The sequence below is a fragment of the Amphiura filiformis genome, chromosome 6 (genome assembly GCF_039555335.1).
Source record: "Amphiura filiformis chromosome 6, Afil_fr2py, whole genome shotgun sequence".
NCBI lineage: Eukaryota > Metazoa > Echinodermata > Ophiuroidea > Amphilepidida > Amphiuridae > Amphiura > Amphiura filiformis.
The window spans coordinates 7,660,867-7,777,567 of NC_092633.1; the positions used below are offsets into that span (position 1 = coordinate 7,660,867).

At 36.4% G+C, this 116,701-nt stretch overlaps 5 protein-coding genes and 9 non-coding genes across 15 annotated transcripts; 10 read left to right on the forward strand and 4 right to left on the reverse strand.

Moving 5' to 3' along the window:
* Positions 1-2,702: 2,702 nt before the first annotated feature.
* Positions 2,703-2,774, forward strand: Trnap-ugg (transfer RNA proline (anticodon UGG)). Its single transcript has one exon. It is a non-coding gene; the product is annotated as a tRNA-Pro (tRNA).
* Positions 2,775-3,176: 402 nt separating this feature from the next.
* On the forward strand, positions 3,177-3,248 carry Trnap-agg (transfer RNA proline (anticodon AGG)). Its single transcript has one exon. It is a non-coding gene; the product is annotated as a tRNA-Pro (tRNA).
* A 465-nt stretch (positions 3,249-3,713) lies between these two features.
* On the forward strand, positions 3,714-3,785 carry Trnap-cgg (transfer RNA proline (anticodon CGG)). The gene has a single exon. It is a non-coding gene; the product is annotated as a tRNA-Pro (tRNA).
* Positions 3,786-5,696: 1,911 nt separating this feature from the next.
* Positions 5,697-5,768, forward strand: Trnap-agg (transfer RNA proline (anticodon AGG)). Its single transcript has one exon. It is a non-coding gene; the product is annotated as a tRNA-Pro (tRNA).
* A 465-nt stretch (positions 5,769-6,233) lies between these two features.
* Positions 6,234-6,305, forward strand: Trnap-cgg (transfer RNA proline (anticodon CGG)). The gene has a single exon. It is a non-coding gene; the product is annotated as a tRNA-Pro (tRNA).
* A 5,856-nt stretch (positions 6,306-12,161) lies between these two features.
* Trnap-ugg (transfer RNA proline (anticodon UGG)) lies at positions 12,162-12,233 on the forward strand. The gene has a single exon. It is a non-coding gene; the product is annotated as a tRNA-Pro (tRNA).
* Positions 12,234-15,331: 3,098 nt separating this feature from the next.
* Trnap-ugg (transfer RNA proline (anticodon UGG)) lies at positions 15,332-15,403 on the forward strand. Its single transcript has one exon. It is a non-coding gene; the product is annotated as a tRNA-Pro (tRNA).
* Positions 15,404-15,702: 299 nt separating this feature from the next.
* Trnap-ugg (transfer RNA proline (anticodon UGG)) lies at positions 15,703-15,774 on the forward strand. Its single transcript has one exon. It is a non-coding gene; the product is annotated as a tRNA-Pro (tRNA).
* Positions 15,775-17,778: 2,004 nt separating this feature from the next.
* On the forward strand, positions 17,779-17,850 carry Trnap-ugg (transfer RNA proline (anticodon UGG)). Its single transcript has one exon. It is a non-coding gene; the product is annotated as a tRNA-Pro (tRNA).
* Positions 17,851-23,976: 6,126 nt separating this feature from the next.
* Positions 23,977-35,508, reverse strand: LOC140154911 (uncharacterized). 2 transcript variants are annotated; one of them, XR_011859322.1, is made up of 4 exons: positions 34,511-35,508; positions 29,595-29,912; positions 27,424-28,884; positions 23,977-26,912 (listed from the first exon to the last, which is right to left on the reverse strand). XR_011859322.1 is itself a non-coding variant. In XM_072177573.1 (3 exons), the coding sequence occupies exons 1-3, from the start codon at positions 35,076-35,078 to the stop codon at positions 28,223-28,225; spliced, it is 1,548 nt and encodes a 515-aa protein (XP_072033674.1). In that variant the 5' UTR covers positions 35,079-35,508; the 3' UTR covers positions 27,006-28,222. The 2 variants fall into 2 exon arrangements, 1 of the variants encoding a protein (XP_072033674.1); XM_072177573.1 differs by lacking the exon at positions 23,977-26,912 and having other exon boundaries at positions 27,006-28,884.
* A 2,455-nt stretch (positions 35,509-37,963) lies between these two features.
* LOC140154912 (putative ATP-dependent RNA helicase Pl10) lies at positions 37,964-73,523 on the reverse strand. The gene is given in 17 exon segments (XM_072177575.1): positions 37,964-49,204; positions 50,654-50,816; positions 51,159-51,276; positions 51,623-51,684; positions 51,687-51,803; positions 57,782-57,929; positions 58,960-59,104; positions 59,556-59,716; positions 59,900-59,989; positions 60,686-60,762; positions 61,984-62,119; positions 62,851-62,950; positions 63,641-64,247; positions 65,784-65,879; positions 66,885-66,947; positions 67,517-67,571; positions 73,379-73,523. Coding segments are annotated over 17 exon segments (2,433 nt in total). The 5' UTR covers positions 73,424-73,523; the 3' UTR covers positions 37,964-48,954.
* A 1,382-nt stretch (positions 73,524-74,905) lies between these two features.
* Positions 74,906-79,085, forward strand: LOC140154913 (large ribosomal subunit protein uL2-like). The gene is given in 6 exon segments (XM_072177576.1): positions 74,906-75,069; positions 75,570-75,666; positions 75,669-75,710; positions 76,214-76,432; positions 76,778-76,980; positions 78,668-79,085. Coding segments are annotated over 6 exon segments (768 nt in total). The 5' UTR covers positions 74,906-74,931; the 3' UTR covers positions 78,737-79,085.
* A 2,398-nt stretch (positions 79,086-81,483) lies between these two features.
* LOC140154915 (ferroptosis suppressor protein 1-like) lies at positions 81,484-90,661 on the reverse strand. Its single transcript, XM_072177578.1, has 7 exons — positions 90,513-90,661; positions 88,721-88,918; positions 87,568-87,806; positions 87,080-87,284; positions 86,279-86,428; positions 85,425-85,631; positions 81,484-84,485 (listed from the first exon to the last, which is right to left on the reverse strand). Exons 3-7 carry the CDS (start codon positions 87,793-87,795, stop codon positions 84,301-84,303), a joined length of 975 nt encoding a protein of 324 aa, XP_072033679.1. The 5' UTR covers positions 87,796-87,806; positions 88,721-88,918; positions 90,513-90,661; the 3' UTR covers positions 81,484-84,300.
* A 7,220-nt stretch (positions 90,662-97,881) lies between these two features.
* Positions 97,882-108,783, reverse strand: LOC140154914 (ferroptosis suppressor protein 1-like). Its single transcript, XM_072177577.1, has 7 exons — positions 108,735-108,783; positions 106,667-106,879; positions 106,063-106,301; positions 103,482-103,686; positions 102,945-103,094; positions 100,658-100,861; positions 97,882-100,428 (listed from the first exon to the last, which is right to left on the reverse strand). The coding sequence occupies exons 2-7, from the start codon at positions 106,839-106,841 to the stop codon at positions 100,262-100,264; spliced, it is 1,140 nt and encodes a 379-aa protein (XP_072033678.1). The 5' UTR covers positions 106,842-106,879; positions 108,735-108,783; the 3' UTR covers positions 97,882-100,261.
* Positions 108,784-116,701: the final 7,918 nt, after the last annotated feature.

The window sequence follows — 116,701 nt, forward strand, 5'->3', positions numbered from 1 at the left end:
CTTGCAGTCACACCCCAATTGTAAGGTGCACACATTTTGTTGATTTGAAGCTTGAGAGTACACACTTACATTAGGAAACGAATTTGGAGAAAACCCTCTGTTAATAAAATACTATGCTGAGCCACCAGCCTGGGTGGCTCACGCTCCAGTAGTTTCAGATGATTGAGCTCAGTAATCAACACGCTCATCCAATTTGTTTCGCCCTGCAATATTCAATTATGATTTGGCCAGAAATACCATTAGAAGGCAGGGCCCATTGCTCTGGAATTCTATCCCCAATGATATCAAAATCGCCTTGTCTCCTAATTCATTCAAACGCAGCTATAAAGATTATCTGATTTCTTTATACTCATAAATTTATTGCTTCATAAATGCCCTGTATCATAATATTCTATTTTGTACTGTATAAAGTTAATGCAATTGACTTTTGTTTATAAACTATTGCCATTGCCAACGTCATTGTCTGTCCGCACTAGTCCTGTCAGTCTGCGTTTGCACCCCGTCCTTGTCTGTTGCCTGTAGGCGTCTTTTGTTTCTGCACTGAGGGCAATCATGTCTTACGAGCTTTGCTCTTGTGATTGTCTTACCATCCTTTTCTTGATATTTTGTTATTGTATATAATATGATGATGGTGAAATAAACTTGAACTTGAACTTGAACTTGTAATACATCAAATAATGTCTTCCAATTCGTGAAAACAAATAGATAATCAGCTTATCGGATTAAAAGCTTAGAGGTAAGGTCTTGCTGCTCAGCGAGTGTTTGTAATTATCAGAAGGTTTTCTCCAAATTCATTCTCTAATGAACATAGTGCGCGCACAAATTGGAATGTGCATGCCATAACTATAACATGTTTTTTGCTTTACTTGAGTAACTCGTTAATACCCCCATTCAAAAACTTTTTTTTTAAAGTAAACACAAACTTATTTAATTACTATTTAAACTACATAATATCAATGGCGGTTCGTTGGTCTAGGGGCATGGTTCTCGCTTAGGGTGCGAGAGGTCACGGTTTATCTCCCGGACGAGCTCAACATTTTGTTCATTCCTGATTGCCCATAAATTTCGGGTGTCTCTCCAAAACAAAAGTCAAATTCAAAATTCCTGCTAATGGCTCATAAGTTTGTAAAAAATGCCAGGCTTCATTGTTCAGCTTTTTTTTTTTTTGAAGTCCTACCTATAATTCAACCACTTGTGCATTCCGAAGTTCAACATTGACTCTTTTGAAATAAAAAGGGTGTTGGACAGTATCAACAAAGAAGAAGAAGAATGGAGGCTCGTTGGTCTAGGGGCATGATTTTCGCTTAGGGTGCGAGAGGTCCCGGGTTCAACTCCCGGACGACCCCAACATTTTGTTCATTCCTGATTGCTCATGAATTTCAGGTGTCTCCAGCTCCATAACGAAAGTAAAATTCAAATTTTTTGCTAATGGCTCATACGTTTGTAAAAATTGGCCGGCTTCATTGTTCAGCTTTTGTTTGGAAGTCCGACATATAATTCAACCACTTGTGCATTCCGAAGTACAGATGCAATAATTTCTGGCAATGATATGAATATTTTAGGCCCACAATCTTTTTTAGATTCGAAATAAGTGATTTTTCATTACAATACCAGTTTTTTCCCCAAAATTGTCCAAATTAGCTGCAATATTTTGAGAGCATATATTTAAAAATATCCAAGCAACAATTGTCATGGTTTTGGCTATTATCATGATTATACATGTTGATGTCGGGGTTGATTGTATTATTAATATTGAATTCATGTTCAATAACAGAATTAGCATGAAAGTTAATCCCTTTAAAGATTATTTAGTACATTTTTAATTTTTGTCAAATAAGTTCAGTGCATCATGCAGGCCTAAGGCCATCATATCAGTGTTTTTATTTTATGCTATATAGTTATTAATATACTGTCTACAGGTATCGATAATACAGCTATAATAAATATATTATTAATAATAATTATTTCTATCTGTCATCACCCATTGGTGTGTTTTTGGCTCGTTTGCTTCTTTTGTCTTTTGTTCTTTCTTTCTTTTGTTTTAGGGAGGAAAAAGGGTGGATTTTTGTTTATACCCCCTTTTTATGTTCTAAAATGCTTTTTTTGATTCACCCCCTTCATGTCAAAAAAAAGAAACCAAAAACGTACGTCATTATAACAGTGGCGTAGATTTCTTTTTGACATTGGGGGATGGGGTTGGAGAAAATTTGGTTATCATGTGCAATAACAGAATTAAACAGAGGATTTTATAATGAAAAGATTGTCCGTTGAATTTAGGACAAATTTGTGCAGCATTTGACTATTATTATCCAAAGATCGCTTGACATATGGGTTGTACATCTTCAACATGTTCAAGTATACAATGCTAAGAGAAAAAAAATTTGGTGTCGTTTTCAAGATGTAAAAAATTGATGTTTCTGATTTAGTGGAAACGGGTCGCACAACTTCCTTACGTTTAGACTACACACAGATGGAGTCGATATTAAAACATTATGTAATAAATAATGTTCTGTTAAGACTTATGATTCAAACAGCATCAAGCTTGTTGTTTTTTTGCCAAATCAATCCCTTTAAAGATTATTTAGTACATTTTTAATTCTTGTCAAATAAGTTCAGGGCATCATGCAGGCCTACTAAGGCCATCATATCAGTGACTGAATTGCATTGATAATACCAGTAAAATTACACATAAGTTCATCGAAGGCTCGTTGGTCTAGGGGCATGATTCTCGCTTTGGGTGCGAGAGGTCCCGGGTTCAAATCCCGGACGAGCCCTGATCTTTTTGCCTTTGTCATTATTGCATGCCCAACCAAAACTTTCTGTAATCTATCTTTGGTGAAAATGTGTTTGGTGATATAATTAAGTTTGATTTATTTTTCTTGCTGTTCTTTAATTTTAACTGTTGTCATTAACGCTGTCCAAATATTAGTATTTCTAACTTTGGTAAATCATGGCTGCTGATACTATTTTCACAAAGTATTTTTTCCTTGTTATCCCTCACCTTATAAAATTGAAGTAAATGGCGGTTTTTTGTGTGTTTTTTTGCATAAAATATGTGGTAACTAAAACATGTTTTCAACTTTACTTCAGTAATTCGTTACCCCATTCAAAAACATTAATAGTAAACACAAAAAGAACTTATTTAATTACTATTTAAACTACATAATATTAAAAGAGGCTCGTTGGTCTAGGGGCATGATTCTCGCTTAGGGTGCGAGAGGTCCCGGGTTCAAATCCCGGACGAGCCCGAAGTTTTTTTCATTCCTGATTGCCCATAAATTTCGGGTGTCTCTCCATAACAAAAGAAAAATTCAAAATGTTTGCTAATGGCTCATAAGTTTGTAAAAATGCCAGGCTTCATTGTACAGCTTTTTTTGTGAAGTCTTACCTATAATCCAACTACTTGTGCATTCCGAAGTACAGATGCAATCATTTCTGGCAATGATGTGAATATTGTAGGCCCATCTATCTTTTTTAAAAATTCGAAATAAGTGATTTTTCATTACAATAACAGTTTTATACCCCAAAATTGTCCAAATTAGCTGCAATATTTAAAGAGCAGGTATTTATGTATTTATCCTATTAAAAGATATCCAAGCAACAATTGTCGGTTTCGGCATTATCATGATTATACATGTTGATGGTGGGGTTGATTGTATTATTAATATTGAATTCATGTTCAATAACAGAATTATGATGAAAGTTGTCTATCTGGCTCGTTGGTCTAGTGGTATGATTCTCGCTTCGGGTGCGAGAGGTCCCGGGTTCGACTCCCGGACGAGCCCATGTTTTACTTTGCTAAAGCAAGGATTTTGTTTGGAAAAATCGTTACAATTTGCTGCAAAATGGGCACTTGTCACGTTCAGAGTTACACTGAGACCACAACCTGGCCTAATTGTAATAAATGAGGTGCTAAAACTACCGTTATTGAAAAACGTATTTATCTTGGTATTTTCAAATACAAAATACAATTAGTAGTTTAAAGATATATAGGCGTTTTATAACAGCTGAGTTACTTTATGTAACACACGTAAGAAAATGAGGATTATATAATAAAATTTAGAAGAAATTTGTGCAGCATTTGACTATTATTATCCAAAAAACGCTTGACATATTGGTTGTACATCTTCAAGTATACAACGCTAAAAAAACCCAATAGAGGTTATCCACTTCACTCATGTGTGACTTCTAACAAAAGACACTGGTTCCCGTAGTATTCCTCATTCAAACTAATTCAATGCACGACCTCGGAGTTACCTGCATGACTTTGGCGGACTATTTTGAAACAGTCATGGTTGCACATGCAGGTACTTCTTTAGAATGTTCTAAACAAGGTATAGCAGTCGTTTTCAAGATGCAAATCAATTGTGTCAATTTGTGTGTACATGTGTTTTTATTTTATGCTATATAGTTATTACTGTCTACAGGTAATAATATATTATTAATAATAATTATTTCTATCTGTCATCACCCATTGGTGTGTTTTTGGCTCGTTTGCTTCTTTTGTCTTTTGTTCTTTCTTTCTTTTGTTTTAGGGAGGAAAAAGGGTGGATTTTTGTTTATACCCCCTTTTTATGTTCTAAAATGCTTTTTGATTCACCCCTCCTTCATGTCAAAAAAAAAAAGAAACCAAAATGTACGTCATTAACAGTGGCGTAGATTTCTTTTTGACATTGGGGGATGGGGTTGGAGAAAATTTGGTTATCATGTGCAATAACAGAATTAAACAGAGGATTTTATAATGAAAAGATTGCCCGTTGAATTTAGGACAAATTTGTGCAGCATTTGACTATTATTATCCAAAGATCGCTTGACATATGGGTTGTACATCTTCAACATGTTCAAGTATACAATGCTAAGAGAAAAAAAATTTGGTGTCGTTTTCAAGATGTAAAAAATTGATGTTTCTGGTTTAGTGGAAACGGGCCGCATAACTTCCTTACGTTTATAGACTACACACAGATGGAATCGATATTAAAACATTATGTAATAAATAATGTTCTGTTAAGACTTATGATTCAAACAGCATCAAGAACAAAAAAAAGTGTTCTCCCTGTTTTTGTTGTTGTTGTTTTTTTATTTGCCAAATCAATCCCTTTAAAGATTATTTAGTACATTTTTAATTTTTGTCAAATAAGTTCAGTGCATCATGCAGGCCTACTAAGGCCATCATGTGACTGAATTGCATTGATAATACCAGTAAAATTACACATAATTTCATCAAAGGCTCGTTGGTCTAGGGGCATGATTCTCGCTTTGGGTGCGAGAGGTCCTGGTTCAAATCCCGGACGAGCCCTAATCTTTTGCCTTGTCATTATTGCATGCCCAACCAAAACTTGCTGTAATCTATCTTTGGTGAAAATGTGTTTGGTGACATAAGTAAGTTTGATTTATTTTTCTTGTTATTTTTTTTATTTTAACTGTTGTCGTTAACGCTGTCCAAATATTAGTGTTTCTAATTTTGGTAAAACATGGCTGCTGATACTTTTTTCACAAAGTGTTTTTTCCTTGTTATCCCTCACCTTATAAAATTGAAGTAAATGGCGGTTTTGTGCGTGTTTTTTTGCATAAAATATGTGGTAACTAAAACCTGTTTTCAACTTTACTTGAGTAATTCGTTACCCATTCAAAAACATTAATAGTAAACACAAAAAGAACTTATTTAATTACTATTTAAACTACATAATATCAAGGTAGGCTCGTTGGTCTAGGGGCATGATTCTCGCTTAGGGTGCGAGAGGTCCCGGGTTCAAATCCCGGACGAGCCCGAAGTTTTGTTCATTCCTGATTTCCCTTGAATTTCGGGTGTCTCTCCATAACAAAAGTAAAATTCAAAATTTCTGCTAATGGCTCATGGCGACTAGTTGACCGTTCTGTCATTGTTCAGCTTTTTTTTTTGGAAGTCCTACCTATAATCCAACCACTTGTGCATTCCGAAGTACAGATGCAATCATTTCTGACAATGATATGAACATTGTAGGCCCGTCTATTTTTTTTAAAATTCAAAATAAGTGATTTTTCATTACAATAACAGTTTTATACCCCAAAATTGTCCAAATTAGCTGCAATATTTAAAGAGCAGGTATTGATGTATTTATCCTATTAAAAAATATCCAAGCAACAATTGTCGGTTTCGGCATTATCATGATTATACATGTTGATGGCGGGATTGATTGTATTATTAATATTGAAATCATGTTCAATAACAGAATTAGCATAAATATTTTCTATCCGGCTCGTTGGTCTAGTGGTATGATTCTCGCTTCGGGTGCGAGAGGTCAGGGGTTCGACTCCCGGACGAGCCCATCTTTTACTTTGCTAAAGCAAGAATTTTGTTTGGACAAATCGAAACAATTTTCTGCAAAAATGGGAGGAAGGTGCGATGATGGCTTATTGCAGAATTAGCGCTATTATGCTACAGATGCTATTAGCATTTAATTAGTATGCTATCTCTATGCATTATAGCGCTAATAGCAACGCTAATGAAAAATCCGTTAAAACTGCTATTACCAAACCAATTTTAGCGTTTTAGCAGTTATTAGTGCCTCATTTGCAAATATGTCAATATTGAAAATATTCTAAGTCTAGGGAAGGCGTGCTATTAGCGCTATTAGCGCTAATAGCAATTAATAGCACGTCATATGCAATTGTGCTAAATCTAAAAGATTCTAAGTCTAAGGAAAGCGTGCTAATAGCGCTAATAGCACTATTAGCGCTAATAGCAAATAATAGCACGTCATATGCAATTTGTGCTAAATCTAAAAAGATTCTAAGTCTAGGGAAAGCGTGCTATTAGCGCTAATAGCAATTAATAACACGTCATATGCAATTGTGCTAAATCTATCAGAATTCTAAGTCTAGAGAAAGCGTGCTATTAGCGCTAATAGCAATTAATAGCACGTCATATGCAATTGTGCTAAATCTAAAAAGATTCTAAGTCTAAGGAAAGCGTGCTAATAGCGCTATTAGCGCTAATAGCAATTAATAACACGTCATATGCAATTATACTAAATCTAAAAAGATTCTAAGTCTAGGGAAAGCGTGCTATTAGCGCTAATAGCAATTAATAGCACGTCATATGCAATTGTGCTAAATCTAACAGAATTCTAAGTCTAGGGAAAGCGTGCTATTAGCGCTAATAGCGCTATTAGCGCTAATAGCAATTAATAGCACGTCATATGCAATTTTGTTAAATCTAAAAAGATTCTAAGTCTAAGAAAGCGTGCTATTAGCGCTAATAGCGCTAATAGCAATTAATAGCACGTCATATGCAATTTTGTTAAAACTTAAAAGATTCTAAGTCTAAGGAAAGCGTGCTATTAGCGATAATAGCAATTAATAGCACGTCATATGCAATTGTGCTAAATCTAACAGAATTCTAAGTCTAGAGAAAGCGTGCTATTAGCGCTAATAGCGCTAATAGCAATTAATAGCACGTCATATGCAATTTTGCTAAATTTAAAAAGATTCTAAGTCTAAGAAAAGCGTGATATTAGCGCTAATAGCAATTAATAGCACGTCATATGCAATTGTGCTAAATCTAACAGAATTCTAAGTCTAGAGAAAGCGTGCTATTAGCGATAATAGCGCTATTAGCACTAATAGCAATTAACAGCGCGTAATATGCAATTGTGCTAAATTTAACAGAATTCTAAGTCTTGAGAAAGCGTGCTATTAGCGCAAATAGCGCTATTAGCGCTAATAGCAATTAATAGCACGTCATATGCAATTGTGCTAAATCTAAAAAGATTCTAAGTCTAGGAAAGGCGTGCTATTAGCGCTAACAGCAATTAATAGCACGCCATATGCAATTGTTTTAAATCTAACAGAATTCTAAGTCTTGAGAAAGCGTGCTATTAGCGCTAATAGCGCTATTAAAGTCACCGGCATCGGGCCTCAGCCCTGCCGGCCCTGCGGCCTTAATATTTTTGTTGATGGTGGGGACAGCGGTCACACTAGCTTTCTTGCCATGCGGGGCCCTTTTATATTGGAACTCACTTGGAGTGTTTAGTTGTCGTATGGGAGTCACCGGCCTCGGGCCTGCCGGGCCTGGGGCCTTCATGTTTTTGTTGATGTTGGGGACAGCGGTCACACTAAATATCTTGCCCTGCGGGGCCCTTTTTATATTGGAACTCACTTGGAGGGTTTAGTTGTCGTATGGGAGTCGCCGGCCCTGCGGCCTTGATGTTTTTTGTTGATGTTGGGGACAGCAGTCACACTAAGTTTCTTGCCCTGCGGGGCCCATTTATATTGGAACTCACTTGGAGTGTTAAGTTGTCGTATGGGAGTCTCCGGCCTCGGGCCTGCTGGCCCTGCAGCCTTGATGTTTTTTGTTGATGGTGGGGACAGTGGTCACACTAGCTTTGTTGCCCTGCGGGGCCCTTTTATATTGGAACTCACTTGGAGTGTTTAGTTGTCGTATGGGAGTCACCGGCCTAGTCACTACGCTATTGGCGCTAATAGCGCTATTAGCACACCTTACGCTATTAGCGCTAATAGCGCACCTCGCGCTAATGAGTGCTATTAGCGCTATTAGTGCTATTAGCGCTAATAGCGTCTACCAATCGCAGAAAATGAACAATTTGAACAAAAATGAACAAATGAGTGGTAATATCGTTATTAGCATACCTGTCGCTATTAGCGCTAATAGCGCATCTCACGCTAATGAGTGCTATTAGCGCTAATAGCGCTAATAGCACCTACCATCCGTAGAAAATGATAAATTTTACATTTTGCAAACGATACACTAATGAGCGCTAATATCGCTATTAGCACACACGACGCTATTAGCGCACCTCGCGCTAATGCGTGCTATTAGCGCTAATAGCGTCTACCATTTGCAGAAAATGACCAATTTGGACATAATACAATGAGTTGTAAAATCATTATTAGCATACCTGTCGGTATTAGCGCTAATAGCGCTAATAGCACGCCTTACGCTATTAGCGCTAATAGCACATCTCACGCTAATGAGTGCTATTAGCACTATTAGCGCTAATAGCGCTAATAGCACCTACCATCCGTAGAAAATGATAAATTTTAAATTTTGCAAACGATACACTAATGAGCGCTAATGAGTGCTAATGAGTGCTGTTAGCGCTAATAGCGCTAATAGCACCTACCATCCGTAGAAAATGATAAATTTTAAATTTTGTAAACGATACACTAATGAGCGCTAATATCGCTATTAGCACACACGACGCTATTAGCGCACCTCGTGCCAATGAGTGCTATTAGCGCTATTAGCGCTAATAGCGTCTACCATTTGCAGAACATGAACAATTTGGACATAATACAATGAGTTGTGAAATCATTATTAGCATACCTGTCGGTATTAGCGCTAATAGCACGCCTTACGCTATTAGCGCTAATAGCACATCTCACGCTAATGAGTGCTATTAGCACTATTAGCGCTAATAGCGCTAATAGCACCTACCATCCGTAGAAAATGATAAATTTTAAATTTTGCAAACGATACACTAATGAGCGCTAATGAGTGCTAATGAGTGCTTCAGCGCGTAGGCGCTATTTCCCCAATATTATTGATATTAGCGCTAATAGCGACCATTACCGTAATGCGCACTATAAGGGCTAATAGCATAAGGTTTGCTAATAATGATATTAGCGCTATTAGCGCTCATTGGCGTATCATTTGCAAAAGTGTTAATTTTCTCAGGATGGTAGGCACTATTAGCGATATAGCGAAAATAGCACATATTAGCGTGAGGTGCGGTAAGTTGTGCTAATAGCGCTATTAGCTCTAATAGCGCAAGGTGTGCTAATAACGGTATTAGCGCTACTATTAGCGATCATTAACATATCACTTGCAAAATTGTTTACTTTTCTCAGTATGGTAGGCGCAGCTATTAGCGCTAATAGTATAGCATTCATTAGCGTGAGGTGCGCTAATAGCGTAAGGTGTACTAATAGCGCTATTAGCGCTAATAGCGTAAGGTGTGCTAATAACGGTATTAGCGCTATTAGCGTTCATTAACGTATCATTGGCAAAATTGTTTACTTTCTCAGTATGGTAGGCGCTATTAGCGCTATTAGGGGTAGGGCAAGGATTCGGGTTTTTAACTAAGTTATTGGGTTTTCGTACTAATGATAGCCTATTTCGAACAATCGACGTTAATCATTGATAGGAGTTCTATGTGTGAGCATATATTTTTTGGGATGGTAAATTTTCTTACACAGTTGTAACTCTTAGCATTTCAGCTTTTTTTGTTGTTTTATCAACTTTTTTCGTCAGGGATTGTGCATTAATTATTTATCAAAACATAAAGCATATACATTCGTCTAGAGGCGCGAGATATCATTGAATTGACTTGAGTAGTCCAACTAAGATCACTTTCTAAGGTGATACCAAGAAGTTTCATGTTCTGAGTGACATCTAAAACAGATCCATTGAGAGTCAAAGGATTGAAGGAATGCCCCCTTTTCAAAAAACTGATGTGCATAATATGACATTTGGAAGGTTTTGGTAGCATGTCATTTTTGTTGCACCACTCACCTGAACCATCAAGATCTTTTTGCAGTTGTGAACAACCATCTGTCTTAGCATTTACAACTTCACCAAACGTCAGGTCATCAACATATTTCCATTTCAGGGGGGCTTCAGATGCAGCATCATTGACCATAGCGGTAAAAATAATCGGACCAAATTTAGTGCCCTGGGGCACTCCCCCCGAAATAGATTGACATGCTGATGACCTGCCTTTGATTCTAACAGATTGGGTGCGATTACACAAAAAGCTACTAATGACAGGAATAATACTAGGGCGTATACCTATATCAATTAACTTCTGAACAGCAATATTGTGATTAATCCTGTCAAAGGCTTTAGTAAAGTCAACAGCACATAAGGTTGCATAATGGCCAGCCTCATCAATACCTTTAAGGACAGTGTCTACAACATCCGCTAGATAGTGAGTAGTTGAGCTGTCCTTCACATTACCGTACTGCTGTTTATCAATGTGAGGGTAAAAGTCGACCATAGTCCACTCAGCCAGAAAGCTCTCAAAGATCTTACCGTCGAGGCGGGTAAGGCTGATAGGCCTTAGTTGATGGCTTTTTGCATTAGGTGTTTTAGGTATCGGAGTTATTGATGAGGTTTTCCATACTGCTGGGAACACACCTTGGTTTAGACAACAATTAAATATGTGAGTTAATGGCTCAGTTAGTTCAAAAGCAAACTCCTTTGTGACTCGCGGTGGAATGTCAGCCGGATGCGTGGACTTGTTAGACCCAAACATGTGAAGTTTGATTTTTTTTTATTGTTGTCCTTTAATTTTAAAGGTTGATGTTGTCGTTAAGGGTAGACGAGGTACTGTTGGTCGAAGCAGCCAAAAAAAAAATCAATATATTATTGAAAAATAACTCCTTGATGTTTGCAAATGTTCATTCTACAAATCATATGCTTTGAAAACTTGCTTGATTTATTATTGTTATAATGAGTTATGTACGTTTTACAAAAGTGTTGTTGTTTCAGCCCTTTTTCAACATAACTCAAGAACCCAGGACTTTCAAAAGTACCGTATATCTGTGATATTTGAATTCTTCCACACGCTCGCGATGAAAATGATCAATGTCATTTTTGCTAAAGCTCACTACCATTCTCAAGATGCTGTGAACTACCAAATCGCAACAGTTTAAAGTAGTTGCTAACCTTATAACGGTGTCCAAAAATTAGTGTTTCTACTTTTGGTAAAACATGTCTGCTGATACTCTTTTTACAATATTTTTCCTTGTTATCCTTCACATTTTAAAATTGGAGTAAATGACGTGTTTTTTTGTGTTTTGTTTTGGGTTTTTTTGCCTAAAATATGTGGTAACTATAACATGTGTTCAGTTTTACTTGAGTAACTCGATACCCCCATTCAAATAAAAACATTAAAAAAATAGCAAACACCAATAGAACTTATTTATTACTATTTAAACCATTGGGCAAAAATGGGGGGAGGCACTTCTTGGCAGAGCAATGGGGGAGCAATATTTGGCAGGTCGAAAAAGGGGGAGCAGGGAGGCAAGAGAATTTTGGCACACATTCACCTGGCACCTTTTAAATAAAACGCACTAAAAATTAAATAGTAGGACTACGGAAACGTTCCATGCAAAATGCATTGGATAATAGCAGTAAAATTACACATTTTTTCATCGAAGGCTCGTTGGTCTAGGGGCATGATTCTCGCTTTGGGTGCGAGAGGTCCCGGGTTCAAATCCCGGAAGAGCCCTAATCCTTTTGCCGTTGTCATTATAGGATGTCCAAATCTTGCTGTTCTCTAACTTTGGTGACATGTGAAGTTTGATTTTTTTTCTTGTTGTCCTTTAATTTTAAAGGTTGTTGTCGTTAAGGGTAGACGAGGTACTGTTGGTCGATTTCATTATCTTAATCAATATATTATTGAAAAATAACTCCTTGATGTTTGTAAATGTTCATTCTACAAATCATATGCTTTGAAAACTTGCTTGATTTATGATTGTTATAATGAGTTATGTACGTTTTACAAAAGTGTTGTTGTTTCAGCCCTTTTTCAACATAACTTAAGAACCCAGGACTTTCAAAAGTATGTGATATTGGAATTCTTCCACACGCTCGCGATGAAAATGATCAATGTCATTTTGCCAAAGCTCACTACAATTCTCAAGATGCTGTGAACTAGCAAATCGCAACAGTTTAAAATAGTTGCTAACCTTATAACGGTGTCCAAAAATTAGTGTTTCTACTTTTGGTAAAACATGTCTGCTGATACTCTTTTTACAATATTTTTCCTTGTTAGTATCCTTCACATTTTAAAATTGGAGTAAATGACGTGTTTTTTTTGTTTTGTTTTGTTTTTTTGCCTAAAATATGTGGTAACTATAACATGTGTTCAGTTTTACTTGAGTAACTCGATACCCCCATTCAAATAAAAACATTAAAAAAAAAAAAAAGCAAACACCAATAGAACTTATTTATTACTATTTAAACCATTGGGCAAAAATGGGGAGGCACTTCTTGGCAGAGCAGTGATGGGGGAGCAATATTTGGCAGGTCGAAAAAGGGGGAGCAGGGAGGCAAGAGAATTTTGGCACACATTCACACCTGGCACCTTTTAAATAAAACGCACTAAAAATTAAATAGTAGGACTACGGAAACGTTCTATGCAAAATGCATTATAATTATATTAAAGGTTTATATATGGGGTTCCCCAATTGGCATGTGCAAAGGAGGAAGGGGTTTACTTTTTTGCGCAGCTCAGGCCGAAGTGGGTGGGGAAGAAATTTTTGGCAGGCCGCGAGGGGGGACGAAGGATTTTTGACAGGGCATTTTGGAATTTTCCCCACCCCGGGGAAAGATAATTATGCAAATTTGTGAGATTGGACTGATTTCACTTAATCCCACCCACAATTAATTGTGTCAATTTTTGTGCACGGCCTTCATGTATTTTTATATACAGTTATTAATGTACTTTCTACATATATACAACTATAAAAATATATTAAAAATGATAATTCTTTCTATCTTTCATAACCCATTTGTTTCTTTTAATATGAGCTTTTTTTTTTATTGTTTAAGTTCTTTCTTTCTTTTGTTTTCTCTTCTTCCTCTCTGTTCTTTTTTCCTCCCTTCTCTCATTCCCTTTTTCTTTCATTCATTCATTTATTCATTCATTCATTCATTCTTTCTTTCTTTCTTTCTTTCTTTCTTTCTTTCTTTCTGTCTGGTTCATTATTTCTTCTAAGTTCTTTAAGTTATTTCTTTCTTTCTTTCTTTCTTTCTTTCTTTTCTTTGTTTGTTTGTTTCTTTGTTTCTTTGTTTCTTTCTTCCTTTCTTTCTCTTCTTTCTTTCTTTCTTTCTTTCTTTCCGTTTCTTTCTTTCTTTCATTCTTCATTTTGAGTCATTCTGTCTTTTTTCTTTCTTTCTTTCTTTCTCTCTCTCTTTCTTTCTTTCTTTCTTTCTTTCTTTCTTTCTTTCTTTCTTTCTTTCTTTCTTTCTTTCTTTCTTTCTTTCTTTCTTTCTTTCTTTCTTTCTTTCTTTCTTTCTTTCTTTCTTTCTTTCTTTCTTTCTTTTCTTTCTTTCTTTCTTTCTTTCTTTCTTTCTTTCTTTCTTTCTTTCTTTCTTTCTTTCTTTCTTTCTTTCTTTCTTTCTTTCTTTCTTTCTTTCTTAGGCTCTCTTTATTTATTTATTTCTTTCTATCTATATCTAAGTTCTTTAAGTTATTTATTTCTTTCTCTTTTATCCCTTTCTTTCTTTCTTTCTTTCAACCTTAATTTTCTTATTATTCCTGTTTCTTTCAGGATATGATAGTGCAGTTCAGCTTTGAGTGCACCCATTTTAGCACTAAGAAATGACGCATTAGTCACACGCCCTCTTTCTATTATTGCACAACGCTTTCACAAACTTTGCCACGTCCACAGACCACTGAAGGTTCAGGGTGACCCAAAGCAAAAATATCAATTACTAGTATTTCCCAGCCGACTAAAATCCAAGTGTCCTGGCACTTCCCTGATGGGAGCAATGCCGGAGACCAATGTACATGGTGTACGAAACAGAGTGGTACGAGAGTAATTCAATAAAATTAGGGCAATATCACAAAAATATCATTTGAGTATAACCATAAAAGAAAACTGGTAAAACAATTATACTATAAAACTCCCGGATAAAACTATACCATAGGCCTGTATATTAAGTTGCTGCTCTGTAGTACATTATTCTTCAGTTGCACCGGGAGTTGCACAAGTTTTTTTTTATCATCTTCAAACCAATACGTTTTAGGGACCGTTCACAAACACTTGTTAGGGGGGCTGATGCAAAAGGGGGGCCTGAAAATTTTGACCCTCCTAAGGGGGTGGGGGGCTGAAAAAATGACCACAAATTTTCCTGGAAAAATTAAGTTTATGCTTTTCTATGGGGTTGACCTATAATTTTCATGTCAAAAAGGGGGCTGAAATTTTGAGGTCTGTAAAGGGGTGGCCCAAAAATTTTTCATGATAATTTTTTTTTGCATCAGGCCCCCCCAATACAGGTGTTTGTGAACGGTCCCTTAGTTTTAGACTTTGGTTCCATCATAGATACTAGTATCTATGGTTCCATACACTGTTCATGCACACAGAGAGTAGATGGAAGCTGATGGAGTCAATATTAAAACATTTATACCTAATGTTGGTAGCACTGAACAAGAAAAATGTATGCTCCCTGTTTTGTTTGTCAAATCAATATATTTAAAGATCGTTTAGTACATTTTTAATTTTTGTCAAATAAATTCAGTGCATATGCAGGCAGGCCTGCTAGGCTATTATAGCAGTGATTGAATTAAATGCTAATAAAATTCAACTCGAATGCATCAAAGGCTCGTTGGTCTAGGGGCATGATTCTCGCTTTGGGTGCGAGAGGTCCCGGGTTCAAATCCCGGACGAGCCCGATTTTTGTCGTTGTTAAATAGGATGGCCAAAACTTGCTATTGTCTAACTTGGTGAAAATATGTCTGGTGACATTTTCAATTTGATTTTTTTTCTTGGTATCTTTTAATTTTGACTGTTGTCATTAATTTTTAACTTTTAAAATTGGGAGTAAATGGCGGTGTTTTTTTAAAATTATAACATATTTTCAGCTTTGCTCGAGTAACTGAGACCCACTTAAAAAATGAAAGGTTGTTTAATTATCTCACAGCAAACACAAATAAAACTTATTCAATAACTATTTAAACCAACAATAACGGAGGCTCGTTGGTCTAGGGGCATGATTCTCGCTTTGGGTGCGAGAGGTCCCGGGTTCAAATCCCGGACGAGCCCGATTCTTTTTCATTAGGAAACGAATTTGGAGAAAACCTTCTGTTAAAAAAATACTATGCTGAGCCACCAGCCTGGGTGACTCACGCTCAAGTAATTTCAGATGATTGAGCTCAGTAATACATCAAAGAATGTCTTCCAATTCATGAAAACAAATAGATAATCAGCTGAGTGTTTGTAATTATCAAAAGGTTTTCTCCAAATTCATTCTCTATTAAATGTGCCGTGTCATTTAAGATGTCCAAAATTTGCTGTTTTCTAACTTTGGTGAAAATAATATTTGATGGCATATATAAGATTTATTTTTTCTTGTTATCCTTTAATTTTAACAATTGTTTCTAACTTTGGTAAACATGCCTGTTGACAAGTTTTTTTTTCCCTTGTTTATCCTTCACATTTTCAAATTGGAGTAAGTGGTGTAAAAAGTGGGAAAGATAATTATGCAAATTTGTGAGATCGGACTGATTTCACTTAATCCCACCCCACAATTGTGTCAATTTTTGTGCAGGGCTCCGGGGCAGGGCCTACATGTAATTTTATATACAGTCATTAATGTACTTTCTACATATATATACAACTATAAAAATATATTTAAAATGATAATTCTTTCTATCTTTCATCACCCATTTGTTTCTTTTTGAGTTTTTTTGGCTCGTTTGTTTAAGTTCTTTCTTTCTTTTGTTTAATGGTGCTATCTCCTTTTCTCTTCTTCCTCTCTGTTCTTTTTTCCTCCCTTCTCTCATTCCCTTTTTCTTTCATTCTTTCTTTCTGGTTCATTCTTTCTTTCTTCTCAAGTTCTTTAAGTTATTTATTTCTTTCCTTTCTGTCTTTATTTCTTTCTTTCTTAGCTCTTTCTTTCTTTCTTTCTTTCTTTCTTCCTTTCTTTCTCTTCGTTCTCTCTTTCTTTCTTTCGTTCTTTCTTTTTTTCTTTCTCTCTTTATTTCTTTCTTTCTATCTATATCTAAGTTCTTTAAGTTATTTCTTTCTTTCTCTTTTATCTCTTTCTTTCTTTCTTTCTTTCTTTCTTTCTTTTTTCTTTTTTTTTTTTCTTTCTTTCTTTCTTTCTTTCTTTCTTTCTTTCTTTCTTTCTTTCTTTCTTTCTTTCTTTCTTTCTTTCTTTCTTTCTTTCTTTCTTTCTTTCTTTCTTTCTTTCTTTCTTTTTTTCTTAGGCTCTCTTTATTTATTTATTTCTTTCTTTCTATATCTAAGTTCTTTAAGTTATTTCTTTCTTTCTCTTTTATCCCTTTCTTTCTTTCTTTCTTTCTTTCTTTCAACCTTAATTTTCTTATTATTCCTGTTTCTTTCAGGATATGATGATAGTGCAGTGCAGCATTGAGTGCACCCATTGTAGCACTTAGAAATGACACATTAGTCACACGCCATCTTTCTATTATTGCTCAACGCTTTCACAAACTTTGCCACGTCCACAGATCACTGAAGGTTCAGGGTGACCCAAAGCAAAAATATCAATTACTAGTATTTCCCAGCCGACTAAAATCCAAGTGTCCTGGCACTTCCCTGATGGGAGCAATGCCGGAGACCAATGTAGGCCTACATGATGTACGAAACAGTGAGTGGTACGAGAGTAATTCAATAAAATTAGGGTAATATTACATACAAAAATATCATTTGAGTAGGCCTATATTACCATAAAGAAAACTGGTAAAACACTAAACACTAAAATACTAGAGTATGAGTTTTTGTACCCACATTTTCAAAGGTCATTCAATGAATGTACAAATGTATCGAGGTTAAAGAACTGTGCCCTGATAAATGAGCATGTTGTGGATCCTGTCAATATTAAAAAATTTATAGGCCTATAAAATGTTGGTAGGACTTTATACGATTCAAACAGCAACAAGATTAAAAAATGTATGCTCCCTGTTTTGTTTGTCACATCAATATATCTAAAGATCATTTAGTACATTTTTAATTTTTGTCAAATAAATTCAGTGCATAGCAGTGATTGAATTAAATGCTAATAAAATTCCACTTGATCTCATCGAAGGCTCGTTGGTCTAGGGGCATGATTCTCGCTTTGGGTGCGAGAGGTCCCGGGTTCAAATCCCGGACGAGCCCGATTTTTGTCGTTGTTAAATAGGATGACCAAAACTTGCTATTTATCTAACTTGGTGAAAATATGTTTGGTGACATTTTCAATTTGATTTTTTTTCTTGGTTTCTTTTAATTTTAACTGTTGTCATTAATTTTTAACTTTTAAAATAGGGAGTAAATGGCGGTGTGTTTCCCGGACGAGCCCGATTTTTGTCGTTGTTATATAGGATGACCAAAACTTGCTATTTATCTAACTTGGTGAAAATATGTTTGGTGACATTTTCAATTTGATTTTTTTTCTTGGTTTCTTTTAATTTTAACTGTTGTCATTAATTTTTAACTTTTAAAATAGGGAGTAAATGGCGGTGTGTTTCTTTTAATTATAACATATTTTCAGCTTTGCTCGAGTAACTGAGACCCCCTTCAAAAAAAATGAAAGGTTGTTTCATTAACTCACAGCAAACACAAATAAAACTTATTCAATAACTATTTTTACCAACAATAACGGAGGCTCGTTGGTCTAGGGACATGATTCTCGCTTTGGGTGCGAGAGGTCCCGGGTTCAAATCTCGGACGAGCCCAATTTGTTTTGCCGTGTCATTTAGGATGTCAAAAATTTGCTGTTCTCTAACTTTGGTGAAAATGATGTTTGATGGCATTTAAGATTTATTTTTTCTTGTTATCCTTTAATTTTAACTATTGTCATTAACGATGTTAAAATTAATGTTTCTAACTTTGGAAAACATGCCTGTTGACAAGTTTTTTTTCCATGTTTATCCTTCACATTTTCAAATTGGAGTAGGCCTAAGCGGCGTTTTGTGTGGGGGGGGGGGTACTCAGTACAAATGACCATACGGGGACGTGCCGCAAACATGGGTAGCATTTTCCGCCTTCTGGTATATCAATGACCCGTTTTTCAAAGCCTATTTTGGTATATGAATGGGTCCTTTTTTCAAAATTTTCTCGATTTTTTCGGAAAACAGCCCAATTTTTCCTTTAATAATCTAGCCAAAATTTTGGTTAAATTCGGCCGAAAATTTTGACTTTTGGTATATCAATGGGTCCAAATTTCTTGAAAAATTGGTATATTTATGGGTCCACTTCCAAAATCTCAGCGGCACGTCCCTACCAAAACCAAACTTCTTTTCCTCCTCTTTCCCCCCCTGAGTTTTGCGGACGGAAGTCCCTGGGCCCTTGAGGCGTGAGCGCCTGTCGAGCAAAATTGAGTGGATTTGTGGGAGGATTCGTATAATTTTGGGCAAGTTGGGAGGATTTGTGTATTTTAGGCGGATGTTGGGAAAGGGTAGGTGACCGTAGTCTGACGAGTATGTGACCTGGTTTTGTTTTTCTTAGTTACCACTATACCAGACTATGATAACTCGCATTTAATTTTTTTTGAGCTATCGAGTCTGAGTATAGTTTTGTAACTAAACAAAAACGGGTCATACTCGTCGAACTAGGAAGGGTCCGCTCCCCGCCTCATCCGGAATGATCTCCGTCTCGTCTCTCGCTCTTTGAATTGTTTTCTTCTTCTTCTTTTTTGGCAGATTGTCCTGGCTCATTGGTGTAGCAGGGTAGGGACGCCAGCCCTCTCCGCCCATGGATCCGCACCTGAACATATAGGTTTACACCTTTTGGTATTCTTGTGTCTCAGCTCCAGATAGAAAGAAATACGCCCATATGTTTAGGCCTGGTAGCATACACACGCATTAGCATTTTAAACGACTTGATTATAAAAGGTTCCATTAAAACAAGATATACACATAGGCTACATCTATCTGTTTATTCAACAATTTTACAAGAAGGAGAATATTTTAATATAACTTTTGAAAATAAATACCATTCCAAGTAGAATTCTTTCACTAAAAAAGCTACATCAAAATATTTTTGTTTTTGACAATCGTTAAATGAGTATGTGTAGAATGTACGTTTTGAAAGTTCCGAGCATCTCAAACTAATTTTTGACTGCGTTTGAGTCCGCGAAAAAAAAGAAAGAAAAAAATATCGTATTCCGCATTGGATTTTAAAACTTTTGAGACATTATTTGTGACCTAATCAAAAAGGAAAACAGTCTAAAGCTGTACAAGAGCATGCACATCGGTGCCCCCCCCCCCCCCCGCTCGTCATGGCCGTCGGTTGATGTGAGGCCGCCGGTAGACGGAAGGCGTTGGTGAGAAAAAAATCGGGTTAACAATAGACTATTTTTTATCCAGGATGACAGAAAAAAAGGGGAAAATTATTAAAAAAAATGATGAAAAATTGTGAATGAAATTGAATTTTACATAAAAATTTTGTGTTTTTATGTTGGTACCGCCTATAATCCTTTTTTTTTTTTTTTTTTTCTTTTTCACTTTTTCAAACCATCCAAAACATTTTTGGTCAACAAATCACAACTTCCGTCGGCAAAAAATATTTTTGTCGGTACATTTATAAGTTGTGCCCCCTCGGTTCCAAAATCCTGGCTACGCCACTGGCACATCGGCATTCATGTCGAGATATCGGTCAATTCAGAACCACGACTGACCTACACTGCGGCTAAGTCTAGTACAGGAAACTTCACTCCTAAACGACCGGTTAGTCGCTTTTAGGGAGTGTTCAAAAATACTTTGGTGGGGGTTGGAAAATATAGTGGGGTCAAAAAATGTTGGGTCCTACAAAGGGGGTCAAAATCTTTTTGTTTTCTTTTTTAGAACATGAAGTGCGCGGGGGTGAAAAGTTTTAGACCATAAAAAGGGATAAAAAAATCCACCTTTTTAGGGGAATCTAAAACAATTTGATGTCGGAGGTTCCAACCTTTCCACCACCTCCCGACCTCCCACCACCACCAAAGTATTTATGAACCCTTACAGAGTCCTAGTGAATAAGATATTAAACGATTGCCTATAGTCAATTTATATTTCTAGATATTGATAGGCATATATGTTGGGTTTTTTAAAGAGTCGATTAGAGTGATTTATATCATTTAAAGGAGTATTTCGTGATCCTAGCATCTTCTTTTTATATGACATTTTTCAGTAGATATCCACAAAAAAGCTTATTCCCAAAATTTCAGTTGATTCTGATCTCCATAGGCGCTAGGCCATTGTCATGATTGTTGTAATTTTGTTCTGGTACACTACACGTACACCAGAACGTAATTCAAATTTAACGATATTATTTTTTGCTCAACGAATTAATCTGCAAGAATTTTTTTGTACATAAACATAATGTAGCCTGAAGTTTCTAGTGGTCATGGTGGTATGAAAATCTCATTTTATTTTTGAGAAAAGTGGGGGGATAAGGCTGTGGATCACGAAATGCCCTTTTAAATATAATGTCTAAAAAGACTATTGAACTTGATAAAATTATCTTATACATGGATTATTCGACGTTAATCATTTGTGCACGCATTTAATATTAATCGTTTCCATTTAAACTACTATACAGAACGTATCAAAGTGATATAAGACCAGGTTAAAACTGAGCTAAGTACCACTTGGAGAACCAGAAATTCTCATATGGTTTATCTGGACCAGTTTTGCATGGGGAACAAGAATTTCTTGGGTAAAAAGCCCGTAACCTGAGAACTTTTCCGTGAGGGCGCTTTTTTCAAAATGGCCGCCAAAATCCATCTATATGGTTATATTAGTCACTTTAAGGGCATATTTAACCAGATTTTGAACTTTTATTGAAGCAATAATGTACTACTAAGTCAGGTTACTAATATGAAGGTAACAGGAGGTCACAGCTGAGGGCGCTTTTTTCAAAATGGCCGCCAAACTCAATGAAAAACATATATATGGCTAAATTAGTCACTTTAGGGGTATATTTAACCAGATTTTAAATTTTTATTGATAGCAATAATGTACTACCAAGTCAGGTTATTAATATGAAGGTGACAGGAGGTCACAGCTGAGGGCGCTTTTTTCAAAATGGCCGCCTAACTCAATGAAAAACATATGTATGATTAAATTAGTCACTTTAGGGGCATATTTAACCATATTTTGGATATTTATTGGTAGCAATAATATACTACTAGGTCAGGTTATTAATATGAAGGTAACATGGGGTTACAGCTGAGGGCCATTTTTTTTTCAAAATGGCCGCCAAAATCAATAAAAAGCATATATATTGTTAAATTAGTCACTTAAGTGGTATACTTCATCTGATTGTGTATGTTGTTATTGATAACGGTAAAGCTAAAAACTAGGTCAGATTATTAATACGAAGGTAATAGGGATGTCACAGGCGAGGAAGCTTTTTTCAAAATGGTCGACAAAATTGAAGGAAAGTATGATATCAACGAAAAAGCGCCAGGAAATGTTACTTAAGTTGAAAAAAAAAGTAATAGTTGTCTTTGACTTTTTGAACGTATAATGAAGTTCTTCAGGGTGGCAAAGGAAGATTCTGATTTAAAATGGCGGTAATGATGACTACCAGAATTGCCTTTATGTATTAAAGAAGACCCCTAAAGCAATTTGTAGACTAGAGTGCCGCAAAAGTGTTGCTTACAGTGTTATAAATTGTCCGTTTGTTGCATGGTTTCACTGATGCATTTCTCTTTGTTTTAATCCTCAGGATCACTCAAATCGCTATTTTCTGAAAAATCTTCATAGTCATTCTCTACCAATAGTACTTGGACATCTTCAGGCATTACTGTTTCAATACCTTTAGGTTCCATATTTTCATTCCACCCATTGTCAACAATATATGTTTCCACCATCGTATACAGTGATATCTGGTGCTCTCCGCTGCAATGAAATTTGCGCGAAGGATATGAAAGCCACAGCGCCTGCTTACATGGTGGTAGTAAGGATATATCTGCAATCTTTTTATCTTTCGATCAAAGATATCGTATCTTGCTTCGTTGACATCCTTGCCCTTCACTCCGTATAGAAGTGAAAAGTACTCCTCTAGCTCTTTGCATAAACTTTCTGGCGGAAAATCTAATACTCCCTCCAATGTTGCAGAATGTGTCCACAAACTTTGGCTTTGACTCCAGAACCTTGCGCACTGATGTTTCCCATGGCAAAAAATCCCGAGTTGTAATCATTTCCAGTGAATGCGTGAAATCCAATGTCTGTTAAGTCAATATATAGCTGCTATTAAGTCAATATCGCTCAATTTAAAGGCCTTTGTGTAGCAAATCAAGATGCTAGTTTGATTCCCGATCTTAGCAGTATTCAGGAAGACGCAGACACAAAGGTCATCTTACAAAGCATACAGTGAGGAATAACATAGAGGGTATAGCAATCATCCGTTCACATTTGGGAGACATAGACAATGCACTCATTGCTTTATCCCATTTCATTCATGATGGAGATTCTGGACACAGATAAAAGGATATGCAGATAAAAAGATTGCAGATGTATCCTTACTACAACCACGTAAGCAGGCACTTCATATCCTTCGCGCAAATTCCATTGCAAGAGAGTGGAGAGCAGCAGTTGTCACTGTATACGATGGTGGAAACATTGTTGACAATCAACAAAAACATGAATCCTAAATGGGTTGAAACGGTAATGCCTGAGGACGTCAAAGAACTATTGGAAGAGAATGACTATGAAGATTTTTCAGAAAATAGCGATTTGAGTGATCCTGAGGATTAAAACAAAGTTAAATGCATCAGTGAAACCATGCAACAAACGGACAATTTATAACACTGTAAGCAACGCTTTTGCGGCATTCTAGTTCACAAGTTGCTTTAAGGGTCTTCTTCAATATATAAAGGCAATTCTGGTAGCCATCATTGACCGGGCATTATTGCCACCATTTTAAACCAGAATATACCTTTGCCATTATAAGTTCAAAAAGTTAATGACAACTATTACTTTTTTTCAACTTACGTAACATTTCCTGACACTTTTTTGTTGATATCATACTTTCCTTCAATTTTGTTGGCCATTTTGAAAACAAAGCATCCTCGCCTGTGACATCCTATTACCTGCGTATTAATAATCTGACCTAGTAATGCTTTACCGCTATCAATAACAACATCCAAAATCTGATGAAGTATACCACTTAAGTGACTAATTTAACAATATATATGCTTTTCATTGATTTTGGCGGCCATTTTGAAAAAAGGCCCTCAGCTGTGACCTCATATTACCTTCATATTAATAACCTGACCTAGTAATATATTATTGCTAACAATATAAATCCAAAATCTGGTTAAATGTGCCCCTAAAGTGACTAATTTAACCATATATGTGTTTTTCATTGAGATTGGTGGCCATTTTGAAAAAAAAGCGCCCTCAGCTGTGACCTCCTGTTACCTTCATATTAATAACCTGACTTAGTAGTACATAATTGCTATCAATAAAAATTCAAAATCTGGTTAAATATGCCCCTAAAGTGCCTAATCTAGCCACATATATGTTTTTCATTGAGTTTGGCGGCCATTTTGAAAAAAGCGCCCTCAGCTGTGACCTCCTGTTACCTTCATATTAATAACCTGACTTAGTAGTACAGTTTTGCTATCAAAAAAAATCCAAACTCTGGTTAGATATGCCCCTAATGTGACCAATTTAACCATATATATGAATTTTGGCGGCCATTTTGAAAAAAGCGCCCTCACAGAAAAGTTCTCAGGTTACGGGCTTTTTACCCAAGAAATTCTTGTTCCCCATGCAAAACTGGTCCAGATAAACCATATGAGAATGTCTGGTTCTCCAAGTGGTACTTAGCTCAGTTTTAACCTGGTCTATCAGTGCCACACCAAACTGCAACGTAAAGTTATCCATTCTAGTCATTTCGTGAGGGCCATGGGTTTCAATTAACAACGTCCTATTGGATAGGACTACCAGTCATTTTGACACCGCTTCTCAGCCTTCTTATTCTTCTTCATTAATTACTGCACAACGTCCCATTTTGGAACTACAAGCTACTAACACATGTTAACGAGCTTTTATCATTTATCGTCCCCGTTTCCGGCACTATGTGTATCCGCGGGTATGCTCGTCTACGAACTTTAACATTGAAAACACCCCTTTTTGAATCTCATTTCGCGAACTTTTCAGGATAAAAACACTCTTATTTTTTAGCAATTTCTCCCTTCTACAATGCCCCCCTTTTTACGCTAAACGCGAACAATATTTCTAATAGGCCTATACCGGTACCCCTTTTTGATGGAAACGCATAAATCATGACTGCAAAGTGCGCTAAACCGAATAATGAAACTGGGATTCGTAAATGAACTGAATATTGAAACTACGATGATTTAAACATGTGATTGGTGAATAAAGAGCACCATTTTTTTTTTAATTTCGCGAACAAGTATATGAAAAATTGCCCTTTTTTTAAAATTGTATCTGCAATCTGCAAATACCCCCTAATTTCGCGAAATTTCCGATGAGCATGAGTAGTATTTGAGTACCCGCGGATACACGGAGTGCCGGAACCAGGTTATCTTCACCCCCTTCTCTCGATCGTCCACATTATCATCATCATCATCATGATCATATTCATCTCAATCGCATTCATCATCATCATCATCATCATCATCATATTGTTCATCATCATCATCATCATCATCATCATCATCATCATCATCATCATCATCATCATCATCATCATCATCATCATCATCATCATCATCATCATCATCAACATCATCATTAATATCACTAACATCATCAACATTGTCGACATACGTTAATGATTGATGGTGTCTAACTAGATCCAACATGGAAAACGTACATACTGTCTATACAGATTGTGATTAATTATATTATTACAAAATATAAATCGAAGAATGCATTATGATTACGGTCTACATCACGTGATAATCGCAGACCCTATTTTGTTAATAACTATGAAATAAGACCACACGGATGAAATAGATTTAGAATATTATATAAATGACTCATAAAATATATATTCTACCATAGTATACAAAGTCAGAACAGTTTGATTTAACATTATTAAATCAGCTTTAACATGTTTAAGATGTGAATATTGGCTACGTTCATGTAATAAACGACAAAACAGCTCGCAAAACTGTCAAAAGAAACAATTTCAATGGGTTTGCCTAAAAGTCGCTATTATGTCAAAAGTGTTGGAGCTGTTGGCCGCACATATATCCTGAGATACCAAAATGCCGAGAATATAATTGGGTTTCGTTTTGCCCAACAGTTCGAAAATGGTATGGTTTTGAGTTGTGCCAGATAATTCATTTTATGATGTGCTTATAGCACCAGCAAGACACTAAATTAATTTAAACATTAATTTAGAGATGGAGAAACCAACAAAAGAGAATAAAAAATAATACCTTTCAGCACGGTATTGCTAGTCTGGTTGATATATGGCCACCCAGTAATCCATTGGGCTATTCCAGAAAATAATCGCACACCCCCTATAGAGGAGGAACTTTTCAATCAAAGAAATGTCCGGATTTCCAAGTCTGCTTTCTGAAAACGACTGGAATTCCAGTTGCCTCTGTTACCTGAAAAAAGCTTGGAAATCCAGTTAAATGAAGGAAAAATCACGGAAGTGTCCAAAATGAGCTATCAAATTCAGGATGTCTGATTTTGAACTATATTTCTGCCGGATTTTTTTGCCTTTGGGCACTTTAAAAGTCTGGATTTCCAACAGTCACGACTGCAAAAAAAGTCCGGAAATCCGAACTCCTCTATAGGGGTGTGCATCTATAACCCAATTTGTCGTATACAGGGCGTGAATTTAGAAAAATCATCACAAAAAGTTTCAAACAATGGTTGTTTAACTTAGTAAAAATAAACTCCTATACGAAACTTATTTTTCATATGTACATGTACTTTATACTGATGAGTTCCGAAAAAATACTGTTACATGTCGTATTACAAAAATAAAGGCCTAACCCGGACATAAAACTATTCAAAATGTCATGGTTTCCATTCAAGATTATTTTCCTCTTCTCATGATCAGCCATAAGAGACTATCAGCCATGATGCATTTACGATGGCAGGTCAATTTATCCCGATCATCATATATCTTTAGGTTTACTCATATTGACAAACCCAGATTACTATAATTGACCAACCATTATTGTATTATACCGACTATATTTATCATAGAGGGCGACATAACAATTATGTTTTATTTTTTATTTTGCATAAAGCCATTTTTCACTTTGGCAAAAAAAAAAAAGTTGTTTGTTTGTCCGCCCGCTCCTCAGATTAAGGCCTGACCAATATTTTTTTTTTCTTCAATTTTTTTTAAAAATAAAAATAAGTAAAATTCAATTTGTTTTTTAGATTTGGAGTATCTCTGGACCTAACTAATGCTAATTGCTAAGATCTTTCATGGTTGAAAATAAAAAAAGCCCCCAAAAAACATTTTGTGTCTTCAATATGCAAAGTTATAACTTGTGTTCATGTCACAGTCTATTATTTTTAGTGACTTCAAAATACATTGGATTTGAAATCATTAAAGACTATGACATGAACACAAATTATAACTTTAAATGTAAGAAACAAAATGTTTTTTTTTTTAAGTCACCATGAATAATTGTAGCATTTACCTCTAACTAGGTCCAGGAATATGCCAAATCCAAAAACAAAAAAAACAAAAAAAAATCCGGCCGCCCGCACGTCCTCTTTCAAAGCTGTGGAGGACAAACAAACAATTATTTTTTTTGGCCTTATAGTCGATACTCACGCTCGCCGAATCGAACTGAATCGCGGAATGCTGGTTTCATAATTTCATGCTGTTTGCCGCGAAGTTGATGACGATTTTGCTTCACTGTGCCGTCACACCAGACACGCTAGCTGTGTAGTATCGGCCTTGAGTATCGATCCCAGCCGACTTGTGCTTCTTCGTTACTACGGTTTGTTTAGTGACGGAAGAACACAAAACGGCTGGGACTCTGAGCGGCAAGCCGATATATCGATCACTCCACCCGCGCTTTGTGCATTATGAAGCGTAACGCCGCTCAGCCGCGGCAAGCGGCAGAGAGTATGAAACCATCATTTAGGGATTTCCCGTTTATATAGGGCTGTTTATAGTAATCTGGGTATTCGGCAATATGCTGAGATCGCCATCTACCGTATATACCGTGCATGTTCATTATCTGCCCATGTAACACTACAACATAGAACAGGTGCTACAAGTCTGACGCTAGTGGTCACTACCAGTGGCGTAACCAGAGTGGGGCAGAGGGATTGTGCTACAAAGAGTCTCGTACCATAGGGTCTATATGCTCGCACGGCGCTGCCTTTCGAACTGTACCCTATCAATCTATGATAGTTTAGTTACCGCTACTCACGGATCCAGATTCAGCATCGGTATGAAGCCCCGGTATGTAGCGTTTTACATTAAGTTGTACGGCAACCCATGCTCTCTTAATCTCTGATACTAGAATATTGCCATAAAAAGAATATTGCTTTGGCAATATTGTTAGATTCATCTCGTACGAGTTATAGTCATTCATTTAGTCCTCTTAATACAGCATATCTGATCTGTCGTTAGATGCAGCGTGGACTGCGTAAGCAGGATGCGGTGGAGCATCGACAGTTTGTGCCAGGCGTACCGATCCATAATCCCGCCTTCCATACCCTATATCTCCTTCAACGATCACAGAAGTAGCAGGACCATCAGCCGCTGGGACTGGATGGGTCTGGACCACTGTCACCGGTCGTGCGTCAGCTTCGTAGAACTCTCTATTATATGCTCTCCCATCAGCCTCCACGAATTCCGTACGATAAGATGCTGGTACTCCTGATCGTACTGACGCGGCAGATGTAGATGGGACGGCATGAGAAAGCACATACTCACGCCTCGTACCTTGCTGTTGCTCCGCAGCATATCCCGCACCTTGAACCACGTAATCTCGCCTGTACTCACGATCTCGTCTTTTACTACTACTGCGATGATCAGCACCACTAAAGCGGAACTGTTCTTTATTAACAGGGTAACGATGTGATTTACGCTCTCGTCGAACATGCACAGTACTGTCGTCATCGTCGTCGTCTTCGTATGCAAATATATATCGAGTCGAACTAGCTTCTCCAGATGTAGATGCTCTGCCTCTAGCCGGTTTCATTCGCTGGCCTTGGAAATTATACAACGGTAGACTTCGAGGCTGATCTTCGACGAGTATTTCTGTGATAGAAAAGTTACGAGAATCGTAGTGTTATTAAGATGGCGTTTCCTTCCTGAAATTATCAGGACAAAGACATAAAAGGACTTTATTGACCACATGGTATAATTCTTAACGGATTGATTTCTCTTTTCTGTCACGAATCTGACAACAAAAGAACGTCTAAGTGGCAGACCAAAGATCTATGGGAAATAAGACAAAAATGTCTTGACTAGCAAAGTGTCTTCATCCATTGCCATCGTTGACCAACTTTACTAGTGCTTCATATATTGGCTATAAACATGATTAAGAAGATGGCAAACTGAAACAGTAATAGTTGTTCAACAATTTTGCTAAAAACAGTTGTTCAATAGTATAAAAGACATTCTTCTTGTCCATGCAGATATTACAAAGAATAGCACTGGACCACAGTGATTATTCTTGATTGGAAAGTCCTCTGGCCGGCTTTGCAGCTGTTCAATTCAAATACTGCGATAGACGAGCAATCATTTCCAATGGCATTTCTCAATGACCCACATTAAACAAGCAAAACCCAAATTTTGACCTCAAGTTTATGGAACATTAATTAAGTACCCAACATATCCAAAGGTCATTCTTTGAGTGTAGGAGCATTATTGGGGCTCGAGATTGTCAAGTTTAAGATCCTAGTGAGAGGGATTGTGGGCTAACTTTACCTCTGCATGGAAGTCAGTCTAACATTAGCAATACAAACCTTTGACATTAGCCCTGTATCTGCTAGGTCGTTGCTGTACAAGAGCCGCTTCTACAGCTTGTTGCACCGCAGGATCCGTTATTCCCGTTGTTGCTGACGTCACCGTACCACCTTTCTGCCATTCTGCGTAGCAATTCCTGAAGGCGTCATCGAAGTCTTTTGTCAGACGATCCACATCGTGGACATGTCGGCAATAAAAGACGTGACACATGTAGCCAGTTTCTGCGCGAGCCACGAATGTGAAGATACGTGGATAACGGTTATCGGAGGCGCAGAATGTGATAGCGTCTAAGGGAACATTTTGTATGTGTACTTCATCTACAAGGAGTAAAATAAAGAAAAGAAATGATGTCACTTTTAGTATTACAATCTGTAATTGAATATGCAACCACAGACCCTAGAAACCCTGGAAGTGAAAGAATATCTGCATGATTTCGAAATCGAAAGGACTGTAGCTTTATAGCTTTTATAATCATGATAACAAGGATTCTCTCGGCATCCGCGCAAGCTCAACCTGTAAATCATTCATGCCAAACATCTTGAACATACACACAATATCTGAATGGGATTTATGTCGTTATTGTTATAATATTTCTAATTTTCTATCTTTTCTCCAGTAAATCAGTAATAATGTTTGATATGTTCACATAATTGCAGACATGTATTCTATAGTCAAAATGTGGTTTGGCAACATTGTTCAAAACACTGAAAGAGGGGCGTATGCTGATATCTTGGCGTCGTAGATGGTATATGATGGAAAGGTGATGGATGCAATGTGGAGAGTAATACGATTACGTGTAACTAACTCTCTAAACTATGGAGGCTGATATTTAACAGCAGACGGTTGATGTTTCACAACTTTAAACTCGGTGCCCTAAATTAAATGTTTAGCGAGAGAAGCCTGGAACATGTCAGTGGACTATGTGTATACTTCGTAGACGTTGAGAAAGCTTTTGATAAGGTTGAGCTAGATGAACCTGTTAGACATCTTGAATATGATTATACAATAGCTATGCCTGACAAGTATATAGCAGTCTTAGCAGAGGTAAGATTTGGCTGTGCATGCATGTGACGGATGTGAAGCTTGGACCCTGAAGAAGGCAGACAGCAAAAAAGATCACAGCTTTTGAGCTAATGGTATATGGTATATGATCTTGCACGTCACTTGGCAAGACAAGCACACTAACCATGCTAACGAATGGGTCCTTGCACAGTTTGGTCCAAAAGAAAGACTCCTGATAACTTTGTGAGAAAACACAAGTTATGCGGGGACGAGTGCGTCAAGGATGTCCTCTGAGGCTTGTCACTATAGTAGTACTCTTCTCAATTCATGTGGAGACGATGATGTAGATGCAATGGAAAGAGTAGAGGAGAGCAGGTCCCCGTGAGCAGGTCGGTGTATCCGTTGGAAGGGAATTAATAACTGAAGGGTGTTCGATTTACAGATGACCAAGCAATGGCGCGCGGTATAAAGTACCGACGCACGTCTACAAAGATTGACAGAAACATCAAATGGATATGAAAATCCATGTACAGAAGATCTAAGTGATCATTCAATAAAGCAAAGGAGGTGTGATCATGTGATAGACAAGAGGTGGAACATATTAACAGATTAATCATTTCAAATACCTGGGTAGTGTGCTGGGGAAGTAGCCAGACAGAAATAAAGCTATGTAGCGTACATGTTAAACATGGAAATATAGTTAAAATTTACATTCAATATGAATAAAGTTCTCCTTTCCAAAAACGGAAGATAAGAAGATAAAGAAGATAACCGTTAAGTCAATGGTCCAGAGTGTGGCTTTGCATATGGAGTTGAGACAATGGACACAGCAGAAAGAAGGTATGTAAAGCGAGGATATGATGGGAAGATTTTGAAATGTGGATGCGAAGAAAAACAAATAGTAGCAAAGACCATGAAGACCATCAAAGAGACAATTTAGGAGGTTAGTGATGTGGGAGAGAGATATCAAGAATAAGTATTATTGGAGCAGAGAAAAGAATGGACACATATACGAGTATTGAGGACTCCGAAAGTTCCCTATAAATAACTATTATGAGATAGAAGGACACGTGAAAGGGAAGACACCCTGCAGTACCAAGAGTCAAGGAGACGATTGCATAGTAATTATTTCATTGTCAGTTATTGTCTTTCAGCAATACAGATCGAAATATCGTATATTTCAATTTAGCAATAATAAAAATGTTCAGCAATATGGTTTTTTTTTTATGTTGGTACACACAAATGAAACCAAGCATTAGCATACATTTAATATCATGTTTATATCAAATCAATTCTTCTGTAAATGACCTTTTAATCAAGCTGTGTACATGTATGGTTTCATACACCATACAATCATGGGCGTATAACAAGGAGAGATTCCATAATAAAGTTTGTTTGGCACCCGATGCACGCTCACCAAAGGTAAACTTATTGTTTGCGAGAACTGATCCGGAGACGCCTTTCTGTGTCTTTTGAACCTGAACGGCTTTCTACAACAGGTAGAGCAACTTACTACAAGCAGCAGAAGGGCATGTCTGACCTTGCTGAATAATTTTGATTGACGTCATGGTATACAAGTATGACTAATATAAGTATAACACAATCGCTTTCAAAATATATTGAAACTTGTGATCCTAGTAAAGCATGTGTACCCGGGCATGTGTAATATGCTTCATGTTCAATAACTAATAATTATAGCAACTTGATTTTATCTTCTAGCTTTATGATATTTTATTTGATATTCAATACTATTATTACTGTATAAGACCACCTCAATTTTTGCATACTTATTAGAACTCAAATGCATGAACACAATAACTTATTAGCTTTCATATTTTCCCGACAAAATAATGTTCCTGGATCATTCGGTGGAATAAAACCGAAATATTGAATTACTGAACGTTTTGTATTCTTCTATAAATAGTAGCAATGTATGTGTAAGTGAGCCGGGGAGTGAGCGGTGTTTGAATGCATCGCACAATCTGAGACTATTTATAGTCTCAGGTGCACAATGTAGACTTTCCTGTCTTTGCATTAACACGAATTATGATAACATCAATACGTACCTGCATTAATTTGATACCAAAAATCTGGTATAAACGATAGAATGGGTGGGTGGGTGTGCGAGTTGGGGAGGTGGGGTGTGTTGATGGTGGTGCATATGGGGTGTGTTGGTGGTGATCATGATGGTGTGTTTCTGTGTGGGAGCTTGTGCATGGGGGAGGGTGTCAGTGCATCTGTTTTCGCATTCATGATTCTGAAAACTTATAATTTACTGGCAATGGAACATTGATTGCCAGGGGAATAAATTAACTAGGGAATTATGACGTATCTCGATTCCAGAGATTAGCATAAAATTTGCTCGCGGTGGCCTGAGATGTCCCGATGACTCTATCCGGGATCACCTGATGACCCGTATCTTATTAAGGTCACTTGACATTTTGAGCTCATCATCATAACAACCTCTCTTCAAATCTGTCATCATCTGTCAACTACGCCCTTTTTTAATGTTTTTATTTTAATATGAGGTAATTATCATTTATAAGGCAGATTTATTTTGGACTCATTAACATTATGGGTTCGGATACGATTTAGTAGAACAAATTTATTCCAAATTTAAGTTAATGGCAAAATGCATTTAGTGCGTGGCTCGATTAAAATAGAAAGTGCACAGATTATATTGCCTGAAGAAAAGGGTAAATTGTTTTGACGGCTCATAGATTTTAAAATCTATGGGCGGCTAAAGTTAAAGTTATCTAGGCCTATATCATTTTGTAACAAGAGTAAAACAAAATGTCATGTAATATAATTACAATGTATTTAAATATTTTATATTCATGTATCAAATCATGGACGTACGTCCATGATCAAATGCATTTGAGGAAAACCATTTTAACAAAGATCATGACATTATAAGACTATATTATAATGCCCACACAGGGTCAGTGTTTCAGAATAAAACTGCTTGTCATATATTTGCAGACGAATAAATTCCTGATCAAATAAGATGTATGCATTGTCGTGATTATGATGCAAATTCTTTGTCAAAACTATTGCATAATAATGGTATTTTGTCAAGAAAAGCCTTGTTGATTTAAGTCTATAATCTTGCACGAGTGATCAGAAATCAATTCAATTGTATTTGAACAATTACATGAATTATGTTAACATAACGGTAAGAAAAACTAAACCGTTATGCCTGTAGCAAGGTGACAGGTCTTTGATGGTACCCAATCGAGATGGAGAGGAAAATGAACAGAAATATCAAGAAAATAAAGAACCCTCCAACCTGTTGACCTACCGATATGAGGAAAATAATGTATCATCTCATTCAAATTGAAATTGAGACATGGGAAAAATGTAGTAGAGGGAACTTCTTAATGGTAGAAATAAAAGCGTTTATGAGAAAGAATTATTTTCAATTCAATGGACATTCAACCGGACATTCAACATGTTCAAAGATCCGTCAATATCAAACTATACATAAATCCCCACACATATCCTTATTTTGCCATTTTAGAATATTGTGGTAATAACTAATCGCCACAATGGTAAAGCTAAAATACTGCTTTTTCATGTCTCGAGAGACCATATTTAAAACCAGTGTCAAGATTGTTCGGTATTAATAAATAATATTTGGCAAACAACCTTTCAGTTTTCTTGGGAAGGGTACTTCCCTAATTTATCAGGTTATTTTGGTTCGCAACGGATCTCCGAAAAGGGAAGAAAACAAAGATTAATACACGAAAAGGATACCTTATTAAACATATACATTGAGCAACACGGATGTACAATGTTATTCTACATGGTATAATGTGACAATAAAATTGAAAGACAATAGATTAGGAATAGGATGCGCAGCGCGGGGAATGTGTGGATATCAAAGTTATTGAATATTTCAAACAATATTTACCATTTTCAAGTTCTTCCAATTCCAATATTTGACTTTTGATCCTGATGAGATATCTCCTTGGTTGAACTTCTGTATTTTTGTAGTACTCTATTAATGAATCCACCACACTCCCTACCATTTCTGGCTGTGGTTCTGCAGCCCCCATAGATTTGGACCCTAAAAAGCGGCATCTGTAACCCCAGGCTCCATCGCGGTAACCATCCCTATCCCGATCAAATCCAGGGTTAGGGCCAGACACTGTTGAAGGGGCCCCTCTTGTTGATCCCCTAATGTCATAGTGTGGATGACGATGAGCCCCTGGAGGCGCACCTGGTGGGGGTGGTGGTGGTGGTTGCCCTCCGTATGTATGATGTGTTGAGCCTGGTGGTGGTGGTGGTTGCCCTCCGTATGTATGATGTGTTGAGCCTGGTGGTGGTGGTGGTGGTCCTCCGTATGTATGATGAGTTGGGCCTTGTGGGGGTGGTGGTGGTGGTCCTCCGTATGGATGATGTGTTGGGCCTGGTGGTGGCCCTCCACCAGCATGATGATATGATGGTCCAGCTGATCGATAGTCCTGCGTGTACATCATTTTGAAGTGTACGGGTTGAGTACGAAATCAACTAATAATTCTGAGAGTATAATTTCTTCAATAAAATTGAGTACATCTATCTAAAGATTAACTCTCGTACGCCACTTCCTGGTCCAAGAAATCAACGCTGCTGAACACAACAGAAGAGTGAAAGGTAAGAACAATTGACTCGAACAGACGACCACGTTAAAATAAATCCCGACGAAATAATCAGACTATCCTGGTAGAAAATACCATCAAGATGGTGATATCCCTGTAATTTCAAGTTGTTTCAGCCATATTTTTGGTCGCGGTACAATGCAATTCACCTGCACAAGATTTGGTCATGTTATATGCACTTGTTTAACTTTCTGGCAAATGGTTGAATCAAGTGTACTTTCCCTATTGTTATCATGCCACTCTGCCAATAAGAATGCGGCTTCACCACGTTATTACACTTCGACTATTGATGAGTATTCATGCATTAAAAACTGCCCAAGGTTTTTTAATATCGATGGTTTCTATTTTATCAATATATATGCACTGTTCTGCGTTATGGAATTAACTACCGTGAAGCGCTTTACAGGTAAATTTGTCTACTACACGGAACCCGCCTTGGTGCAGTTCGTATATGAAGTGGGCGCAGCCAAACAATGGAACGCATTGTTCGCAACTTGTTGCCAATTTGTAATTGCGAGCCCAAATTCTGATGCAAACATTTCATCTCCTGTTCATGGTGCTGGTTATGTATTCAAGTAGTGAATAATGGAAATAAACACAATTTTCTGCCTTCTTTTTTTTAAGATACAACTTCTTTTTGCAAATATTTTGTGTACCAATTCTAAGCCCTGCTCTAAGGACACACCCAGGTCTAGTACTAGTCTTGCAAGCAAGTTCATCTTTATTGACAAACTCGGCATGATAATATCTACACATCTCCTGTCCAGCCACTAATTAGTATCTTGTCCCAGCCACTAATTGGTATCCAATATACTGCGCCAATAAAGTATCCTTACACTTGGAAAAATAATCACAATTTCCAAACTGAACAATATTGGGGTAAATTTGTTTTTTAATAGATGCACTAATTAATCCTGCACATTATGACACCACATTGAATCTAATGTGACTTTAAGAAGCAAAGTTACAAGCATTTGATTAGACGAAGGTCCCGTTTAAAAGTGAAAAACTGGTCTATTCAAAACTCCACAGACTAGACATCTGGTTTGAGAGTGGTGAATGGCTAATTTATGCGTTTGGCTTTAATTTAAAACAAAAGGAACAAAAGAAAACTGAAACAAAAGAACTGACAAATAAAATGAAAGTTGTGAAAAGTACAGAGAAGTAAAAACTGAAATCTTTGTGCGCCTTGTATTGGCCAATTTGTCACTTTTAAAACTGGACCTTCGTCTATTCAATTGCTTATAACTTTACTTCGAGGTCACATTGGATTCAATGCGGTGTCATAATGTGCAGGATTTACCCCAATATTGTTCAGTTTTGAAATTGTGATTATTTTTCCAAGTGTAAGGATACTTTATTGGCGCAGTATAGTAATACGCCACTCGAATATCATGCATATGGGCTGCATGATATTTACGTTTTATCCCAGTTTCTGACCGGCCAGATGTGGGCATTATTTGGGGAAAATTAAATTTAAAAAACTGTACAAATATTAAGAAAGAAAGAAGAAAGAAAATAAATACAGAAATAATAAAACAAATAACAATAGATAAAAGCAGGAAAGAAAAGTCAGAAAGAGAAACGAAGACAAAGAAAAGACAAGACAAATATATAAGGAAGCACAGAAAAGACAGGCAGATAAACATACACAAAGAGGACAGAAAAAGACAAAAACAGACAGAAAAAGAAAAGACAGACACATAAACAACCAGCCCAGAAACAGAAGACGGACATAAACAGCATACAAAAAGAAAGACAGACATACACAGGGAAGACAAAGACATAGGTTAAGGGATCCAAAATGAGCGTTTATTGCGTTTCGACAGTATTTTTTGTGGGACATGAGAGCACCTCAGACCTATCGAATTGCATTCTGAATACGAAGCATGTCTTTCTGATATCAAATAATTTTCATTTTTTAAATCACAAATTTTATGACAAATTATAAAAATTTGATATTTTTCAAATTTTTGATATATAACAGTCCTCGAAGTAAATTATATAAATCTAATGATATATTCTTAAAGTGTATGTAGCAGGGAGGAAAAGCCGACGGTCAATTGAAAATTTTGACCTTTCATATTGAAGATATGGATTTTTTCCCAAAAGATTTTTTTGGTGTTTTGGGGAAAAAAATCCATATCTTCAATACTGAAAGGTCAAAATTTTCAATTGATCGTCGGCTTTTCATCCCACCAACATACACTTTAAGTATAAATCATCAGATTTATAAAGTTTACTTTAAGTACTGTTAAATATCAAAAATATCAATTTTTAATGATTTGCCATAAAATGTGTATCAAATTGCGAATTTCAAAAATCAAAATTATTTGATATCAGAATGACATTCTTCGTATTCAGAATGCAATTCGATATGTCTGATGTGCTCCAATGTCCCAAAATAAATACTGTCCAAACGTTCATACCCCAGCCCTTAAGGAAGAGAGCACAGAAAAAAGACAGAGTACAGAAAAAGAAAGAAAAGACACACAAAGAGCAACACAAAGACACACAAAAAGAAAAAAAAGGCAAAAGACAAACGAAGAGAGCACAGAAAAAGGAAGAAAATACAGACATAAATAAGTGCAAAGAAAAGCAAGACATAAATACCACAGAGAAGCAAGAAAAGACAAAGACAGGCATAAACGAAGAGCATAGAAAATATAAAGAGGGAGGAAAGAGAGAAACAAGTAACAATTCAATAAACACTTTTCAAATCAATATTTTGGTCAGGTTACCTTGTATTTTATTCGGTACAAAAATGACACAAACTTCCTTTGTTTTTTAAATGTTTTGAGTACACAAAACTTCCATCTCAGATCTTACACACACGCATTTTCATAGTTATTCAACAAGCTCTTAAACTGGGTTAAATCAAGTTAAATGTACAAATATAATCCGTGTTAAGACACATTACACTTACACTGTTATCTTAGACAGGGTTAAAAATGAAACCTAACCCAGATTAAGAAACAAATTACATGATTCCTCAAAATGGGCATAAATATTAACACAACCCAGGTTAAGACAATATGTTAACTTATAGATCATCTTAACCTGGGTTATATATAAAGCACATGAGTAAACCAAGTTAAACATATCTTGGCAGCACAAGAAAATGAGCAATTCTTAAAAGATTGCACTTTGTAAAAAAAATAACAGCATACTTATTAGAATGTTTCTTCTTTCATCTTATTTTCAAATCAACTGTTCAGACTTAACTCGGTGTCTATATGAACTTGTACAACAATATGCACCGCACGGATGTGCACTGATCCATTATTTCACTTTCTGATCCGATGTGAAACTTAAATCTGGCCTAGATTGGTACTGACCCACTTAACTAGAAATCACATGACTTGTGGCTACCAACTCTATACATTGACTCAGGTTTCACATCAAAATCAGTTTGTTACTAACATTTCTAACAATGTGATTATATTAAAATATTAATTTCGATAACTTCTAGAGGTATTCCATGCCACTCAATGTGGATGTGGATATAAAATCGTTGAGAGAATGCAAAAACCTTGTACACTGCAATGAAATACATGTACAAAGAAACTTACCAAGTTCTTGCATTTTAACAATGAAATAGAATTGTGCACTTTTGATTTTGTTTGTGTTATAAAACATTACATGAATTAGCCTTGCATTGTAACAACTTCATTTAGGATCTATACACAAACTGTATATATCGGGGGATTTGTGCAACAAAGCCATATCTCCATTAACTTCTCTTGGTAATGCTGTGTATGAATGAGTATGAGTAATATTACCCTGGGGAAATAATGAACATGAGGCCTTGCTGCACTAAGTCCTTGACACGTGTATGCTTCCTCAATAGGACTCTTTACATCAGGCTGTTTGCTTGCTTACACATTCTGTCTTTTTGTCAACACTACAGGCAGTTACAAAACAAATATGTTTGGTCAAAATGGTGAATTTTTATGACATCAAACTTCCTTTAATAATGAATCCTGTAAATAACCAGAGTATTTCAAGTATGACTAAACTACATAATGGCAGGTACCTCCTTTCACTTTTAAATTGAAACTAAACTAGTGAAAGGAAGCATGATATCACAAATATGTATACAATACATCTTTTTGACAAAAACAAGTAATAAAGTACATTGTATTTTTGACATCACCAAACATTATCAATGACATTTTAAACACCTACACAAACAGCCTGCCAAAATTCTATATACTACTGTAGTATAAAACACCACAAAAAGGTGTTGGGTTGGAACCAGTAACACTTGACTTTGGCAGGCTGTTTTTGTACACTCACATTGGTGAGCCATTGCTTTCTATAGTCTGTCCAGTAACAAGGTTAATGGATGGAGTCATGTTATACTGGATAGACTATAGTTAATATCAATGAGTTTTGGGATCGAGCATTGGGGTATTCAGTTTAAATCCATACACCCCTATGGAAAACATGGCCGTAATCTCTCACACAGGGAGTGTGAATTTCAAACAGGGTTACCTGAATGGGTGACTCCATTTAAAAGTCACACTCCCTGTGTGAGAGATTAAGGCAATGTTTTCCATAGGGGTGTATGGATTTCAACTGGAATAGCTCATTTGGGTAGTCATGCAATACCCATCACAAAAATCATCCACCAAAATTTGAATTGGATTTCTTTCTTTGTTTTATAAAGCAACTAGGTAAAAGATAGTTGTGACAATTAAACTTTGTTAAGAAAAATGTCTTCTGTATACCTAGTAATTACTATACACTTATAAAGTGGTACAGAATGAAAATATAGTAATTAATCTTCTCAGTAAAATATGTTCAGCAAAGACCACATCCTTGTTGCTGAGATTAATGGCATGGACAGCAGACATTTCATTTGGCTACAATACTGTATAGCAGAATATTTGTGTGGTATCAGTTTTTACCGTATTCATTCCAATACGCGCACATTGTGCTTAACAAAGTTCTTTTTGGGTGAGCGCTTATGTTTTACCAAATTTTTCTGTAAGGGGTGTTTAATATATTAGAGACAAATTTATGTACGTTATAAATACAGAAAATGTAACTAAATATTGCAAGTTTACACTGGACTTCTAATCTCCCAGCTATTTCACTGTATCGACATCTATCCGTCACTTACCATTAGTGGTACCCTTTAGCAAATTGACAATACCCTGGGTGGGCACTTATTGGGGCATGGGCGCTTATTGGAATGAATACGGTAGTACATTTTTATAACAAATAGTTATGCCCGCTTTAAATTTGCAGTTCAGAAATCAAATGTGAAAAGTACTAACAAAACCTGACAAAAAATGTCCTACTTTACAGTATGATTTTCTCCTGCTAAATGCTGAAATAAGCCCTACAATTTGATAAAGGAGATTGTCAACTAAGGGTCACCTCTGAACCAGGTTAACAGGTGTGATAATGAGATGACCCAGAGGCTGACAACCTCCATATGAAGTTGGTGACATTGCCAAGTATGATCAAACCTTGTTTTGGTCTGTTGCATACTTTTATTCAAATCATACTTATTTCGAACATTTAGCATGTACCTTGTTTCATTATCATACATATTTTGATTTTTTATAGCTAGCATGTACCTTGTTCACAAATAAGTATGATACTTTGAAATGATCATAAAAATAATACATGTTTTGGGTCATCAATTTGCTCAAAATTCATCATACAAGTTTGGGCTGTAACTTAGACCACACCAAGTAAACTTAGTATGATTATAATCACCTACTATTGATCAGGAAAGCAATAGAAAAACTATCCCCTGGAATTCTACACCTTGAATATCATTTCAAACATTACAAGGCTTTGGATAATAGCGTTCAACAGTCATCACTTTTGTAACATATTTGTGTCTAGTCACAATGTGTGGTGGCAACTGCTTTTACTACTAATAAACACATGCCTTGTAAGCTTTGAAATAATACTGACCGACTGTATAAAACAAACTTCATACTAAATTGAAATACTACATGAAGCTACCGAACGGTTGCAGCTTTGGTGATTCCATACACCTAGCAGCTGCAGCTTGGAGCTTGTGTCAGCTGGTCAAACTGATTAATAGAACGCCGATGTTGAAGTTTGTTTAATACAGTCGGTATTAATCTATACGAGTAAAACAATTTATCATCTGAAGCAATTACAACCTTGCTTCATAACTAGATTGGTTTTTCCACATAAATCAGTCGCCATTACAGCCAACACTTGAAATACTGTGTCATGAACCTCTAAGAAAACAAAAAACTGTGAAAAATTGAAAATTGTTTAATAACTCCTTCAATAACCTTTACAAATAATTATACAAGAGGTATATTGCTACTGGAATTTTACTGTAGCTCCTCCATTTTCTTTTACAAATTTTGTGCTGCTTACAACTTCTGTGTCACGGAATTTAAGACATTTGAATCTTAGTTATAGTTACTCTTTAACTATATAATGAAACACTTTTGTTTCAATTGAGCGGCTGATATAACGGTAACCCGACTTCACATATAGCAAAAAATTAAGTTTTTACATTAACATCGACTGAGAGAAACTGGCACACATTTAAACTCTGTTGTCCCATTAACATTGCTAAGTACTCTCCTCTTTCATTTTAAAGTGCTCAATAAATTATTTTAATAAAGTAGCCAAGCTTCAACACATGGAGCTTACTCATCCCCATAAGTAAATGAAGAAAGTGAAAGAGAAACAGAGAGATAAAAAAAAATCAAATCTCTTCTAGAAATAGTTCATTACTTATGGGGAGGAGCATATTGATATGTACCATCATCTGATGAAAGATATCAACAAGTTTAAGTTTAGTTTTACATTAATAACAAAATGCATTTCTTTGGCTAAGTTTGGAACGATATATAGTATACATAAACTGAAAGGTAATAGATCGGTAAAAAACTATTACTTCTCAGTCTTTATTTTTCATCTCTTCCATTCAGTTTTATTTCTCTCTTTGAAATGTAACAATTTCTCAACTCATTTTTACTCGGTTGTTGGAAGGACTTCTGATGCAGATTTACGTCTCCTGAACCCACACACAATAAATAAGTACCTCGCAATTAGTGTTAACAATGCCTTGACAGTGAGTTGCTGGTTTTTAATGACCACTTGGTTTAAATGGGTGATTAAAGAGTTAACCAGTGGCAATAATAACTATTAACTCGCTGTCATGGAAGATACACAAATTAACGAGGGAAACAATGGTTAATATGCTTCACTTATGCAAGCACACATTGCATTGCACTAAAACATGAGGTACAGTACTAGTCTAATAGCTGCCCTGACGATACAATTAAAAAAAGAACGGCTCCTCTACTTTTCTTTCTTCACACGAGACTCAGGTTGAACTTTCATTATGGTACAATATCCAAAATTGTTTAAAAATATATATTCTTCTATAAACAGGTGTAAGAAGTAATGTGGGTGTGTGTTTGCATGTGTGTTTATGTTGGTTATGTGTGCATGTATTCTGTGATTATGTATCTTTTGATGCAGCATTTGGGCAGCTATTTGAGCAGACTTTTAAAACTTCACACGCAGAGTGCATATTATTATTACTATGAATACCTGGTTACTTGCACAGTATCTATCAAATAAACTCAAGTTTAATTCACAGGGAAAAAAATAAATAAAATATGTTGCTAATTCTCCCCACTGCCACAGTTTGAAGCAATCAATTTCTAAACACACTTCAGTAAGATACCCTAGAAACACTAACACTCAAGAAAAAAAAAAGCTTAACCCAAAAAAAAAAAACATTTCTCAGTCTCATATTTATGGGAAATAACACACTTCCTTCCTCATTGTTATGATAGTGAAAATTTGTACATGTAATCATTTGTAGATATATTTTTGCTCATGTTTATAGCTAGCATATAAAAAAACAGTTAAGATAACAACTTGAACTAACTTCCTCCAAAATCAGTACTATCATACTTCTGCATGGAACAATTGTTCTTTGGAACTGGCAGTTGGGAAAGCCTTTAAAATAAATAATAGTAACAATACAAACAAAAATATTCAAATACTGTTAATCTTAACTTTCTTCCCTGTTATCAGTATGTACATGTAAATTCACTACAAAATTGCTGCTTTTTTTCCTTCAGTATGTTAATCTATAGTTATAAAAAAATTCTATTGGAACTTTCACATCTGATTTAACATTTTGCTTTATTTCTCCCGTATATGTTAACGCCAATACAAGTATGGCAAGTAAGTTGTAACAACTTGATACACTTGCATCAATGTTTGTTTGTGTATATATATACAAATTGCTAGCACAAACTATAACTAATTATCAGTAATTGAAAATGGCGAGTATCACTTATAGTAATCCATGTGACCTCATCTCTAAAAATTGTGAACACGCAAATATTTAAAAAAAAATGAATGAACTAATGATCCCCTTCATCACACACTTCTTAATCATGTAAGTCTCCCAGTTTGTTATGATACTATGATGATTGCTTTGAGTGCAAAAAGGTCAACTGCATGTGCTTCTTGGTGCACAAAGGGGATAACTGTTATGGTTAAACAATGGTATTTAACCCTTGTGTAATCCAGGCAGCACATGCGGTTAGCCTTTGTGTTCTACAATATTATCCTTTCTAGGTTATTTTTTAACCTTTCAAAAAATGTGATTTAACCTACAAAAAATCCAAGTAATGATTTGGACTAATACTTATTTTCACAAATTTGATTAAGTTTCCCATTTTGTTCCTAGCATTTTACCGGCAGTGGGAAGGAAATTTAGTACATGATGTGCTGTGCCCAGCATTATTTATCATCCTCTTTCCTACAATAACAATATTTCCTACTCACAGGAAAGCAAAAAACAAATCAATGAAGAACACTATTCAAAAAATATATATATCATAAACTGGTGAAATTACAAGCAACTTTGATTTTGTCCAATTCACAAAATCAAAATCACTAGATACAGATGAAACAAGAATTGGGTACATTTTCTAGAAATATTTTCCAGTTATTAAACTATCTTAAGGCACATTCTGAATTTCCCAAATGTCTGAATCATTTTTTTAAAGAAAAAAAACCAATATTTTCCAAATCTTTTGCAACCTTCCATGGAAAATACTCCTGTTTAACTTGTCTCAAATAGTACAAAACAAAAGAATTGTCTTCACATGTATTTATTTTATAAAAAAATCTCTGTGATGCAACAAGTAATGAATCTAAAATGCGCTACACATAAAAGAATACTGGAGACTCTCCCAAATCTACTAATATAAGCATACATTACATAATGGTATACAGGTCATAAACCTCCTATGGCAACAAGCCAACATAATGTCATGAAATTACTTAGCCAGCTGGTTAGGGCATAGCTGTGTGCTAATAAATCATAAAAAATCTAGACTTTTACATATGTGAAATGCTATGCATAAATATATATAAAGGAAGGAAGTATTCTGACACCATCCCTTGGGTAAAAAAACAAACAAACACACCTATAGTCTAATGACGCTTAATTTTGCAAATAAAAATTGAACAATAATGACATCCATCATAGTAATTTTGGATTGCAAAAACAAACATCTAATAAGATTTCTTCTTTTCTTCACAATAAATCCTCAATGTCTCAACAAAAAAAAAGTAATACTTCTAATGATGGTTTAGCATGTCAGTTAACTATGTCAACTATCAAAATTGCACGTAGGTGAATAAGATTCACGCTCATTATGAAATGGTTAAATGAGAATAAATAGTACCTGTATCATTCTTTACACACTCCTTGAGACACATCTAGAAATTGTATTTCAAGTCATTCCTCCATGTTATGGAAATGCCCTAAGGTTAACCAAAAACACTACTCCATATAGTTACACAAAGGCACAAGCAGTCTATTTAAAAGTAGAAAAATACAAAGTTTTGCTCTTTCTCTCAAAAGAACAACAAAAAAGCCTAGATGTGAATTTTTATGTATTACTAGTAAAAATAATGTAGTATTAAAGAGTAACAGAGGGAAAATATATAGGGGGGGAGACGGAGTAAAGAAACGGAAACATTTCGAGTGCCGAGTGTTTCCTATTTATGAAACAAAAAAAAACCCTACCAAATAATGACGGAACTAAATACTCAATGACCAGCATCTGACATACAAATAAGTGTTATTCCCTCCAATGATTACAAAACACTAAGCTTTAAAAGTTAACTTCTTATTTACAGATAATCATTCAAGTGAACCATCCTGTTCTCCTTAAATATTTCATAGTACAAATCTTCCTAGCTGTTTGAGTATACAAAGAACAATATGTTTATTGCTCTATGCAATGCAAATAGAAAACGTTCTGTATTTAAATATATATAAAGCACAACATATTTACAAAAGGGATTTGTGCGTCCTGTTAGCTTAATTATTATAAATTCACAGTAACCTTGTGTTAAAACTTGCTTTGAATTCAGTGCTAGTTCATAACATATCTGCCTAACTAATGCAGCATCTATGTAAATACCCCCTTTCTTCATCTTGCCTAAGATTCCACAATTATATTTCAACCCAAGTTAAGCTCAGATTTTTTCTAGTTTCCAATCTGTGCTAATCCTGATTAAAGAGTGAAACTTGCACTACTTCTGTAAGTTAATCCAAGTTAAGCTCCTGTGCCTTGATTCCAAGCATTGCTCAATACTTGAGTTCAGAGTTTCTTGCTATGCTTCTCATGGGTTTAAACTTGGTTAAATGGGCTAGTCCAGTTAAAATCCATACACCACCTATAGAAGACATGACCTTAATCTCCTACATATGGCTGTAGATTTCAATTGGAGTCACCAATTCAGGTAAATCCACTTGAACACTCCCTGTGTGGGAGATTAAGGCCATGTCTTCCATAGGGGTGTATGGATTATGGGATAGCCCAATACTTCTTGGCAATCTTGGATATTGCTATCCATATTAAAGAAAACAAATAAACCTGTTAATAGAGGTTCAGAACAGGTTTATAATTTGTATAGGCTAAAATGTTCCGGTCCCTACATGATGCATATACACACATCCTTTATGTTTTGTAGTGTACACTGTATGGTACACAGTACACTGCACATGAGGCTTTTAAAGCCCAACAAAATGCTACCTACAACAAGTTTATGCTAATAATACAAAAACACAATGAGATTTATAATATCAGTAGTTGTATATAATATCAATAAGTTTGTTAGTATATCCTGCTTTACCCCGAAAACGGAAGGAGAGCTCCAGCTTTTTTATCACAGAGATTCATAATATCAAGACAATTCATCAAACTTCACCTAAATAATAATAGTAACTTATATGAAATTGAACCTGGGAAGTAATAGACAATTTCATTGTAAGCCTGTTGTACACCAATGGCCATTATATGAAGCCATTTTCTTTAAATATAGAGTTAATAGGAGACCACTGCATCAAGTCACACTGTGGGTCTAACTTAACACAACAGAAGAGATCAAGTTTATGTCCATTTGAACATTTGATACAGTTAATGTTGTATTCAGTAAAAAAGACCAACTTTTTTTTTTATTAAACAATAAGATTTGAGCGCAGCCCAAAAGGCTGTGCAGTAAAACAGACCTGTGCCTCGCATAAAAGGCAATTTTAACCACTTAACGAGGCATCCATTAATTTTGTCGTACTAATCAAAAATGGTCTTTAATTGAAAATAATTAACCAATCAGTACACTGGATGTAGTTGCACACTGTGCTTTGATAAAATGTTTTCAGTTAAATGCCTATTAGCGGTTAAATAAAATAATACAAGTTTGTGCGGCAGACAAGCTATACTTAGGGAAAAAAACAAATTTCATTTCTGAAATTTGTTTGATTCCACCGTACTATATATCAAAATGCCATACAATAATATGAAATTTTGATATATATACAAGTGAAAAAAAGTTTAAAAAATTGTGTTGCCACAACTGGCTAAGTACTTGCTATTATTTAACTTGGAAAAAGAATGAACCATACTGATGGCTTCTATAAAATTGAGAAACCGTAACAAATTAATTTCATTGGAATGATATGCTGCTTATGAAAATTCCAATGAGTAAAAAAAGTAAACAAATTTGAATTTATGGCTTGCCAGCCATTGCAGATTAAAGAATAGTTAAGTTTCCTTTATAGATTTAAAAGTTTGCAAAAAGGCACAAACTTATTACACATGTAAAAATTGGTGTGGCAGGCAACAAGTCCACCATGACTGCAGCTGTATGTCACAAAAGCTACAACATATTCATTCCATTAAGAACTAATTATAATGAATACACCTTTTATTGCGTTAAACACCGCCTGCCAAGCCTACTATTCACCAATAATATGTATATTGTCTTTTCACTTCATTGTGTTGTAACAATAAATTTTATATATATTAAAAAAAAGTCGCTACTTTGTTCTGTGAAAAACATCGGCAAAATGACACTCACGAAGATTGTCATTTGTCTTATAAATTTTTTGGCTTGCTTACTTTTGTTTCTTTTCCCTCACCTGGCTTTTTTATTATTTTCCCTGCCAAATATATGAGAGAGAGTTCATCCCCACGTTAAACGGGGATGCTACTTCACCATTTTATTTAGTGGAGGAGAGTTCTCTACAACAAACACATGGAACAACAGAACCAACCATGCAACAGTTAATACGATACAAAATAATGACCATATTGTTCTGGCTGGATAACAAGTGCAAAAAGGTGCCAGAAGTAATGTGATATTTTTTTTCACCTAACTCACATTTAAACTATTCACTAATTTATGACAATAAATTTCTTCTTTTATAGTCATATATAATAATTGTTAATTGGTAATCAACTACAGCTGCCCCCATTTTGTTCCTTTAATACATAATAATAGTAACATATTTTACAACAAACATATGATTTGCAGAGCATGCATTTTGCTTCATTTACATACAGCAAAAGCCACCTGCATCATTGCACCCAAGTCAGATGCGTATTATAGACATAGCGCTTGAAAAGGGCAAAAATTACACTCTACTCGCAAAAAGATCATAATACTTTGACAAAACTTTTAGTTATCAATTATGACGTTTTGATTTTCATGATAGTTGCATTCTGGATTGATTTATTCATTTTAATTATCATAATCAGAATCATTTTGTTGAAATTTTGATATGTAATTAGCAAATTTTGTGTATCACATAATTTAAGTGATCTAATCTACAACAGAACATCAACAAATAATTACAAAAATAAGATTGGATTGTTAACGAGTAGAGTGTTACCTATCATCAATATACAAAGATTATTACACCAGCTTTCAAGAATGATTGATTATCAAGTTTTTGAATCACTACAATACACAATACCTACTAACATCATTTAAGTAGTGAACAAGTTTACAGTTTTGAACTTGGAAGAGACACCTCCACTCAAGTTACCAAATAATCATCTTCTATCCGATGGATTATTTTTTCCACCAATAATTCTAAATATATGAATAATCCAATCATGTATTTCATACTCTAACCCTCAAAAAACTACTTTAATTTACACCCCAAAAGCTATAAAAATGTCAATAATGAAACGAAAGAAATTCAGTACACATGTTAATTTTACAAACCTTAAACCTACATGGGGCAGCAATTAACTAACACTAGAACACAACAAAAATATCAACAATGCTCGCTTAGAACAATTTCTTGTATTCCTTTTTATGGACTTGCTTATTCAGCGTCAAAATCCAGATGATTGACCTGTGCTCATGTCAAAGGTTACCTACGATTGTATGAAGATAAAGGTAATGGTGAATGGAATTTAGCTGCTTCCCCACCAGTCTTGTCCACTTCCACCCTGCTGGTAATTGCCGCCACCACCACCGCCATAGCTACCGCCAGTATCCTGGATTGTACTGCGGGAGTTGGGAAACCGTGACGTGGGCATGTTGGGTGCATGCCCCTGAATCCGCCACGATTAGGGCGGGGTTGCTGACGGTAATCACGCGAGCCAAAACCGCCTTGGTACCTGCGAGGAGGGAGGAATGAAACATAATTGACTGTTCTTATTCTGGTTCTCCAGTCACATGAGCTGGAATTGATTTTACCATATTTGATATAGATGGGAGATGATTATATGTTGATGCAGCCAAAATCATGGTATGTATTAAATCATGGGCAGTTCATGTCTCTTTTTTTAAAGCCAGGAAGTAATCCTTTGACTAACAAGTCTACCTCTATTTATATTCTCTTTAGTAAGCGCCTCCATAGCTTCCACCATAGCTACCACCATATTGGGCGGTGTATGTGGGCATGGAGTAAGGAAAGGGAGGGGGCGCTTGTCCTTGCAGTGTTGCCCCTTGTTGCTGGCGGTTCTGCTGACGATAATCACGGGAGCCAAAACCGCCGCGGAACCTAGGAGAGGGATGAAAGAGAAAATGGCACTTTTATGATGAATGACAGGTTTAGCATAATCAACGACCTTTTGCTAGTGGGGTTGACCTTTCATGTGGTAGCATGAATACAATACGATACTTGTATCACAAATCTTTGTGCATGATATTGGAGGACATATTGCCTGTACCTTTGTAGTAATGCTTTCCTCTGAAAAAGTTCAACCATTTTGCTTCAGGTCAATATAATACGGAAGAATTAGCATAGAGAAACAAGATATTTCTGCTTTTGACTTTGACACCAGAAAATTATCACACCAACATGAAAATGAGCAACAGCACTTCGCTGCACTACATAACTAATCTTTGACTTTTGCTATAAACTGTTCTTTTCATTTGGGAATGGAACATTTTGTTCCCACTGTCTTTGCTCAAGTATTAAAGCAATGCCCTCTTAGACACATAGTTATTGCTCTGACAAAAATGATTGAAGTACTGCTTTTAATTTCTATGTAAGCCCTGATCTGATCCATCACAAACATACTAGCAAGTAATGCCATAAGAAAAGTGCTCACAGGGCAAAATGGAGGTCCCATGTGTGGACTAGAAGGGGATTCACTGCACACCAGAGTAGAGTTGCTGAATGTCAATAATTCTGCCAAGGAAGGGACCAGCAGTAGCATATCATCCACATCTGGTGCCTATTTTAATACCCCATAAAACTTATACATGAATTCTAGGGTGTTTGTTAATCCAACTTCTACTGGTAACTTTTTGGTTATATTTGAGCACTATATCTCCAACTTTCAAGGAGCAGTTTGGGTAGAAGGGCAATGTGCCCTGCTAAAAAGAAGGGAGTACTGGGTTCTATGGAATTCCACAAGGTTAGGATTAATAATAAGACAAATAAATTTTCTCCCACTGTAGGGTCCTTATCGGAACGTTCAACTTACTGGTTGGTATTGAAGAAATTTCACTTTGAACAGAGAGAGAGAGAGAGAGAGAGGCTGCATACCTTTAACCAAATATTGTCCCTACCTAATGAATGAATGATTAATTACAAAGTCAACAATTATGATACTGACCTCTGACGACCACCACGTCGGCCACCGGATCCTCCAAGTTGCTTAGCCTCAAATGCCATGGATTCCAGCCAAGAAGGCAGCTCCATCTTATTCTCCATCATCAGCTCAGCAAGATCACGAGCTATGTTACGATTCTTGTCATTGAAGAATGATGTTGCCAGACCTATCAAGAAATACAAAAATATCAAATTTAAATTTTGCTGTTCATTTTGATTTAGCATGAAGATTTGACAATTGAAACTAAGCCTGATTAGGAATATGACTTCTGAAAGATGATTGTTTTATTACAAAATACAGGCATGGGACTACGCATTTATGAAAAAGTCTGGAAAAGCACGTAAAATTGGCCAAAAACACCTGAAAATACATAAAACTGCGGGAATTTTGACATCAAAAAAGACTGGTTCCAGTGTTTCCACTGGAAAATCCCATGCCTGAAAATATGTTGCAAGTATATGGATATTATCTGACATGACATGACTTGTTATGGACTATCAACACTTACCCAGGTTACCCACTCTGCCGGTACGGCCAATACGATGCACATACTCCTCAATATCAGAGGGCAGATCAAAGTTGATGACATGTTTCACGTTTGGAATATCCAAACCACGAGCAGCAACCTGTAAAACAAAAGTGAGAACATTAATTAACAAGCCGTCTTTCACACGAACAGTCCAGAGAGTTTGCTGCCTTATAAAGTCTGGTTGTTCCAGACACAACATAGCAAGTTACAAAAAGTAAGTTCCAGTATTGGATTTATTTCCAAAATTAAGTATATATTGTGAATCCATTTTATGAAAACCATCTTAAGAATTGGAATTGCAGCAACTGTTTCCTTTTAAGCTCAAACTCTGGCAAGCAACAATTGTATTGTTCACATTTTACAGGGGGAGTCTAAGAAACAACAAAGAGAACATAATATTTGAACAACATGATTCCAGTTCAGATTAAACAACAACAACTTACGGCAGTAGCCACAAGAATTGGATTGCGGCCAAGCGGAAGGTCCGCATAGGCTTCCTCACGCCACGCTGAGAACGGTCACCATGGATACTGGTTGCTGGGTAGCCTTCTGAATACAGGAAATCTTCCAAATTGTCAGCACCTTTCTTGGTTTCCACAAACACAAGGGTGAGAGATTCCGGACCTGAAATTTGTATTTTAAATAAATTTAAATCAAGTCCAATTTGTCTCAAATCATGGGACATGCTAATTCTTTTCATTATCCTATTTCAGAGACTTATGTTGTAAGGGTAATTACAGGCCTTGTCTTTCTGAGGCATGCCCCAGTGCAAATGCACATATCACACACCTAAACCGATCATAAGTGCGCTTTGTAGTACATCTAATGAGGAAAGTAAACTTATAGATCACTGGAATGCGATAGAAATCTCACACCTACAGAGCATTTAAATATCTTAAGAAGTGTGATCTGCATTATGCCTGGAATTTTCAAAAAGACAAACCCCATAATTAGAGGCATACAACTCCTACAGGATGTAACAATAAGTTACCAACTTTTATTTGAACCCTGTCATTTTTTTAAAACCAATTTTTAAATGAACTTAAATTGAGTTGTTTGTTAGGCTGACTCGATTTGTCATTACTAGTAACCTAAATTTCAAACATGTTTGTTTTCCAGGGTTCAATTCAGGGTCAGTATGATTGTGATTGGTCTAATTGTGTGTGTGAATGGAGACTAATTCACAACTGGGACTAGTAAGTAGAATTTGCTGTGATATGCTTACCTGTGCAAGCTACTACAGCGTTATCACATTTATGCCTAACTGTTTAATAAAACCGTTACAAGCCCGCACAATACTCTCCCCTCCCTTTAAAATAAAATGTGTCCATTTCATTTTACTGCATGTTTACATACATTTCAAAAAAATAAATTGTCAAACCCGCATAACATTAAAATTGGGACTTCTGGCTACATGAGTGATTCGCTAACTTAAAAACATAGTAAAATATTGAATGTTTATCAATTAACTCACAATCAATCAACATTAAGTGACTGAAATATTCATTCCTCTTCATTGTGTGTCACATTTGCACATGTGTGATTGCTGGCAATTGTTTCATAAAACATCTACTTGAAACATTTCATAATTTATCCACACACAAAAATTTCCATACATATTCAATGAAAGAAATATCTATATCCAAATTAGCAACAAATAGAGTAGATTGTGTGCTACTGTTACATGACATGTACCCAATTTGACTTGTAAATTTGCACTATTTCCTTCAGTTGTAGTTAACCATCTTTCCTTCTGTAAATGGACTTGATCTAAATTGTATATCTTTGTAAAATGTCATAATTATATTAAACCGAACTTTAATGATGAGCTTTTTACGCCAAAGGTTCAATTCAAGAAGACAGCCGAGTAATATTCAAAAGAGAATTGCCCATGAATGATAGCAGCCATACTGTACTAAATGCATGATGGATGAAATGACACATGCCCTTTTTTCAAGTGTGTTCTAATTTACTTGAAGAAAATAATTTGAGTCAAAATCAATAACAGGGTCAATTTTTATATCACAACTTAAATATGCTACAAAAATACTGATAAGTTGATCTCACGTTTTGGTTGTTGAAATTAAATGACCGCATATCCCCCAAGATTAATTAGCAATAGCATCCCATTGCACCAAATTCTGTGGTCATAAATACTGTTTATTCGTAAGGATAAAAAAATAAATTGTTTGGTTGCCCTTCCAAGACAAAAATTTGGAGGGTCGATAGGTTGATCTTTTGTAGGTTTCTTTAAAAAAAACTGATAGAAAACAAAAACAAAAATAATAATACCCCGACCCAAGATTTCTAATATTTTTGGTAAAATATGGTCTGAGTAATTCATTTCACAGAACCAAACAACCTGAACCACAGGTGATTTCTAATCACAATTATTTCAATGCACACAGAATAATGTTTAATATTACCATATTTATGACCTCAAGACAAGTGAGCATTTCATAATACTTTCATAAATAAGAAATTAAGAAATCTAAGGTAACAAATAAATATAAAATAAATAAACTATTAATTAATTAATAATATTATATGCGATGTGATCTGAGAAAACCCTTCACCTTTTAATTTTTCAGTTTCGTAGATAAAAAACCCATACAAATTTAGAACACTTTTTAGAACTGTTTAATTTTAGTTATGAGCAAAGAAGGACTGGAAAAAAACAAAAAAAACAATTAAGAGTGCCAACCTTTATATTATTATCTTTGTAAAACAAAATAGGATAATGCGACATGTGAATGGTTTCACAGATCACATTGCATATTATTTCAATAACCAGAAAAAAATGCATTATTTAAAGCCACCAGACACAAATGATAATGCAAATACAACAAGGTTGTTACTAGCTAATGCATTGCATTATGGTAATCATCAATTAGGACAATTTAAGTGCAATCATTTGTTTTGAAAGGTATTCTGAGAACAGGCAATTAATTACGTGTCGAACTTGGGCCATTTCAGTTGAAATGCATACACCCCCAATGGAAGATATGACCTTAATCTTTCACATAGGAGTAGGTAGATTTCAAATGGAATCACCCATCTGGTAACCTTTTTAAAATTCACACAACCTGTGTGGAAGATTAAGGTCATGTCTTCTACGGGGGCGGGCGTATGGATTTCAACTGAATAGTCCATTATCATTATTTATGCACAACAAATAATGACCATCGATAGGACGACAAAAAAATTGCGTTGGAGCCTGCAATGATTTTCAAATAAGTTTGAGATGCTCAGCTCAAAGCTTACATTCTTATACACATCATGAAATATTTTCAAAAAATTTTCCTACAAAATTCTTTTGTCAATACAAAGTGGAAAAAATTAAATTGGCAAATTTCTTGGAGACAAATGTGCACTGCAAAAATGAACGCACAAACATTATCCTGACATTTTGTCTATTTGGTTTGGTAAGAATGGGCAAACTGGCTTTTTGATAGGCCTACTTGGCATTTAAATTGCCAGCATGTGCTTCTAGGCCATATATATTCAATGAAAAGTAACTAGTAAGTAACAGATGTAGGTTCTGCAGAGTAGCCCACAATAGCCCCAGTAAGACTACTGTATTGTTTGTAATAAACGCTCCCCCTCTAATAAACGCCCCTCCAATATTTCCATGAAAAATTGACAAAAATGCAAATATTTCCATGTCATATCATGTGAGTAAGCTTAAACTTGCAACAGTCATGCAATGACGATCGCTAAATTGCATGTGACAAAACCTATTAAGACTCAAACTTCAATCATTTCATTGCCCAATTATGGTATAATTTCACCAGATTCTTGCTTGATGATGCACTATCGGGTGTAATTTTGTTGTATTTACCACAAAAATATAATTTTCCACTGCGCGGCGCCATGGAAATAGCATTATCATAGTCGTAAATCCCTCCTTTCTACAGGAGCACCATCGGGAAATTGAACAAATCATTGACAATTCACTTCCAATAAACGCCCCCCTTTTGGAAAAAATGCAACCCCGCCAGGGCATTTATTACAAACAATACGGTATTGGTTATCCCCTGTTCGCTTACAAAATACAGGAAAATATCTACAGTCTGCTTCCATATTCCATGAAGCCGAAGGCTGAATGGAATACGGCACCAGACTGTAGATACTTTTTCCGAATTTGTGAGAACAAAACAGGGGTAATGATTTTATCCTTTAGTGAACATGAAATGTATTCAATTCTATTACCTTCCAACGTACGTGTTTTTATTAAGAGTTAAGTTTGATTTACCAAAAAAATGTAGACTAATCTCTTCCCTGGCTTTTTAATAACAGTACAGCTCACATTGTAGTCATGCAGCACATGAAGTTTGCGTGCGGCATAGGATATCGTGTGTGTTATGTTACGCAGGTAATATGGACATTATTACCTGCCAGAGTTGTGACATAAATATTAATGAAGAGTACACAAGAGATACAGATTTTTATCCAGGTGGTGTTTGACCAATGAGAACACTAATTCATGTCAACTAAAGGATAAAGCAATGTATTGAATACTTGGGCATATATTATGACTGCAATACACACCAAAGCTAGCAGGTTCGTTTGAAAAGCGTTTGATGATTATGAAAAATTAGTTAATTTTTATGAGTGTCTTAAGGGATCCAAAATGAGCGTTTATTATGTTTCGACAGTATTTTTTGTGGGACATGAGAGCACCTCAGACCTATCGAATTGCATTCTGAATACTGAAGCATGTCTTTCTGATATCAAATAATTTTCATTTTTAAAATCACAATATAATACAAATTTTATGACAAATTATAAAAAATTGATATTTTTTAAATTTTTGATATATAACAGTCCTCGAAGTAAATAATATAAATCTAATGATATATTCTTAAAGTGTATGTAGCAGGGAGGAAAAGCCGACGGTCAATTGAAAATTTTGACCTTTCATATTGAAGATATGGATTTTTTTCCCAAAAAGACCTGATTTTTTTTGGTGTTTTGGAAAAAAAAAATCCATATCTTCAATACGAAAGGTCAAAATTTTCAATTGATCGTCGGCTTTTCATCCCACCTACATACACTTAAAGTATAAATCAGCAGATTTATAAAGTTTACTTCAAGTACTGTTAAATATCAAAAATATCAATTTTAATGATTTGCCATAAAATGTGTATTAAATTGCTAATTTCAAAAATCAAAATTATTTGATATCAGAATGATATTCATCGTATTCAGAATGCAATTCGATATGTCTGATGTGCTCCAATGTCCCAAAATAAATACTGTCCAAACGTTCATACCCCAGCCCTTAATGAGTTTGTGACTACAAAACTATTGCTATTGTAAACCCAAGTTAAGAACCCATTGCAAATGTTGCATAAATGACATAAACCAATTTCCTCCATCACTTCTTAAGTTCTAAACTTGCCCATGTTCTCAGGCAACATCCTTGCTAATTGCAATAATTTCATAGCAAACAAGTGACAAAAAATAGGGATGGCAAATTACGGCATCCCAAATAGGTTATCCGAAGATATGGGTATAATATTCATCGCAAGACTTTTTTTTCAATTTTCAGCCTATTTTACAAGTTCACCTCAAATGACCTTTGACATCAGTGTGTGATCTTGAACATTGTTGCTACATGAGAGTGCCCATAATGCAGCTATGGCCCAAGTTTGATATAAAATTAGATCTATGGAGCCCATATTTATTTTTGAAACTCATAGCAAGACCAAATATTGGGTGTAAAGCATCCAATATTTTCACACACCTGGATTCATCAAAACATAATAATGGTTGCAATTGGATTTGAAACAGGTTGTGAGACCAGATTATTCATTTTCAGTCTATTTAAAAAGTTGATCTCAAATGACCTGTGACTGTGAACTGTTCATATAAGAGCAAATTGTAACCAAAAGTTTAACATAATAAGCCACAGAACTTTCCCTTCATTGAGGCCTCAATTAGACCTTAACCGTCCTGTGTGCTACAAAATACTACCACACTGGCAAGTAATCATCCGAGCACACATACCCCCTCCAAAAAAATTCAGTGGACGGGCACTGTACACCCTTGTGACTGTTCAAATGAGACCAAATTTGAACATATTGTTGACACACATACATTTTTGTACACTGACACACAACTCATCCTGCTACATGTATAAGGTCTCTCCTTCGGATGACCTAAACCACAGCAACGCCAAATAGTAATTAATTATAATAATATAATAATAAAAATAATAAAATAATAATAATAATAAAATAATATAATAATTAATAATAATATAATAATTATATAAAAAAAAAACCATAAAAAAGAAGGTAATAAAATATTGTTAAGTAAAAAGATATTGTCTGTCAGATAATTCTACTTGTTTGACCCTACTTGATACCTGCAGAAGCGTTAAGCAGATCCAGAAGGAAGGAGCGTTTGTCGCCCTCCTCCACCCAGACAACTTTCTGAGTGATGTTGGAACTTGTGCTGCCCACACGGCCAACCGCGAGGAACATGTAGTTCTCCAAGAAATCACGTGCCAGAACCTATGACACAAAACAAGAGCCAACACTCATGAGTGTCAGAGCTTTTAGATTACAAAGGTTTTACCCCAATTATTGTCTAACCTGCAGCGGCGTTGATCAAATCCAAGAGGAACGAGCGCTTGTCGTTTTCTTCCACCCAGACGACCTTCTGGGTGATATTGCCGCTGGCGCTTCCCACGCGACCCACCGCCAAGAAGATGTAGTTCTCCAGGAAGTCACGCGCCAGCACCTATAGGAATTGGGGAAGGCAATGGGTATATAATGTAATGTGATTTTTGGTTGACTTTTCAAGGTGCTTGATTTAACCAAGCTGAGATACATAAAGAACAAATCACATTAGACACAAATCAAAAACACAGACTCAGATGCACAAACATCTGTGTAATTGAACAATTTTGAGCAATTCCATAATGATTATGCATTCTTCCCCAATGATATAAACACAGGCACGGCAGGATTTTTAACACTTTTTAAAATCATTTCAAAATTTCTTGCATTTTATTGAAAGAGTTGAAAAGAATCGTTATTACAAAACGAAGAGTTTCTTTAATTAATTTACAAAGGGATGGACACAAGGCAATGAAACAGGTCGACAAATTCGGAAGTACAAGATCAACAACAAGTAGGGGCCTATGGTATACAGAATGAATACATGCACGTCATGCTTGAACTTGCTGCCATTTGTTGGGTCCTTTTAAATGATGAGATGTGTACAAAAAGCTGTATACATAGATTAGGTGAGCTTGGTTAGAACTGTTGATGTAGTAACAGTAAAGTAAAGTCACCGAGTCAATGAGGCGTAGTTTGTTTGTACAGCTGTCATGAAACATGGGAGATTGTTTTGTTTGATGTACAGGAGATTGATTGATGTCTGAGCATGCATAGAAGCTAATTGGGAAAGGGCCCATTATTTATATTTCACTGCATTCTTTGGGCAGTTCATAGTGTTTTAATCATAGATTGAAGTGCTACAGATAGGCCATGAGAGCCGATCGTGTGATCGACCACGTCTAACAAATCACACACACCTTGCATGCCTTTGGGTTTACACGATAAAGGCGTTTATGCAGAAGACTGTAAAAATATGCAGCATGTGTGTAGTAGTGTATCACACTTCATAGAACAATTGGCCCTCATTTTCAGATGATTCATCTGTAGTTTTAATCTACGGTTGTAATACTACTACTACTCCTAACTTAACAGTAGAATATTTTTACAAATTACTCCTACCACATGCTTTGGGACTTGAAAAACTATACCTGAATCTCCTTGGGGAATGTGGCGCTAAACATGAGGGTCTGACGTTCTCCAACTTTTGGCATCTTATCCTGTTCCACTATGCGACGGATCTGTGGTTCGAAACCCATGTCAAGCATACGATCAGCCTCGTCAAGAATCAAGTAACTGAAAGTTTAAAAGAGAATTCAAAATAAACTTAATCAGAATGTGTACATGCTTCCTTTGCCTTCTGCAAACAAATATTATGAGGACAAGTAAAGTAAAAAAAAAGTTTGTTCCAAGAAACCCTGAGCAAATGAATACGGGAAAATATTTATAAATGGTAAAATAGACTCCCTAGCTAAACAATCATGAAGAGCCTTTTACATAATAAACAATGTTATGTAAAAGTTAAAGGCTTTATGGAGGAACACAAAATAATCAGGTCTATTTAATGTAATTTTATATTCTATAGACTTTTGCTACAATTGTCACTGGCTGTTGATGGGATGAACATTTATATCACATATCATAAAATAAGCAAAGTGAAGTCAAGAAGGGCATCACATGATTATATTTCTATGCTGTCTAGTTTAATTGTAACACTTTGGGTTATTAACCATTCTTTCCTTCTTACCTTATGTGGTCAACGCCTATACGTCCACGCTCCATCATGTCTACAAGACGTCCTGGAGTTGCCACCAACAAATGGCAGCCTTTCTCAAGATCACGCATCTGGGATCCGATGTCTGCTCCACCGTAGACAACACAGGGGCGTACCCGGGAGCGGTAGGAGAACTATTGTTTGAATTTAAAAAAGGAAAAAATTATATTATTGAATTCCAAAGAACATCAAGTCAAGTTGTCTAACATTTATTAACGCTAGTCAAAAATTCAATACTATTTTGGAGGAAAGAATCAAAGTAAAATCAATGCATGACAGACAGATGATATAGGGAACAAAATATGGTTCCTACATACCTTGCGAGCTTCATCATAAATCTGTGAGGCCAACTCACGAGTCGGAGCCAAGATCAGGGCTAGCGGGTACTGTTTACGACGGTATCCACCCTGGAAAGAAAAAAATAATGTTCCAAGCAATGATGCTGCATCCACTATAACCATATTTTGGCCTTCAATTTCCCCATTGAAAATCCCAATTAATTAATTATTCACAAATTCAGTATCAATGCCACAGACTACAAAAACATGTACATTGTACCTTCCCAATGATGCTTTCCAGTGTGGTCTTAAATAAATTTCATTGGGAGGTTGAAAATGTCAATTAGGGGTCAAAAATTTGAACACAAATAGGGGCAAGTGAGGGGATTCGAGGCTTATTGGGGATGAACCGCTCTCCCCTCCCAATTGGCTGCACAGAGCAACCTAATGTTTTGTCAAGAATAAATAAAATTCAAAATGCACATAAACCACATTGGAATAGCACAGCACAGATTGTATTTTGTTGTAAACTTGTAGTCTCATCTGTATCTTTCTTGTACTGTACCATGGTCAATGAGGTCATTACAATGGAGTTTTCTGTTAGTTGTCTCTTTGTCCATCTGTACATAACTAGTGCATTTTGTATCCATTATACTGTGCATCATTATTTCCAATATGCTCGATATTCAAAACTATGTTGACACTTTTAATCATGTTGACGAGATGTTGACATATTGCATATCGATGACAGCCTCCCTCCATGCAACTCATTTTTACTCTACTACATTGGACAATTCTATTAATCTCAAGGCAGGAGTTACTTACAACATTTTCTTTGTATGGACCTCCTTCAAAGATCTGTGATAGGACAGGCACAAGGAAAGCGGCAGTTTTACCCGATCCTGCACAGGAAAAAAAGACATTTAATCAACAGGTTTTATCACAAACACTAGAAATTGAAGTTACCAACCTGGCCTGATCAAAACATGACAGCAAAAATACAAATTTCTAAATTATCATACAGTGTCAGCAAGTTTGCATTCACATAATTTGTTATTGACAATAAAATATTTACATAAATCTTTAAAATCTCATCAGAAAAATAAGAATTAAACAAATATCTACATCAAAATGTGATGCGATATACCAGCTATCGTTCTCATGTTCTGTACGGTACTGCGTCTGAAAGTTGCTAAAATTTACTTCACATCCTGAAAAGGGAGTTCCCCCATTTCTTTTTGCATACTTTAATTTGAAGACCAATGTTCGATTAGCACTCGAATCATCTATCATATTGTTTGTGCGTTTTCTTCACTTTTGAGAAATTGCCTTGGTGCCCTTCTCAAATTAAATGTTCAAGTTGCCATGATGCGCTTTTGAAATATTACGAATTGCCGTGCTGCCTTGCCATTTCAATTAAAATCCAAGGCAATTATCAATTTGCCCTAAAAAAGTTGCTGTGCCCCTTCAGATCTTTAATTTGAGGGCTGAGTTATCACCTGTCATGTGGACGCAGTACGAAAAAATAAATAGAGAATACTACTTGATATCTGTGAAACAGCCATCTTTTTCACTCAAAATATTGGCCATTTCTTATCTATTTTCAACAAAATGCACTGCCAGATGTTATCTTTTTCCTAATATTTTGCCATCTTTTCTTGTCATTTGCTTTCAGGGGCCATGAATTGTTTACTATAGCCAAAATAACAATTTCTTGATCATGAGAGGATGTACCTTCTGCGTCAGCATACTTTTCATAGAATAACACGATCTCGCGACCTGCATGACCGAACCTTGACTTTGCCTAGCAACGACCGTGTGATTGGTCAATTCTCAAAAGCTGTGTTTGTGCCGTAAGCGCCGGTATTTGCGTAGTACGCTCAGCGCAAATAACTGTGCGTACCCAAGTTGGCTCTCATGATCGAGAATTTAATATTTTAGCTATAGTGATGTACATTTGTCGATCGTGCTGGGGACCACTATCTTGAATTTTAGCGATAGTGTTTCTAGTAGCATATATTTTCAATATTTGTAATTTTCCTAAAATCATCAAAAAAAGAGTCCTGGTAAGCCCAAATTTAGTCTTGGCAGTAAAGCTGTTAATTTCACCTTTCGATACTTACCTGTCTGTGCACAGGCCATAAGATCTCTTTTGCCCTTAATGATAGGAATGGCATACTTCTGCACAGGTGTTGGGTGTAGATAAGAACTCAATGCGATGTTGGCATTGATGATCTCACCAAGATCAATGTCGGTGAACTGTCAACAAAAACAAGCAAAAGATTACACATACAAATAGATCATATGTTAAGTTACCGATTTTTTAAATTTTTACTATGTACAAAACAGAAAGTACTGCCCACCACTGACTATTAAATTGAGTTACGAGTGAAAAAAATTAATGTATGCCTGGACTGGAGTGCTGCATTTGGGATTGCTAAGTACAAACCCACACATATATGCTGTACACCAATATTTCTTAAGCATTGCGGTATAGGATTTATAGTGGTAGGATTTATACTTATTAGGTCAAGGTCTTATAAGTGAACTATTGCATGACATACTCTTTATAAGCACATGATGTGCACATTTTATGGGGAAACAACCTATTTTTTATACAGTTGTGCCAATTCCCCTGTATCTCCATAACCGTTTGCTGAAGTCAGTGAAACCAACTGGCAACTCTAGTAGACGATCTTCTAGAAACACGGATCTCAGCATCTCACACACCATTACACACTGAGGAAGGAACCAGTTGGTTCTGAAATTATCTGGGAAAATAACCTGGTGAGTGCAGTTGAATGTTATAATCTTTCTACTTCTATTTTTTTTCACTAGAATCCCAGCCGGAGTCAGAGTCTGCACATCCGAATCCTTCAGAGTCCTATATCACTGATTATTTATCACAAATCCTTCTGATGCAAGAAACATGAAATATAAAACTTAAATATATTGTTGTTTTATAAATATGGTTTTTATTTTAAACTTACATCTGTGATATGTTCAGGGCAATCATTTCCGGTGGCTTCTACAGGAATATCTTCATACTTGTTAAAGTTAATTCCAGTATTCATTCCTGAAAACAGCTCCCTGCAAACAACAATATATATATCAAAACATTAGTTCACATATCAAGGGCTCTAGTTTTGTCTCAATTTTATTTAGGCCCTTTTAACATATTATTTGAATTAAGTAAAAAGAATGAGAATAAGTTGGTCTGGGTTTCATCTTTTTAATTTTTTTTCCCTTAAGGAGACTAAATGACCCTAAAGAAATAACAGAAAGCTTGATGGATCTGAAAAAAATCTTTGCTAACATAAATTATTTTGAAAATGTGAATTTTTTTGAAAACCTTTCAGTCAAAATCAATCCATTTTGGCTAAAAAGTGGCTACTTTTAATTTAATACCTAGCTAAAAAATTTGAATTCCAAAAACGCAAACTCTGAATTGGTCAAACCCACAGAACAGGGTTTTTCTTCGTCGCCTCAAGATATTATACATTTAGCCAGTGCTGTGCATGAATCATCTCATAACATGCAATACTTTAAATGTTGGTGTGTCGGTAAATACTGTATTACAGCGCTTAGAAGGAGGTTAGGGTTAGGGTTGTACATACAAACCTGACCTGCTTCTAAGAGCTGTAAAACAACTTCTGTACATGTATTTTGGCCTTGTTGTTCAAAATAATGTTATTGTATGAAATGAAAAATGCTACTTCATTCTCTAAATAATGTTACACAATCAATCAAGTTGTATATCCTGTCAGTACATATACTTACTCTTCCACATGTTTGTTAGAAGATAGTGGCTTGGACCAATCTTCATTTGACACATCTTTGACATCCTCACGGCCAGCTCCTCTATTACAGTTGTATCCACCTTCTCCATCCAACCAACGCCTTCTCTGATCACCACCCTGCTGCTGTTGGTTGCCCGATGTCCAGAATTGCTCATTGGTGCCTGGACCCCATCCATCTAAACGGCTGTTGCCAGTATTGTTGTAATTGCCGCCGCCGCCGCCGCCACCACCACGACTGTAACCACCCCCTTGGTTGTTGTATCCTCCTCCTCCTCCACCACCACGGCTATACCCCTGGTTGTTGTAGCCGTTTCTATCTGGCGGTCCACCACGGCTGTTGTAACCCCCCCTGTCCTGATAGCCACCACCGCCTTGGTTGCGATCAAATCCGCCTTGGTTGCGATCATATCCCCCACCTTGACGGTTGTTGTATCCTCCACGGTAGCCGCCGCCGCCGCCGCCACGACCACCACCACCACCACCACCACCACCACCTCCTCCTCCGCCTCGGCTGAAACTGTTGTATTCGTTGTTTTGAGGGCGGTTGTTGTAACCCCCTTGGCCTTGGTACCCTGTTACTGGTGCTCCTAGAATAAAGAATTGATTGATATTTATGTTATATAATTAATCAAATTTCTTTTTCTTTTACTAATTAGTCACACAGAAGTCTTTTGGGCTTAGAAAACAACCAAAATCTGTAAATACACATGAGCTGCTTGTTGTTGTGATGTTAAACATGCATCAACAGCATCACCCCATCTCAGTAGACCAATCACAGGTCTCACTCTCTGCTCAAGTGATGCTGATTAAATTTGCACATTTCATAGATGTTTGGGGTAAGGATGAACTTTTTATAGAACTAGAAATGTCATGTTTAGAACTTTATATAACATAATTTAATTATCACATTGAAAAATTTTTTTGATCATGCATGGATAACATAATTACTTTGTAAGATATGCTTTGTTTAAAACTTGAAACATCATCCTTAGCATTTCACTGCAATGATTTTTTCAACAAACAACATTTGTAATATAACGGAATGCATACCACTGATAACACCTAGAACACATGTCAACAAACAAACCACAAACAAACAATAAGCACTATTCTAGCTTTCATTACTAAGTTAACATAAAGGGCTTTGTTTTCTTTTTTTAAATATTTCATTCAAAAACATGTACTGTCATCGACATAATGACGACCTTTAGTTCTCTTTAAAATGACAAATATCCCCCGACAAAACTAGGTATCAAAACACGGTAAAAGCAATTCTAATAAGCTCTCTACAGCTAAAACTAAGAGGTATCGGTACCATCACTGTGATGGAAATGAGACAATGAGAAATGCTGTTAATTTCCCTTAAACAGTGTCTGATAATTATTTATATCAATAAATACAAACTGCATAATTGCTGTAATCCATGTACTGCTGATTCAAGCCTGTGCAATCTGTTCACATGTCTCTTGTCATCAATGTGTACTCAGGAGTAGCGCTAGAACTAAACACTCCAGTGTCCGCAGGGACCCCCAAACTTGCAAAAAATTAAAAAGTAGGGGGTCTGGAGTAGAGTTTGGCGAATCCGAGTTGCACAATTGCAGCATAAATAGTATGTTTGCAATAGCGCTAGATTGAAAAACTGGGGGTCTGCAGGGACCCCTGAACTTGCAGAAAATTTAAAAACAGGGGGTCCGAACTCTATTGTGGTGGGCTCGGGACCCCAAAAAGCGACCTAGCGCTACCCCTGTACAGTAACTTATTGCAATCTTTTAAAATCTGAATTGACATTTAAAAAATTGCAATGACAGCACTAAAGATAAACTATTTATTCATACACATGAAGTTGGGCAATTCATGCACAATGGTACCAGTTTATCCATGTGAATGCCTTTGTTATCTTAAAATTATGCATTTCATAAAAACTTGTACTTGTAGGCCAATGCCATTTTTATTATAGAACTGTAACAATATACCTATAATTTGTATTTACCTCTGAAATGCTGGGACACACACAGATGACGACATGACTATTTTTTGAGACAAAAAGCAAGCAACCCTTTTTTGATCTTTCTAAAAGCACACCATTGTCCACCACAAACACCAACAGTGACTTAAAAACCTACCCTTGTTATATTGACCACCGGGAAACTGTTGTGGTGGGGAAGTGGCGTAGTTGTAAACACCGCCGCCGCCCCCACGGTTGTAGTTTTGGTAGCCTCCTACAATGAAAGGACAGGGCGTTCAGGGGTGGCGCTAAGGGTATGACGTTCAGGGACGACGTGGGGGCATTTTCTTAGTAATTGAAAAGATTTGGATGATGTGGAACCAACCACATGTACTTCTTGTGCTGTTCATTGCAAAAATATATACACTAAACACACAAATTTCCCCAATTGTTACTTAACGCCATCCCATGAAAGCACTACATGAAGCAAATTATGTTACCATGGTTATTGTTATATTATTTAATTCATCAACTCACTTCATCAATCATCATGATCTATTTAAACAAACGGAAACAAATTTTACAGCACAGTGTGTAACATTTCTTAAAACTAATCATGGTCTTAAATACCAACCTGAACAATGCTGGCAATATGTATACAAATGTACGTACGTACTAAATGTCAATCCTCCGTATTCCAAGCTATAGTGCTGGTATGTTATGTTAGCAACATTTTGTTTCATTTGATATATTTTTAAGATAACAGTCACACAGGATGTTTAGCTAGCTATCAGGAAAAATGCTGCAAATGCTGCATGGATAGACCTCAATAATAAACATGTTTGCTTCCTTACAGTTTCTGTACTCCAAGTCCGATGATTTAAGATGCAATTTTCTATTATTATTTTTTCAAATTATGTGTCAGGATTTCTTACAAAATATTCTTCAAGTCTCACAATTTATGATCAAATTAGGTGCAAAGAGATCACAAGAAAAATATAAAGTTCACTTTCATTGCATTTCAAAATTGATCTATTGTCACTCGTAATTAACCAACTGCTCATAAAGGAAAATATGTATAGAAATCAGCCTTTTTGGATTTCTCAATGAAAAAGCGAAACACAGTAAGTTCTCTCTCAAAAAGAAATGTGTATACCATGCAGGTACCGGTACATTATCAATTTTAATTCTCACAAACCCAGGTTTAGGAGAATCGTTGGGAGAATTCATGTGTGATCCACACCAAATAGGAATCCCTGCCAAAGACTTAAATACTTACCTCGTTGTCCGCCACCTCCTCCACCACCACTACTTCGCATGTGAGGAGGAATGTAACGTTTTGCTGCAAAAAAGGTTGTAGAGTAAACATGATAAGCACGCCTACATTATGAGATCTTTTTAGGGGAAACATTAATTTTAAAAGTACCACTTGACACGCTTTCTGAGGTCAATGTAACTTTTAAGTTTAATTTAAACCAGACTTATAAATGCTGTAAAAGTTATTACACGATCATGCAGTTACCTCAGTTTCCAAGGAGTGATTTTGTGAAAACAAACTCATCTGATTGGCAACCAGCTTCTTGCATTATGTTTTTTATATAACCCTCTTCTGGGTACTTAATTAAAAATAAACTTCACAAAATAAAAAAAAAAGTTCCAAATTGAGAAGTCATGCATCGAGTGTGAAGTGATAAACAATCACTGATTGGCTTATCAACAATCATGGCAAAAGACGGTTGACGATTGGTCATCGAGTGGGGGCCCCAAGGGGCTGAGACTTTGCCTCTTCTAGGAACTCAATGATCATCATCGCGTAAACTCTTAAGATTTACAAAATTTATATTAGTTCATTTTCAGTTAATTATTTTTCAGTTAAAATTGGTTGGCGCTACATGAACGGAATGCACTTACCATCTGTTCTTCCTCCACCTCCGGCAGGGGAAGCATTCAAGTCTAGACCAGCAAACTAGAAGAGAAGTGACAATTAAAATTAGATGTGATATTATTTATAACTTAAAAAAGATTGTGGATGATTCATGATTGATTACAATATTGATCGAAAAATAATAAAATATACTAAATTATTTTAAGTGTTGTTCATATTCATATTTTATTAACATTTATCAAAAGGTGACCTGAAGGTCAAATTACATGATAAATTTACAAAGATAAAAACAACAAACATTCAAAATTTTTTAAAGAATGACATCTATAAAACACACAAAATGATATAAAATTTCATTTACAAAAAGTAATATTGCACTTTTAAAATAGTATTGATTAATATTAAAAAGAAAAGGAAAGAAAAACATTGCATAATACACTTCAGAAATGGGGGATTGCACGGCCAGTGTGCATGCAGGATTCAATGACTCAATGAGTACATGTATATCTGGTTCCATACATGGTCAGCAGGTGTAATTCCGCGTGAATTGAGACATCCGAGCAGGTCAAACACAGAGGACTAGCCTACATCCCGTATCCTACTACATTGTATCACTCAAACAAGCAAATCTCTTCACGAATTCACTCACCTTGCGATCCTACATTATCAGTTGAAACAAACATCTAAGTTTCCAAAAACAACTTTGTCATTCCTCAAAACTACAAGTAACTTATAATGTCAACCAAAAGAACGCACAAGTCGAGTTCAGTTGACCAAAATGGCATCTCCTGCCTCCTGTCACCTCAGATATGACGTCAGTATCACAATCGGTGGATCGGATTGGTTGAAATCAACGCCACGTTTTTGACCTTACAGGGGTCAGAGATATGCATATTCATGTATAATGAAAACAGCGATGCGGATGATAGTATCATCACCGGGACTGAAAAATGCGACATTTTCGATGTTTGTACCGGGGAATTTCAGACACAGAGACTCCGCGGAGATTTCTACAAATTCGTCCAAAGGTAACCAAAGGGTTGGGGATCGCATTTTTAACTATCACTAAATGTTTCGGAATTGAGGTCGGCTAAAAAGTAGACCGTTTCGGGGACTGTAATTGGTGTAGATGTCACATTTTGATCAGTGAGCGATAAGTGACCAATTTCATGTTCAGCACAAGTGTTTATCCTTAATTACTCAGGGTACTCAATGAGCACATGAATAAAGAAAAATTACACATTACTTGTTTAGCAGGTTCACAAAGTATGGAATGGGACTATTTTGGAAGCGGGAGGTTCTGAATCGCAGTTAGGTGAATTTATATGTCTGCGCATTGCGAAGGTTGCAACCATGAGCGCTTGCCTAGATGGAAGAATGTCATGTAGTAATGTGCGTGATTAATTGCAATGCGCTCAAACTAGTAGGTCTACGCGGTGCGGCGCGCTATGTCCGCAGATTTGCGTAGCGCCATGATTGCGAATGTATTTTATTATTGGAATTCACTTTTGAATGTGACGGCAAAGTGAAACAGGCCTCTTCAATAATGTCCGACCGTGATGTCGTAAAACTATTTATTCGAAAAGAGGAGATGGAGAGATGGAGAGAGGAATAAAGGACTCTAAGTCTAAGAATTATTGTAAACTTCAGCTTGATGGTGTGATAATTGTGTGATTTCATAGTTTTATTAAGAAGAGAAGCCGGCAGCGAACGTAACATGGTGGCAGCGGAAAAAGTAAATCTACAGGTACGCCATTTCCAAGAAATAGCCTAAGAAAGACTCAAAGAAATCACCAAGAAAACATCAACAAAGTTTTAGAAGAAAGAAACTGGAAAATCGCCAAAGAAAACATCAACAAAGATTTCGAAGAACGATACTTGTAAATCGACAACGGTATCAATTCAAAGTCGGTAAAGACTAGTTCAACTTTGAAGAAGAAACCTTCAGTGAGTTAGCCCTAAGAAGAAAGAAGAGGACGCAGAACTGCTGTTGAACAAGAAGAAAGAAGAGTACGCAGACCTGCTGTTGAACAAGAAGAAAGAAGAGATCGCATAACTGATTAACGGTTGGATTGGAAGCCCGGATTGGAAGAAGAGAGCGTCACTCGCAGATAGCTTCGTGACTGCATCAGCATCAATTCCGTTCCAATACCAGAATTGTGAGATTTGATGCACATCAATGCATTTTCATCGTTGGAATATATTGCTGATTTGTGTTCTTCTGGAAAAAGACAGGTGAATCGTGTTTTCATCAGTGGCAGTGTTGTCTACATGATCTTTGCATCGTTGTGGCAGATTGATGTGGAAAATGGATTACGAGAGGCTGTCTTCAGGTTCTAGCCTGCTTGGATTCCTTGCTAAATGACCAGACATTTGGTATGATATTTTGACTGTTGGCCTTTTTACTTGAAGACAATCAAGAGATGTTCATATTTTCACAGATGAAAATAATCAGTAAAATATTATAAAATTTAAATGAGGATTGTGCGATAGTGAAGCAAGTATTATAAATATTGCAAATGTAATGTGCACAAATGAAAGGTACGATAAAACGAAATGTGTATGCACATATCAAAATTAAATGTTGCATACATCATGTTTAGTAGAGATGTAGGCCTAAGCTTACATAATGCACGTCAATCTTTTTGTGGCATTCAAAAATGTTTGTTGTGTAAAGTATAATTGCATTTATAAAAAATAAACAGCAATGAAACATTATATTGTTTTAATTTAGTATTATCATGCACATGGACAAATGTGTGCATTATTTCACATGCAAAAACTTCGAGCCAGAGTACAAAAATGTGTGTAAGATTTTTTATTGGATTGTTGTAATAAGCGGACAGCGCTTTGGGATTGCAGCAGTAGTCGCAAGTCAATCGAGTCGACATTTCTTTTAAAATTGAAATGAAGGGATAAAGTATTATAATATGGTCGTCAAAAAAATAAGATTTTATCACAAAATGTGTGTTATTGATTTGGATTTCATGATGAATTTAAATTTCTGGACAAGCGTTTGGTATTGCAGCTATAGTGCGCAATTAGTCAGGCGGCATTTCCATAAAAACATGGACATGTATAACTTAATTCATTATGTTCTGGAGAAATGGAAACTAGTGTGAGATTTTCATTGGAGACGAAATTTATAACATAAATTTTATTTGTATTTATGGCAAATGTACGTTTGGAGAATATTTTATAAAATGAATTAAAACGTGCATTAAAAAATTGTATGCATGGCCACGCGTTTTCTCGCCACCCAAAAATGGTGGTTTTGTTACGCTTTTCCAAATCGAGACTCGTTCAAATTGTTATATCTCTGCTTAAACAAAAGGTATTGTAGTGTGTTTGGTGTCTTTTTGTAGCTAAATGAGTGACCTAACAGACCTCCAAAGGAGAATTGTTTATCAGCTAAGATAGTGGAGTTATAATTTTTTGAGTTCAGAATGACCGAGGTGGTTGTTGTGGTGGTGGCGGTGGCGGTATGTACAAAGTCTATGAGAAATATAGATTTTGTGTGTGCACGTTGAATCAACTGATCATATCTTTGCATCCATATGGGCTACAGGCATGGTTAAGAGCTCTTGTGAAAGGTTATTATTATGCTAATTGTTTTTAATCATTTTGAACTCTTTATGATTGGTTTAGTCTATAAAATACAAACTTTTACGTACAAAACTACCCGTTTTCATATTAAACACTGTAGTAAGCAATGCGGATGTCTTCAAAATCTAAAAGTTGCTGTAAATATTTAATTACTTATCCTATCATAGTCAAAGTATACATTTTCTGAGAGGAAATTTGATGAGGAATCTAAATATGGACTTACTTTTTCTCTATGGGTTAGGGGTAAAATGTTTTAGCTCAAAATATGTTGAATTGTAAAAAAATTTGAACATATTTTGGGACACCCTGTATTCTGAGATTACCAAACAGCTGTGATTTTTTTTTTTTTTTTTTCCGTAGGATCCCCCTAACCTCTAACCAAATCAATGTTGTTTACTTTCAATTTATAACTGCAAGTTAGTAATAAGCAATGCATTAAGTGACCAATTTTTTATTTGGAATTTTTTTATTCCACCCTGTATAACTTCAAGGTCACCCTGTACAATGAGTTGAAATGTGTATATTTGAATTGCTTATGCCTTCAGCTTTTCAAAAATGTATACTTTTGCTAGTTTAGGGTTGATAGTTGTGTAGATATTCTAATTTGAAACTTGATTGGTGTAAAAATTCATAATATTTGTGATGTAACGCTAAGGGTGGCGAGTTCAAAACACACGACCGCATGAAATTATATTTATGCACACAAAAGAGGTAAATTTAACACAATTTAAATGTGCACTTTTAAGATGATTGACACAATCATATAGGAGTTCGGGGAGTGTCATGTAGTAATGTGCGTGATTAATTGCAATGCGCTCAAACTAGTAGGTCTACGCGGCGCGGCGCGCTATGTCCGCAGATTTGCGTAGCGCCATGATTGCGAATGTATTTTATTATTGGAATTCACTTTTGAATGTGACGGCAAAGTGAAACAGGCCTCTTCAATAATGTCCGACCGTGATGTCGTAAAACTATTTATTTGAAAAGGAGAGATGGAGAGAGGAATAAAGGACTCTAAGTCTAAGAATTATTGTAAACTTCAGCTTGATGGTGTGATAATTGTGTGATTTCATAGTTTTACTAAGAGTAAGAGGAGAAGCCGGCAAGCACGTAACATGGTGGCAGCGAACGTAACAAAGAAGAAGATCTTTGCTTTTGGTACGGACTGAGTCGGCAGGCCCTTCGGCTATAAACCTTCGACAATCAATGACAATGTAAATGATCTTCTCTTCTATCTGACAAGGTCAGTCAAGGTTGCAAGCTTGCACATGTGCACTGCCTCAGCATGAGGTAAATCTCTGGCCTAAAATGATTCCTGCATGCACGTCTTTGGAGTTGTTCAAGTGACTTTGTCTGATTTGTTCTGTGTTGTTTTAATTTAAGTACCGGTGCAGTAGTCCATTTTAAAAATCGCTCTTCTCGACTTCTGTTCATTTACTTAAATCACTCATGCACTGACTTACGCACATTGCCCATCATTTTCTAGTTCATGTCCATCATTCATGAACTTGATTGAAGACATGAATGATTCATGCCATCTTCAAAACAATAAGCCAGTTCGCAATTTCAGAATCATGATGCATTGTGGGTAATATTTGCCGATTTTTTGGAGATAAACACGAGGAGGCTGCAGTGCATTTCCAATGGCGGCGAACTTTGCACTTCCTTCAAAAACATATTTTTGTAAAACATTTTTATTCATTCCTACATATGTTAATATTTCCTGTGAAATACAAATATAAATTTCCTCATGAAGACCAAACTGTCAGCGAAATTCCAGTACAAAACGTTTTTTCCCTACGGAAGTTACGTCAAAGTTCACCCCATTGAAAATGTACAGTAGCCTCGTTGTGTTTATCGCTATATTTATTTGGCGACTTTGTTTCTGCACATGCGCAGTTGTAATTGCGAAAGGGCTTATTTCCTGGCCTTGCTTGAAATTATCAAATTTTTACTGATTGGCATTGCTTAAATTTATTTAATTAGGTCCGTTTTTAAATTAAAATCTTCTCTTCTCTGTTCATTTACTTAAATATTACTAGCATTTCTATTTTCTGATAAAATGACTTAGCATCTAGTCCCACCACATGCGGTTGAACAGCACAATGTCATACTGCATGTACACGTACATGAACATGTGCAATTAAATGGCAATACCATACCATGATGCGTGATCACTTTGTCTTTCGAAACCAACAAGGACTACAATTTTAATTTACGTATTTTTGACACTTAAAATATATAAACACGTTTCAATTTAAAGCAATCAAAAATATACAAACCTGCTGCTCTAGACCCGGTCCATTATGGCTGGTCCCATTACTCATAACTACAGAAATTTGAGGGAATTTCTACGGTAAAATTGTGGTATGTTTTGTCCAGGAAAAGAAAAGTTAGCGAGCCCCGACAGGAAGACAGCCTTGTTCGATTTGATTATAAATTCTAATTTAAGTCAAGACAAAAAATATTCTAAAAACAATTTTGTACAATATATCAATAAATTTATGAGTATCTAAATATTATTTTGCATAATTTTAGCCTAAAATATGAGGAATTTTATAATTTTCTCCCATATATATGTTTTTATCCTGTTGACCTTTGACCGTCCTTAAGTCCTTTTCGATCGTGGATCCAATCCGAAGTGGAATTGTGAGTGCCAAATGCCAAACAAAATCTACGTAATTCGTTATAATCCCTCATTTAAATCTGTAATAAAATCTGATTATAGTTTACGAAGGTTCGACCCACCATTACTGAATAATATTTTGGAAAACCTCCTACCAGATACAATTATGAATTAAGTTTAAAAACGGAACATGTAAACATGAAACGATACCCATGAAACACATAGATATGGCACTGCCATTGCCACTCATGCACAGCACTCATCGTCTCATGCACTGCATACAGGCTCCGGGATGTAGGCCTTACAATGTATTATCAGATTATGATCATGATAAATATGATCATGATAAATAACATATCATGATAAATGACATGGATATGATGTCATGGTATGGTCATGGATAAATAAAATAAGGACAAAAAGTCCATGCTCTGCCTCTGGCTGGGCCAAGGGCAAGGCTTACCTTAGTTAACTTGTCTTGGGGGCTGTCATTTTCTTTGGAAGGGGGTCATACTGTCTGGGGGGGGGTCATAGAATTTTAAACCCAAAAATAGGGGGGGTGGGAACAAATGTTTCCGAAAATAATATGGGGGTCTAGGTCCTGGGACACTCCAAAGACGAAAAAATAAATAACTTACAAAAAAAAAATTTTAATTTCTGAAATTTTTCGAAAATTTGGGGGTGGGACTTTACTCGAAGGTGGGACTATACTCGCGTCAGTACGGTAGTTAAGGGCTGGTGACAAAAAATATCAAGTTTAATGTCGCCAAATTCACCAATGTCGAAGCATGTTGCAGACCTGCCAACTGTCCTTCATTTTAAGGGACTGTCCCTCATTTGGGGTTTACCAAACTGAGTGAAAATGAGTGACCGTCCTGTTTTCTAAAAATTTCAGTGATGGCAAATTTAAATGTAAGAACAGCAGAAAATGTTACTTTGAAATTTGCTATAGCATTCTCTTGTGATAAATTCATACCTGCAAAACCTTCTCTGAATTCTGAAAGTATTGCACACCTCAAGTGTTTGAACCTGGTTTGTGTACACGTACAAGCTTTTGGTCTCAACTCAACTTTGGTAGGTTGGCAGGTCTGAATTGTTGCTCTATTCAGCACTTATCCCTGACTGGCCATGTAGCAGTTTCAGACAATAGCTACGGAATTATAATTTATTATATCAGGTTATCGGCCATTGACCATTTCAGATTTCACCATGGGTCGAGTGATCCGCGGACAACGTAAGGGTGCAGGTAGTGTTTTCAAGTCCCATTGCCATCACAGGAAAGGGCCAGCGCAGCTCCGTGTTCTGGACTACTCTGAACGCCATGGGTACATCAAAGGAATTGTAAAGGTAATTTAAGTACTATTGATTGACTTGGTTAAAACTCAGGTTTTTTATTTATAAATATAAAAAACAGATAATTGCTTAAAACAAAAGTAGTTTTGAAACTTTCAACAAGAAACTAATGAAGGAAAATTTTCATTGACCTTGCAGTTATTTTTGGTAACAATATGTTACCATCCTTGGGCAATATTTGAAAAAGTATGCAAAATTTATATTTTCTTCAAGGGTATATATTTGTAAGAAATACCTGTGAAATCTAGTCATTTTTGAAATGGGAAATATGTATTGAATAGACAAGAGGAAAGTAAGTGTCATTCTTACCGTGGAATTGCCCAGTTTCATACGTATAGATCCTGTACATAATGATAGAGGATCGTACATAGTAAAGTCGCTGGATGGGCGCTTATAGGGGCATGGGTGGTTAATGGAACGAATACGGTTAGTTAGTGATTTTATCAAGTTTGAAAAGTTCCTACCAGAATATTTATTGTTTTCATTCATTTTAGGACATTATTCATGATCCTGGTCGTGGTGCCCCACTGGCCAGGATTGTTTTTCGTGATCCACTGCGTTACAAGAAGCGCACAGAGTTGATGGTTGCTGCCGGGGAATGTACACAGGACAGTTCATCTATTGTGGAAAGAAAGGTGAGGTTTAAGACATGACATTATTGGTCGGTCAGTAAATTGGTTTCTGATAAAAAAATAAGGATCTTGATTAAAATATCCAAGTAGCACTGTAGCAGAGTGAAAGGCAATACAAGTGACGGGATCGTATTGTAGATGCTTTTTAAGCAATTCAAAATTCAAAATGGCTTTGCAGGTTCAGAGGCTTCGCAATATGAAAAGAAAACATGTTTGTTTAAGCTTCACCTTTGGCCTTATACAATAGCTGTAAGATCTATCTACAGTTCTGAATATTCATTTTTTTTTTTAATTTAAAGCTGGATACATAAATGTATGATTTCTTTAAAATTTAAAATTTGTTTTTTACCCAAAGAAGCTAAAATAATAATAACTGTCACTGTCAGGAAGGATTTCTGTCCATTTTAAGGGGAAATAATTTAGGTGCAAGTTGGGACATGGTAATCATTACTTACAGGTATAGCAAGAAATACGAAATGCCAATTATCTATTACCTTCTTCTTCAGCTACTTTGAACATTGGCAATGTTCTCCCAGTGGGCACAATGCCTGAAGGTACCATCATCTGTGGGCTAGAGGAGAAGACCGGTGACAGGGGACGACTTGCCCGTGCATCTGGCAACTATGCTACAGTGATTGCCCACAATCTAGAGACAAAGAAAACCAGAGTTAAGCTCCCATCTGGAGCCAAGAAAGTCATTCCCTCAACAAACAGGGCCATGGTTGGTAAGTTAACACTGAATTTACACTTAATAGCTTTGCAATAGCGAAGTGTTGCTCTTGAAAAGTAACAACGCTCTGAAATAGCATTGTATTTTTGAGACTGGCAGTTCGAAAGCAATGCATCACTCTTCAATTTTGCATAATACTAAATGGCCGAGTGATCAAAGTGAAGGTCACATTTGCAAATGACAGCTTTTTGCAAATTAGATAAATAATTTGCATGTAATCTGCATATACATGTAGTGTATTTTTATGACATCCCATGGTGATTTTTGTTGCTTTGAATTGATTTTCTTTTGTAAGATGATGATTGAGAATACAACATTCTATTTTCCCATTCTCTTGCAGGTATTGTAGCAGGTGGTGGTCGTATTGACAAACCCATGCTGAAGGCAGGCAGAGCTTACCATAAATACAAAGTGAAGCGTAACTGCTGGCCTCGTGTGCGTGGTGTTGCTATGAACCCAGTAGACCATCCACACGGTGGTGGTAACCATCAACATATTGGTAAACCATCAACAGTCAGGAGAGACAGATCAGCTGGTCGCAAGGTATGTACCATATTGTTATTATTTTCAAACCAAACTTACTTTTTAAAATGGCAAGGACTCTAAATTGGGGTTCCAAAGCAGTGGGTCACAGCCCCATTTGGGTCACTTGTTCAAAACATGTGTCGTAAGATTTACTAGGAATAATTAGCGCTCTATGCAATGCATGATCATTTTTGACTTGTGTTGAATGGTTGTTGCAAGCCTTCTATAAAAGGTTTGGATCTTCTGCTCTAAACAGCGCCATTCATTGGGTTTGAAATTTTCTCGATTTGGTTCCGTTCTGGTTTCAAACTACAATTCTAAATGATCACAACATGCAGTCTGTGGGTTGCAAACCAAGCATGAACCAGTAACAAAGGTATGACCGTACGACATATTCACTATGATGGCAAATGACAAAACCTGAAGATCAGTTGAAAATTTAAGGTAGCAATTTAAAGAGAGCTTTAAATTAGAATAGGTATAACATGTTATGTAATTTGAAGAATAATCCAATAAAATGGAAAGATAGGGGAAGGGAGGAATCAAATCCAGTAAAGATGAAATATCAGCTGTGAGCTTCTTTGGTACCAAACTCAAGTTTAAGGGATCTAAAATGAGCGTTTATTATGTTTCGACAGTATTTTTGTGGGACATGAGAGCACCTCAGACCTATCGAATTGCATTCTGAATACGAAGCATGTCTTTCTGATATCAAATAATTTTCTTTTTTTGAAAATCACAATATAATACAAATTTTATGACAAATTATAAAAATTTGATATTTTTCAAATTTGTGATATATAACAGTCCTCGAAGTAAATTATATAAATCTAATGACATATTCTTAAAGTGTATGTAGCAGGGAGGAAAAGCCGACGGTCAATTGAAAATTTTGACCTTTCATATTGAAGTTATGGATTTTTTTCCCAAAAAGACCTAATTTTTTTTGGTGTTTTGGGGAAAAAAATCCATATCTTCAATAGTAAAGGTCAAAATTTTCAATTGATCGTCGATTTTCATCCCACCTACATACACTTTAAGTATAAATCACCAGATTTATAAAGTTTACTTCAAGTACTGTTAAATATCAAAAATATCAATTTTAATGATTTGCCATAAAATGTGTATTAAATTCAATTTCAAAAAATCAAAATTATTTGATATCAGAATGACATTCTTCAGATTCAGAATGCAATTCGATATGTCTGATGTGCTCTAATGTCCCACAATAAATACTGTCCAAACGTTCATACCCCAGCCCTTAATTGAAGTTGTTGTTCTGGAAATGAGTGGAAAATTATACAGTGACAGCTTAGCAAAGTTAAAAAGTTTGTTGAAGTCTTTAAAAAGCTTGACACTGCAAGTCAAAAGAGCTTGATGCACTGCAATTTTATATTTACTAGCTGTCTCCTGTCTTTAGCAATTCATATATTAATTATTTGCTATTACAGTGGCAACTCGTTAACACAAACCCTCTTAACATGAAGTTCCTGATAACAGGAAGTATGTTTTACATTCCCAAGCGTACATTTCACATGTTTAGAACTGGAATTTACTGGATAACACGAACTCCTGATAACAAGAAGTAAAATTTGAATTCCGCACAACTTAGTGTTAATGAGTTTCCACTGTATTAGAGTTAAACTTTGTTTTTCCACAACAAGAGTTTTTCAATCACAAAATATTGTCTTCCATTCATTTTCAGGTCGGTTTGATTGCTGCTCGCCGTACTGGTCTTCTGCGTGGTACCAAGAAGGTCAAGGACACAGAATAGACAGAGTAGACCCTATATGAAAGACTTTAATAACACTCATCAAACTCGCACCAGGTTACTCATTCAAACTCACCACTTATCAAAGCCAATTTGCTCTAAACATCATTCCAAAAGCAACTACAGTAGTTGTTCTGCTAATTTCAATCGGTTGGTACTGCTAATTACATTGGAAAATACCTGGTTCTGAGACATCTAAGAATGATGCTCTGATTATTCAGGGGATGAATTGTCATGTTTAGAGCAGATTGGTTTGGTGCAAGATAACTGATTGCAAACTCTACACAAAAATATACAGTCATATCGGAAATAAAAAAATACAAATGTGGCAATAATAATGCCAAAAACAAGATGCAGTTTTGTGTGTTGTGTTTTAATGGATGTGTATGATTTGACTGCTGCCAGCAGAAACTACCCATTTTGTTTTTGTCTTGTCTGAAAGGAGGAAACTATTTTATAATTTACTTTTCTGGATGTATCAGGGTTGCTTTTTTTTTTTAAATCACTGATTCAAATCAAAATTTTTGATAAATTTAAGTTATTTCTTAAATTGACTGTTTTACTTTAAAACTAATGCTTCTACAACTTTTGGATATAATTATTAAGGTGGTACTACACCCCTGATTAATTTTGTGACTGATTTTGTATTTTCTCAAAAAATAACTACACACTGGTAACAAAAGTTATGTATATAGGGCAAGGAATCCAATTACAAGTGGTTTGTTATACAAATGTTAAGAAATAAGGTACATTCTAGCGGTACCTCTTTTATTATAAATAACATACCGCTTGTCTTGAGTCACTGAAATTCCAGTGTAGTAACTGGATTCCTTGCCCCTATAATATACATAACTTTTGTTCCAGTGTGTTATTATTTTTTGAGAAAAAATGCAAAAAATTTATCAAGGGGTGAAGTACCACCTTAACATACCTCTATTTATCTATTTCTAAAATTAATCTTTTTCAAGGTGCACCCCACCCCCTGGCGATCCCTAAAAAAAAGGAGGGGAGGGAGGGAGAGAAGAGAGGGGGAGAAAGGGGATGCAAACTAAATTCAGTTCGTAATATAGGCCCTGTTTGGCAGGTATATTGGGCCTACAATGATGTTGGTCAGGCGCGTTGAGGTGATGTGGACATAGAACTAATGATTTTGCAAGATCGACAGAATAAATGCGCATCCCATCGCCCCTCTGTACCGCTCCATTCATCAGCAGTGTAGATAAGCCATGGGCATAGGCGTAGATCCCAGGGGTGATGGGGGATGAATCCCTAGTATATTGATAGGGGGATGGTCCATACAATCACCCCCATGTGGACACCTGTATGTGGGTTTTCAAATAAAAAAGTGCCAATTTTTGCGCGCTTCGGGCGAATTTATTCCACTTTTGTACCACACTTCACCAGTTTAGTTTCAATATTTTTGCGCGCGCATTTGTAGCACAATCTGGTTTTGTCACCAAAAGGTGCTGGATTTCCTATACTTCAAGAAATATTTACAACCCCATCCCCCATTATTAAAAGGAAATCTACGCCATAGGGCATGGTGGCAAGTCAGTCCCTTCCCACTGCTCAGTCGGCAGAAATGTTATGACAAAATTTACTATTCCTTTTTGTCTATTTTAGACCCCATTTTGGAATTTTAGCATCAAAATAGCAAATTTTCACGCACGTTATCAAAGTTTCGTGCACTTTCCCCGGTATTAAAAAGGAATTCGGGGGACAACTTGGAGTTACAGTGTGTGGGGAGGGGTGCCTTTTATCCGAAGAGCCAGGGGTGGCAATCATGTTGTGCACGGGGGCCAGCAATCCTGCCATATACCAGCAAAATTTATTTCTCGACACCCCCATGAGAAAATGTTCTAGCGATGGCCCTGTTCTGAATACGAAGAACGACCTGATATCAAATTGTGTAGATTGTTAAATTCGCGATAAAATACAAATTTTATGGCAAATTATTAAAAATTGATATTTACAGGGGTGCGAGTCTGGATTTTTTGTGCCTGATATTTACGCAATTTTAAAGATTTTCAATCCCTTTGGGGTATTTTTGCCAAATTTCACTCTTTTTTTTTTTTTTTTTTTACTATTTTCTGGATATTTTTATTTTTTTCTGGATATTTCACAAGCTTTGAATCACACCCCTGATTTCAACAATCCACGAAGTTTATCATTTTAATGCTATTTCCTTGAAGTGTATGTACCTGGGAGGAAAAGCTGATGATCATTTGAAAATTTTTCGTATTAGAAATATACATTTTTTCCCAAAAAGGACTTTGGGGGAAAATGTGTAGGCTACATATCTTAAATACGAAATGTCAAAATTTTCAAATGATCGTCGGCTTTCTCCCAGCTACATTCTTTTTTTAAGTCATATCAGTAGATTTATAAATTTTACTTTGAGGACTGTTAAATGTGAAAAAAAAGTATTAATTTTTAATAATTTGTCATAAAATGTGCTTCCCCAATTTCAAAAAGTCAAAATTACTTGACATCAGAGGGACATTCCAGGTATTTAGGAAGCAATTCGATATGTTTGATGTGCACCCATGTCCCACAAAAATGCTGCAAACGTTGCTATCCGATCCCTTAAATGTTTTGATCATTGACGGTCGTGCTTGTTCCTGTGATTTTGGTGGAAGTCATAATAGAAAAAAGCCGTAGTGATTAATTGGAAAACTACAGGCCTACTCATGGTTTGAGGATATGAAGTTGCTGTTGTACTTGTAACACCACATACAGTAACAAGAGGCTAACTTTTTATTTCTTAATTTATTGGAATATAATACGACATACATAATATAATATATAATAATATACAGTAATATAATACAGATCTAAAAAAAATAATTATGACAAAATCGTGCATCACAGGATCAGTAAGTGCACCAATGGTTTGAGGCAGCTTCCATAGGTATGGTACAAAGTAATTAACATAATTATACTCCTCAAAGTAATTAAAGGATCAAAAAATGACATTCAACATTTTTCAAAAACAAAATTGTCTTTGAAGAAGTTTCAAGTTCCAGATGAAACAGCCAGGACTAGGCGTTTTACAGTGTTTAGTAGAGCATGGACAAGGTCAGATAATATAAAAAGATATTTCGATTAGGTTGATCAAGATAATCTGGATGAAATTTTTTAATCCTTTAACATGTTTAATTCACGGTAAGAAGTCGCCAGTATTCTTTTATTACATACGTATTGTTATCATTGAGTCGTCTGAAGGGGAGACATTCCCAGCAAGCATAAAACGTTTTTCACATTTTGGTTAACATTTGTACAGTTTTTGGTCCTTTCAATTCATAACTCAATATTTTGGTATGGTCTCAATGTTTATCGTATAAAAATTCGCACAAAGAAAAGTTTGCCAAATCTGTGACCAGAGTAAATTGTGGGATAGAATTTTACGACGGGAGTTATTAGAGAGCTTGCGAAATGACGTTACGTTAACTTTAACTTTAACTTCTAGAGGATTAAAGAGGATTATGTATTCAAACCCATCTTGGTTTTGAATACATAATCCTCTATAATCCTCTAGAAGTTAAAGTTAAAGTTAACGTAACGTCATTTCGCAAGCTCTCTAATAACAATTAGCACGATCCCGGGAGCCTGATTAATAAGTTTTTAGCGGGTTCGCCGTCGGACAAGTTTAAGGAACTGTCAAGCTTTCGTCAGGAGTAGTTCTGATTTCTTCAGGACAAAGTAGGCCTACCTAAAAATGAGATATGCAGGCCGCCCCTGATGTAAAGTGGCTCTGAAAAGAGCCGTTCACTGATTTTAGACCATCCCTTGTCAACCGAGAACAAGCAGACCTCACCTGTCTTCTGATGCAACTGCAGAGTTAGCAAGAAAATATACTGCGCCAAATAAGTATCCTTACACTTGGAAAAATAATCATAATTTCAGAACTGAACCATATTGGGGAAATTTGTTTTTAAATAGATGCGCTATCCAATTCTGCACATTTTGACACCACATAGAATCCAATTGTGACCTCAAAAAGTAAAGTTACAAGCAATTGAATAGACGAAGGTCCAGATTTAAAAGTGACAAAGTGTCCTATACAAGGCGCAAAAAGATTCCAACAAGCTCAACAAAGAGATAACACAGTTTCTTCAATGAAGCATTGTTTAAAGCAGTTTTTATTTCAGTTTTTACTTCTCTGTACTTTTCATAACTTTCATTTTATTTATCAGCTCTTTTGTTTCAGTGTTCTTTTGTTACTTTTGTTTTAAATGAAAGGCATGCACAAATTAGCCATTCACCACTCTCAAACCAGATGTCTAGTCCGTGGAATTTTGAATAGACCAGTTTGTCACTTTTAAAACTGGACCTTCGTCTAATCAAATGCTTGTAACTTTGCTTCTGGAAGTCACATTGGATTCAATGGGGTGTCATAATGTTCCGGATTAGATAGTGCATCTATTAAAAACACAAATTTACCCCCAATATGGTTCAGTTGTGAAACTGTGATTATTTTTCCAAGTGTAAGGATACTTTTCTGGCGCGGTATAGGTTGTCCGTATACCTCTTATGTGATTATTAAATAAATAGACTACCGCCTATAAATAAATAAACTACCGCCTAGCCTGGCCTTTTCAGAGCCATCAGCATAGGTAAGGGACGGCCTACGTGTCTCATTCTTATACGTTGTCCTGAAGAAGTCAGAGCTATACTCCTGACGAGAGCTTGACAGTTATAAACTTGTCCGACAGCGAAACCGCTGAAAGACTTATTTAATTATTCTTTAAAAAAAGAGGAATTGATTGGTGAAATTTTTGCTGCATTGCCGATCGAGATAGCAAACATACTAGGTATTAGGTCTAGGTAGTGCTAAGTATTCCTTATTTATGATAAAAAGAACCCCATTTCAAATGATTTTTGTTAATTTTAAGCAACGGAACTCCAAATAAAATTTTTGTTCGTAATTCCTTTTCAGTATAGGCCTATGTTGTAGGTAGTTCAAACTAAATTGTCAGAATCCTCGTGTCAAATTAATAGCAATATTTTGGTGTGGATTTTAACCAAATGTGTGGTTATACCAATTTTGACCCCCGTGTAAGCTCGTGTAAACTGTGACATCTGAAAACTTATAGGCCTATGTGCATAACTGGCTACTAGCATTGTGAATGAAACGTGCTGGTGCAGCACTTAAACATTTAACTTAAACATGCAAGTGCGAGGGCTTTCAGCTAGACTTCTCCAGGAGACTTCTCCATAGTCCATTTGCCCATCATGCATAATTGCAGTCTATATACATGTAGTTCACTTAGTTGTGCTTGATTTAAATTGATTTACCCGTTTTGTTTAAGCTTGTTTACTTGGGGACCGTACGGTCACTGAAAATCTGACCACAAGTATATGCTTATATTTTGTGACAAATTTAAGACTGGCAAGATAATAAAACTGGTTCGGCACATTTTATAAATCGTACATTGAACCAGAAGATATTTCTCATCTTCTCTGATTGAACAAGACAAAATTATTTTACTGTCTTTGTCACATAAGAAAATATACATGGTCTATGTAAATTTTAATTAGTATACAACTTAGATGTTGTTCACTCCTTATACTACATCCTGTTTCTCAGAACTTGACTTTGTAGGCATTTTCTGACCCATGCCTTCCCAGTATGAAGATGTGAAAAGTCCTTTACTTTTTGCTGTTCTTGTTACGAAGTTTCCGGCCACCATACTACCGAAGTGTGTTACTCCACCATTACGACCGAGAGGCACAAATATCACATCAAGGTCTGTAAAAGGATATAAAATCACACAGGGTTAATCTTGCATGTTTTTGACTGAGAAAAGCGGTATGCAAAACCACAGATTATAGAACAGTGGTTGTGGGCGCCCAGGACAAGGATACAGAATGGCGCCCGATTTTGTAAAAATATTGTTTACCGACTGAAATTGTTTGTTTGCCCATTTTTTTGCCCAGGGCACTCGATAATCGTTAGGCTGTTTTGTTTGACTGAGTGATTGGCGCGTGGATTGGCGTTTAACCATGAATTTGTATTCGGTTGCAATTTTGTGGGCGATGAGCGTCGAGCGCGAAGCCAGAGCGAGGGGAGGCCTGCCCCTGAGGCTCTCGCTACGCTCCTGAGTCTGTCTGTAACACTCTAGCTCTTGATCAGAGCCCTCGCAGTACCTTAGAAGATCCAGAGATCCCCAAGTAAAATAAACCCAAGCAAGTGACTAGTATTAGTAAAGAAAATGTATATAGGCCAATCCATTCTGTAAAAAATTAATACCACTCCCATGCATCACCCAGCAGTACATGTATTTGTACAGAGCTTGCCGAAGGCAAGCTTCACTATAGGCAAGTCACCAACAAGTAAAGTAGGACCACTTACAGATCACTGTCTACCTGAGATATTGGACTACCCCACCCACCAACCGCGAAAGTCCAGTGACCGACGCGCAGTGTCAGAGGGCATATGGCATGGTTTTTTCATTTTTTCTTTCAATTGGATGGAAAATAGGTTGGCTTTGGAGCAAAGCTATAACACTCATGATTATTCGGCTTTCGCGTAGTTCAAATTTCGGGTTTTAGTTTGGTGCTGCATGTTCTGATCGGATATCGGTCTTGGTCCTCTTGAATGATGTTAACTTTGTATGCATGAGAGCACACTCGGTGTTTTATAGAGCAATCGCCGAAAAATAGATCAGTGTAGGCCTAGATAACTTACCAATGCTGTATTTTTTTAAACCACATTTCCCGTCTGCCTGGATTTGGAGATTTTTTGCAACAATTTCAGCTTGACAACCAGCCTTGAATGCCATCTTAGCCTGACTATCTGCAGTAGAGCAGTCGCCGATAGCAAAGACATCTGTGTAACCTTCAACACGAAGAAATTCGTCAACTTTCAGGCACCCGATTTCATCAAGTTTGCCACCTAGAAAAACATGTACAAGCATGATAAGAATAATAAATGAAAGTATTATCAGGCATGAACGTTTTCAGGTTTGTTGCCCAAATTTTACGTAATTGTATTCATTTTCAGCCCGCTTTTAGGTCTTTTGTGCCATTGCACGCTATCTTTCAGGTTTTTTTTTTTACAATGCTCGGGTGGGTTTTTTTTCCAGTTTTTTTTAATAGTTTATTCTCATGCGGCCATGCGTTTTGAGTTGGGCCAGTAAATAGGTGGATATGTTACATGCGCCTAAGTGGTACACCCTGTGTCATTTTAAAGTGCATTTTTGGATTCCTTGGGTCATTTGCAGCAAGAAAATGTATACTTTTATATATGTTGGGTATAATATGTGAAAGATATGGATATCTAAATGAAAAAAACATGCAATTTTCATCTCGTGAAAACATGTAACGCATTACCGGCCCAACTCAAAACGCATGGCCATGCCTGTATATTTTCAAACATCTGTAACTGTAACTTTATAGTTTAACTTTAAATTTACAGTGGCATAACCAGCGGGATGCCCCCGATTTCAAGTCCAGTTACACCACTGGTAAAATAAGATTCTTTCTATTTATTTTATTATTGATAATGCTTCGGAATAAGCAGATGAATTTCTATGCTCTTACTGAATGCCTCGGAATAAGCTGATGAATTTGTCTTTAGACCGATACAAGCAAACACCAGATCAGCTTCCAACTGTGACCCCTTGTCCGTCTGTACTGTGCATCTTGCAGAACCGTCTGTGGGTAGATCATCCAGGTTGGTAACTCTATGTTCTGTGGACGACATGAATATTTCAAAGACAACAAGACAAAAGACAACATGTGTTTTCTATCATCACTGTAATGCCAGGATACTCTATAGTTTTACGTTTTCCCGTTGTGAAAATCGCAGCTGCAATTTTGCTTCGGCAATAGGGAACAAAGTCAACAAAGCCATTTTGCAGCCGAAATAACGCAAACCTATCCACACTTAGATTGTAGGTCCTAACATCCACCATTTATCTGTGCAGCTCCCCAAATTCTATTAGGTGAAGGAAGTTTTTTGAAAGCAGGAGGAAACTGGAGATCCCGGAGAAAACCTGCGAGAGCGAGCATGGAATCGGGATAACCCGTGAGTCCTTGGGCCGCGCCGGGGCTTGAACCCGGGACCTCAGTGGTGCAAAGCGATCGAGGGAACTACCACTGCGCTAACTCACCCTCCACTTCGAGGCTTTGTGTTCCCCTGAACGTTTTCGGTATGTAACAACGACAGACGCCTGGCCAGTGACAAATAAGCCGCTACAAGCAACGGAAAAATATAACCTTACATGCCTGCTCATTCGTAAATGTCTCGTTTTTCCCTTTTCTGGTAGCTCAACAACTTCACAAGCCAGAACTGAAAGCTAAGTTTGCAATCATTCAGTCAATTGATTGGTGCATACTTACCGAACAGAATTTCCACTCCCATTGCCTCGAGTTCGTCACGCAGCCTTTTCTTAAACTTGTCGTTGAAGTTTCCATTGTCAATCAGCGACGATTTTGAATGAATGAGTGTTATCTTTTTGTCTTTTGTGTCAGTTGCGATTTCACCAGCTAATTCTACACCAACTGGGCCTCCGCCAATGATGACGATATCTTTAGCAGCGTTGATCTGAAACGAAAAGTAAGATCAAGTGCAATGATAACATCGTCCTGATTCCCGAAATCGGTTTATGGTCAATAATACCAACATTCACCTTCATTTGTGGCTCAAATAGTCTGAAATTGAAAAAACTTTCGCACACCACATCATGCATAATCTGAGACTATTCGTCTCAGGACTAATATACCTGAAAAAAAAACACCCGGCACAAAATAATTTATGCTCGTGCGACCTAAATTTATGGTGGATTTGGACAAATGCCGTGTTTCGTACATGGGAAATAATTATTTACCTTGTCAACAAAACTGTTGTACGTCTCTATGGCTTGCGTTGTATCATTTACAGAAGGATCGACTCTGGCGGGAAAAGCACCGGAACTTCCAGTAGCCAATACTAAATAGTCGTAACTGATTTCGTCCCCCGTCTCGAGTACCACTTTTTTGGCTTTTGCATCAACACTAACCACCGTGCCTTTCTTAAAGCTCTCGCCATATGTTGGTGCATATGGGATGAAAATCATATTAGCGTACCCTTCAAAGATAGAAAAAACATGATAAGGATAAAACAGAGGCAACAGATGACACACCGGGACGACAGAAAACAGTGTCGTGCTTAAGGGGGGGGGGGGGGACTCAAAGAAAAAAAAAGAAAAGAAACGTTCCTTGATCTCAGTACTGTAAAAATACGCATGTTCGGTAAAAGTGGTATAAAAATTATTGTGTAAAATTGCCAATTTTGGCGACCCCAGTGTTTAACAACTAAAAATGTTTGTTTGCGTGCTCATTAAAAAAAAATGCTCACTGGGGCAGTCTGGGCAAAATCTTTTATTCCCCCCCATCCCCGAAAAAACGTTTAGTAGGCCCTACAGTAGGCATATAAACAAGTAAACTTAGTATCAGTAAAATAGGAAAAGTGAGTGAGTGAGTCTATTAAAGGAGGATTTCGTGATCCTATAGCATCCTCGTTTTATGACATTTTTCAGTAGATATCCACGAAAAAATCCCCCAAATTAAAATTGATTCCGATTTTACGTTTGCGAGTTATTCATGATTACACTGCTCTATCGGCCAACTGTTGTATATCGTTCTGGTATATCAGAGCAAAATTCAAATAAAAGTTGTTGGGGGGGGATGATGAAATGCCCTTTTAATATATCTGACTAATCGACCAACTATTATAAAAAACTTAAATTTTCATAAACATGATAAACAGGTTATAAGGCAAAATAATAATCTGTCTCAGAAGACCTTGTTTTTCTTTCAGGTTTTGGAGGTTTCAATTTGGGTGTTGTTGTTTTTTGTCATCAGAATAAGAATTTTGAAAATGTGGCCGCGAATCGACAAAAAGAGTGAACAAAAAATGTAAAAAGATTATACTATTTAAAATAAAAAATGTGAGACAAACCTTTTGCCTAATAGTAATAACACGTCAGATTATATACATACCCTTTTCCACAACAGCTCTGAGTGCACCAACAGAATGATGAAAACTGTCCTTAGGATCAATCAACGTGAACTTGCATTTCCTTTCTTCAGATAGTTGGCCAAGGCAGTGCCTCCATATCCTCCACCTACAATCACCACGTGCTTGTCTTGCAAATTTGAACTAGATCCTCCCATTATGTATAGCGAAGATTATAATACCTTTGAATTCAAGTACAAAATGCCTGACATTAAAACAAAACAGTATCTCAAGTAGTAAATATGCCTCAATGCGCATAAAACTTGCGTGCGTTAACATGGTCAGGTGTTTTTTTGCATGGCCAAAGGAGGAAAGCACACGTGGGAGGAAAGGTAAGCGATTTGGCGGACTAATTATTGCACAACCACTAAGTGGATGTAACTTTGGATGTAGGCCTATACGGTACATAATTATGTGAATCAAAGAAGCATATTTGTGTTGTTTAAAGCCATATGTAGCGTGTACGATCTTTTTTTTTGGGGGGGGGCATATTAATTATAATGATGTTCCAACTTTAATACACGTTGGATTCAGCCATTCATTGTGTTTTAGAACAGCAGAACAGGTTTGAATTAAAGTAGGCCTAAGTCATGCAACACAATTAAGCGGCTAAGTGAGTTTTCTTCATTGGTTTGGCTTAAAATGATCAGAACACTTTCCTGACGACAGTTGTTAGGGCCTACTAATAATATTTTATATCAAGTTGGCAAAGAGTAACCAAATTAAAATTTGACCGAAATCGTCTATTAAGGTGATGCTACACCCCTTGATAAATTTGTGACCATTTTTGCATTTTTCTCAAAAACTAATAACACACTGGTAACAAAAAGTTATGTATATTATAGGGGCAAGGAATCCAGTTACTACACTGGAATTTCAGTGACTCAAGACAAGTAGTTATTGATCAAATATTGGTTTTCCCTCCTTTTTGACTGTAACTCCACAACTGTTGTATGTGCTGAAATAGACTTTCCAGTGCAGTAATTGTAGTCCTTGCCCCTATAATATACATATCTTACTTGTCACCAATGCGCTATAATTTTTGAGAGAAATGCAAAAATAGGCACAAAATTGGTCAGGGGTGTAGTAGGCCTACCACCTTAAGGCAACAAAATATGGTTACTACAAAATGGTTTTCTCTCGACTGCATAACTTTAAAGAGGAAGCCCCGCCAGAGCAGTTCAACTGGGGTGAACCAAACCTGCCTGGTTATCAAATTGATCAGTGACAAGGATATCTCTGAATTTGACAGGTGTCAATTGAGGCAATAACATTAAAAGATCAATTAGCATATCAGATATAACCTTGTCACTGATTGATTTGATAACCAGGAAGGTTTGGACTTTGGTTTATCCCAGAGGAACTGGTCTGGTGGGCTTTCTCTTTAAGACACACCCTGTTAGTGTAGTCCACCATGCACCACCACCACCATAGGCCTAGTTATACCTATGTCTTCTAAAAATTAATTTTGCGAGTGCACGCTGTAAACGGAAAGCTTACACTGTATGCTTGGTTGGTCTGGGCACTGAATACACTGTCGCTTAAAAATACATGTAGTATCACAGTAACACTGCGAGAATTATACAGTTTGTACAATATCTAATGTGCCTGCATTATTATGGTGTATAAATTATTCATATGGAAAATCACTTTCACTGTATCCGTCAACGAGCGTTTTTATTAAAATACTAGTGTTGCAAGGTGTGTGCCACCGATTGATCATTGCTAATAATTTTATACGGAAATATTACAAGAATATAGTCAAATATTACTTACCTGTATCCAGTAATCATATATCATGTATAACCAATATAGCTTCGAAATTGAAATGCCACTTTGCTCTTGGTTACCGCTATTTATGATGATTTATTAAAAATAAAAATATATTATTATACCTTTTCGTAACAACCATGTGATGCTGACGATTCTAAATTTTAAAAAAATCCTTGAGAATAATACAACAGAGAAGTCATGCGTGCTATCGCATTACGTGCGTGTAATACAAGCGTACACGTATATGAAAAATATGACTGTGCAGATTTCTAGTGGCATGACGTACAGAGCAGGGACAAAAGATAAGAGATTTTATAGATATTCGTTATTATTTTCAGGCCCGTACGCAGGATTTCATTTGGAGGGGGAGGCTGATTTTGAAAAAGTGGACTTTTTCCAGGGGGGGGGGCGATTTTGTGAAAAGTGGACAAAATTTGGACCTTTTGTCCAAAAAAGCGTAAAAAACCCGATTCTGAAATTTTGTATACTTTTTGATCCCCCCTAAAAAAGGGTGGATTTTTTTGATCCCCCCTTTTTGTGGTCTAAAATTTTGTTGATCCCCCCTTTATGTCCTAAAAAAGAAACCAAAAATATACATCATTAACAGTGGTATAGATTTCTTTTTGTCTTTTTGACATTGGGGTTTAGTTGGAGAAAATTTGTTGAAGTCCAGTGAATCCAGCACCTTTTGCCAACAAAATAAGTTTATGGTACGAAGCCCGCAAAAAATTGCCATATTGAAGCTAAACTGGTGAAATATAGTACAAAACCGGAATTGATTTGCGCGAAGCGCAAACAAATTGCCACTTGACCAAATATGGGTTAATTAGAAACCCAGGCGTCAACATTGGGGGGATGATTGTATGGACCAGCCCCCTATCAAAATATTGGGGAGAATATCCCCCAAGATCTACCCCTATGGTCATTAACTCACTAGCTAAAAATTACCGTTTTGAGTTATTACCGGTACTCATTGGAGTCAAAGTGTTACACCCAAATTGTAAAGTGCGCACATTTTGTTGATTTGTAACTTGAGATTACAAAATTGAATACTTAACATTCATGCGCGCTGGAATGTACATGCCTTCTCGTACATTTACCCCGGAATTTTACCCTCAAATTTTTTTGGCCCCCCCCCCCTATTAAGGACTGAATTTTTTTGCCCCCCCCCCCCCTTTGTAGGACCCAAAAATATTTTGTTTTGATCCCCCCCACCAAAGTATTTACGAACACTCCCTAAAGTGCAAGTGTTGTATTAAAGTAATTGATAGGCCTATGTGGATATTGATATTGGGTCAGCCCATCCAGCATGGTTTAAGTGGGCGAGGGTAAAGGTTTGTTGACAACCACATAAACACAATTATTTACTTTGTTGCACAATAACAAACATGGTCACGGCCAACAATAAGCTTTTTGAACAATTTTATTAAATTAGGGATTCAATCATGTTTCACCGTTATTGGTTTTTTTTTTGGTTTTTATTTTTTATATTTTTTTCCTTCCTGTTCCTGATAATCTATACTATATAAGTGCCATTTTAAATTTTGGTCATCTTCTTCATTTTAACATTTCTTTATAGCTTTGCATTGGGCCTATTGGCTATTTTTTTCTAAGCGCGCAAATTATAGCCGTTTTGCCCCGGATTTTGCACTGAATCCTCATATTGCCGTACTGAATCATCATCTAGAACGCGTGTTAGGTAATGTTTTTTGGAACATTATTATTTTGCATGTTTTTTGCTTTGCTTGCTATCTTCTGTAGATAGCATTTAGGGCCTACAAAGAAAATGATTAATACCTCTATTTAAGGGTATACGAGGTATCGTTGGTCGAAGCAGCCAAATTTATTGTTGTTAATGAGTTATGTACGTTTTACAAAAGTGTTGTTGTTCAGCCCTCTTTACAACATAACTCAAGAACCACAGGACCTAACTTATGTTTCTTTAGTACATAGGCCTATTTCTATAGAGGTTATCCACTTCACTCATGTGTGACTTCTAAGAAAAGGCGCTGGTTCCCGTAGTATTCCTCATTCAAACTAATTCAATGCACGACCTCGGAGTTACCTGCACGAATTTGGCGGGTTAGTTTGAAACAGTCATGGTTGCACATGCAGGTACTTCTTTTGAAAGTCCTAAACAAGGTATAGCAGTCGTTGATAGGATATGCAGCTTATAGAACACGGATACCCTCTATTGTCTCTACCCTTAAAACGTTGCCAACTCAAGAAAATTCGATTTGTTGTCAGTTTTTGTTTTCAATACACTGACTGGCGAAACCAGGGTATATAGCGACCGATTCTTCGGTTTTGCTCAAAACGATACACTTAATATGCTTCCATACACGCATTCCACTCTCATTCTGCACTAGCCTACAGTCTTCTCTCTCCACGCATATGTCGTAGGTTATTTTTCCTTTCAAAAACTTCGCTGTACCGATTTTTATAATTATAAAATCAGTGGCGTAGCGTGGGTCATCATATGGGGGGCAAGCAGTTTTACGGCAATTTTCCTGTGGGATTTAAAACAAATTCAGATCGATTGGGGGCATGTGCTCCTATGACGCTACGCCACTGTATAAAATCTAAGATGGCAGCATCCGAACCAAGCTTGTTTGACGATGAATCTCTTTTTGACGACAATGGTGTTCTCAAAAGCGGTCAACCTTCTTATTCGTCTCAGGTAGGCCTATAAATCGCCTAGATCTTCAGCTCAACCGCTACCTGGAAAAATTAACACGTGAAAACTTCCGTCTGATGAGATACCAATCTGATCGCGTTCGCGAAATTGTGATCAACCGGGATAAAGTCAAGGCTTTTCTTGACTATATAGAATATACGTCTAACGTCTTAATCATTATCAACAGCAAATCCGTCCGAAATAGATAGCTATAGATTGCACCATGTCTTCCTCTTCTTCCAGTTTCTACACCTTTCCCTCATGCATTGCACGAGGATTGGAAAGCTACTACCAGCAAGTATGAAAAGAAACTGCACAAGAAAGTTATCAGTTTCAGTTTCAGTTTCAGTTTATTTCACCTTTAAATAATTTTTACAGAGTAAAGCAAAATCATATGGTAGGAAACCAAACAGAGCAGAGCTCGACAATTTTAGCCACCCTTTACAATATTAAGTTAAACATTCAGGACGAAACACAATCAAAGACGTATGAGGACATAATTATGTGCAGACAAAGACCGGACAGGACACGTGAGACAGACAATGTTGGCTATGGTTTAAGATTACCTATTATACATAATAGTAATAATACTTTTAAAATTACATGATGAAACATTACCCAAACTAACGAGATTATTTATAACGAGATAATAACTCAGATTTGTACTTATTTTTGAAGCTTGTCAGAGTAAGTGAATTTTTGGTATTTAAACTAATATTGTTCCATAGTATAGGCCCTTGTCGTCTAACAGTGTTACGGGCTAAATCATTTTTCAAATGATGAGCTCTATACATTTCCGATGACCTAGTATTATATGCATGGATCGTACTAGCTTTAATAAAATAATTTGAAAAAATATCTGGTAAAAGATCATTATAAAATTTATACATGAAAATTGCTTTCTGCAGTTTGTGGATACCATAGACTGTGAGACTATTTAATGAAGCAAAAAGGGGCGGAGTGTGGGCAAGAAAGTGAGAATTTGAACACAATCGAATTATTCGCTTTTGCTTAATGTGAATTTTGTTTAAGTTACAGTTATTTAGATCATCCCAAATAATATTACAATAATTAATGTGTGGCAAAACCAAACTTATATATAATGTAAACAATGTTTTTAAAGGTAGGACATGTTTGAGCCGAAATAAAATACCAGAATATTTGGACACAATATTAGCTATATATGTTGTGTGGTGGTTCCAAGTAAGGGACTCATCCAGTGTGATTCCAAGGAATTTAATAGAAGAAACCTTTGAAATTGATACATTGTCAACATATATGGCCGAGTTGTGATATCTTCGATTGCTAAATCTGTTTTTAAAAATAAGATATTTTGTTTTATTTATGTTGAGTGATAATTTATTTGCCTTAAGCCAGTTGCAAATGTTACATAATTCTTGATTTATTGTGTTGATAAGATAGGTAAAGTCTTTATGGAAAGCCAAGAGATTAGTGTCATCTGCGAAAATTATAAATTTGAAAAACTTTGAGGCGTAAACAATATCGTTCAAATATAGGATGAAAAGTAAAGGACCTAAAATTGAGCCTTGAGGAACGCCGCAAGTTGAATGAATTAATGATGATTTAACGTTATTAAATGAAACATATTGTGGCCTATTCATGAGGTAGTTCCTGAACCACTCGAAGGCAACGCCGCGTACACCGTAGTGAGTTAGTTTGGATAGAAGAATGTCATGGTTTAGCGTGTCAAATGCCTTCGAGAGGTCCAGGAAGATACCAACACTGTGCTGATTGTTATCTAAGTCAGTGACAATTTTGTTGTATGCATCCATAATAGCCATAAAAGAAGAATGTTTTGGGCGAAAACCAAATTGAGATTGATGCAAAATATTTAAACTTGAAATAAAACCATATAATCTAGTGTGCACAACTCGCTCAAGAATTTTCGAAAAAACAGGGAGGACGGATATTGGCCTATAATTGCAAAATTTGTGCCGGTCATCGTTCTTGAAAATAGGAATAACTTTGGCCATTTTAACTGATTTGGGACAATGCCGGTGGTTAATGACAAATTAATTATATGAGAAAGAGGAGAAGCTATGATTGTGCGTACGTATTTAACAATATCGGGTTGTATTTCATCAAAGCCACTACTTTTACCCGATTTGAATGAACGGCAGATATCTATTATTTCCTCTGGGTCAGTTGGAGTAAAAAACAGAGAATTAGGCCTATTTGGGGAATTAATATTGTGCAGAAAAGTATGAAAATTTGCACCAGGAGTCTGGATTTTGCGAGCTAGGTTAGGACCAACATTAGCAAAATAAGAATTGAATTTATTTGCTATTATGTTTTGATCTATTATTTGCTCCTGGTGAGCATTATCATCATAGAAAAATGACGGTAGGGGTGTTTATTATTGCGACCGAGAATATCATTTAGGGTATTCCAAATAAGTTTAGTGTTATGTTTGCAATTTTCGAGTTTGTTCGCATAATGATTCTTTTTGGCGGTTCGTATAAGGGTAGTAAGTTTGTTGCGGTAAGAAATATAAGCATTTTTATTGCTTGGTGAAGGATGACCAATATATTTTCTATACAGCTTTTCTTTCCTATGAATTGATTTGAGAATTAAAGATGTGATCCATGGTTTACGTGGTATATGCCGGTTACGTGAATTTCTAGTACCACGTGCCTTAACGGGAAAATGAGTGTTATAAATACGAAGGAATTTACTAACAAATGCTTCGTACGACCCATCAGCAGATGTCATATCAGTGACAAACTTCCAATCAATCAATTTCAAATGATTATAAAAATGTTCAATCGAACTTTGGTTATAAGTGCGAGTAGTGCCGATGTGTGGTTGAATAAAACGAAGTGGCATTGATTTTGTACATTGGAAGATTGGAAAATGGTCAGTTAGACCCACTACACACACACCTGATTTGATTTGATGGGTAAGAACATTCGTACAAATATTATCAATCAAAGTTGCAGTAGTAGGTGTCACTCTGGTGGGTATATCAATTAATGGATACATACTATTATTATGAAATGTTTCCAGAAAATTATTAATAATATCATTTTCACTGTGTTGTAAAAGATCTAAATTGAAATCACCGGAAATATAACAATTTTTGTTTTCAGCAGAAATAGTGTTGAGGCTATGATCAAGATCGGTAATAAATAACTTAACCTCAGTTCTGTGTGCACGATAAATTGAACCAATAATTGTATTCTTGGTGGTGGGACTCAGGATTTCGACAAAAACCGATTCTGAATGTGGCAAATCAATGTCAGTTGTACTAAGTTTCAAATCATCTCTGATACGGTAAGAAAGTGAGCTGTGGACATAAATAGCCGCTCCACCACTTTTCCTCTCCTTTCTTGGGGCACTTAAAAGAATATAATTTTCAATATCAATTATCAATTATTGATATCAATTATCAATATCAAGCACCTTCCGAACGTCATAGACTGTATGGAAGAAAAAATCCACCTTGAGCGTGAATCGAGACTTCAGAACTTGAAAGAAAGCATACACCGATCCTTCTCAGAAACGCAGAGCAGAATTGTTTTTCCTTTGTTTCGTCAATAAGACGGAGCAGCCTCCATCATCCCCTGCAAGGCGTCCCTGTCAATCGTAGGGAGAACACTGACAATTCCAAGCCTGTAGACTTCTTCCGAGAAGCTAATTTTAAAACGGCTCTTTTCAGAGCCACCGATACTTCAAAAAAAGAGATAGGCCTAATGATGCTTTGTTTTATATACTCTACATACTGCAGTTACTGTCCGTTTTCCTATACACAATACACAGTGCTCTTACCATTGACGCGTGACCTCTACAAATAGCGTACGTTAGAAGTATGGGGATTTGCCTAGTTAACGTCGCTGTGTGAAAAATAACCGGCCAATATTAAAAGTAGGCCTACTCTTCTAAAATTCTAGAAAATATAGTTGTGTAACATGTCCTAAATTTTTAGGCTAATTTAGATGTTTGGAAATATTCGTACTTTTGGTGTTTTAGTGTATGTTATAGGTAATAGTACATTGCCTAGTTTACGTCGCTGTGTGAAAATAACCGGCCAATATTAAAAGTACTCTTCTAAAATTCTAGAAAATATAGTTTTGTAACATGTCCTAAATTTTTAGCTAATTTAGATGTTTGGAAATATGCGTACTTTGGTGCTTTAGGAAGGATATGTAAACGACAGATAACACCAAAAAATATGAAGAAATTATTTCCAAACCGTGTTAAGTCAACAATCATTATGTTGCTCATTTTCAAGAATGCTGGTTAACAAAAAGCAGACCATTGTCTCATTTCGTGAACAAAGGTCCACATACCATTGTTTCCTTGCGTTTCCTTTATAATCGGTTACCCAACTGAAGCTATAATACCAGCTCATTGCGATACCGCACATATAAAACAGACACATGTGCACAACCAGAGAAGATCTGATTTAATCAGTTGAGCTGTTTTCAATGAGTGTTATCTTGGTTTAATAGCTTTTAATGGGGTTTAAGTCCTGCAAAGTTCGTGGTGAATTCTACTGTAGACATGACTGCCTCATGATGCACTTTTGTAGTACTACTAGTAGTCTCCACCGTTATGATTATTTTAACCCAATTTCCGTAATTTGTTTAGATAATTTAATACTTTTTCTATAAATAAGTACTCCTCCAACCCCCAAATAATACAAATAAATACACTTTGCATCGTGTCTTTGCATTCCTGTTATCAGGGTCGTCTTTTATTCATATCACCTAATTTTTTTCTCACTCTCTTCCTTTCCCATAATATGCACACTATCTATATTGAATACCATCATACACTTATCTATTCTCACCAACATATATAATATTTGATCTTTCTTTCTTTGATTTTTATATCAAGCAATTGCATACGCAGCAAAGTAATGTAATTTTATCACACACACAATGTACGCTTTCCATTCCCTGTTATATCACTCATACATAAATTCTAGACAGTTCATTGGTTGCTTACCATTTATCATTTTTACTATCACCCTCTCCGTGTGATAGTCTTTATCATCATGTGCTCTGCCGTAGTGCGCCTGCGCCAAGCCGTGCGCTGACTCTTGGACTCGCCGATTTAGTTATGGGGTGGACCCCAAAATGTGAAGTATATCACGGCAAAACATGGTGTTATGTTGATGAAAAAATGTATTTCCTACCTTAAATAGTATTTTAGTAATAGAATTTATGCATGAGTGATATAAAACAAATATTAACTGTCTTAAATTCGTGTAATGGTCGAAATATAATCACTCGGTGAAAGATGTATTGTTCCATTCCACTCGCCGTTCCGGCTCGTGGAATGGAACAATCCATCTTTCACCTCGTGATTATATTTCGACCATCACACTCATAGACAGTTAATATTTGTATACTATTAACTACTGATTCATTTGCGCTTATTCTATAATACTTTTTCATGATAAAAACGGCCATTTCTTTTGAATTTCTCACTCTATATATATCTGAATATTTTTACTCTCATTATACTTAGTTATATCAGCTCTTACTGTGCCGTTTTTACACTTTATACTGTAATATCTCTCAATATTTGGAACCGCTTCAATGCATTATTTGATTATTTTCCATTTCTACTCTTTTTACATTTGGATCAAATCTCCATTTATCATTATTCTACCATCACTCTTATATTGGAAAGTCGTGCATTGTTGTCTCTAGGTAATCGTTGTAAGCAAACTTGCACCCTTATACGTTTTCATAACATTCAAAACTTAAAAACTTACTACAAAATATTATAACATAATGTTATTTAAGTGTTGACAAAATATTTGGCAAAAAATGTTTGTAAAATATATTTTACATTAACATTTTGACAACATTTGAGCATATTGTTGTAGTGTGTTTTTATACAAAACGTTTTCATGACCTTCATATAACCCGACATTTAAAGGGGCATTTCGTGATCCACAGCCTCATCCCCCACTTTTCTCAAAAAAAAAGTTGAGATTTTTATATCACTGGAAACCTCTGGCTACATAATGTTTATGTACAAAATATTTCTTGCAGATTAATTCGTTTTGCAAAGATATCGTGAAATTTGAATTTCGTGGGTGCACCAGAACGAAATTACAACGCATTGTCTATATGGAGCAGTGTAATACACATAATCATGCATAACTCGCGAACGCAAAATCGTAATCAACTGAAATGTTGGGAATAGGCTTTTTTCGTGGATATGTACTGAAAAATGTCATTAAAAGAGGATGCTATGATCACGAAATCCTCCTTTAATGTTATTAAAACGTTTTCACCAAAACCCAAGATATAACCCGTTTGTTTGCTGGGTTATAGAACGTCCTCGAACTTTTGCTTTGTTCCATAAATGAAGGGATTGATTCCTAATAGACATGCATGTACACATAGTGGTAGGCCTATCTTATACAATATGGGCTGAAATTGCATGGTTGGCAACAGGCAAGAAATTGTTGGCATGGCAAAAAGGATGGGCAATTATTTTTTTGCAGGTCGAGGGGCCGGGCAAGCGACGAGGGGTACAAACAATTTGTGGCACACCTTTGTTCCTCAGTACTTAAACTATTTTTCCATCCGATTGGCGCATGGCCAGAAAGATTAAAGGAAGTATCCGGCAATCACAACATCATGCTTTATATGTAAGAAAATAATTATCAAGCACGAATCACGTGGTTTTATTTAAAACAAACTCATAGTGACCATAAAAATGAATAAAAACATTCGGTACTCAACACGCGATATTCAAAATTCCCGGACGCCGAAATTGTCGAGTGCAATGACGTCCCAGTAATACAATGAAGGCTAACGACAGTTGAGTACAAATAACCATTACGTCATTGCACTTAGGCAATTTCGGCGCGGGAATTTTGAATATCGCGTGTTGAGAGCCGACCGTTTTTATTCGTTTTATTCGTTAATATAAGTTTGTTTTAAATAAAACCACGTGATTCGTGCTTGATAATTATTTTTCTAACATATAAGGCATAATGTTACGATTGCCGGAGACACACTTTAAGCTTGGGGAGGGGAGAGCGTGGCCCTTGGATCCGCCTGATATCTCGTCCGTATTGTGCTTATTGCTACTTAACGTTAGTTGGCATTTCCTGTCCCATATCACCCCAGTATCTAGATGTAAAAAGGTGTTTACTTTTCACTATTTTTGTTATCATGTTTCCAACCACAATACTATTGCCCATCTGAGCGACTCCACCATTACGACCAAGAGGCACAACTATCATGTTGATGGCTGCAGAAGATAAAAGCACAAAATAATAAAACTCATATGGCACTTGCAGGCTTAAAGTTTTGAAGTACACTTTATAACGATATAACAAGGTGTCATTACAAAAGGATTTCTGTAAAACCTATATAGTTTTTAAGTTTAAACAATAGTCTGCACAAATTGTGTTTATAACAATTCACTATGAACCAGTTGTCGGTGCCAGGATTGTTGGGGGAGGGGGCAGATAACTTACGTGGTTTATAGGTTTTAAGATGCTTTCCGTCTTCGTGGAGTTGGAGATTTTGAGCAACAACTTCAGCATGAACGGAAGCCTTGAATGCCAACTTAGCTTCACCATCTGCGGCAGAGCAGTCACCGATAGCAAAGACATCTGTGTAACCTTCAACACGAAGAAATTCGTCAACTTTCAGGCACCCGATTTCATCAAGCTTGTCACCTATAACATGTATTATAATAAGCATAATAAGGAAAATAAATGAAATATTATCAGGCATGTGAAATTTCAGGTTAAATCTGAAATCTGTGGAAATTATAGTGGCCTATGGAGCACCGTAATTCATGTAATTGCACATTGCACTCACAAATTCAATATCTGAATCAACCACAGAATTAAGGATTAAGAATCGGGACTCGACCGCCATCTTGATACAGGCATGGAGCAAAAATCAACTGAAATGTTGAAAATAAGCTTTTGTTGTGAATCACAGGTTCTGATATCTGCAATCAATCCAGGTCCGTGCAAACTGTGTAAGGACAGGGGCCCTAATGTCATAATTTGGTAAAATAATCTAACTCAAAGATAGACTTTTTACCTAAAAGGCTATGCTGAAAATGGTTGAAAAGCTTTAGTGTTCTTTTTTATCTCCAAATGTCCAGCTAATAAACAAGTATTTCAAGTTGAAAGGTTTTACCAAATTAGAGCTGAATATTTTGCAGCACAGCCTTAACTAGGTGAAAAGTATGTCTTTGAGTTAGATCATTTTACCAAAACTAGGTTATTAGAGCCCGTGCGTTATTAATATATAAATACTCAAACAGTGTAAAAGACCTAAGTAGTAAAGGTAGCTCTGGGGACATGTTGAATATTCATGAGTTCATGAATATGATGAGGAGGGTGTAGCTAATTAGTATATATGAAGGAGGGGGTGTGGCTAATTAGCATATATGAATATGAACGAGGCTGAATCAGCATATTCGTGAGATCACATATGCTAATTAGCCACGACCTCCTCATTAATATTCATGAGCTCATGAACATTTACCATGTCCCCATGTCTGCCTTTACTACATGTACTGACCTGTACAATTTTAAGATCTTTCATGAAAATGTATATCCAGGGCCGGATTTACCATAGGGCCAGATAGGCCCGGGCCCAGGGCCCCCAAATTTTGGGGGCCCCAAAAATTGCCCTGTGCAGTGTGCATCTTCCATTTTAGCCGAAAAACACCATGTTTTGGGCCAAAATAGCCTACAAAAATTGCAAAATTTGCGCGCGAGAAGCGCGCACTGGCCTCACATTCACCTTCAATTCGGACTAAAACAGTCTAAAAGTAGAATCTCAAAACTTTAGTGTATAATGCCTTCTACACGATGCGTTTGGGGCCTCCAAATTTTGGCCTGGCCCAGGGCCCCCAAAAAGGTAAATCCGGCTCTGTGTATACCCCCAGCAAACACAAAACGTTTTCGACATCATTCGCAAAAGGTTATAAAAGGTTGTCAGAAAACGTTTAAATGTCGGGTTATACAAAGGGTACAGTAATGGTATAAAACGTTTCACAACATTAAATAACATTTGTTGGTAATTTACTGCACAGCAAACACAGATGTTTTACAGAAAACATTTAAATGTCGGGTTATATAAAGGGTATAAAACGTTTTAATAACATTCCAAAAACATTTTTGAAAACTTGGTACAAATCATTCCAAACCGAATGTTATTTTGGGGTTGAAAAAATATTTTGCAAAAAATGTTTGGCCAAAATATTTACAATAACGTTTTTAAAATGTTTTCACGACCTTCATATAACCTGACATTTAAATGTTATTAAAACGTTTTGTTAAAAAACATTTTTAGAACATTTCTGTGTTCTGGGTGCAAATATTTTAACATAATGTTATTTAAGTGTTGACAAAATATTTGGCCAAAAATGTTTGCAAAAATAGTTTACAATGACATTTCGAAAACATTTTAAAAATATTGTTGTAGTGTGTTTTCACACAAAACGTTTTAAAACGATTTCATGACCTTTATATAACCCGACATTTTAATGTTATTAAAACGTTTTTACCTAAACCAAAACCCAAAATATAACTTATTTAAAACGTTTTAAAAACGTTTTTGTGTTTGCTGGGCCTTCAATACGACGGTCAAAATTTTCATTTGATGGTCGGCTTTCCTGTCAGCTACACAATATAGGCCTACTTTGCTCTCAGGTCTCACAAATATACTGCGCAACTGTGCAAATGTGAGTGACCGAGCCCTTCAATACATGCTAAACATAATTTTATATGCTCTTACTGAATGCTTCGGAATAAGCTGATGAATTTGTCTTTAGACCGATACAAGCAAACACCAGATCAGCTTCCACCTCTGATCCCTTGTCTGTCTTTACTGTACATCTCGCAGAACCGTCCGGTGGGAGCTCGGCCAGGTTGCTAACTTTCTGTTCTGTGGATGAGAGATGGTTTTGCATGATAAAGTATAAGAAGTGATGGAATCATTATGTGTAGCATGATAGCATCGGGTTGGTAAATTCTCAAAATGGTCTGCCAAACAATCGCTTACCTCCCCCACCTTTGGCCATGCCAAAAAGTCTTTGCCACCCCCTTTCGTCTTTCGATATGCCAAAAAACCTTTGCACCACACCCCCCCTTTTTTTTGACGTCCCGGCTCCTCCTTCCACTTTACACATTGTCAGCGGACATAGACTAGTTTAAGTGTTTATTAAGCGTTGCTCTGCTGTTTCTGCAGTATAGAAAATAGAATTCAGCAAACATTTGTCATGTAAGTGCAAGTTTTAATTTTTCAGTCCGTATTATTTTGGAGTGTACTTACCGAACAGAATTTCCACCCCTTTTGCTTGGAGTCCTTTACGCAGCCTTTTCTTGAACTTGTCGTTGAAGGTACCATTATTAATTAGAGCAGATCTTGAATGAATAATTGTTATCTTTTTATCCTTTTTGTCAGTTGCAATTTCACCAGCCAATTCTATGCCGACAGGACCTCCACCGATGATAACAATGTCTTTGGCAGCGTCGATCTGAAACGGAAAAGTTACAATATATTTTATCATAATTTATATAGAAACAGTGGCGGCACTCCGGGGGCTTGCACTCTTTGAAAAAAAAAGGAAAGTGTTGGGCTCTTGAACTTTACAAAGAACCCTTGCTTCCTGCAGGACCCTTGCTTTCTGAAGGTGCTCCTTACTACGTGACAACAAGGTTCTATATAATACACTTTCTGTTTCTCTTATTTTCTTAGATTTAATGGCGTAAAGGTTGGAGAGGACTTAGGATGCATGCATGTTTAACAACATGTATGTTTTAAAGCCTCAGATATATGATTTGGTCACAAAGGATTATGGAATTCGTAGATCCTGAGGCTTTCGCGCTTCCCATCTGGACCTAGGTTCTGTGATCGTGCTTGCATTTGATAATTAATTTCACGCGCTCTGTTGTGAGTCTGAAAAGCCTCTTTTCCCCTTTACTACTGTAGCCTCCATTCATTCATTTCATTCGGCTGCGAAGCAGGCGACTACCAATTTTCTCCATGTACTACGATTTGAAGCCTAAGTGGTAATGGCATCTGATAGTAAAAAGCTATAAAAGTCCTCAACAGTTTTTGTGCATAAGACATTAGGATGTGCTTTGCTTTGGGGGTGTAGAGGGCATACCTTCTGTGTTAGGCCTATATATATTCTGTCGTTACTGACATGGCCAGTGTGCTTGATGTATAACAGTACAACATGATGTAGCAAAAACGTAACGTTGATCTTCTTTTCCATGTCCAGTGATGTCAGTAGATATCACCCAGGACTCACAGCCACTAGAGCAATACTATAACACAAATGGTGTGGAAAGGCCTGACTTTTGCTGCAATGGCGATTGTTGGAGTTCTCCACAGACATGACAGATGCTCTAAATTCCGAAATGCATACCATGCAAGCGCCTTCCGTCGGTCGGGACAGGTCACTGGTGCAAGATATTTAAAATCGGTGACATACTTGATGGGTTCTCCATACTTGGAATGGTTGCTGAGGATTGCAGGTAATAGTCATGTACTCAGTTTTAGGAACATCGATATCCAAGGGTGTCAATCCGAAGTTGATTGGGGGGAGGAACACAGGTTTTGTTAAATATGACCGCAAAGCAGGCCTCTCGTAGCGCCTGTGCGACGCGGGGGGCTGAAACATTTTACAAGATGGGCGCCAAATGAATGCATTTGGTGTACACTTTTTACACTATTATTGGAAAATGTTATTTGGGAGAAAATGAAATATGTTCAATATTAAGACCCAATTGAAGGAATTTGCAGTTAATTTCTAGTGGTGTGCCTGGACATTTTTTGGGAGTTGGGTGGGGATGGGAGGCAGAGAAAAACATTGCCCAGTGAGCATTATTCCGGCCCGATATTACTAGGATAATATGCACTATTTTATACCCAAAGTAAGGTGTTTACCAAATGTGTACGTATTTAAAAGATTTAAGAACAAGGATTTGTTTAATTTGAGTTGGGGGGGGGGGCATCAAAAAGAACTTTAAGAAGGAACGTTTAGTCCCTGCTGATTTATTATTTTAGTCGGTTTCGTTATGTGTATCTGCGTCTTGTTCACTTTCTTCATTCCGTCATTTTCCTCAGTCTCCTGAAAGTCCTCTTTTTCCTTTCTGTCACTGGCGTACCAGATACCAGGGGTAAAACATCAGCAGGGTATATAGGCAAGGCTGTTTACCATGTTTACGGGGACAACTGCGCGTATTGTTCACGGGAAACTTGTTATACTATTTTAGCCCCCAATCAATTTGAATTTAAATATATAGATGATGAAGTGTGCGCGGAGCACTAAAAAAATTTCAATTTTTAGCCAAAAATCAAGGTATAATACAGAATATTGCCTGTATTTTTACAGTAAGCCTACTTAGACCAAGGAAGTATTTGCCGAAACGTTGGGGGCGGGGGATTTGATATTGTGTCCCCACATCTCAAAATGTGGAGGGGTCGACATGTCCTCCGTTCCCCCCTCCCCGGAATAGTAATGACATGATTGGCTAGGGACGTTCAAATCAGAGAAATTCGGTTTTTTGGGACGTTATGGTATCGATTAATTTGGAACGAGCACGTTCAAAATTAATATTATGTGGTGTTCAGCTCGTGACGTCCGATTTTGGGGCGTTCAGCTCATTTCGAACGAGCACGTTCGAAATTAATATTATGTGGCGATCAGATTCCAAAGACGTTCACTTGTTTCATCGATAGTAAATCGTCCCAATATTTTAGACGAACGAGTATTGACTAAAATAAAGAGAACACGTTAAAATAAGGTATGTACAATATTTTATTTTTACGATCCAATCATGAGAAAAACGCTACCAAAAAACGTGATAACGATTGACAAAGGAAGCTAAGCATAATTATTCACCTTGTCAACATAACTGTTGTACATCTCCATGGCTTCCGATGCATCTGTCACAGAAAGATCGATTTTCACAGGGAAAACACCGGAACTTCCAGTAGCCAATACTAAATAGTCGTAACTGATTTCGTCCCCCGTCTCGAGTACCACTTTCTTGGCTGTTGTATCAACACTAACGGCCTTGCCTTGCTTAAAGCTCTCACCAAATGTTGGTGCATATGGAATGAAAATCAAATTACTGTACCCTTCAAAGATAAAACAAAGACAATATTAAACTATAATTATGTGAAAAGAACCTCAGAACCTCTCAGCTATAGTGAGATAGAATGCCCTTTACGATTACCAAACTGGTTAAGCTCGATTTGATCTTCAATGTCCTTCATAAGCCATTCAATAATAAAAGACTCAGCAACCTTAGCAAATTGATCCGTCGGGGAAACAAGCCGTAGCTGGTTCCAAGTTGGCGGACTGCACTTAGGAATGGGAACCCGCGATGGCCTGCTTCCACTGTATTAAGGGGAACTACTCCTTCTCTAAAAGATGCATTTAATATTAAGTTATTGCTTAAAACATAAATTGTAACTACCATTGTGTACCAGTGTGTACATACCCTTTTCCACAACAGCCCTGAGTCCACCAATAGTATGATGAAAAGTCTCCCTAGGATCAATCAACGTGAACTTGCATTTCCCTTTCAGATGGTTGGCCAGGGTAATGCCTCCATATCCTCCACCTACAATCACCACGTGCTTGTCTTGCAATTTTGAACTACTAGATCCTCCCATGTCAAATAGCGAAGATGATTATCCACAACTTATTGAACCTATTGATGTAACATCAAGTACATAATTAAATTAAAGCATGAGATAAAATTATATTGCACATCCTTTTTGACATTAATATCAACATTGCAACACTAATTATGAATAAATCCTCTTTGACTTCAACATCAACGTTGATGTCTCCTCCCCTTAGGGGGTGTACAATAATTATTTGTCCCGGACTCCCGGTGGGAAAAAGGAGAGCACAATCAAGTTTTGAGAAGGCAAAAGGGGGAGGGAGAGCAATTTTCGCATTATGTGCAAAGGGGGCGACGATTCTTTGGCAGGCCGCGTGCGGGAAGCAATTTTTGGCAGGCTATTTTGCCCCCCCCCCCCCCGCCGCCGACTGATAATTTTAAGGGGCCTGTGCAATAATTATCTGCCCCGGGGCCAAAAAGAAGCATTTTGTTAGCAAGTCGAGCTGGGCAAGATATGGCAGGCGGAGACGGGGGACAAACATTTTTGGCAGCCATTTTGAAATTTTCCCCCGGACAGATAATTATTACACAGCTGCTAATTGCTTGTCCCTGGATCAATATTCCTATGTTGGTGTCATGGGTTGCATAAAGCATAACAAGTTCGAGAAGTATAACATATATAATTCCCGTCGATCATGCCACTGTTTTTTTCGAGAAGTATGTTGTGGTGATATCACACAGCCTTGCCGCACTCCCACTGTTGTGTGAAACCAGTCAGTTAGGTCGCCATTCACACGCATAGCACTGTGACATTCGCCGATGACATTGTCTTGCTGGCTGACTCTGCTAGTAACCGGCAGACTGCAGTGGACAACGTCTTTCGTAGCAGCTCGAACCTCAGACTGAAGATCAATATTGGTAAAACCGAAGTTCAACTTACCAGCAGCCAAAAAGACAACCTTAACATCAACATTAATGGCAAGAAAAGCACTAGGAGCAGTACAGAGACTTCGTAGCATATGGAATGCCAAGGACATTCAATAGGCCACCAAGATTGAACCACACAGAGTCCAGGTACTATCCATCCTAATGTATGGAGCCGAAACCTGGACCATCAAGAAAGAAGACGAAACCGCCTCCTAGTCTTTGAAATGATGTGCTTGAGAAAGATCATGGGTGTATCACTCCTGGACAGAATACGTAACACCATAATACGGGACACATTGGGACTGAAGCACACAGTCATTGACAAAATCACTAACCGTGAAATATGGATATCTAACTAGTTTGCCCCGCTCGACTACAAGAAACCACTAACCGCGCAATATGGATATCCAACTCAAAAAAACATCAATACCTACCAAAAAACGTAAAAAGGGGCCAAAGTTTAAAAAATCTTTCCTGTGTGGCTTTTCACCCCTTCACGATTTTTTCAAGTATATCATTTTCAAAAAAATGTCCGCTCTTTTTCTTTAGTAATTCTTTTTGCCGCACATTCTTCTTCCGCCGCCCCTTCGTTTTTGCCGCCCCCTGCTTTTACCGCGGGGGGCTCGCGCCCCCAAAGCCACCCCAAAATACACGCATGTATATGCAGCAGGTTGACAGGCAGTCGATTTGCTAAGTATATATAATACTCTACTACTGTTTATGAACACGCAATATAATAAAACATGAACCTGAATGTTTTTGATAATAGCCTACGTTATATTGCACCGCTTTCGAACAGTCTTAAACCTATAAGAGCACATTGTTGCATGTAAAAATTATAACCCGTTCTTCATGTTATTACGACTTTACTAAATGGGACCAAGTTTAAAAAAAAGGGTGAAAAGCCACACAGGAAAGATTTTTTTAAGCGTTGGCCCCTTTTTACGTTTTGAAACGTTTTTTGGTAGATATACAATGGACGAGAAATATAAGAGAAGAAATCTTGGCTTACCTTACTCGCAGTTTTGTCAACCCGGTCTTGGTGAGATGCTTACTAGTATGCCTATTGCAAATTGGGAAAATTCTGCATGCGATATGCGTATAAAGCCCACTCCCACAGTGCACATCAAAGCATAAAAAGACCCCGTTTTTAGGTTTTATTGCATTGTTTTCAGTTCAGTAAGCAAACCCAGTGACAATAGGCAAACGCAGTCATTGTAGTCGTATATTCTTTGTTTGTTTCTTTGTTTTATTCTCATTCTAAGACGGGTCCTCAATGGGTAACAGCAGTCTCGGTTCACTGCATGGAAGTGTTTCTAATTAAAATTAGCAAGTGCTGGATTTTTTACGTCGCCAAATTTGCGATTGAAAATTTCAACCAATCAGATACTTTTTTACATGCATAGAAAGATAAAAGACTCAACCAAAATGACTCCGCCAAATTAGATTATCGGATGGCGCACTTCAGAGGAGATAATTATGGCGTGAGAAACAAGTTGAAATCTGTACAGAACTGTACAGTAATTTCTCACGGTAATCGACCAAAGAAAGCCTAAACATGGCACTTTTAGCCCATTTTCCAAGTGTAAAGTATACAGGACTGACAAAGTCAAGCATTTTATGAAAATATTTATTGGTTAATAAATGCGTATCACTTGTTATGAGTGAAATTGTTACAAAATAATGTACCTGTACTGAGATTTTGATGCGTCTAATCAGAGAAGATCACGAATCAACATCTCAGTACAAGTGCATTATTTTGTACAATTTCTCGAGCAACAAGTAATATGCATTTATTGACATATACACAAGAAAAAAACACGTGCTTTTTGCTGTTGTTATAACAAAATTATCACTAAAAATGTTGGGAAATAGAACCAAAAAGGAAATGCATCAACCCTCCCGAAAAATGAACTAATCCTACACGACGCGAACGCGTGCGAAAGCGTATTACACGGAGTGCATGCACATTATACACAACCAATGCACTCATAGAGGGCACATGCATGGAAAAGTAAAGCTTTTACCTGGCTTTTACCATGTTTACCAATCTGTGACATTCCCTTCCGGAGTTATAAGCAAAAAGATTAAAGGTCACCATTTGATCTACACAGGGGTCAAAACCTGAAAAATGCTATTTTTATGACAATAGTCTCAAATTTTTCGTCTTCTATAAACAATTAAAGAAAAGAATAGTTTGCCATAGCTAGGATGTTTCGTTACCATGGTAACATGGTGACAAATGTGTCCATTGAATCATATAGACCTGACCAGTTTTTTTGCTACGTTACCATGGTTACCCATGTAAGGAAACATACACAATACAATCTATTATTTTTCTGCATGGACTTTCGATGATGAACAATTTGAGACTATTTAGTGCCATATCTCAAAATGCTCAATGCTGACAGAGGTCCAGTAAACTTGGTGGTCTTGAGAAGCAATATCCATCAAAATCAAAACTATGGACACCAAAACAAGCTGGGGGCAAAATTGTGTTTGGCAGCCGGACTACATGATCACATTCTTAATTTAGCACGCTAGTAGATGCCATTGTTAAGTAGCGATTGAGGGGGTGTAGGGGTGTGTGCCCAGCAAACACGAAAACGTTTTAAAAACATTTTAAATAAGTTATATTTTGGCTTTTGGTTTAGGTAAAAACGTTTTAATAACATTAAAATGTCGGGTTATAAAAAGGTCATGATAACGTTTTAAAACGTTTTGTATGAAAACACACTGCAACAATATTTTTTAATGTTTTCAAAAAATGTTATTTTAAACTATTTTTGCAAACATTTTTGCCAAATATTTTGTCAATACTTAAATAACATTATGTTAAAATATTTGAACCCAGCAAACACAGAAATGTTCTTAAAATGTTCTTTTCAAAACCTTTTAATAACATTTAAATGTCGGGTTATATAAAGGTCATGAAAACGTTATTAAAACGTTATTGGAAATATTTTGGGCAAACATTTTTCACAAAATATTTTTTCAACCCCAAAATAACATTATGTTTAGAATGTTTTGTATTAAGTTTTCAAGAATGTTTTTGGAATGTTATTAAAACGTTTTTATACCCTTTATATAACCCAACATTTAAACGTTTTCTGTCAAACATATTGTTTGCTGAGCAGTAGATTATCAAAAAATGTTTTTTAAAGTAAAGAAAAAGTTTTATACTCTTAATATACCCTTTATATAACCCGACATTTAAACGTTTTCTGACAACCATTTATAACCTTTTGCGAATGATGTCGAAAACGTTTTGTGTTTGCTGGGTGTGTCGGGGGGTGTATGTGAGGGGATACGCGATTAATTTGAAGATAACCGATAATTAATGATCAATCAGATTATTTATTAGATTCTAAAACCTAACATGCAAATGATGATCACAGACTCTCATACATGAGGGGAGGGGATATCGATAATCAATCAATCATCGATTACCGATAATCAATCAATCAATCATCGATTATTGATAATCAATCAATCATTTATCAATATTCATATATTTATATAATATAGTTTATAGGAAAATCTCTCTTGGTATAGGGGCCTATTTCAATATTAGGGATTTTGATTGTCAATTTTAAACTTTTTATATCAATCATCATGTCCGTGGATACGTGATACTCTATTTTGAAAGCCATCTGAGTTTCCATTTTGACATACGAATCAAAACAAAAACTAGAAGTGCAGTAGTCATGCGACCACAAAAACAGCCGTTTGACATTTGACCCTAGAGATAGACACACAAATTTGTAACCAACCCATAAGGCACTGGCTAAAGTCAATGCATGTGTGCAAGTAGCATCACTCTGCTATGTTGTTTGCTGCAGAAGAGGCATTTGTAGGTATTTCGTCTCTGACCGGAAGTGAACCTTCAAGAACCTTTGACCCCAACAGTGTATACTCAGAGGCCGTATGTCTCAATTTTGGCCCAGTGAAAATTATTTTTGTCTCACAAGAATTTGTAATGCTGTATTACAATTAGTGAATTTGGGGAATTACTGGGCCAAAATTGGGCCAATTTGGGAAGAAAATGTTTCATTTGGCGCACCCAATTTCCAGAGAGAGTAAACACTGGACCCCAATGTTGTAAACACCCTATAGACACTAACTCATACCACGGAAACTGGGCATGTTGCCTGTGGGGGTCGACACTAAGTCAGGTTTGTGTGTGCGTACTCAAAAATAGCGCAAATAGTGCGAGCGTACACAAAAGAAACATTGCGCGTGAGAGCGTTGTCGCAAGGTCTCAACGCTGTACCGGCGTCAGCTGAATTCAAGTAGGGGCCTACGCTTAGAGAGCACAGGCATGGAATATTCAAATATGTGAGTGGACGCGGCGAATCAGCCGTAAACTCGGCAAATTGTGTTCTGAGTTAAAGTGTAAAATGTATGTGAAGGTCGTATTCATAGGTGTATCAATTCGTTGCGACAAGTATCTTATCAAACGCTGTTTAAATCAATCAATAATACTACTGCTGAAGAGGATAATAAGCTTCTACCTATTTCTATAAAATAGTTCTTGTCTTTGTTTGCTTTGGCTAAATCCTGTTCAATTGGTAGATAACAAAGCATTGTATTTTTGTCTAGGTATGTATAATCAACAATGAACAATGAGAGGATATTTCTGTACCTCGTTGACTTGGGGATGATTTGAAATGACCGCCAATTATGACTGTTGGATATTTATTACCAGAAGTGTAGAAAAAGAGGCACATGTAGAACCGATAAAAAATACAATTTTGTCTAAGGAACAGAGTTCAACAAATCATAACCCCGCTTTTGGATATCGTTTGAAGTCAAATGATATACCATTTTAAAGCTTATGGTATATATTTTCTAAACACGAAATAAAACAAAATTGACCGGGGCCGACTTTACGGCTGATTCGCCGCGTCCAGTCACATATGTGTGTTATTAATCTAAGCATTGGCTAATGTCAATGCATGTGTGAAAGTGGTACCACCCTGCTAAGTTGTTTGTGGCAGAAGCAGCATTTTGAAATCACTTTGTCTCGGACCGAAAGTGACCCCTTAATGACCTTTGACCCCAAATCTGTACACACCCTAGAGACACCGACTAATACCAATGCATGTTGTGGTAGAATTTCGTCTTGGACCAGAAGTATCCCTTTACTGACCTTTGACCTAAATCTGTTAATACCCTAGAGACCCTAACTAATGCCAATGCATGTGTGTAAAATGGCGTCACCCTGCTATGTTGTTTGTGGTAGAAGATGCACATATATACCACATTTATATTGGCTAAACAATTTATGTGTGAACATACCGTTACTCTCCTATGTTTTTTCTTAGATAATAATTTTTGAAGGTATTTGGTTTTACTCCGGAAATAACCACTTAATGACCTTCGATCTCAAATATGTGAATACTTTACAGACACTGCTGGGTAAACAATAAATGTATGCAAGTGGCGTTACTGTCCAACGTAATTTGTGGAAGAAGTAGCATTTTGAGTTGAAATCACGTTTTTGACCCCTGTGACCCCTACGTGCCCTTTGACCCCACGGCTGCGTACTAGGCTAGACTCGCTGTGCTGGAAATATCTGTGTGCTCGGGTGTATCAAGGTGGAAACTGTGCGTAGATGCATTTATAAGAGAATCGTTTTTGTAGTCAAACCTTTTCATATGTTTTGCACATGTTTCACTTCGTGCGCATTTGTACCATAAACTTATTCTGTCGCTGGATTCCCTATACTTCAAGATGTTTTCCAACTCCACCCCCCCCCCCCACCTGTGTCCACGTGGCATGACTCTGCAATGTTATTTGTGGCAGAAGGGGCATTTTGAAGGTTTTTCGTCTTGGTCGGAAGTGAACCCTTAATGACCTTTGACCCTAAATTAAAAAATGCCACGTATACACTGAATATACTGTCAATGCGCTATGTTTTTCTTGGCTGATAACATTTTTGAAGGTATTTGGTTTTATACCGGAAGTGACTCCTTAAGGGTAGAGACAATAGAAATTTTTACCAAAGGAACATATTCTTGTTTATACCATGATATTGTTGTATCTCAATACTATCACAAGTTCAGCTGTGTAACTTACCTAAAAAGTGGTTCTTTTAATTAAAAATGCAATAAATAAAATCACTCTGCGCTTTTAGTACTGACCAGACTATAGTAATATTTTTAAATCACTCTGCGCTTTTAGTACTGACCAGACTATATTGTTTCCGATAGAAAACGCTTTACAATATTATGCAATACTAGCAGCTATTAATCATGCTTCAGTGGGCAAGTACCTCGAGCTTTAAATGGTATTGAAATTTGTCTTGTCCGGGGGGTCTTCCATAATAGCTCAGTGGCGTTATTTTCTAGGATGGCGAAGGTGACTGATGCGTAGTAGGCCTATGTAGGGCTGTAAAAAGCCTGTTCAGTAATTTCATCCGGAGAATGTAGAAATCCATGAATCAGCAAAATTTAGATTTTAGCACCTTGCCCAGCACCTTTGTTAGTTTCGATGTGCAAACATTAAGCCCTGTATTAAAGACAAAATAAGTTATTTTACATGAATCTGTAATTTCTGTACATAGTATGTAAAGAAATCAGATATTATTATTATATTCGGTATTTTATTTTTCACATATCGTGGCCAAACGGCCAAATTACATGTAAAATTACTTATTTGAACATACATATAAATATTAAAAATATTAAACACTTTAAGAAATTTTAAAATACATCAAAAATTGCATCTATAGGGAAAAAAGTATTAGATCAGAAAAGCATCATATTGCACGCAAATATTCATTTGACCAAAATACTATTGCACTATGAAAAACATCAAAATATACTAAAATCCAAAATATGTCAAACATATTATAACAGTACTGTTGTACCAGACTATAAAAAGCAATCATGGCATTGGCAATGAAGAACAATCCCAAGAGGAGATAACTGATTTAAAAGATTAACAAAATATAGGACAGGGCTCAGCATTTGAACGGGGCTTAAACTTTATCAATACTGCTGCTTTCCTCGGTTCTTGCCAAAACGTTTTAAAATATCTAATGACAATTTTAATGATTTATCCTTCACTTTTAGGCATTTTATATACAATTTAAATTTGTTTTACCATTTTATACTTTCGCTGGGATCACTGAATTAAGACCCCCCCTTTCGCTATCACCCAGATCACATGGTTTGTCATCCACCCCCCCACACACACACACACACCTTGTTTCCCATTGGATCTATCGTCATCCTGATTCAGACGCTTTTATTGTTTCATTTACAACTTATATTATATTTATCACTGATTATGTTGCCGAATAGTCTTTTGAAATTAGTAGGCGTCATTAGTAGATCTCATATAATTGAAGTGCTCCCCCGAATAGCAAGATAATGACAGGCTTATGCTTAGTTTTGACATGTAAGAATACAAAATGATTTCCTGAGTTCTTAATGGGGAGTTATAAGCTCCATTGCAAAGTGAAAGCAGAGCGAGGTGTGTGGATGTGAGGGGCATGCATGTGTTGTGTTTATGGCCCGGGTTTATGGGGAGGGGTGGGTTAGGCAATTAACAGCTGCCTGGTATCATTCAACATTTCTGATACTGTTACGGCTTGAAATTTGAAGGCAGCGGGACTTCAGATGCTCTCAGGAACAACTTTTACCACCTGATGAACAATCTCAAATGCTCTACTTTGCACCAACATGACAGTATAGATTAGGCCCATGAAAGTCAATTCCGAGTTTATCGTCCTTTTTTCAGGTGAGGTGACTTTTTCATTTTTCACTATTTCATCAGATTTCATTATTGACCTATAAAATGCGTGTTGATTTAAAGCCAAACTCATACATGTGATTTATAAACATGTTTTTATATGGGTAAGGACTAGGAAAGGTAGAAAAGAGCCTGGTTTTGCTTCCAAGTTATGAATATATGTTTTACAAACAAAAATATATGTTTCCAATTGCTAAAACTGGTGAAAACACTGATACTTTGGAAATAATGAATTATTTTGGCATTTTGAAAATTTGACACGGGTATTTTTGGTTTCCAAAAGTGACGCGGGCGGGGGACGATAAACTCGTAATCGACTTTCACGCGCCTTATAGGAAATATATTCCATAAGTTAATGGTTTTATAGTTTATTATTTCGGTTTACCAAAAGTCAAGAAATAATATCAGTAATAACTGTAAAAAATGGTTTTATGTCCATTTGAAGCCAAAATAATGGGATGAATTAAAAAAGATAAAACGCACTATATATTATATCTTGGAGCTGTGCATAGTGATAAACTAAAACAAAAACATATATAGAACTCACGATAATAAACTCTCTTTATTTCCCAATCATTTATCTAATGTAAATAACAAAGAGACGCTTATTATACGACAGACTGAGCACAGCTGTTGCACAATTGATCAAGATCCATAAACTTCTGAACACATTACAGTAGAATCAAGGACGTTGGTTCGAATCAATTGTTTCAAATCAATAGGACAGAATATGAATTCCAATACGCTTACGGCATTCTGTCGAAATCGGAAAGGACAGCATGACACGTTGTAACTAGATGTTAAAGTATGGCTGGTGGAGTAGACAGTTTTGCAATATTTTCGCCATTTTACAAAATACAAATATGCTCATAAGTTTGCCAATAGCAAAGATCAAGGATCTGGAATAAGTCATAGTCGAACCGGAATATATTGGCCAACTATGTTCTACGTTTGAGGTAAGTTCATAATGTTCTTCATAGCAAGAACAGAATAATCACTGGCAAAAATGCAACTTTTTACTAAAACGCCATATTCCGCGATAGTCCATATTTACATGACTTTGGCGAACACTTTTGATTCTAGTTTAAATTCTACCGATAGCACAGTCGATCTAATGTTATCTGCGGTTAGAGGACAGTTTAGAGAACTCTTTTTGCTGGTTGTTTGGTTAAAAAAAACCATAATTTTTAAAATATCGGGATTCAAGCAGGCGACCCG

Coding starts and splice junctions, on each gene's coding strand:
- LOC140154911 (XM_072177573.1), bottom strand. CDS start 35,078: ATGATGTACACGCAGGACTATCGATCAGCTGGACCATCATATCATCAT. Junction 29,913..34,510: donor ATTGGAAGAACTTGAAAATG/GTAAATATTGTT, acceptor TACTCCTTGTAG/ATGAAGTACACATACAAAAT. Junction 28,885..29,594: donor ATACAGGGCTAATGTCAAAG/GTTTGTATTGCT, acceptor TTTCTATCACAG/AAATACTCGTCGAAGATCAG.
- LOC140154915 (XM_072177578.1), bottom strand. CDS start 87,795: ATGATTTTCATCCCATATGCACCAACATATGGCGAGAGCTTTAAGAAA. Junction 86,429..87,079: donor GGGAGTGGAAATTCTGTTCG/GTAAGTATGCAC, acceptor TGTCGTCCACAG/AACATAGAGTTACCAACCTG. Junction 84,486..85,424: donor TTTAAAAAAATACAGCATTG/GTAAGTTATCTA, acceptor ATCCTTTTACAG/ACCTTGATGTGATATTTGTG.
- LOC140154914 (XM_072177577.1), bottom strand. CDS start 106,841: ATGGGAGGATCTAGTAGTTCAAAATTGCAAGACAAGCACGTGGTGATT. Junction 103,687..106,062: donor ACAACAGTTATGTTGACAAG/GTGAATAATTAT, acceptor TTTCCGTTTCAG/ATCGACGCTGCCAAAGACAT. Junction 100,429..100,657: donor TCTTAAAACCTATAAACCAC/GTAAGTTATCTG, acceptor TATCTTCTGCAG/CCATCAACATGATAGTTGTG.